This window comes from Epargyreus clarus, unplaced genomic scaffold, assembly GCF_041222505.1.
Source record: "Epargyreus clarus isolate Ecla_fem2 unplaced genomic scaffold, WU_Ecla_fem_2.2 ptg000012l, whole genome shotgun sequence".
NCBI lineage: Eukaryota > Metazoa > Arthropoda > Insecta > Lepidoptera > Hesperiidae > Epargyreus > Epargyreus clarus.
This window is the reverse complement of record NW_027332220.1, coordinates 2,683,808-2,798,234: the sequence shown is the minus strand read 5'-3', so window position 1 is coordinate 2,798,234 and position 114,427 is coordinate 2,683,808. Positions and strand designations below refer to the sequence as shown.

The 114,427-nt window shown below is 36.6% G+C and overlaps 4 protein-coding genes and 1 long non-coding RNA gene across 14 annotated transcripts; 2 read left to right on the top strand and 3 right to left on the bottom strand.

The window, feature by feature from the left end:
- Window positions 1-16,881: 16,881 nt before the first annotated feature.
- Window positions 16,882-24,448, bottom strand: Pp2C1 (protein phosphatase 2C). The gene is made up of 5 exons (XM_073078124.1): window positions 23,983-24,448; window positions 22,521-22,655; window positions 21,485-21,794; window positions 20,960-21,133; window positions 16,882-20,846 (listed from the first exon to the last, which is right to left on the bottom strand). The coding sequence occupies exons 1-5, from the start codon at window positions 24,284-24,286 to the stop codon at window positions 19,172-19,174; spliced, it is 2,598 nt and encodes an 865-aa protein (XP_072934225.1). The 5' UTR covers window positions 24,287-24,448; the 3' UTR covers window positions 16,882-19,171.
- A 479-nt stretch (window positions 24,449-24,927) lies between these two features.
- Window positions 24,928-25,905, bottom strand: mRpL18 (mitochondrial ribosomal protein L18). The gene is made up of 2 exons (XM_073078122.1): window positions 25,622-25,905; window positions 24,928-25,357 (listed from the first exon to the last, which is right to left on the bottom strand). The coding sequence occupies exons 1-2, from the start codon at window positions 25,786-25,788 to the stop codon at window positions 25,006-25,008; spliced, it is 519 nt and encodes a 172-aa protein (XP_072934223.1). The 5' UTR covers window positions 25,789-25,905; the 3' UTR covers window positions 24,928-25,005.
- A 5,531-nt stretch (window positions 25,906-31,436) lies between these two features.
- Window positions 31,437-67,394, top strand: LOC140746111 (uncharacterized). The gene is made up of 24 exons (XM_073078121.1): window positions 31,437-32,102; window positions 40,819-40,987; window positions 41,632-41,710; window positions 43,339-43,585; window positions 47,369-47,510; window positions 48,314-48,403; window positions 48,775-48,843; window positions 49,225-49,330; window positions 49,786-49,887; window positions 50,367-50,480; window positions 52,721-52,829; window positions 53,229-53,468; window positions 53,916-54,058; window positions 55,210-55,278; window positions 56,025-56,108; window positions 57,515-57,671; window positions 58,395-58,513; window positions 59,486-59,579; window positions 61,038-61,204; window positions 61,603-61,707; window positions 62,416-62,478; window positions 64,282-64,347; window positions 65,324-65,438; window positions 65,939-67,394. The coding sequence occupies exons 1-24, from the start codon at window positions 31,841-31,843 to the stop codon at window positions 66,112-66,114; spliced, it is 3,087 nt and encodes a 1,028-aa protein (XP_072934222.1). The 5' UTR covers window positions 31,437-31,840; the 3' UTR covers window positions 66,115-67,394.
- A 4,911-nt stretch (window positions 67,395-72,305) lies between these two features.
- LOC140746112 (uncharacterized) lies at window positions 72,306-74,578 on the bottom strand. The gene is made up of 2 exons (XR_012102748.1): window positions 73,852-74,578; window positions 72,306-73,643 (listed from the first exon to the last, which is right to left on the bottom strand). It is a non-coding gene; the product is annotated as an uncharacterized LOC140746112 (long non-coding RNA).
- A 2,699-nt stretch (window positions 74,579-77,277) lies between these two features.
- On the top strand, window positions 77,278-104,362 carry LOC140746108 (uncharacterized). Of its 10 annotated transcripts, none has more exons than XM_073078117.1 (10): window positions 77,278-77,727; window positions 78,118-78,174; window positions 85,749-85,926; window positions 86,421-86,487; window positions 86,675-95,603; window positions 96,322-96,428; window positions 96,612-96,797; window positions 96,996-99,202; window positions 100,136-100,561; window positions 101,578-104,362. In XM_073078117.1, the coding sequence occupies exons 3-10, from the start codon at window positions 85,757-85,759 to the stop codon at window positions 102,836-102,838; spliced, it is 13,353 nt and encodes a 4,450-aa protein (XP_072934218.1). In that variant the 5' UTR covers window positions 77,278-77,727; window positions 78,118-78,174; window positions 85,749-85,756; the 3' UTR covers window positions 102,839-104,362. The 10 variants fall into 10 exon arrangements, with proteins under 10 accessions (XP_072934218.1, XP_072934212.1, XP_072934217.1 ...); XM_073078111.1 differs by having other exon boundaries at window positions 85,735-85,926; XM_073078116.1 differs by lacking the exon at window positions 78,118-78,174.
- Window positions 104,363-114,427: the final 10,065 nt, after the last annotated feature.

Here is a 114,427-nt window from a genome sequence, read left to right as displayed (position 1 = left end):
GACCTTGAAATCGATGTTTCATTCAATACGTTCGTTAATTTGCATTTACATTGTATGCTATCATTTCTTTTGTAATCTCGTTTTGCTACTTTTCCATTCGTTCAGGGTTGAATGGGACAGGAACTTTGTCACTGTCGGTCCAACCTAATTCACATGAAAAATATATTGCCCATAATAAATGTTATTCCGAGGACAAATTTATTGATTTATTATTTCGTCGTCTTTAGAAATATATTCTTAACTAGATATGCCGTGCGGCTTTACCCGCGTTTAAAATAAGAGATGGCGAAAGTAGCAGATAAAAATCTGAAGAACGATTTTAATATAAAATCCCTTAATTATATTATCGATCGAAAATCGGGCTTATATATATTTAATATATAAGCCCGATATTTCGATTCGAATCGAAGAATTTCCGTTCCTATCTTAATATAATCTCTACAATATTTTACCCAGTATTCTCTTAATCCTACTACTACCTACTAGCTAACTCCTGTTCTACGCATTCTTTCCGCGCAAAACCAGCTCATTAATACATAAATAGAAATTTATAAAAAATACGGTCATTTTTCAATTTATTACACAAACAAACACAGTATCATACTTATATTTGAATGACGCACAAACAAACAAATCTACATACACAAAGCGCAATACGTACGCTCTTGCAGCGTTCATGCTCATATTTCCATGACGCATTTCTATCGAAAATGAAACCAGATTAAGCAACACCGGATCAGTTATCGAGTAGGCCGGATCATTTGAAATCAGATAAACATACTCATTGGCCTTACTTTTATACCTTTTACCTGGGACCCAGGCTACTCAAAACTAAAAAGTGGTACAGGTTTTTATTTTATAATTTAAGAGTAGCAGACGAGCATGCAGTCCACCTGATGGTAAGTGGCTACTGCCGACCATGGACATCTGTAATCAACCCCAAACAGGATTTGACATACCTGAGGTCGATCTCAGATGCGCCGCTACTCCTCAGGACTAAGCTGGAATGCCTCGGAAAAGTATGTTTCCCTTACCACACCTTTGAAACCAGAACACAGCAGCGCTTAACACTGCTGTTATGAGGCAGAAATAGGTGTGGCGGTGGTACCGCCGGAGTCGAACCACAAAGGGTTCTACCACCTTAAAAACCACCGTCACATCTATTTCTAACGTAAAGAAATTCGTGTTTGAGGTGGAATAAGAGTGAGGCTGCCGGCTAACTTGTATTAAAGGTAGAGGTGCGCATTATATATCACTGAAGTGAAAAGAGAGATATATATCTTTTCAACTCAGTGATATATATCACTCTTTTAGCTCAGTAACTCACTTTAGCTCAGTAGCTCTGTAAAGATATAAGCGACATTTTATATCAGTATATCAGAGAATCAGATCAAAATGTTTAGACAACATTTTTGATTCCTATAATTAATACAAAACTGGCAAGAAATTATATATAAATTTCACAGCCAACATTATTTGTATATCCCTATTTTCATATTCTTAGCAAAGAAAAAAGATTTTAACTAGTGTTTAAGACGTAATGCATTTGACTCGAATCAGACTCTCTCAGTCAGTCGCTCATTTGACTCATAACTCACTCGCGAGCGAGTATAAAACTGTTGAGTTGAAGAAGATCTTATATCCGGAATCGTATGGACCTATGAACTCAACCATGTGACGCGGATATAAAGATATAATTCAAATTCGTCGGAGTTGATGAGTGATTAGCTCTTTGGTGAAGATATATATCTTTTATATCACTCACTCGCGAGCTACTCAAGTCTAATTAAAGGTGATCAGTAGTCCTCTGAAGTGGCAACGTATCTTTGGTCAACTTCAAGTCGAACCTGTTCTATCTAGAGTTGGTTGTAGATGTCTATGTGTAACAGTGACCTCTTACCATCAGATGCACTGCACACTATCTCCTTGTCTATTATACGAAAATCATCTAGATGCTTAGTGTCGCAGATGCCTTGACGCAGACGAGTAAAAAGCAAAAAAAATATTTATTCATAAGCCCATAGATTAGTAAAGATTACTCACTCCTAACAAGAAAATGTACCCAGTTTTGAGAATTGAAATAGTTGCGTAAAAAAGTTTTGCCACGTCTCCGTGCTAAAATGTCCCTAAAATATTTGAAATAATTATTTATTTATTACGTAAATTATGCAGTATTAGTTATTTATTCGTAAATTTTCTCTAAAAATGTTTTTATTTGTCAAGAATTCAAAAAAAGAATTTACTAAAATAAGCCGTTTGTGGCTTCATTCAATTTCAAGGCGGCGAAGTATCTTTACTAATCTATGCATACGCCGATAAAAAGAACACCGGTTCTTCACAATTGTCCAAAACATTATTCACCATCTCGTATGTTTTGCAAGCGCACGAAATCAGGATAACAATGTTTGTCGACACGCCACCAGCCCGCCAACGCTCGCCACCTCCAGGCTCCATTCATTACACCGTGTCACTGATACCGGTCCGACCTTGGTGATAAACCATCGAAAATTGTTATGAATGGCAAATGGTTTGGCAAACAATTGGTACTTCATAGGTAAGTAGGTACGCTTTAAGGCAAATTGTAGAATAGGATTTAATATAGTTCTGAAGTAGCGATGGATTTGCAACCCTTTGTTTATTCCACTATTAGGCATAGTTTCCACGCTGCAGGGCGTGGCATACCTACTATGCCACATTGCTCAAATGTGAAGTAATTATTTATGCATAGTTTCGGCATAAATTGACAAAACATATTTATTGGCAAAATTAAGAAAAAACCTCAAGAAGATTAAGATTAAACATTTAAATCTTCTTGATGAAGGATTTTAAAATTTCTTAAGAGGATTTGTCTAAAAAATGTTTGTTTCTCAAATAGAATTATTTCTCTCTCTCTTGTGATACTCACAAAATAAAGTTGTGGCAGTGCCATAAAAATTTCTATCATAAGATTTATGTTTACGTAGATCAATGAATAAAGAAAATCCTTATATGGGAGATGTTTTTACAACATATACTTAAGTACCTATATTTGTAAATACTTAAGTAGCTACTCTAAAACGTTTTACGATACTTAATACGACAAAATCATTTTAACATACTAACAAAACAGTTTATTGGACAGCCATTTACACATTCATAAACGGAGGCGTGATTTGGCTTAAAAATAAATAATAGATGACGCTTCTATTTTTATCTCAATATTAGTATTTATTTTTTTATTAGTATTGTATTCTGATTTAGGCAGCATAATATCCAATTCATAATCAAACAACTTTTTAAAATATTTCATTAGCTGCATGATTTTACACAGCTATCTGTCATTTTATCGCAGAAAAAGGGGACCTTCTTACTTAGCTTTACATAGATAGTTTTTTACTTTCAACTTTTATAAAATTCAATTTAAACGCTTCCAAAATAACCACAACAGACAAAAAAATATTAATATAAATTATTTTTTATAACGATTTAATACTTAAAAACATCTAATTTTAATTGTGAAACCTTTCTCAATTCTACTTAACGTTTTTTCATTTTTAAATATTTCGTTTCTTATTTCAAAATGTTTCTCAGACTTTCATAATTTCAATAATAAACATTATCGACCTACTTTACAACTTGAGCACATAATAAGAATTGATTTTTATGAATGAACGATACGATAAATCAATTAAGCCAATCATTAGCTATATCAGCTATATGATAATGTTTGGCTCTCGTGGGCGGAGATAAGGTGTTGACATAATGCACGCCATATATATTTAATACGTAATAGCTACTGAAAGATATTTGTTTGGTTGTTCATATAATAAAATAAAGTTGCTTTTGGTTCGACTCCGGGGCAGTAATGCACTTGTTTCTACCTAGTAACAAAGACGCTTTCTACACGCAGTCCCACACTAGGATTCTCTAGGATACATACAAAGATGTTAACATAAACATCACACCTATTTCTAGCTGATAACGGTGTTTTGGTTTGAAGGGTGTGGTAAGGGAGACATACTTTTCCGAGGCGTTCCAACTTAGTCAGGGGTAGCGGCGCATCTGCGGCCGACCTCAGGTAGGAATCTTATCCAATCTACGGTTGATTACAGATATTCATTACTCCCTTGTTTCTCTCTTCTATGGTTACTACTATATTATTACAAAAAACACCCAGACCAAGAACACTAAAGTAAATTTAGCATTTTCTAGAAATAGTCCACTGAAGAGCATATAGAGTCGCGCGCTAAACCTCGTGAGGATTATAAAGAAACAAAGGTATAAACAATACAAGTTTTATTAATTAAAGCCGAAATCCAGACTGCCGGCGTTGATAAGTGTGGGCAGTTCTGCTGATAGTGACATATTGGACTCATAAACAAGTTCAAGGAAAACTGCTTCAAAAAGTTTGCAAATATTTTACGCAACTTATTAATATGTTGGTAGTTGTACGACAAACACACTGATATTTTTTTTAGATAGAGTAAGTTAAATGGGAATGCCGTCCACCTAATTATACATGGTTCTACAGGCCATGGGTATCTGTGTATTTTTTTAAAATTCCTCCTTTCAAGCTTCGTCCTAGGGGACCGTACAGCCGACATCGGATATGGGTAATTGGGTATCTGTAATGAACCGCAAAGAGGATTGGACGTCTGTGACCAACGGGCGCCGTATGTACGAGTAACTCAGTCGACATCTACATCCGTCAACCGAAACTCATAACTGCTTCAAGCTACTAGTAGGTGTAGCGGTGTTACTTCCCCAGTTGAACCATACTGTACGCTACATTACGTTTACTCAATCCAATATTCTGTTTCGTTTGCTTCAGTAGACTGAGTAAACGTAACAATAAGTGAGTGCTTAAGGCTTTTTGTCTGCCTCACATGTTCGCAAAAAAGAGAGACAAAACATAAAGCGCCATTTTGTCAATTTAGACATTTAATGTTACGTTACTGACACTATAGTTCTGATACAATCCGCTAGGGGCGCTGATTGGAAATTGTATGGGCAAATACGTAAACAAATACCAAAACAGTCATATTTGTCAAAACGTAAAATCTCATGGTGCGGGTACTGGTAACGTCATTCTTTTGAAAGGTGGCGACGCTAGCCATGTGCAGATAGACTTCACATAACTTTAAGAACATATTTTACGTACTCTCAGGTAAGCAGGTTTCGTCACAATATTTTCCTTATCCTTAAATCAAGTGATAATTAATTTTACAATACCCGAATAACTTTGAAAAATCAGACGTGCGTATCTGGGATTTGAACCTCGGACTCCTCGATTAAGAGGCTGCGTTTCAACCACACTTCTAATATCTTTATTATTTATTAAGGTATAACCTTCGTAAATGTGGAATTGTACAACTTAATACGAAGTAATATTAACCAAGTGACATAATTCAGCCTATATAATATAGTACATCCTTAATAAATATTCAGTTGTTCTCAAAAGGTCTACGACGGAAACTTAGACCAAAAAAGATAGACTTAGTAAAAGTAAGTAAGTTAAATTATACTCTTGCCGACTTGCATAATAAATGATCATATTACTTAATAAAAAAATATGTTATTCTGTTTTAGGGAGATATTATACAGCTGGAAAAAATACAATTTTGTGTCGATAATAATTCGACATCATATAAAATTTTTAATTTCGCATTCGCAAGGACTCAGTAACATCCGTTATTAATATTCAATCTATCCGATGTTTACCTACCAAAGACCAAAATTTGACAATTAAGTACTTCATGCAAAAAATGTTATATTTCAATCTTTGATAATCAAAGATTGCATAGATTCAGTAACTATTAATAATAATAAAATATGTTCCAAGTGGCGTTTTCTTCTTTTTTAGTCGGAGGTTGGAATACTATTATCATTAATTAATCACAATGTCGTTACAATATAATTTATGATGACATACATTTACCCCAAAATTTTAATCCACAGATAATGTCATGTACATTATACAAATGCTTTGTTCAGATTTCGCATATAAGTATGATAATTATGTGAATTTCCAATTTTCCGAATTATTTTAACTTAGAGTTATATGTAGAAACATTGTTTAATTTACCTTTTTCATTGAATAGTGTCTAAAATATAATTTACAATCTTCGAAAATAAAAGCTGATAAAGAAATTATTTCTAACAATTTAATTGTATTCAATTCTTTTTCAAATGAAAAGACGTTTTGAGTTCATGTCATATAAATAAACCAGACGTCCTTTATTTATTTTCAAAACCAGCCTTAGTAGATAAGACACACTATCGAATACATATCTACTACATATATTTATTACGTGTCAATTGCATATAAATTATGAAATTAACACGCCTTACCGTAGCGAGATCCGGCTCGAAGGATCAATATTTTATCTCGTAGTTAACTCAACAGAAGTGGAATAACTTTAGAAACGTTTAAAATTCAAGTAGTATTAGTTAAGAGATACATAATAAACAGAATGACTGATACTTTATGTTGTAGCCGAATGTTGAATAGGTTTTATTGGGAACGAGCTTTCGCCCGCGGCTTCGCTCGCGTTACGAAGTAATATTTTCATCCCCTATTTTACCCCCTTGGGGGTAGAATTGATCAAAATCCTTTCTTAGCGGATGCCTACGTCATAACATCTACCTGCAGGCCAAATTTCAGCCCGATCCGCTCAGTGGTTTGGGCTGTGCGTTGATAGATCACTATGTCAGTCAGTCACCTTTGAGTTATATATATTTAGATGACGTGGCAGTCGTAACTCGTTACGTGATCGGCGATCCGGGTTCGATACAGTAATTTACATTTAAATTGTAAGTGTTGAATTTATAATTAGGTGTATTTATTAAATTGAAAGAAAACTTTTTTTTTTGCGGAGAATTACAATTTATTTATTTTTAGAAATCTAGACTGATATCACATTTTGATTTTTAATTAATGAAAAGACGTTAAATGTTTGGGAAATTAAGGCTTTTTATAATATCTTTGTACTTGTTATGTGCGTATTATAAATTTATTATCATTGCTTTAACCGTGAAGGAAAACATCGTGAGGAAACCTGATATTTATAAAAAATATTAAAAAAAATCAAAGGTACATGAAGTCTACCAATTCGCACTTAGCCAGCGTGGTGGACTATGGCTTAATCCTTCTCATTCTGAGAGGTGTAGTAATTGGGTACTTTCTTCATAATAAACGAAATAACATTATTATTAAAAAGCAAAACCCATTAAGTTAACTAAACTAAAAAGTAAGAATTGTTGCAATTGGAAACTTTGCCGTAAACTTTAGTTAAGGCGCTCGAACACTGCCTCGAAAATCGTTAATCCTGATGATCCTGATAAAGACAATGAGACTATTATTATTAAAATAGTGTATTGTCATCGGTCCTTGATAATTGTTACAAATTTTTAATTAAACTAATAGTTTAAAGCGGGTAAAAAGCTCTGAGAGTAAAGTTCTGAGATTTCGTCACATACATATAATCCGCGTAAAACGCCAGTCCGCTCTGAATATAGAAATGGATCAGCAAACAACTTCAGAACGGACTAGCAGTTTGGCGAGGACTATACCTACATGCAAACAGGTCAAGCTAATAAAAGCGTGATAAAATTGGAGAAACAATTCGTTTTTTTAACTAAAAGCCAAAGTGCAGTCTCGCTGCAACGTGCAGAAAGGCGCGAGGCGTGTGCGTCGGCGAAACATTCGGGTCACGATGGCACGTGGGCCGCTACGGTTAGTGTTGCCAGTTGCCGTTTAACAATGCTATCTTTGTTTGTTGTTAAGACTTGTACCTACTATTGTAACTTGATCATTTTCATGTTCTTTATTTTGACGCCTCGGGCAATGATGATGGTTTAGCAAAGGGCTTCTCCCACCGGGCTTTGATCATGCCCGGGGAGCGGCCGTGTTCCAACAGTTTCAGTTCGGAGCTTGTACGTGTACCTATATACGAGGGTACGTTTTTAAGTTCGCGGAATGAGGGACAAGGAGCGAAAATAAAATGTCAAAATTATTTTTCTTTTTCTACATATTCTCCTGCAAGACGAATGCATTTTTCAGATCATTGTATTAACTTATTTAAACCCTCATAAAAAAATGTTTTGTCCTTGTCGGAAAAATACGAGGAAATTGCGTCCTTTACTTCTTCGTCTGTAGAAAATTTCTTTCCACGAAGCTCTTTTTTCATTTTTGGAAAGAGATAATAATCGCTGGGAGCCAGGTCTGGACTATAGGGTGGGTGATTTAAAATATCAAAGCCCACCTTATGCAGGGCAGCCAGTGCAATACGGCTCTTGTGTACGGGCGCATTGTCGTGCAACAGCAGGACACCTCTGGATAATTTTCCTCGTCTTTTTTCTTTGATGGCTTCTTTTAACCGCTCCAAGATTGTTGCGTAATATTCTCCGGTTATAGAGACACCTTTATCTTTGTAATCTATTAACAAAATTCCTTCTGCATCCCAAAAGACTGTCGCCATGAGTTTGCCGGCCGATTGTGACACCTTAAACTTTTTAGGAGGTGTTGTACCCTTTTTATGCCACTGCATGGAGTCTTGTTTAGACTCAGGTTCATAATGGTGAACCCAAGTTTCATCTCCAGTAACAATTCGATTCAGTACAATATCCTTATCTTCTCCACAGAGGTTCAAAAACGCACGGGAACATTCAACGCGCTGTTGTTTCTGAGGCGGCGTGAGCATTCTCGGCACCCACCGCGCGCTGACCTTAGTCATGCCAAGATGGTCATGCAGAATTTTAAAAATGGTTGTATCCGATACTCCAACCATTTCTGCAAGCTGTTTCTTCTTTAGCCGAGCATCTTCCAGTACTAATTTTTCGACTTCCGCTATCGTTTCCGGAATGGTCACCTCAACAGACCGTCCTGGTCGTGGGTCGTCTTCAAGTGAATCCCTGCCTTGCTTAAAAAGGTTGTTCCACTTGTAAACCATCGTTTTTCCAGGGCAAGAGTCCCCGTAAACCGATGACATCTCTTCCATTATGATTTGCACAGACTTTCCTTGCTTGGTAAGGAACTTTATAACGGCGCGATGCTCGATTTTCTCCATACTTCCAATTTTCTTCCGGATTGAGTTGTTTAATTGTCGATAGTTTTAAAACTAATGATGCCATTGTGATAAAACTTTATATTTATACTATTTATGAGTCACTTAACACGTACCGCCCTTAACAAGCCCGCTATCCCCCCTCCAACCCTGCCATTCCGCGGACTTAAAAACGCACCCTCGTACAAGATGTTAAGAAAACTTCGATAGTGTGATTCAGAATACTCATAGCGCCTTTTTTTGACGAGTAGAGGGAAGTTGCTACAATGGGTACAAAATGAACGAAAGGCGCTGCTGTGTTCTGGTTTGAAGGGTGTGGTAAGGGAGACATACTTTTCCGAGGCGTCCCAGCTTCGTTAGTTCTCAGGGGATGCGGCGCATCTGTGGCCGACCTCAGGTAGGAATCTAATCTCATCTGGGGGAGATCACAGACGTCGATGGACGGTAGTAGCCACTTACCATCAGATGGACATGCTCGTCTGTTCCTTTAATATTATAAAAAAAAAAAGAAGACAAAATATATAAACGTATATCAATACTTTACCACCCTGTATCCCTCCCCTCTAAGACTTGTTCTTTACTATAATGAAAGAATTAATACTACTAATCGAACTATGTCAGTAATAATACGAGAGTAGACAGTTAGGAATTGGCGAATTTCCAGAAGTTATCGATCGCGGGTTCAATTGCTGTGCTGACAAAACCAAGTTGGCAGTAGGTATGTGAAGTTTCGTGAAGCAAATGTAAGATGAACTAGATTAATTTCATGCTTTCTTCTTTTAATATATTTTTTCTGTGCTCAATAAATAAGTATTTTTAAGTCGGATACAATACCCAATAGATTTAAAGGAAAACATTATATACCTATTTATATATTACTTTGTTTTCGTTTCATTATCAGAATCGGTTATAGGTACCCGTAAGTTTCAGTAGTGCAACCTCTAAAAATCAGAAGGATTTTCTGTTTTTACTAAAAAAACAAGTAATTTTTTTCTTCCTTAGGTACTTCTATAAGTCCAGTTTTGAAAGTTCAAATACACTTGCGTAAAAACGTAGTACTTATTTTAAAAACACAAAATGATAAATTATATAACTTACCCATAATTACAGACAGCATCTCGCGCCGCAGATATTTAAGTCCAAACATTTATTAACGTATCACTTATCACAATCTTAATCATCAAATTACGCACTTTCCCACTAATTACTACACAGTCTCACACTAAAATTACTTCACAGATACTCGTACTTAGCAAAACCCAGAAAACCTTGTTATAATTTTAATTTCTGCTTCAATTTTATTGTCTGTTGTGATTTTAGAAATATTTACATCTGGACGGTCTACGTTAGTCGTTAGAAGAGGCAGTGTGGAGACCCGAAGACTTACTGCGAAGTTTTCTATTCGTAGGTTAACTATGCCACGGTAAATCCACGGATCGATACGTACGGCTTTAGTCTGGCTTGTTTAAATCTCGCTGAATATTCTAAATGAGGCTTCGATAACGATAAAGATTGCCAAGTATTTATTAGGTCCACTAATTTGTTATTCAGATATCGATCGATAGCGATGTAGAACAATCAGATAAGAAATTAATCGCTTAAATAAAGGTATTTTGGAAAGACGATTAAGGCTTAAATAGTAATAATAATAAGTACTTCATATAATGCAATATGGGCATCGTCACTGTGAAATTATTAACTTATAAATGAGAGTTATTAGGTGTTAAATAATACTCATAACCTTCCTTATTTTTCATTTTAAGTACATATACATTAGCATATTTTTAACCCGTCGTGCAAAAGTTTACATTAATCCCAGTTACTTTTTGATAATCTCATTTTTTATTTAGCTAGTGACAATAAACCAAAAAATAAAAGGTGCTATTTATTCCCAAAAATCTTCAAAAAGCGGTCCTCGTGGTCCCTCTAGCCGTAATGAGCGACAACAAAAGAAATCGAGCAGTTGAGGTTAACTCGGCGAAAAACGATGTAGAACTTTCACGAGCGGATTGTTTTATTGCAACTCGGACTGTAGAAATGGCTCGTACTATAATTATAATATATATAACTTACGATTTACGGCTGTATAAAGAGTGACAGTGCAAGAACAACTTGGAGATAGCGTGAACCCACAGTCTACTAACGATATTCGTAAAGTTATTCTTTCAGACTATTAAAAAGATAGTTCTGTTGTACTTAGTCCATATTAACAGAACAATAACAGAAGAATAATTGCATAAAAAGACGCTTTTACTTAACTGTTGAATATAATAGTTAGTCTTGTCTCTTAAAAATCTATGGGAGGAAGGTTCTCTTGTGGGATTCATTCTTATGTACACGTCCCGGTTGTTATCATTGCATAGCCAGCGTTAAACCTAGTCAGAGGGATTTTATAACATCCGACAGGGAATGACGATTAACTCATATTCTTTCCATTAATATAGGATGACAGAAAACGCTATGTGTCAACGGCGTAGGCCTCATGTATCCGTTGCTTTCCTGTGGAGATCCCGGAGTCTCCTACGTAGCGCCGATAACGGTTACCGGGCCGTTTAAGAGGGGTAAAAATCCCACATAACCCTGTCACACCCATGGTCCTAGGTAGTTTTCGAAAGTTTTCAACTCGATACATCTCACTCGTGCAGTGAGACATAAAGGTTGCTCCACACCAACGCCATATAAAAATATATTTCACTACGGTTTTGGTTGGTTGCCGCAAAAAGATAATCGGTTTACTTTTTGCCTATCACCCTCGGCCCGCTGGCTAGCGGTCGATATGCAACGGTACACAATATGATACGTAGTGTGACGATGTGATTGTGATGAACGGGACACCATCTGTTCAAATGAAGACTCAATAACAGTACACAAAATAACAGAAAAAGATATTTTTATATTTTAAATCAATAATTACAAATATTGCCAGTGAAAAAATGATAGGACAGTTAAGTCTGCATGAAAGTTGTGAATCTATGTTGGACGGTCAATTTATATCTCAAATTATATTAGTATTAATTGTAACATGTTTTAATATTGGAAGTTATTAAAGATCAGTAAATGTTCTCAAAATATGTAGTTCAATTAACCCGTAGGTATTCCGTATACTAGGTATATTGCATTATGACTGGTGTATAGAATTCTGTGAGATCCAAAATTTATAAACTAAATAGAATATTATCACTTATCGTACACTCAAAATCCTAACATTTATAAGATCAAGTTGTAAATATCTTCCAGCCCATTATGTATGTGTCAGATTAAGTACGTCACATTTTTCAAGTCTATTTTATCTTTTGTTAAAAATTTAAGATTCCTATCGGATATATCGCTAGTAGAAGTCAGTAACTGAAAAGCTTGTGTCAAAAGCAGATATCGTCCAGGCGTCACAAATCAAGGTTCCAAATATCGTGTATTAGGACATCCGACCAAAAACAGAAGAGATGGCGACCTAAATATGCATACGAGCTTACTGTACTAGCAACATTGGCATGTTAAAAAATAGCCACGACCGTTAGATGCGAGCATACGATCAGGCTTTGCATGTTAGATAACTTCGTAGGCACCTGTATCGTCCCGAGAATTGAAGTGCATCTGATTAGGGCATAGTTTAACTTGCAGTTTATCTATTGTTAATTGTTGTAAAGATGTGTTAGAATATGAAATGAGGTTAAATATAAGCGTTGAATTGATAGTGAGAGCCTAGTTTGAAACTTCGCCTCTTATTGGGGGTCCGAGGTTCGAATCAAAGGGTCCGCATCTTTTTTCAAAGTTATGTGCGTATAAAAATTATTATACATTTGCTTAAACAGTGAAGAAATATCATGAAGAAACTTTAACGCCTAATTTTAAAAAGAGTTCTTAATTGTGTGTGTTTACCCAACTTGAGTTGGCCAGCGTGGCGCCATGGCTCAGATCTGACTAAACTTCCTCTTTAGGGGTGGCACATCGGTGACTGATTTCAGGTAGACCTCCACGTCTCTGTGGAAATTATTCCATCTAGGGTTGACTACAAACAAATTGCATCGACTGCAAGCTCATTTGCTGCTTAACTTTCTGAAAAAATCCAATCCGGCCCTAAGGACCAACAAAAGTGCGCAGAAAAATCCATGAGTAACAGTCGGTTTATGCAACCAAGTGTGCTTGTGAGCGTCAATCGTCACTCAAGTAGGAAGCCATGTAACCCGAGTCCTGATTACTTGTACCTACCTCTGACTTGCAGACTTGTTTTACAGCGATATGATAACCACATGCGATGAAAGATACTCTTATGAAGGTGTGAATTCATCTATTTGGTTAATCTGGCCTTTGTGTGGATCTCAAGCATCTCCCAAATGTCAAGCATCTCCCAAATCTTAAATCGTGTACATCCATCCGTGATCTTGTATGGGATGAGATTTCAGATCGATTGGGAGGATCGTTTATACACTAACTTTCGACTTATTTCGGAGATTACATACTTATATTTCTCCTTACCGAAAGATCTTTTGTTCACCATCGAAATTCTTTTAGGCGGCATTTTCCCAACAAAGTAAATCTGGACTATAAAATTGATTGAGTGGTTTTGAAGATTACCGTACACCATATAGAGGGTGTATTTTTTTTCAAAATGAACTCGTTCAATTCCTGGCTAGGGAAAACGATATTTTAAAAAACGAATGATGCAGTTTTGTTTTTATCAAAATCGGCCTCGTAACTCCTTTCAGCATTTTTCGATGATCCTTATAGTTTGGGATTTGGCCCTACGGCCTATTTGAAAAATTCACCCTGTATATCTAGGATAGCGAACAAATTCTAGCATACACGTACTTACATATCGACATTGTATGACATGAGTTACACAGATAATTATTATTGTATACTGATACATACCAAGATAAGATAATCTGTGGTGTGGTGGCTTTTGTCCTATAATCTTTGACCCAAGTTATATTGAATTGACTGTGGGTTCAGCTGAGTTATCCACTGTCACATACACTTCCGCCGCAAAACCGCAAAGCTTAAGCGTATTATTAGGTACGCGGATAGAATATCAATCTTGGTACATGTACCGAAATAAATCTTTCTATCTATATCACTTCTACATATATACATCATTATGAATGGAACTCCATATTTATGGTATGTTTGTCGAGGGTTCATATAGGACATAATATATGGTACCTTTTATCTCGAAAGAAGCCACCTTTCCCGAAGGATAGACAAACATTTATAACCGCGAGCGTAAAAGCTAGTATAAGTATATAGCAAAGTGTCAGCGACAAAAAAAAATCGCCCTACATACAAAGAAAAGCAGACACTATGATTGTGCGTATAGTCCGCGTAAAACTGCTAGTCCGCTCTGAATATAGAAATGAATCGCGTCGCCATAGCAGAACCAGCAGTAATCTAAAGTAATCACTAAAATAAGTCGGTGAAAAAGAAAGGATTTTAAAAATTTATTTATTACGCTAATTCTCCATCAAAAATACGTATTTGGAGTGTGCAATCTTCAATCTTGTCAACGGCGCAAAATTCAAATATTGACAGGAGCACTCAATACTTATAAGGTGGTAGAACCCTTTGTGGTTCGACTCCGGCGGCACCACCGCCACACCTATTTCTACCTAATAACAGCATTGTTAGGCGCTGCTGTGTTCCGGTTTGAAGGGTGTGGTAAAGGAGACAGACTTTTCCGAGGCGTTCCAGCTTAGTCCTCAGGGGTAGCGGCGCATCTGTGGCCGACCTCAGGTAGGGATATCTAATCCTATCTGGGGTTGATTACAGATGTCCATGGGCGGCAGTAGCCACTTACCATCAGGTGGACTGCATGCTCGTCTGCTACTCTTATATTATAAAAAAAAATACTCATGAGTCCTGACCCTAGCTAAAACGCTAAATGTGAAGCGTGTCTAATATTTTTCTGTTACATAAGAGAAACAGGCTAGAAACGAACAATCCAGCGGAAGCCAGTTCTCTGTGCTAAATACCACTATTATGTAGGTCTTTTGTCTGCGATGGAGTAGGGTTTCCTTACGTCACAGCATTTAGACCGTGACCGAGCTGGTACAGGACAGATGCTTTGTCAATTGGTTCCAGTTTTATTATGCCAACTAGCCTCTGTGTTGTTTGTTGAGCTAAACATATATGTACTTGATGCTTGTAGCAATAGCAACTCTTAAACCACTTTTAAAATTTAATCTAGAAGGCGAAATTTGAAAAACAACATATTAAAGTAATAGTTACATAAAAGGCATTTGTATAGGGTCCTGCAATCCAGAGAATCGCGTTAATGATGTAAAATTCTAAGCGTAATATATTTTTCTTTATTCCTCAACTTCACTTTGTAATACCTAAAGTACTCGTAGTAAATCAAAACCTTAGGCTAGAAAACAATCAAAGGATTTCAAAACCAAAAACATATCAACGACTGTTCTTTCGTAACTTATAAGTTATGTTAATGTCGCATTAAAAGAAATTCATTCAACAAATAATAAATATATGAACATTTCATTAATACAATGATTATATTGTCCTCGTAATTGCCTTGTGTCGGTAAATAAATTATTGTCTTTAATTATATACTAACGAAAAGGAAACTCTTATCTGTGTAATGATTGTTACGACTGATTTCGATCCTTCGAGCCGGATGAATTTTAAAATTTACCGAATCATTATACTCCGGATATGTATTATACATGACTCTTTGTTAAATGAAGAATGCTAGGAGCAAATTGGTTGACACCCATATCAGGTTCAAATTAGGGGTTGAGAAACTCGACGAACTCGCATCCAAAATCAATCGTTTCTCATTTAAGCGAGGGTTTATTCATTACGAATTTGGTAACGAATTATCTTTGATAGGAGTTAGGACCACTCTTTCACAAAATAAACAAATTTAAATGTTTTTGTGAAATAAACAGTTAGAAAATATATTTATTTATATACGATTTCGTTTAACTAAAACAGCGTCCTGCCTACCAATAATTACGCTAGATATTTACCTTATTGACGAAACGTTTAAATTCTGACTCGTTTATCGGTTGCTGTTGTACAAATCTATGTCAAATCGATTGTAAATAATAGGCATCTTACAAATTGCCGATCGCACGTTACAATAGTAAAAAAACTGGCTCTACCAGTCCGTTACAAAGAATTCGAGTTTGCAGAGATGGTAATAATAAAATGAATATTTTGTATCTTGATCCGGAATCGCATGACCATAATAGCCGAAACATTGACTTCATACGTTCAATAAATATCGTTATCGTTTTGGGAACGTACGCAGTAATTACTAGCAAACAGCCAGGACCTGATACTAGTTATTATTATTCATAGATCATAAATAAAGACAATAAAATAAGTGCTAGAAACAGAAGCGAGATGTAAACAAAACCGCTCAATACATTATCATCCGGCACCGGTGCATTGCAGTGGCGCGACCCGATCGATAAACCGAAAGCACTAAAAAAAGCAACGTCACGTTTCCCGCGTTTTTTCGTGTCAACACCGCACTTCGCCAAATCAGTTTTTTATCAGTCACTATCACTTTAAAACACTAGTGGCAGTTCTATTCACGCCGGTTTGATTGTACATCGCATTAACACATATAGTGTAAAACAGACGCGACACTTACTACGCTCGTCGCGTAACTGACGACCGGCTGGGTGGGAAACGACAGGACGCTAAAGTGCGCGCCCAAACTATAACCTAGCGAGTTGTAATAGTAGGGTGAGCGTAGACCAACTGCGAGGGACAGATGTTCATAAAAACGGGGCGCATTGTCATTCATTCATAGCGTTCGGGATAAGGGGAGCGGGATACGGCACGCTAATTTCCGCGAGCGTACGTAAAAACAACATTAATTTCATACAAACTTTATTTAAATCAAAAAATAAAGTCTACAATAATCCTTTACTTTAATATTAAAGTGTATAGTAATAAATTTGTTTCAGCTTTATTCAATTCTTCGTTAGCACACATCTCTACATAACCACCGCGTTACACCCAAGGCATTGTTACCCTCCAACATCACGAATTACCATCGTACATGTAAAAACTTAACAGCCTGTAACTTATACCAAATCCATAATGCGTAACACAAACTGGGTTTAAAACTAAAATAATACGAGAGCCCCTCGTTACATAAAAAATACAATACTTGAAAACGTGCGACGGAACATAACTTACCTATTTATTCGAACTATTGAGTCCAGTTTAACATTCATCATGTCTTAACATCAAAAATACTAGCTTCATAGTAGTTAAATAATTGACTGCTTGCTTACAGACGAGCTCTCGACCCGATATCCACAACCAATATCTAAGGGACTCTGGTATTCACAAAATAAATCGCACCAAACAGTGCCAATGTCTCAATTTCACTAAAACCTTTACACAATTATCTTAACAAATTATATTATATTCCTCTTTTATACCTAAATTACACTGCATAAAATTTATTTTTAATAAAAAATACATAATAATATCTCAATTTATCAAAGAACACTTCAACCTATGTATTTGTTGTTTAGTCGGTAACAAATGAGGCACATTATTATTTATCATTATATTATTTTTCCCTATATGTACACTAATATTGGACTGTTACAATGTTACACATTTGTCGCGAGAATTACAGTCCATTCTTATATTTGTATGTATTCGTAACTCAAAATTCACAGTATAATTAATTATAAGGTAATTTACACTTTAGAGCATCAACAAGATTGCAGTTGCACAAAACCTTTTTTGGTCTTTATAATAAATCAATGGTTTCGTCATCACAATAATATTACTTTGACAAGTAAAACATAATTTTATACTTGAGATGTCAATGAATATGAAATAAGGGAAAGCAAAGTTATCGAATAGGGCTAACAATCCATATTTATATGATATTAAAAAAGACACCAGTAAAAAAATATTTGAGAAACAGATAAGATATTATATTCGCCAAATTTTAAACATTTTAAGCTAATATGATTATAATTTCACTAAAAACTAAATGGTCTGTATCAACTCATATTGTTACTATATGGGTTAGAAATCACTAAACTCAATAAAGCTTTCTTTAGGAAGTATATAAATAGTTCTTTTCCTAAAAGAATAACGTGGCTGTTACTTACAGTTGCTTACAAAAAATACCTATGCCAATAATTTACAAGATGATTTCGATGCTGACTGTACAAAAAATATCCCGTTTAAAATATAATTTTTGTTTACAATATACTCCTTAAATATAACATTTTTGAGAAAAGCACTGTTGGCATAGTATCGACAATTTGCCTATCGTAACATAGAATTAATTGCGAGAATTCGCCGCTTCATAACTCCAATCTTACATTGAGTATGATCGTTTTAAAAAAATAGTGTAAAAGTCAATAGATCATGTCATAGTATATTATACAACTTGTATAATTCGATAAAATTTAACTGTACACAAAGAACATGTATGCAGGATATGTTTAGCCGAGCGATATCACACAAGAATTTAGATTTCAGCGTTAAAATAACGCTATACGATACAAACGGCGACTTTTACCCTATTCCTTTTAAATATTGTGTATTTAAAATCATGTATAACAATAATTTTCTGAAAATTACTATAGCCTCTAACTCGAGATGACCTCCATGAAAATCACATTTTCATATTTGTCTAAAGTTAAATGCAATACGATAGACGCTATAAATATAGATAAAATAAATATCTATTTGGGCTAATTTCATCCGCCTGGTCCTCACGTTCAACTTACACGTTAACTATTCAATATAATTTTTTGTACTATTCTTTTCTCTCGACTGCGACCTACCGTAAGTTTCATTCGGGGAACAGTAACAGAAAAATTATATGAAACGTTCGGGGAGGCCTCGGACAGTCGAGGACGAAGCCCCGAGAGCGCCGAGCGGCGGCCGCCCGACGCGGGCTCCGTCCGGGGATAAAATTAAAAGTAACAACAGAAGCTTAACCGTATACTACACAGTCATCTTTGGATCCACCGCGAACCGCGAAACCGACGAGCGAGCGGCCCCGCCGCCGATTCCGATAAAATATGAAACGTCAAAGAGTACTTTGGCAGTACTAGAAGGCACCGTTGCAACCCCGCACTCTCACAGGTAACACGATATCCGCGCCGCGGCGCCGCCGGCCGCTACTTGACGAGCCGCCGCCGCAGGCGGTTGCGCAGCGCCAGCGCCGGCGCCCACGGGCCCGACGCGCGCTTGCCCAGCGCGCGCGCCACGCGCTCCGCCGCCGCCTTGGGCGCCTCCGCCGCGCCCGCCGCCTCCTCGCAGCGCGCGCGCTTGCCGCCCGCCTCGCGCCGCCGCGGCGACTCCGCGTCGTTGCGCGAGCGCAGCGCGCGCCCCGTCGGCCACGGCGGCTCGCTCGTCGTCGAGTGCACCTCCGGCTCGTCGGGCGGGCTATCCGCGCGGCGCGTGCGCGGGCGCGGCGGCGGCGCGGGCGAGGCGGGCGCGGCGCGGGCGCGCGCGCGGCGTCTCGCGGCGCCGATGTTCTCCTTCGAGCGGTCCGCGCGCAGGCGCACCGGCGCCTCCCGCCGCGCCGCCGGGGCCCGCCGCGCCGGCCCCGGGGCGCGCGCCGAGTTTCCCGCCCGCGCGCCCGCCGCCGCCGCCGCCGCGGCGCCGCGCAGCTCGCGCGCCGCGCCGCCGATGCCGCGCGTGATCTTCTGCGCGAGGGCCGTCGACGGCGAATTCTGGGAGCGGGTCGGCCGCCGGGCCTCCTCGACCTCGAGCGGCTGCGGCTCCGGCGCGGCCGTCGGCGTCTGCGCGGGCGCGGGCGGGGGCGCCCGGCGTTGCTGCGGTCGCGCGTCCGTCGGCGGCGGCGGGCGGTCGGGGCGCGACGGCGCCGGGGACGCCGCGGAGGTTCCCCGGCGATTCAGGATGACGACGCGCTCGAGCACGGGCGGGCGCGCGCGCGACGCCGTCTGGCGGGTGTGCGGCCGCTGCGGCGTCTCGGGCTCGTGGTGGGAGCGCAGCACGCGGTCGTTGGGCGCGGCGGCGGGCGCGTCGCGCTTGACCTCTGTTCTCGGGCGACGGCCCCGCGGCCTAGACGGCCCGTCGGTGGGGGAGCTCGACGACACCTCGTTGATCTGAATGTCGACGTCGTCGGAGTCGCCTCGGCCGGCGTCGTCGTCGGGCGCGGGCGCGTCGCCGCCGGGCCCGGCCGCGGCGCTGTCTTCGTCGGGCCTCAGCCGGGACTCGGCGGTGTCGCCGGCGGCGCCGGTCTCGGGCAGCGCGGTGGCGGGCGGCGGCGAGGGCTCGCGCGCCTCGGACGCGGCGCGGGAGCGCTGCCCGTTGACGATCTCCTCGTACACCTCGGAGAGCGTGTTGACGACGCGACTTCGGTTGAGCAGGCGCGCCATGAAGTAGGACTCGGCGGGGTTCCCGTAGTTGCTGATGGCGTCACCCTCCTCGGTGTCGTCCTCGTGCGGCGCCTCGTCTTGAGGTCCGACCGAGAAGCGGCCATCGAGGGTGGCGCAGGGCGGCAGCGGCGTCCGCTCCGGGTTTTCCGTTGAAGGCGCCGGGTTGTCGGGGGAGGGTGCCGGCTTGTCGACGTCCGAGTACCGCGTCATGATGGTGAGCCCATTTTGGGGTACCTGTCGAGCGTCACCCTCGGCGGGTCCCTCGGGCTTCACCTCCTCCGTTTTGCTAGGCGCGGCAGGAGCAGCGGGCGCTACTGAAGGAACCGTCGACTGAGGCTTTTGGGCTGTAGTTCTCGAGCGCAGAACTGTCGCTCTGGGTGGGCCAGGAGGATCCAACATTAAAGTAACTACAGATGTATTGTCAGCTCTCATTCGAGTGTTGGACCACCTGCAATATAAAGAAATAAACTCAAACAAATTCTAAGAAATCATTGCAAAATAAGTAACAAATTGTCAATAGCATCTTGTTTGCAATTCATGATTGTTTAAAAGATACCTTACCTTTCAAGAGCATGATCTACCAAGCTCTTGGATGGGTTGAGCCAGTCCCGTGGTTGGTTGGCACTGCCTCCGACTAACGCTGCTTCATTGTGACGTTCTGTTGCTTGCACTAAATTGACAGCGCCTTCCGGAGATATCATATTCCATAAGCCGTCTGTGCCGAAAATGAGACACCTGAAAGTAAATAAAAAAAATTGATAATCATTTTGTTACAGGTTGGGAAATTAAGTATAGATGTTACAAATGTTATTTTTCAAGTAATACTACTTTGCAACCATTTTACATGAAGCTTCATTATTTTTGCAAACATCACCATTATGCAGAAAAAATATTTTAAGTATAAAGTATTTTCTCCCAATCATTATGTAGTATTTTTTTTTTGTAAAAGTTTCACTTCATTACAAAATGATACACACAAGTTTTATTTTTATTAAAAATGCCAAATATGTGTAACTGAATGTGGGTGTTTATATTTTTACGATTTTTTATTTGTTAAATTAAAGTTAGTAGTAAACAAAATATTACCGAAATTTCGAAGGGTCAATCGTCAAAACTCCCACATCTGGATCAGGACTGACAATAAATTCATCATTTTGGGGATTATAACTCCAGAGATCCCCTAGGGATCTTGCTACAGCTAGGAATGGTATTTCATCCATGGGGGTATTTTTCTTAATTGGCCCTTTGTGTCCTGGCCGAGGCCTATTCCATACGACCCTGGGTACACCCGCTTTCGATATCACCTTGCCTCCACATCTCTGGATCCTTTCTATTTCCATTGTGGACTCTGGCTTGTGATCCGATGTCAATGGTTTTGCTACCCATTCCTCAGAACCTAAAACATAAAGATATTTTTTATATTGCTTATTTTTACAAGTAAACATGGTGGCAATAAGCACTCTATCCTGGTATAGCATATATTCACTTCTAAAATGAGTCATGCAAATTTAAAAAAATACAATAGAAGTGAAAAGTACCTTTTCTGAAGTTAATTTGAAAACAATTGGTAACAGTAGCCATTTTCTAGTAGCATCAATACATTATTCAAGACTAATTATAATATTAGAACAATTTAAAAGGCGTGGACCTTTTTAATTGTTTTGGAAACAAAAACGAAACTATCTTAAAATTTCCATTTCAGTACCATTCAATTTATATATTAATTGGCAATCAAGCAAACGATATCCTACATATGGTTATCAAATCTGAATACAGGTAAATGGAAAGGTTGATCTAATCAGTTCAGCACTTATAGCATCAAAAATTTTATAATTTTATAATTAAAATTTGATAATTAATTTTATAATTTTATAATACACCAATCTATGTCTAAAGGACAGCACATGCAAACTCGAACCTGGGCCGAACTCACACTGCATTACTGGATTTCAGTAATGAATGTGTATGTTTAAATGAATTAACGTTTTATTATTAACCCACACTAAGACAATCCCTAATACAATATAGTATAAAATTTGTAACTGATTTTACCTATTTTTTTTTAATCTGCATCATATACCATATATATTGATCATTATTATTATCAATTTTCAATACAAACCCTCTTTCTGATAGCCAAGTACAATCGCCGAGTCACCAACATGGCCAATATAAATTTTTCCTCGTCTAATGAAAGCAACACTTGCTGTTGTTCCCGCTGTACTTGGTAAACCTGTGACTGTCTTTGGCCATTTTTCTGAAAAAATAACAAAGACTTATTGAGAATAATTTCTAATATAAGTTATAAAAAAATACAGTCAAATTGACCATGTAGCTCTTCCTTTTTAGGAAGTTAGTTGAAATGATTCTTTAGTATTACCATATATATTTATTATTTAAATGCATTTACAACTAATTCTTATTCTTTTTTAACTTATTTTCATACTAAAGGTTTCATATTCAAGTTTATTTATCAACCATTGCAACTAAATAATGCACTAGAAAATATTTATGATTTGTATATTATGAATAGATTACATCTGGTTTTAACATGTTACTCAATATATATGCTGGCATTATAGTCATAACTAATAGTTTGACAGGGTTAAACATGTTTTTACCAAATTATAAACATGACTTTGTTAACAAAATCCATTATCGACAAACATCGGGAATACATTATTTTCCATAAACTTTTATAAACATTCAGTCATGTCTTCCAAGAGAGTGCCTCTTTCAATGTGTAAAGATCTTTAGTCACCATAATTATCACTTCACTACTGTGTCATACATAGAGATGGGCAGAGGGTTTAAACCCATCGGGAATAAACCCGGTTTTTACCCAGTCGTTGGGAATAAATGGGGTTTATACCCGAAAATGGGTTTTTATTCGGGTATTTACTATTTCCATACATATCTATCTTTTTTTAAGCCCAAAACCCAGTGCTGGGTTTAAACCGGGTGTTTTGCCCATCTCTAGTCATACATAATTCTTCGTTTAATGCTGACCATACAAAACTCCTTGATAGATCTAACTCAACATTACAAATCTGTACATTTATGTGCTCGTTTTTATAAAACAATGACCTAAACATTAATGTGTTGCTCATAGCATTAATAAAAATAAATTATGTTAAGTAATTAACCTTAATTACAAAACATTTAGTTCAGCAACTCGATATTCCCATCATTTGGTAGCAAACTTGCCAATGGGAACTTTTTATAACGACCTCATATACTTTTGGTAAGAGGGAAACACGAAACTGCATAAAAATTGAAACTGGCGTAACTGCTTTCACTTCGGCACACTGTTTGTGTGGGATTTTAAAAACTTGTGTAACAACACCTCGTGCGAACGCGATACGTTATCTAACATCTTTTCAAAACAAAACAACTAGCCATTTGAAATTCTTTTGTCGAGTCAATGTCAAAGCACTAGAAAAAATAATGAGCAGATAGATACAGCAAGGTCAACAAAAACATTTCGTACAATCACTCTCAAATCGCCTTGAATTCTTTCGTGCATCACGGGACGACGTGGAAATAAGATATTTAGCTTATAATGCGAACGTTTTGACATTTACCTAGTTCTTTCCACATGTTCAAGTGGGTCAACATGTAACCATTACGAATCGCTTTCAATACATCCTCGTCATTATCTGACCAAAACTGCCGCTGTTTCACTATTGAATCCATCAAATGTTCCTTAGCGAAGGCTGCGGCCTCTCCGCCGCCGTGGCCGTCATATATCCCAAAGAAAGCGTACTCCAAATCCCTCTCATCCTCAGTTTGTTGATACGCCACGGAAAACAAGTCTTCCATGTACTTTCTCCCGCCTTGGCTACAGTGGCCAGTGACGCGCAAATTAACACCGATTGATGCTGGCATCTTGTAAACAATAACACATCAACTTAACCACAAAATATTTTGATTCTACAGTAACACAAACGTTTCCACATTTTGCATTTGCAATTACGCGACTTGCGAGTGGAGCGGAGCGAGACTGACGACAGGTCACGTGGACATATTGATCACTACGCGTGCCCAATGTTATATGGGATTGCCATAAGTTGAAAAGAGACAAATATAGGTAATTTAGTTTACTCTACAAAGAGAAACAGACGCCATCATGAATTCCGCCATTTTCATTTTGAGTCAAGTAACTTACTTTATATTGATTTATTTGTCAAAATTACTTTTAGACAAATATTTATAATAATTTGAACAATAAAAATGAATAAAATTATTTTTCATTTTCATCACATATGTTATAAGTCACATTTGATACTTAAAAACTAAATAAAAGCGCTAATCGATTTTACGCTGCGTTCAATCATATTTTATATTGGATGCGTTCAGTCAAAAATAAAATACTGTTGCAACTGAATTTTAATCACAAATTAAAACTTGGTTTATTGATTAACAAATTATAAACAGCTGATAATCATATCGATTTTATAATGTGATGATTTGTAAAGTAATACAAAAATATTTATTAACAGTAAATAAAAAAAGAAAAACAGGCAAGAGCTAATAAAAAAAGCATTTACTTGTTCATAAATATATTACTAATTAATCTAACTTAATTGTTATCTTATTGTATCCAACTAATCTTCAGTGACTTCCCATGGTTTTTCTGGCCTCAACATATCCCATGGTTGAGCTTTCTTAAACACATCCATCTCTTGCAACCTCACGCCACCCTTGACTACTTCATTGAGAAACAACTCCACTTTGCTCCCTTCCTTCGGCTTCATATCACAGTACATCTCAGTGATACCACACTCAAGGCAGCGCTGTGCAAACACTTTGCCCAGGTTTATGTAAGCGCAAGTGTCTGTGATGCTGTAGAGCTGTTTGCGTAGCGGCCATTCTGATGTACGAGCTTCGATAACTGGCCCATTCATGAAGTGTACTACTTGTGCTGTTACTAAACGGTTGCTGCGAGTCAGTTGGATCCTGAAAAATTTAATTAAATCAACTGTTAATAAATACACTTATAACCCTACTTTTATGTATAAATGAGACCTATAAGGGTTAATAACGTTGTTAAAGAATAATTTTAATGTGATTTTAAAGTAACATTTTATACATCTAAAAACATTATAGAAGCTCACACAAATGAATTATACCAAGATATCCTTCACAATAATTTCCAGCATAATACATTTTAGTGCAAGTAAAATGATTAAATGGAAAAGTATATCATAATAATAAGATTACTTATGCCAAAACTTTCGTCCAGGATTATCTAAGTGGTAACCATCAGGTTTCCTAGCAATACGTAGTCGTTCTAAGTTCCTCGGGTTTCGGTTTACAAATTCTGTAGGCGCTGTTGAACTGAATCTCACTAAGTTTGATGAAATCCGTAGACCTTTTAACAAGAGCATTTTATTACTTTAACGAATGACAATTATATTTTCTAGTTCTAATCACATAACCTCAAATTCCTCAAAATATAAACATCTGTCCTCACTTCAGTCTTCAAACATCAATTTGACAATTGAAGTGACATGTTATGACAAAAAATTCTTGACATTTATACGTTATCTATGGTTTCTTATGTAAAAGGGATTTCATAAAATTTAATTTAGCATGAAGTAAATAAGGTAATTTTAAGGAAAACTATTAATAAATAAATGTGATAACGGCTTATTATGTGGATTTTTTAAATCTAAATGAACATGTAAAGAAAACTACGGATATTTTTTACTTATTAGAGATCGATTTTATTGTTAAAATACAATTTTCCAATGAAGGCATAAAATTTATAATAAAAAGCTTGTTAACAAGTTTATTTACTTAAAACATGAGTTAATTTTGATTTTCTGCCAGCAGTGTTATTCCATACCACAAAGAACGCCGTTTTGTCTTGAAAAACTAAACTGTGGCAACTGGATATAACCCAAACAAATCTAGATGGTAGAAACTTATGTAAAATATACTCATGTAACTTGTATACATAATTTATCCGCGTAGCACTGTTCCCAAAAGGCATATGGCGGACGTTTTATATATTTTTGCATTGAAAACTGATAAATTCTTTTAGTTATGAGTATCTTGTGACCGCTAGAGCGTATTTGTAAAATTAGCGATAAAAGTTAGATTTTAATGTGTAAATAAGTTTATTATACCTAGAGTCTTGTACATATTGATATTATTTTAAATGGACGTTTTTATTCTTATTGTTTAGTGAAAAACGAAAAGTCTGTGATATAAACAATACTTAGGTGATAGAATAATTTCTGGAACAAGTTTGTAAATACTGTATAGTTATTTTAGAATTTTAGTAGAGTTAATATATTGAGCGAAGACTGAGAATTAGAGTGGTATAAGCAAGCTATGTCAGCTGTTACATTGCTGCCTGCGTCGAAAGAGAAACCGTCAGAGGAAAGCCAGCAGAATGGTCCCAACCAATCAGGTAAATATCAAACATAACTACTATGTATACTTTTGTTTTACCTGCATTTTATTTGAGCGGGCTAATGCTTATTATTTATATTTACATGCAACTATATTAACTTTCTCACTAAAGCCTAAACACTGAAACTATTTCGTATATTAGTGCTTAATCATCACATTGCAATACAAATTAGATATTTTATATGCTAGGTGTAGTAGGTATTATGATTTAACAGGTGCGAATTGGTACAAAGAATAATTTTGAGGGCTCTGGAAATAGGTCAGGTGTTGTTTATTGAAGTGTACTACTTTTTATGGACTTGCAATCAATTGTCTCCAATCGGTCTTTAGAAATGTGTATTTGTTACATTTAGTACACAAAAAAGTTGGATTGATTTGGTTATTATATTTTTTTTATCCATAGCCCACTTGTCATGGCGGTTACCATGTTTGTTATGCAAAAGGTTATTGGGTTTCATACCTGGTTTTACATCTCAATCATGAATGAATGTCCATGGGTCCAGGATGTGTACAGTACCCACATTAGTAGTGTCTTTGATTATTTAAAAACATCTATTATATTTACAAACAGTGAATCTTTTGTTGTAATGATATTATGATCTATTATCTGTTATCTAAGCGCTACTTCAAAACATTCACTGGAACCAAAACATTAACATAACCTTTTAAAAGTTACCTTAATTTAATTCACTTTGAAATTTAAATCAGATGATATAATTCTGTTGAATATACAACATATACTGGAGAATGTATCTCTTTTTCAAACCAATATGTTACTTCCATACAATTTAAATATTGCTGTAACTGAAAGTCTGATTTTTTCACTATGAATCTCAGTTTATCTAATTGTACGATACTGTTGAATTCACACCAGTAAAAAAAGTCTTGAATTATTCACATATGATTACTTCATAACATAGTATTCATAATTTATTGTTTGAACATATATAATTAATGAATTTACTTACACAATTAATTAATAATGTACATACATTTTAGCTTTTATGTGTATAAATCAATGTTGAAAAGGTTATTTCACATGGGTTTTCAGTTTCAGACTTTCTGTTATATTTAATATTTTTTGGAATTTTGTTACTTGAATGGTTACTTGAATTAATGACAAGTAAGGCATAATAACATTACCAACTACTTGACCATTTATCAAATTTCTGGCCTGCAAGGCTCCATTAGAACTAAAGTTATGATTGAAAAGATTGGAGTGGCATGTGGCACTACCAGTGATTTAAAATAATGAGCATATTACAGATATAATTAAGCTTCCACATGCATTGAGGTGAGATCCTACATATTGGAGAAAATTATAGTAAACAATAGATATATAGGCTCCATATGATAATAATAAGGTTAATTTCCTTTACAATTAAGGAGAAGGACAATCAATGAATAATATTCATAAATCTTTGAAAAATTAGGTGTTCATGCTATGGATTTTAATCCAGACTTTTGGCACATAAACACAATTTATGCTACTGTTTTTAAACCATGTCATAAAAAAATTATAGCAAATACAATATTTTATTGAAAAAAAAAATTATAATTAAAAAATGGTAAAGGAAAACAATATTTCTTTATAAACTCTTAACAGCTATATATATTTTTGAAGTAACATACAAATTATTCCCTGCCGTCTAATGTGTAAATCAATTTATCTTGTCCAGTAGCCACTGTCTAACTAAAGTGCATTTGATTAGAATGTGTCCACTAAAATGAGTCAGTGTTGTTTAAGATCGTTGATAAAGGTATTCCTATCATGATAACATATTACTGGGTTTGTTCCACTATGTAACTATATGTTTTTGTTGACTGTGATAAGCTTGATGAATTGAAAGAAGTGGTGGATTCAAGTGGGAGAGGCACTAAGGGTTTCAGCTCAATATAATCACGAGTACATGATTATATTGAGCTGAAACCCTTAGTGCCTTAAGTATAAGGCCTTGCATTACTTTTTAAGCGGTTACTAAATTCAGTAATAGGAGGATCATTTCACCAACTCAAGATTTATTACGGAGACCGTCATTTTTCTTCTTATAAGAAAAGCCTTCATGTCATCTTCAAATTTTTTGAAAACTTACCCCCAATCAAAAAAATTCTGGATCTATTTAAAATATTAAACAGGATTATTAGACTATAAGTTTATATTTAGGAATTATTAAAGTACATTTTAGTAACAAAATACTTTCAATACATTGAAGTATTGTAGTACAAGAACTATGTAATAAAATATTTTTTTGATACTATCTTTCAATATGTACTTCAGCAATAAATTACCAAATAAATAATTTACTCTTAATATTACATAGTCCACAGATATAAACAAAAATATTGCAAATTTGAACCGTTAAAAAAGTACAATGGCCAGTCTAATATTGCATCTGACACATAATAGCCCTTTGAGTTAATTCAATCCGAGCACCCAAAGGGGTGGCGCGCGGAAGGGATTCTGAAGGTCAAGGGTGGATTCTCCCCTAAGCGTACACAAACATCCATAGCTGTAAGCTTTTCATCAATATAATGCAAATGTCACTCATTCATATAACTAAGCCATAAACGAGAATTTTAAACTCTATTTTGTGTTTACTATGTCTGGTTTAAATGTTTTAAGTTTGAGAGTAATTTTATCTAAATTATGTAAAGAAATTTGTTCTTTTTACAATAGAAAATAATACACATATGTGACAAATTGTGTGAATAATTAAATTGATACTATAAATATTCACAATTATATGTAGCATGCTTATATATTTGATGCACATGAAAGCTGGAGATGATATTGGGAAATGATATTTTCATTTTCAAATGACATATTACAACACAAGATATACTCCTTGAGGACTTAGTGGAGCTAACTCATTTGAGTTTGTAAAATGCTATAAATTGTCAAAATGGTGGTGTGGAAAACTTTGAAAGAGTTATTTATAAGGAGTAGTTTTTACATTTATAGCCCTTCTGTGTCCATACTCAAAAACCAGTAAATACAAATCTATACTCATTTTTTAGACGTTTTCCTGACTCAGGAAACAGAATTCAAATTCCTTATTTTTAATCAAACAAAATGTAATTTGTATTGAATCATGTTAGTTGGACAGCTTCGGTAATATCTTATATATAAAATTCTCGTGTCACAATGTTAGTTACCATACTCCTTCAAAATGGCTTTACTGATTTTCACCAAATTTTATATGCATATTCAGTAGGTCTGAGAATCAGCTACTATCTATTTTTCATGCCCCTAAGTGATAAGGGTTGTTCACCCTTAACATTTTTTTATTTATATGGCAACACAACGTTTGTCGGGTGAGCTAGTATTATATATCTTCCTTACCACACCTTTCAAATCAGAACACAGCAGCATTATTAGTACACGACAAACTTCTATTACATAAAAAAAATAATCTTTATGGCATTTTGTTCTTATTCAATTTGTATCTTAATTATCTTTTATCGCTTACCGTTTATACGTAGATGATATGAAAAGATCTTTACAGTTATGTATTATGACCCTTTTGGCCAGTTTCATTATGTATTGCCTGACTAGAGGGTCAGAAATAACCAACGCTCAATGCTGTAATCCGTCTTTTATCATGTATTGTATTAATGTTGGGGGAAAACTAGTTTGGGTAGTTTTTTAGCGACTGTTTGGCATGGTGATGGGAGATGCATTTAAGCATTTATTGTATTCTTTCAGTAGAAAGGTGCAGTATACCAATTTTAATATTGGTCACTTGTTTTTTGTTTTTTGTTTACTGTAAGTTATGTTGTGAACGAACATGCAGTCTGCCTCATGGTATATAGTCACCGCCACCTATGGACATCTGTAATCAATCCTACAGGATTGAGTTTTGTCTGTCAGTCACAGATGCATTGCTACAACTAAGTATATAAAGAACACCCCGTGTCTTCATTTTCATACTTTCATTTCATCTCATTTTTCAAAACATCTTTTGTCTTTTACACACATTAAAATAATAATTTTCTCATAGATTGTAATCACAGTAATTTATTTCATAATGCGTTTGAAATCGGATTAATGAATTTATATTTCTTTTTTGGGTCTGGGTGTTTTGTCTATCATTCGCACATCCATGTCACAAGGAATCGAGGTGTGTAAAAAGAGAAATTTGTCTTCATGTTTGTTTGGTCGGGAATCGAACCCGGAACCATTTCCTTTTCAAAATTATCGCGCCGCTATGCAGGTCGTTATAAAATAACTAGTGTGGAAAGGTACAAACTCTTATTTGAATTGACTCTCAGTAACAGCAACGTATATGAGACTTCAAAATAAATATACCCATGGGAGGCAGTGACCACCTAACATTAGATTTACTAGTAGTAGTAGTAAGTCTACTTTATAAATTGCCGAAAACTGAAGTTAAATATCAAATTTATGTATACGTGTCCCCACAAGGGACGAATGAAAACTCGTGCATTTTAATTTGACCTCTGAACCATTGATTGTAAATACTATTTTTCTACGTCATTCTACTGCTGTCGCTTTCCGTTCCGATTATTATTTATTTTGTCAAGTTAGTAACAGAATGAGAAAATGTTGAGATGTTGAGGGTAGTTCATCTAGGAAGGGCCGCGTTCGCCATCTTGTGCCAGTCTTTGAGACGTGTCCGTTCGCCGCGTGACGCCCGCGATAGTTTCGGTGGAAACTGATTGTTTTCCTCCCGTTTTCGTATATTTCCCATTTCACCCTTATCGCTACAGTTCCCTGGCTACGTAGTTCCCGACGCTGGTTGTCGCATACGTAGGAGCGCGCGTCGTTTACGTCTCTCAGACACCCCTAGCATAAGTAGCGTTTTAGTTGTGTTCGTGTTTATTGTTTTAAATATTTATTGTAATAACGGTTTATTTTATATTTATTTTAATGTTAATGGTTTTTTTATACGGTTTTAATAATTATTCGTAATTAGTCGTTAGTTAGGATAGTTTTAACTTTGTTCGTGCGACGCCATCTTGTCGTCGCTTTGTGTTAGTGTTGTTAGTGCGTGTACGATGGCGAGTAAGGAGGTTAACGGTGACGTGTCGAAGAGGAGTCGTAGGCGGCGTCGTAGGGCCGGCAGTCGGGCTGCGAAGCGGCGCGCCCGCAAGATGGCCGCGTTGATCGCCCCGCAGGAGAGGATCGCGTCGCCGGTGAAGTGCGCGGTGCACGCCTTCCTGCTGCGGTACCAGAGCGCGCTGAGACGGGTCCCGGCACAGCTGCCGCCGCGGATACACGCGGGACCTCCGTCCAAACGGACCAAGCGCGTGTCTTGGCGTGAGTGTTTTTATCTCGTAGGATGATTAACGTCGTTTTTATTACGGCCACGAAAGTAGTTTTATTAGTGTCTCGCGAATTTATTTGTTTATTGATTAAGAAAGAAATAACTTTATTACGTAATGCATTGTACACATATCAATGACAAATTAAAATAATTAATTACAAAATAGTCGGATATAGTAGGTAAGTACATTAATCTTTTGAACATTATTGTCGATCTGACCAGGCTTGTATAGGAAAATGTAACTTTTATCCTTATTATTTTAATTAATTACAGATAGGATTGGAATGTCCACTACCTATAACAATAATAATAAAAATGTGCACACTTGAATACCAAATTTAAAAACCAATTATCAATTTTGTCTGTCACATTATCTTAACTTGTTACTTTACTGTTTCTTGACTAGTTATTATTAAAACTAAAACGTAAAGTTTAGACAACTATCAATATGAACTCGCAAATAGCCCTTAAAAGGTGTTGAAAGCATTGGGGTTGCTACGTGAAAAATAAGAAATAAAAACGGAGGCCGGAGTGCCGCGGAGGAATAGCTGTGCGAGGAAACGCGTCCGTGCATCCCATAATCCGTTTGTTCGGACTCTTCGTGTTTTCATCTACTCTGAAAACGGATGGGTTTATACGTTTTTCATGTATTTTTTACCCGCCTACGGAGAGTAATGTTTTTGTGTGTTATGTGTGGACACGCACGCGGCTGCGTCAAATAATTTTATTTTTGATTCGTTTTTCAAATTTGATTCTTAATTTTTCTTGTACAAAAGCACATTGCGGCCATGTTCGTGTACACACTGAACACACATACATGATACCGCTTGTTACCGTGAAAATAGAATCAAATATTTTTTATTATTTTTTAAAATTCGATCCTCAATTTCTGTTGCACAAATGCCCATCGCAGCGGTGTGCGTGTACACAGACACGATACCGATAGCGAGGACCGTGGAAATGGATTGATTTTTTTTATTCACTTTTAAAATTCGATCCTCAATTTCTCTTGCACAAATGCACAACGTAGCGGTGTATGTGTATACACAGACATGATACTCATAGCAAGGACCGTGGAAATGGATTGTTTTTTTTTTTTAATTTTTTATTCACTTTTAAAATTCGATCATCGATTTCTCTTGCACAAATACACGAAGCAGTTGTGTACATGAATACAGACATGATACCGATAGCAAGGACCGTGAAAATTGATTGAAATGTATTTTTTATCGACTTTTAAAATTCGAACCTCAATTTCTCTTGCACAAATGCACATTACAGCGGTGTGCGTGTACACAGACATAATACCGATAATTTTTTTAAATTTTTTATTCACTTTTAAAATTCGATCCTCAATTTCTCTTGCACAAATGCACATCGCAGCGGTGTGCGTGAACACATTGAACACACAGACATGATACCGATAGCAAGGACCGTAAAAAAAATATATTTTTATTTGTTTTTAAAATTCGATCCTCAATTTCTTTTGCACAAATGCACATCGCAGCGGTGTGCGTGAACACATTGAACACACAGACATGATACCGATAGCAAGGACCGTAAAAAAAGGATATAGGTAGTGTTATTTGTTTTTAAAATTCGATCCTCAATTTCTCTTGCACAAATGCACATCGCAGCTGTGTGCGTGTACACAGACATGATACTGATAGCAAGGACCGTAAAAATAGAACGGCGGACCAATATGCTCAGGGCCGTTAGTGTTGTACTTAGTTTTTAATGATAACCGATCGCGTTTCCGAACGGTACGGTTTTTTATGCGATTTGTATGATGCTAGTGCATGCGTTTGTGGGTTTTTATGTACTTATGCCTGTTATTTATTTTGTTGCTTTATTAATCGACCTCCCAAAGGCTTGAGCTCAAAAAACTTATTCCTTTCATAAAGTAACCTTCGTCGCTATATCTATTCCTCTGTCAAAGAAGTGTCATCAAAATGGTTTTCCAAATTGGCTTTTATAGATAAAAAATTAATTGCAATATATTTTTTCATTGTTTTGAGAGCACATCACGATCGCTAAACCAAGCTCGAGTTACGATCTATGCTACATCATCTATTATACATTGCTACCCACAAAGTTTTGTCATATTGTACTTATATAGACGGTATAATGACGTTAAAAGTAGATCACAAACCTTTACTGTAACAGCATCTTTTATCGCTACCATCATTGCAGAACGTCGTTGTGTACAAAGCCTTAAGCCGCGTCCACATATACGGGAGATAGCCGACGACGATGCGATTAGGAATTTGTTATAATAATACTAGCTGACCCGGCAAACATGTTGCCATATAAATAAAAAAATGTTAAGGGTGAACAACCCTTATCACTTAAGAGTATGAAAAATATATAGTAGCCGATTCTCAGACCTACTGATTATGCATATAAAAGTTGGTGAAAAATCGGTAAAGCCGTTTCGAAAGTACGGTAACTAACATTTTGACACGAGAATTTTATATATAAAGTAATGTTGCGCCTTAGCTAGTGAAGACAGAGATTTATTTGTAAATATACTATATAAATGCAACCGTGATCGACTGATATTTTTAATGTCCAAAATTTATTTCGAATAATGACTTCATCTGCTCTGATTGCATGTTACGGTAAACAAATTATTTTCTTCGTAGTTAAAATACTATCACTTTATTATGTGTTTTTCTATTCAACCATTTTATCAAAACGGTTTCCGTTTATGTGAATTAAGTACTTTAATTTGAAATAAAAGCTCATATTATATTTGTTACTATTCGTTATTATTATTTTTAATAAGCTTCAAAGTCGTTCCGGTTGTTTTAAGGAATGATTCGAAAAATAAACTACAGTTACAGTAAATATTACTTAGAGAAATATTTCCGTCGCATCGCTATCACGTTACCAATGTGAGTAGAGCCTTGGGTATTAAAATTAAATTTTATGTCTGTTGCTAATAATTACTGTCAATTCGTAAGCTCATATTATTATTTAAACGATATTTGTGTACAGAATTAGAATTTACTGAATATTTTGACGTAAGGTTCAAATTAAATAGGTATAGTCCGCGCCAAACTGCTAGTCCGCTCTGAAGTTGTTGCAAGCAGGTGTAGTCATACAATTTGCTATGGCGACGCGATTCCTTTCTATATTCAGAGCGGTCTAGCAGTTTTTCGCGGACTATACATAGATGATTTTGTAAACTGCGCGGTGTACTGGTTACGAAAATATTTTTTTATGCGGAGGGATCCGGTTTCCATTTCCGGCCAAGCAGAAATCTAATTGAAATTTAGATGCTATCCTAGGTCTAGGTGTTTTATTCACTGCCACCTTTAGTATAATGTATTGTTGTGAGCTGTCGTCAACCCATTACTGTCTTATTGCGCACTGGGGGCCTACCACCACCTTTTAAAAACCATCATAGTTCAGGAAAGTTTTATTTCCTCCTTAAAACATTAAAATATTCCGATATACACAGTTGAACAAACTTAAACCCTTATTAATTGTTCGCTTATCCATTGTATAAAACCAACTGAAATTGCCATATTTTGCTTAAAAAGTTAAATTTCCTGCAAAAAAAAGTAAAAGTATGATTAAAATAATATTGTTTTAAGAGATGGTAGAAACCCCTCGGGTCTCCTCCCAGAGTAACATGCGTTTTAGGGCTTTATCCACCACATTGGCTAAGTCCAAATCGGTGGATTTCACACACTCTTGAGAACTTTTTGAGAACTCTGGCATCTATGCGATGTTTTCTTTAACCGTTTAAGCAAGAGATTATTAGTTTCTAATACGCACAGCTTGAAAAATCAGATGAGCCTGAGTTTACAACCTCGGACCCTCCGATTAGGAGACTGAGTTTCTAACTAGGCTATCATCATTATCATCATCATCAGCCCTTTAATGTCCCACTGCTGGACAGTGGTCTCCTCTCAGAATGAAAAGGATTAGGCCATAGTCCACCGCGCTGGCCAAGTGCGAATTGGTAGACTTCACATACCTCTGAGTTTTTTTTAAATCTCAGGTATGCAGATTTCCTTACGATGTTTTCCTTCACCGTTTGAGCAAGTGATAATTAATTTCTAATACGCACATAACTTTGAAAAATCAGAGGTGCCTGGGATTAGAACCTCGGACCCCTCGATAAAGAGGCCGAGTTTCTTAACTACTAGGCTATCACTGCTGCTCAATTCGTTTTGAGTATTGAGTACAATGAAGTAGGTATTTAATTTTCAGCGTGTTTACGTTTTGTTGTTGGCTGAAGAATTTGGCACTGTGTCCGCGTGCATCGTTGATGTTCTATGAAAGTGTATTATAATTTCACTTTTTAAATATTCTTAAAAATTAAAAATTTGGTGAAAACAAAATTTTGACCCAGGTTTAGTGCTAGTTAGTTTTTTAATGGTTAGGGTTCCGTCTCATAAGGTTAAAAATGGAACCCTATATAAACCCTAATAGATAGTCATGTGAAGTTTTCACGGAGTATGTATAACGGCGTCCGCTATAACAACAAATACGTGCCTACTGCGTGGTAAGGGAGACAAAGTTGTCTTCCTTGCTTCCTTGGACCTATGCTGGAATACCTCTGATATACTTATCCAAAGCATTCAGTCCTCACGGGGAGCCGCATATATGTGGGAGACATCAGGTAGGAGTCTTATCTGGCGTTGATTACAGATGTCCATGGGCAGCAGTAGCTATCTACCATCAGGTGGACTGCATGCTCGTCTGCTACACTTATATGACACGCAAAAGTGTCAGTATATTTAATATCTATCGTAATAATATCGTTAAGAATACCTGTAATGATAGATGTAACGATAAATAAATAAATATATATGTCGGAGGAAGAGTCAGAGTTATTTAATATAACTTTAGCTATACTGTAACTTTAGTATTTTAGTAATGTTATTGGTACTTGATCAATCGAAGTCATTGTATAGCTTTCGAGGTATGTGGCGGCGCGGTGGGGAAACTTTGATAAGAACGGATGTGAGTGATCGAGGTGGATCATTATTTCGTTGTGCTTTGGAGCGTGTAGTCACTACCTTGAACCTGCTGCTCAAATCCTTTGTTTGTAAAGTAATATTAGTAGCATAGTATAGTTATTTTGTAAATCCGAAGTCATAAATGTAAAGAACAATAAATATTGTGATTACTGTATTTGTGCCTGCATCTACCCTATGACAACGCCCACAAAACCTATAGATTCTATCAATGATGTCGATGAGAGCCGTCCTTCTCCGACATATATATAAATATTATAAAAAACAAAAATAAAAGTTTGTAAAAGTAAAGTTGTTCTATCTATCTATCTATTTAATAAGGTTCCGTTTTTACCCTTTGGGTACGGAACTCTAAAAATCACCTTAATTGTTCCCAAAAACACAAAATATGTACATACATATGTATAAATTTAATCAATACACAGATATTGAAATACACAGATATCCAAATACAAAAGCAGACAGCGCAGCCAACGTCCATTTCATTAAAGACAATCCGGTCGCGAGACTGATCTCCTAATTGAGGGGTTGGACGCGGGATTAGGGCGTCCAATTTATTAACTCGTCCTCACTACCTTTGATCATGCATCGACGTATGGACCTCAACACCCCATTTCACCCTTCATGGGTTGCATTACTGAAAATCTGCGCGTGTGTATAAATTTGTGGTACATATACACTAGCTATTTATGTAGTCTGAGTAGGGTTGCCATGTCCATATTTTGGGAGCTAGGATCAGGATGTCTGGATATTTTGGTTAAAACAGGGCGTAGTTATAGGACGTAGCATGTTGTCTCTCAATATTTGCGAAATCTCAGAACTACTTAATAAATATGTATACAAAAATCTTATGCCCTGATTTTTGTATATTTAGGAAATCTGTCTTAGGCATCTGATTTCCTTGGTTTTATTATATTATTTATTAATCTCCTTAGGGACCTCGAATCTTATTGGAATCCATGTCATTTTAGTTGTACCATCTTGAAAAATAAATCTTATTTTGGTTGCAAATATATTATTACTGAAAGAATATTACGTACAATATTTCATTTATTGTACTGTATACTCCTTTTTATGTTTCATCAATGGTCTTCGAAATGAGGTTTTTTCAATATGCTGGAACACGTAGGTATGCCAACTCCACCAGTAGGTATTCACGATTCTAGTCAGAAGATGACAAATATCAGGACATGTCCTAAGAAAACTGTCTTGGAATGGGATACAATTGTCTTCACTATATTTATCAGCTTCCTAAATTCAATATCACATATGCGGAATATTTAAACAGAGAACGCATAAATTCAGGACACCACTCAATAACCATTTAAAAGATGCCAAAAATCGGGACACGTCCCGGAAAACGGGACGGCTGGCAGCCCGCAAGTATGAGTGAGTTGTTTTTTGAATCGGATGCAAAATGAGGGGTGCGCTAGTGTGTGTGTTTGCAAAATTTATACGTTGCATTGTTGCTTCGTCTTTGATGGATATCGGTACATTGAATTCGGTACGGTGTTCTGTGATCGGTTTCCGAAAAGGGGCGTGTTTTCATTGTGATAGGTTGTTGTTTTACTTTTTCCAAATTGTACTGAAAGATTGCTAGTTTTTTTAATTTATTTGTATATTTTTATGATTGTTTTTTTTCGAATTTTATTTTAATGACATGTTTTAACTATATGTGTGTGTTTATGTAACTTTATTTTTGCAACGCAATTTTATTGAAAATCCGTGTCAGTTGCTTTAATTTTTTTTAATATTTTTTAAATTATTGTGTTTTTAACTTTGCGAGTGTACTAACTAATAATGCAAGGTGAACTGAAGCTGTCGTTATGTCAGTGGAGAAGTTTTATGTTTATATGTAAGTAACTAGCTTTAAATAATATACAGGGTGGCGCAAAATTATTCACCCTATTTTGTTTTTGAATAACTTTTGTACTGTATAAAAAGTATTTTGAATAATGGAAATCATTACCAGGATCTGTAACTTTTTTTTTTGTGACAATTTGAAAATATGATATCTGTCAAGTGTCTTCCACCAGCGTTGATACGAATTTGCGCCTGTTTTATCATATTTTCCAAGACTTTCCTTAAGATTTCCGCCGGTAACACTTCGCATTCCAGTTGAATATTCTCCTTGACCCGTGACTCTTGACTCGATTGACCCGTGACTTCAAGTAGTCCCACAGAAATAAGTCTGGGATGGTTAAATCGGGTGATCTTGCTGGCCATGCCAAATAGCCAAAACAGGAGATTGCGCGATCAGGAAACATTTCTTTCAGAATATCCATTGTGGTTCGTGCTGTGTGTGCGGTTGTACTATCTTGTTGAATTCACATGTCCATCAAGCCCTGATCATCCAATTCCGGTACAAAAAAAAAACGTTTATCATGACCCTGTAGCGTTCGCCAGTAACAGTCACTGTATTGCCGATGGCGTCTTCAAAAGAATACGGAAATCACTCCTCCCGCATGAACGGCGCAAAAGACAGTGACTTTAATTGGATCTAATGACTCAACGACAGCAACAAGCCTAAAAAAATGCAGTTTTTCAGCGGGAAAGTCGTGGAAAATCGGGCGCAAATTTATGTTAACGCTGGTGAAATACACTTGATAGGTATCATATTTTCTCATTGTCAAAAAAAAAGTTACGGATTACAGTCCTGGTAAAGATTTCTATTAATCAAAATCACTGTTTTTATTCAGTACCAAAGTTATTCAAAAACAAAATAAAGTGATTAATTTTGTGCCACCCTATACTTGTTTTCTATGTTACTACATGGAAATAGGTGTTATCATTTTATATACACGTTTTCATAATAAAAAAATATATTATACCACTTTAAGGTATAATTCAAATTCACCTCCATGATTTACGGTGGCACGAAGCAACTACCTTTAGTTAAGGCTAAGCTTATTTAGGTTAAGAGTAGTTTCAATTCTATCGTTACTTAACGGATTTTTACCGAAGAGGGAGTTTAGGCTGCTGTTCTGTTTTTAGCATACTGCTGAGGGTAATATTTTCGAGCGTTACAAAAAAAAAATATGTTTTTTTTTCTAAATTTTAGAACTTTACATGATATGACATAGAATGTACGAACTTCTATTGCTTTAACTATCTTTGTGTACTACATTCTTGCAATAAATAAATTTCATTTCATTTCATTTCAATGAGGCGTACTATATGTATGCCTTATTCTTTGGCACCCCTTCAACCCAAACGCTTAACGGATTTTAAATAGTCTGAATTGTGGGACTCATATAAACTAGCCTTTTCGGTTAATCATTTTGAAGTAGTCGGGTTTTTTGGTTTTATCATAATTACTAATTTCAAGCAAACTAGCGGCAAAGGCAGATTTTAATACAAATAGTAATTGAATACGCCAGTTAGAAGAATGTAAAAAATGTACTTTCATGCGACTTGTGTACCTAAATCTTATATTTCGTCTTCCAATCGTCTAATAACCAGATATGGAATTAAGTGACAGCAAAATCCGCGCTCATTTGAAAAAAAAAAAACACCTTTATATTCTAATGTACATATTCGACTTAGTAAAATTACATATTTTTCATGATTAGCCGTCCCAAAGTTATGATCGGGTCAAATATGCCAAATCTCGTTTTCTATAGATAATGATTATGGTTGAATTTTCTACGAGGGGAAACTGGTCTACAAAAGATCCAATTTTAATTTAGTCTCATCTATTTTTTCTTTGTGTTAGGTCTCGACGAGAGCGGCGGCGGCGGCGGCGGCGACCCCGCGGTGCTCGCGATGGGCCCCGCCCGCCGGCCGCTCACGTACACGCGCGACGAACTGATGAAGCTGCGCAACTCGCCGCTGGTGAAGCGCGGGCTGGAGAACGCGTTTGCCGGCTGCGAGGCGCTCGCGCTGTGAGTACAACTTAAATTTAACCGTATACATGATGAATTTTTCAAACGGGCCTTCAGGGCCACATACATTACTTCCCAGAATTTGATCCTTATAAGCGACACTATCATATAATGGAATAATATAGAGGTGTATTTTTTTTTCAAAATGAATTCGTTCGATTCCCGGCTAAGGAAAAAGATATTTAAAAAAAACTAATGATGCAGTTTTAGTTTTTGTCAAAATCGGCCTCGTAACTCCTTTCAGCATTTTTCGCTAATCCTTATAGTTTCGGATTTGTCCCTGAAAGCCTATTTGAAAAATTTACCCTGTATAGTTTATAGTTAGTATAGTCCGCCCCAATCTGCTAGTCCGCTCTGAAGTTGTTGCGAGCAGGTGTAGTCATACAGTTTGCTATGGCGACGCGATTCATTACTATATTCAGAGCGGACTAGCTGTTTTATGCGGACCATACATACAATGAAATAAATCAATTTGGCGATCCGTGATGCAAAACAGTCGAAATGTTCCGCATTTAATCACTGGCATAGGCGGTCATTTAAATGACGATTTTATGTTTATATTCGGAGTGCTTGTGTGCTTATATTTATCTCTTCTACTATAAGGCTAGAAGAGCATCATAATAATTATTTTTATTTTTCTGCAGAGTACTGAAGAAGCGATCGGATTCACCGAATGAGGATGATCGAGGGGCTCGTGGGGATGCTCCCAACGAAAACCATAAGGTAAGAAACCTCTTACTTCCTTACATCATTCCATAAATTCTTCAAGGTTCAGTAGTCCACTTCTTCATGTCCAGGAAAAGCTGTTTAGACCTCGCTGCGGTCAGTTATGGGTGTTGGTCTACTCTATGTCATTTTGGAAAACAAAGTGAGTGATGCCATTTTAGACGGAAAATATATTACATGTCCTTTTAATTAATTAATTTAATGTATTTCGATCGTATGTAATTATGTATGTATGGTCCGCCATAGAGAGTGACGGATTTTATTATATGAGATGTCATTGGATTCTTCAAAATTGTATGAGGAACATAGTTAGGCAACATTATTTTCCTTGTCATAATTTTTTTCGTTTATATAATAATTACTACTGACATTTGTATATTTTTTTTCATAAAGTTATAATTAATAGGAAACAAGCATGCAATCCAACTAAAGGTAAATGGATGTTAACCTCTTTCAAAATAGTTCTACTTAAGTTTGGCCACAGAAGCGTTGCTACCTCCGAGGACTGAGCTTAAACGACGCAGACATAGATTAGTAAAGATACTTCGCCGCCTTGAAATTGAATGAAGCCACAAATGGCTTATTAGTAAGTACTTTTTTTGAATTCTTGACAAATAAAAACATTTTTAGAGAAAATTTACGAATAAATAACTAATACTGCGTAATTTACATAATAAATAAATATTAAATAATTATTTCAAATATTTTAAGGACATTTTAGCACGGAGACGTGGCAAAACTTGTTTTACGCAACTATTTCAATTCTCAAAACTGGGTACATTTTCTTGTTAGGAGTGAGTAATCTTTACTAATCTGTGGACGCAGATAAATCTCTCCCTTACAAAACCGGAATATACACAGCAGCGCTTAACACTGCCGTTATAAAAGTAGATAATGCGTTTAAGAATATTATGCTGTATGTTTCATAATACAGTCGTAATATCATTCCTTCGTATGATAAACGACAACTTCATTCATGAGCTCATTCATACAAACTGCATTAGATTCAAATGAGTTATACATTTTGTATGAATAAGGTCATCTTTGTTTATGTTTTGTATCCGGATATTGCACTGTTTAAATTATACTTTCAAAGATATTTTTATTATGCTTAATGTGGTAATGGTTACTTTGGTTATTTCAATAAGTAGGTATTACCTGGTAATAACTATTATGCTCTCACATTGTTTAATATGTAATACAATTATAATATAAATACAATTATGTAAATTGCAGATGTACAAACATGTTAATATGGAGTTGCATGGCAACGTCACCGTTGTGAGGCTTCATAAAATATGACATACCACTCATAACCATTAAAACAGTTTTTTGATTAAAATGTTTTTTTTTTTAAATCTCATTTTAAAGCAATACAATAAGATGGCGCTTTAAACTGGTAAAGACACCATTTTATTTACCTTTGAAGTAATTTTTTTTGCAGAATTTGAATACACGAAACGACTTTACTCATGTTTGGTTCGTTGCGAGGTTTAATTACGACTTGTCCGTCATTGCTAGGGTTAACTTAACAGCCATCTAACCACATATAATTCGTATGATTGTAACAGACTGTAAACTTTTTTCTAAGTAACATTGATGTAACGTTCCCTTTGGCACCGTAGGGCGTGTACGGCCGCGAGCGGGACCGGGACCGGGAGCGCGAGCGCCGCTCGGCGGACCCGCGCGAGCGCGTGCGCAAGGAGAGCGAGCCGAGCGGCGGCGGCATCGTGCTGTCGCCGCAGCGGCGCTCCTTCACGTCGGGCTGCGGGGCGCCCGCTGCGGCAGCACCACCGCCGCATCTAGCACGCACCAGGCCCGATTCCCCGCTGTCGCAACAACATCCGCCGCAGCAGAAGACCGCTGAACAGGGTGAGTGCAAACATATTGGATCTAGGTTGCTGTTTTACGCAAGAAAAGCGAAAGGAATTAAAAAAAAAACTAAGGTATTTAATTTTTTCGAGCGCCGTTTTTGCTACAATATCCACCGCAGCTGAAGACAGTCGTGAAAGGTGAGTAAAATCACATTGTGTGACATTTTCTGTTATGCAGGAAAATACGGCAAAATATCTTTTTGAACGCCGCTGTTGCAAAAACATCCGCTGCAGGAGAATATCGTCGAACAAGCTAAGTAAAAACACATTGCGTCAAATTTTCTGTTATAGGAGAATTAGACAAATTACTGTAAAATATCTTTTCAAGCGTCGCTGCCGCAGCAGCATCTGCGGTAAAAGGGCTGAGCAAAAAAGGTGTCAATTAGTTTTATCAATCTTGCGTTTAACAGGGAATAAGGCCGAGAAAATATAAAAAAAATAATGTAATAGAAGTAGTTTCCCGCGTCATTGTCTTCGTACCTCCACCGAAGTAATAAACCGCTGAGTAAGGTACACCTCCCGCGTACTACCAGGCCCGATCCGGTGTTGTCACAACAGTAGTCGCATAAGTAGAAAGCCGCCGACCAAAGTACAAACGGTTGTGTTATTGCGTATTTACTTGTGTGTTTATAGCAAGATCCTACGTTATCGTTTTGTCGCTTTACAGTAAGGTTATATATTTTTATGTAATATGGGAGTAGCAGACGAGCATTTAGTTCACCTGATGGTAAGTGGCTACTTGCCGCTCATGGACGTCGCAGATAGGATTAGATATTCCTTCCTGAGGTTGGCTACAGATGAGCCGCTTCCCCTGAGAATTAAGCTGGAACGCCTCCGAAAAGTATGTCTCCTTACTACACTCTTCAAACCAAAACACAGCAGCGTTTAACATTGCTCTTTGTAATAGGTGTGGCGGTGATGCCGCCGGAGTCGAACCACAAAGGGTTCTACCACCTCCAAATTACATAGCTACGAAAGAGACAGATAGATTAATTTTCCGAGCGTCCCTATCGCACTGAATCAAAATCAAAGATATCAAAGCAAACACCGCACAACAACCTACACTATACACACTATTAACATGTAAATACGAGTATCGCGGGGGTGGGCTCTGTGCAGCCTCCCTCGATCAAATATTGAATTTCATCCCGGCGGCCCGGCAGACAGAAAACAAACAAATATACCCGTGATATGACCGTGTCCACTTAATTGTTGGGCTTCCACCGCGCTTGGAGGGTACTACAGGTACTAATAATGTCTATAACTAGCTGTGCATCTGTTTCTGGCTAGGTATGCTGCCTGTCTGTAAATATTGATTGATTTGTAGGGGTGGTTTGTGATTTTGAAAGTATAGGTAATTTTGCCGATTACTTAAAGGTTGTCGTGTGTGTGTATGCCTTTTGATATGATTGGTCAGCGATATAGTAGAATATGTTTCAAGGCAATATAATATGGTATAGTACATTCTTGTGTGAGTTGAATTGTATGAAAAATGTCCAATGAAAAGTATTTTTTTAGATATCAAATTATGACTTTTTCGTTTGCTATTTTTTATCTTTAAAAAAGCAAGCAGTCTATTTAATGGTAAGTTATCCTGCTGTCCATCGACATCTGTAACCAAATCCATATCACTTAGGAGTTTTACCTGAAGCCGATAACTAATGCCATGCCACTTCTGAGGATTAAGATGATTGCATATGTAAGTCCATTTCACCGAAACGCAACAACTGCTTCAAACTAGAAATATATGTGGTGGTGGTACCTCCCCAATCAAACCATACTGCTTCTAGCATCTTTTAACACTTTAAATCAGGTTGCCTTGTCTAGCCTTAATAATTTTGGTACCTTGATTAAATATTTCACAACCGATACAACATTTGCGCCCCTTTTCATGTCCCTAACTGGGCAGGGGTCTCTCCTTACAACAGGGGAGATGTGGAGTGCACTCCATTAAGCCCTGAAGCTAATATGATAAAAACAATTACGCCTCTTTGAAAGAAAATTGCAGCATTATTATTACAAAATTTACAACGGGAAATGCAAATGGTTCTTTCTTCTTTCTTTTCTTTTTCTAGAAAGGAGAAATATCAAAATAATATTAATTTCTACTTCTTTCTTTTTTTCGAATTGTTAACATTTACGCTGTACCTAAATAAAATAAACAATGTATGCCTCTTTGTAGCCCGTTTTTTTTTTTTGGTTTACGAGGGGGAAACCTTCAAAAGGTACCCACCCGGTGTCGTGGGGGCGACGTAGGGTTATGTGGGATTCTTGCCGCACTAAAACCCCATCATAAATGTAATGGCTAAAATCATTGTAGCCCTTTCATTGTTTTATTGTTGTAACATTTTTAGTTACACATTATTGTTTTACGTTCATTCGTCGGCGGACCTGTATTTATTCGTCGTATGTGTTTTCCAATATCGTTGGAAAATTTTTCGTCGGCGTTTCCTTTTACGTTTTAGCGTCCGAGGAAATTTCAGAGCGAGTTGCACCGGTATTGATTGGGTCAAAATATTTGTTTTCTGCATAACGTACGATATTCGCTATTGGGGTGCTTTTGTTTCATTGAATTTAAATTATATTTTTATAGTATTGAAATAACCATAGAGCATGCATTTCGCCAGATGGTAAGTGGCTATTGCCGTCCATGGACATCTGTAATCAATCCTAGATAGGATTAGAGTCCTACTTGAGGTTGATCACAGATGCGCCGCTACCCCTGAGGACGAAGCTGGAATGTCTCTGAAAAGTATGCTTTCCATACAACATCCTTCAAACCAGAACACAGCAGCGCTTAACGCTGCTGTTATTGGATAAATGTAATGAAATAAATGTGGCGGTTCTACTACCTTCACCATAAAGGCCGAATTTTTACACTTTGCACACCTTAAGAACCTTTTTAGAGACATCTATTCACTATTATTTCCTTCAACATGACAACGTACAATTCACTTGTAATACGCAAATTATAAAATACCATTAAATATGTCCAAATTTTGTAGTTGAGATTTCAATTCCTTCCATCTCGAAAGATGAGGTATTTCAATCCGATAGGTTTCGTTGTTAAGTACATTTTAGTATCCCTGGCTTCACTAGTTATCATCATCGTCATCATCAACCCATTACTGTTGCACTGCTGGGCACGGATCTCCTCTCAGAATGAGAAGGATTAGGCCATAGTGTACCGCGCTGTACAAATGCGGATTAGTAGTACTTCACATACAATTGAGTTTTCGTTTTTTATAAAAATCTCTCAGGTGTGCAGGTTTCCTTACGATGTTTTCCTTTACCGCTTAGCAAGTGATAATTAATTTCTAATATGCACATAATTTTTATAATCAGAGGTGGATTTGCACCTCGGACCCCTCGATCAAAAGGCCGAGTTTCTTAACATTTTATTATGTAACGGGTACTCGTGATATGCGAGTTTCTTAACCACTGGGCTATCACTGCGTTTTGTTATAAGATTAAGTTATAATTATACCTAAATATTATTATATGTATACTAGCTGACCCGGCAAACGTTGTGTTGCCATATAAATAAAAAAAAATGTTAAGGGTGAGCAACCCTTATCACTTAGGGGTATGAAATATACATAGATAGTAGCCGATTCTCAGATCTACAGAATATGCATATAAAATTTGGTGAAAATCTGTAAAGCCGTTTCGGAGGAGTACGGTAACTAACATTGTGACACGAGAATTTTATAAATAAGATTTGTTTCTATTCACCGTGTCGTTATATTAAACGTGTGCATAATAAAATGTTTCTGTGCAGCGGGCCGCCGCATCGGCTCCGGTCGGATAATGGTCCGCGACGAGGCGGGGCGCGGGCGCGAGGAGGGCGAGTACCGCAGCACCGCGGAGCCGTACCGCCCGCCCGCCACGCGCGGCGACCACGCCCGCTCCAACAACGACAGGTGAGATTATATACCTTAGTGTTGATTTGTTTTTTATTTATTGTTCAATATAGGTCTCGAGCAGTGGCGGCGTAAAACCTACATTTTATGTGGGAAAAATACTTTTTGCGGGGCCCTCTGCCACAATACAATGTAAACAGTGGCGGACTTAGGTCGTCGGCGGAAAGTGGACGGAGGTCTCTAGTCTAAAAAGTTGATTTGATTGAACAAAATTACAAATGTCACATAGATTTCAGTTGGTGAGTTAAATCCGGCGACTTTTTTTTTCGTTGACCGTTAGTGGCGCGAGGCCCTTTGGGTCGCTAGACTATGGGCGGTCCACCTCGCCCACGCCTTACACTGCCTCTGGTCTCAAGTCCCCCTATTTTATAATGTTACACACAGCGTCGGTTAACATTGATGTTATTAAGAAGAAATAAGTGTGCCGGTAGTGCCTTCGGAATTGAACCACACTGGGCTTTTTTATAACCTTCACATATATTTAAATAGAAGTGGCAAATGAGCACTCGATCCAACTGATGCTATGATGGTATGGCTACTGCCGCCTAATAACATTTGTGATTAACTCCGAATGAGATAGTGACATGCGATTAATTCCTACTTGATAGTAAATATTCTTACTTTTTTGATTTGATAAGGTGTTTTTGTGTTTATCTTTAAATGTGTCTATACATCTAGGGTGGGTGTTATGAGTGTAAAATATGTCTAGTATTTTTTCCTTCGTTCATTCTTTGTTATGCCTTACCTTTTTTTCCTTCATTCATTTTTTCTTTCTTCTCATGTCTTTTTATTTCTCTTGTCAGGTTCGATCGTCGCTCGTTCAGCCGCGACTCCTTCTCCTCTGACATCAAGAGGGAACGGGACGATCGATTCAACAACGATAAGAATCACAGGTAATTATTTTTTTTTTTTTTTTTCACTAGTGACTGACTGAAATTCGTTTTGCAGCTGAAATCGAAACCTATAACAAAATTTGGGTTTTCGTCCTAGTTTAGGCAAAAATCAAAATATTTTTAGATTTTTACGCAGTTTCCTGGAATTTAGAGATTTAATACATTCATAGAAACATTTATACAAGTTAAGTTATTTTACGTCTTTTGCTTTAATAGGGGTACACAAAAAGTGAAATATATAAATATTATATTATCTATATTAGGTATATATAAAAGACTGTTATATTTGATGTACAAATTATTCCTGTAATCATTCATTTTTTATTAATATAAATTATAAGCAAGTAATTAAATAGTTTTAGTAATTTCAGAGATGACAACCGTAGATCGGGTGGTCGCTTCTCTCAACGACGCTTTGAGAAGGAAGATGAGCCCGAATGGTGAGTGTGAACACTTTTAATCTTGGTATAAAAAATATAGTTTTGAAGTTAAATTAAAATGAATACATTATGTATACTTTTAAACATTATGAACTTTATTTTAGTAGTCCCATATTCAATCATTGGACTCTGAAAAAAAAAAACCGTAGTTAAAGGTCATCCCAGTAAAACATTTAAAAACAATTTGAATTGATCACACATGTGAACAACTGTTTGTTTTCGTCATCAAAATAATATTTTGTGAATATTATATTAGAAAATTTTTCAAAATGTGTTTTAAGATGATAGAGTCACATGATTAAATCCTAAGTAATATGATAGACACGTCATCAAAAATCAGACTCGCTAAAATATAATATAAAGACTTTATAATACGTACAGGTTTAGCGGAGGGCCGACATCCCAACTGGAGACAATTGAACTGCGTGGTTTCGACGAGCCGATCAAGAAGAATGGTAGCTCCAACAATTCTAGTAAAGAAAACGATGTAAGAACAAAATTCTATTTAAATTCTTTTATTTTTAAATATCTTGTGCATAAACAGTGAAGTCGTATTGTGAGGAATCCATACGTCGATATCAAAAATCTTAAGGCTATATGAAATCAACCAATCTAGACTAGGCCAACAAATTGAACTGCTTAAACTCCTTTTACTCAGTGTAGACCTTTAGACATTTGTAGACTTTGTATTATTTCTTAAAAAGGCGTTATCTACAAATGGACCTACATTAGGGGTCCCTGTGTCATGGTTGCTATGAACACAGACATACACGATAGAAAACATCTAGACCTAGAACGGAAATCTAAATATATGATTCATATATCTGTCTAACCGGGCGTCGAATCAGTAACTCTCAGCGCGTCAGACCGGTATGCTAACCGCTTGGTCACGAGTTTCGACAAATTTGTGAGTTGTATATGACATTAATATTGTGTTTGCAGCGGTGGAACAGCAGCGGCGGGGGCGCGCGGTCGCCGGCGGAGCGCTGGCGCGCGGAGGCCGAGCCGCCGCCGCCGCTCGACGACTCGCTCGACACCAACAACGTGAGACTACTATCCCTATTATGTCGTTCATTCGTTCATTCGTACAGTCATTCACTTATTCGGCGATCCATAGTCCATCCTACCAATCCATTTTATACTTATGTACTTTTTTGTTTAACTGTCAAATAATGCGACAAAATATGTATTTAACAGCTAAAAAAGTTTAACTGTAACTCTTTCATACTGTCTGCATTTTAGAAAAAATATATATAATGAATTTAGAACAATTTAGAAAATATGATCATATCACGTGATCCACATTATTTATAACGCTCATGTAAAGTGACATGACTATTTTTAATATACTGTAATTATTTGATACATGGCAAAAAACGAGAATTGGACGAAACTATGAAATGCAATGTCTTCCGAGATATCTATCTATTTATATACATATCATTAATAAAACCACACCGTAAAAGTATTATCATTTCTTATTGTTTAAAAATATCAACATTAATGATTGAATGTGTGTATAGGACAAAGATTCAGGCGTGGAGACGAAGAGCGAGGAACCAGCGATTCTCAACGACCACGCCGACTTCAATCTGGACGAATTCCTCAAGTTTGACACCATACCCGATGTGCTCACGGTAAATAGTGTTTATTTTTTTTATACTAAAACATATAACACCTACCATAAACTATGTTTCTATACATAGTTTCTATACGATAGAAGGCTATGTATAGAACGATAATACATAAATTGTTGATGTAAATATTATTTATGGATAGCGAAAGGATGGTTTTATTAGAGTCGACAACGTGCATCTTATAGATGTCGCTTGTGATCGCACATATAATAAAAATGAAACAATATCTAAATAAGTATATGTAAGTTGTACGGGTATCGGGTATCGTATGTGTCGACGTCCTGAGGATTGATTTTATTCTATAACTATGTGGGAAAGAAATATTTAAGGTCAAATAAATAGTCAAGTAGTAATAATCAAGTCAAGTAGTCAATAATCGCTGAACGCTTACTTACAATCCTGAAATTTAAAATAAGGGTCGCGGTGAATACGGGCAAATGTTACTATGCAATATTGGCCCATGTGTGTGCAATGTACACTTATATAAAATGTATGTTACACACGCGTATAGTATAAAATGGGCGACAATAACGGCGGGTACAGGTGACGCTTGCTCTAAGTTGCTGGTATAGCGTTGTAAATACTCTGCCTACATATAATCTGTCTTATAAACTCGTTTCTACCTATTTTTTTATTGACGACGGGGAAACCTTCAAAAAGTACCCTATGCCGTGGGAGCGACACGGGGTTATGTGGGCTTTTTACTGCACTAAAACCTCCCCAGTGGCCGTTCTCGGCGCTGCGTAGAGGGCTTCGGGATCTCCAAAGGAACGCAACCGGAGTAAAACTCGTTTTACCTGATGTGGGGATATTATAGATAGAGAGATAGATATATTATTTATTTCAACAACTTAAGCTACAACAACAAATTATAATACATAATAAACAATGAAATCCAAAAACACGTACGGAAACACAAAATTAAATACTTATGAACTACATTTTCTCAAGAAATAAAGTTATAGAGAATATAAAAAACTCTGAAAATAATAAAATAAAAATAAAAAAAGAAAACAAAAAAATACATAATCGAGTGTTGCAGCTAAAGCTCATAAAAAACCCAGATTGGATCTCGGCAACTGATTTTCAGCCCGGACCGTTGCGAACGTTGCTCAGAAGGCTGTACCGTGTACATCGTGTCATGAGCTGTAAACGGGAGATAAAAGAAAAAAAAAATGTGTGTGTGTCAGCTACGACGCACGATTGGAGTTTACTCCTTACGAACGATAATTATGATATATATCGAATAGAAAAAAAGGGTAAATGAACGCATCTGCTAAAAAGATAAGAGAAACAAACATATATCTGTAATTATTCGGATTATTTATATTACTTCAATAATGCGTATTACATAAAGTATGTTACAAAATAATATAAATAATAATAATAATTGTGTTCAATCTATACAAATCCAATTTTAGGATGATTGATTTCTTTCACTTTGAATTATAATATCATTCTTAAATACTGTAATTATAGGTTTGTGGTAACTGAAATACGATACGTGAACTTCGGAAGTTACATGAGTTATGAATCGTGAAAACACCGCATCAATAGTTGTACCATATCTAGCGCGCAACACACACGTACAAACATACGCACACATTCAACTCTCAGACTGGAGGTAGTGAACTATACAGTGAGACTACGAAGTATCGCGCTAAGAGGAGACCCCGAGAATGAGATACGCTGTGTAATGTATTCCATCTCATTCTTTTACACGTTCAATCCTACAGATATATATGTTTGTCTCTTTCTACGTAACGCCTCAACTTTTCGTGTTACACTTGATTTTACTCCTCATAAAATTTCCGTACCGGGCCTTATAACTCAAATCGTTTCTTAAGGAGTAAACTCCAAAAATCTTCTACCCTTTTTCTACTAATTTATATGTACATGCATATGGCTTTCCAACTTGTTCTCAAAGCTAGGAATGCATCTGTAATCAGATAAAAATGTTCACGTCTCCAGTTATAAAGAGATATTTATAGTTCTTTGCCTAATAATATTGTCACCATCAATTAAATATTGTCCCATAGCTGGGTGTGGGTCTATTTTCTGGGTAAAATTGGAAGGCCATAGGCCAGGCCAGAAGGCCATTAACCATGCTCGCCAAGCGTGGGCTGGTAGACTTCACACTTCTTTCAGACTTTTTTCAGAGAGCTCTCAGGCATTTCCTTTCCTAACAGTGTGATATGAAAACGGTTATATGCTTACATTATGTACGTTTTTGTATTTAGAATGGTAGCAGCGAGACCGAGGGTAGCCGCTTCAGTAGGTGGTTCCGCAGGGAGAGTCCGACGAACGACACTCGTCACTATGAGAGGATTTTTAACAATATGGTTGATGGTGAGTGTATGATATTAACATTTTTGTGTAGATATTAGTTTTTTGCGATTTTCTGTGTAAATATAGCGCCGTATATAAATGAAAAAATGTAGGATTGACCTATCAACGAGTGTAGAATGCGGTATTTTATATGCAAGCATTTGCAGTATGTGGGTATATACAAAGAATGATAGAATAATATACGCCAATCAAATTTAGTGTTTTTTTATCTGATTGGTAATACCATTTGGGCGTATGTATGTATATCTTATTATTTGAAATCATATGTGCGGTATTGTTGGATTCATCTAAATTGTGCAGGTGACAGTATATATATTTTTATGTAGTCGATTTTTTTGTTTTATAATAATTTCCTAAGCTATATGTGATCTAGTAATAATATAAGTTTCCCAATTTTAGATCTGGACAAATCAACGCGCATCGACCCGCCGCCCGTGAGCGAGACGTCGCACGTGTTCGCGCCCATCTCGCCCGTGGGCATGCCGATGCCGAGCATGGCCGGCATGGGCATGGGCGGCATGCCCAGCATGGCGAGCATGGGCAACATGCAGAGCATGCCCGCGGCGCCCCGCCAACCGGCGCCGCCGTCGTTACTCGATCTGCTGAGGCGGGCCAACGCCAACCCCGATACTAGACCTGGTGAGTGAATGATGGTGAATGGAGTGAGTTGAGTGGTTTTTGCGAGACGTCGCACGTGTTCGCGCCCTTATCGCCTGTGAGCATGCCTATGGCGGGCATGGGCATGGGCAACATGCAGAGCATGCCCGCCGCGCCCCGTCAGCCCGCGCCGCCCTCGCTGCTCGATCTGCTGAGGCGAGCGAATGCCAATCCGGATACGAGACCTGGTGAGTGTGTGGTAGGGAATGATGAATGTAGTGAGTTGAGTGGTTTTGATAGGTCTTAGAGACTGAATAAAGTCTTATGATTATGATAATTGTATTTATTTTATTTTCGCTAATTCATTTTTAAAGTGTTAATAAAGTACTAGAATTTGAAATAAAAATTTTATAAAACTAAAGTTCTACTTTATACTAAAAACTGTTTTAAAAATTATGCTCCATCATTATGTTGTTTTGTTCCCGGCAGCCAACAACTACGTGCCGGAGATGAACTCCGTGGGCGCTAAGATCCACAACCTGGAGGAGCTGGAGGCGCGGCTCCGGCCGCAGCACTCCGCGCCGCACGCCGCCTCCGCCGCGGAGGCCGACATGTCCGCGTTCAAGCGGCTGGTCAATATATTATAATACACGCGTCACACACGCGTTTTTGAAGGTGGTAGAACCCTTTGTGGTTCAACTCCGGCGGCACCACCGCCACACCTATTTCTACCTAATAACAGCAGTGTTAGGCGCTGCTGTGTTCCGGTTTGAAGGGTGTGGTAAGGGAGACAGACTTTTCCGAGGCGTTCCAGCTTAGTCCTCAAGGGTAGCGGCGCATCTGTGGCCGACCTCAGGTAGGAATATCTAATCCTATCTGGGGTTGATTACAGATGTCCATGGGCGGCAGTAGCCACTTACCAACAGGTGGACTGCATGCTCGTCTGCTACTCTTAAATTATAAAAAAAAAAAAAGAAAAACACTGAAGACATGACAACCGCGGGCCGGATCTGAGCTCGGTGAAGATCCACAACCTGGAGTTTTTAGATGCTGTTTAAACTGCGATTTCTTTAAATGTTGCATAGTAGAAAATGTAATCACAAACAAAAAAACATACCAACACACACATAAGGATAACATACACATAAAGAAAAATGTTGAAGTTAGGTTCCAATCTGGTGGTAATGTAAAAAGAAACATAGTCATTCATAATTTCTGTGTATTGGTCTACAAAACATAGACATTGAGTTTCATTTTTATACTGATTCCCAATTTCTGATTTTAGATTTCGTTAATAGCGCCACCTTACTCTTCTAAAATTATCTCGTCTTTCCACATACATTATTTCATCATACACATGTGCTAAATTTCATTGACATCGGTTTAACAACTTACTTTACACTGAAGCTACTCCGTAGAACCCAGTTCATAACATTTGGTAACAATGCCCTGTTAGATTGACCTTGAGTTATCTCTAATGTTGTCTTTTTAACCGACTTCAAAAAAGGAGGAGGTTTCTCAATTCGACCGTATATATTTTTTTTTTACCACACTTTTATTAGCTTGGGTTGTATCTATGTATGTAACGGAATATTTGAACTCGATTTTACCCACTATGAATGATCCGATTAATTTAAAATTTTGAACAATTATCAAGAACCGATAACAATAATTAATAATTTTATCCCATTCTCCTCAACAGGATCGTCAGGATTAAGGGATTTCCTTGTGCGATTTTAGCATATTTTTTTAATTTTTAAACTATTTTTTTTTTGCAACACAGATGGCGCAAGTGACTGGTGGACATGCTGTGGCGGCCGAACAAAGGCAGCAACCTATGAGTTTACTTCAGGTGGGCTATATACTACTTGTTCAATATATACAGTGTCGATTTTCCAAGCGTAAAAAAATATATACAGGGTGAATTTTTCAAATAGGCCTTCAGGGCCAAATCCGAAACCATAAGGATTAGCGAAAAATGCTGAAAGGAGTTACGAGGCCGATTTTGATAAAAACTAAAACTGCATCATTAGTTTTTTAAAATATCTTTTTTCTTAGCCGGGAATCGGTAAATTTGATACATATCCCATAACTTCACAACTCTCTTATGATAAGCTCATGAATTGCTAAAGTCCGCGTAAAACTGCGAGTCTGCTCTGAATATAGAAATGAATCGCGTCGCCATAGCAAATTGTATGACTACACCTGCTCGCAACATTTTCAGACCGGATTAGCAGTTTGGCGTGAAATATACTAAACTAAACAAAACGAATATTGATTAATAACCAAAAGCGAAAAATGTTCTGAACCGTTTTGTCTCAACCTAAATCATTATACCCGAGGCTTCCCTCGCAGTCAAAGGATTTTTATGTAACCGTCGGGAACTGTACTTTTTTCGAGATGAATGGTACACTATGTTGTTGTTTGAACCCCTCTGACAACGTGTGTACAAAATTTGATGACAATCGATTATGTATTTGAAGCTTGAAAGTGTAACAAACAAACACACATTCGCATTAATAATATTGGCCTAGGTTAGTATAGTCCGCGCCAAACTGCTAATATAACTGCTGATATAACGTCAATTCGTCCGTGCAGATGCTGAACAAGAGCATGGAAGCGCAGAAGCCGGCCGCGCCGCACATCCCGCCGGACCTCGTGTTCCGGCTGCTCCAGGTGCAGGCGAGTGATGTATATGTTACCGTTAACTAACAACCGACCGGGAAACGTAACTAATGATAATGTCACTCGAAAAAAATCTAAAATCATGAGTAAACTTTGGTAAAATTAATCATTGAATTATTTGAAATATTTGCAAATTTATTTAATTCAATAATAGAATTTAAAGTCATATGCTTAAAAATGAAGCCTATGACACTGTCAATTGAAATGAATCCAACGACATCTCATATGTTACAATTCTTTAAGCAAAGTTAAGTTGAGAATAATGGGCTCGCAAAAAAGTGAAACAAATATATGTTTATTTGTTTGATGCGCCCGAAAAACATGCATATGATTATTGCCAAAAGAACATTAATTAGTAAAGCCACTTTGAAAAGTATCATTGTCAATATCAAAAGTATCATTACATGTATAAATATCACTTAGAATTGTATTATTTGTTCTTTTTTTGTTAAAACAATCTTCATTAATTTCATAAATTGAAGTCATGATATTAAAAGAAGTAAAGTATAAAGTCAAAAACAACACACATTCAATAGTGATCTTAATATATTGTTTGAAGAACCATTTTAAAACGAAAAATGTAGTTCAAACAAACGATCTTATGATAAATTATTATCAAATGATAGAATGACTGATTTGATTTCTGTATATTTTTATTACTTTTGAAAAAAAATATGAAACGAAGTATTAACGGTAACATATATACTAATAATTAGATTGATGTGTAGACAATGTGTGTAGATGTTATTTATTTTTTTGTTATTCACTCTTATTTTTATCATTCACTATTATTTGCGGTTTTTTTTATGTTATTCACATTTTTTTATTTTTTTTCACGGCTTTTAATGTTGTCTATGAATGAGCTTAGTGATATGCTTTTTAGTCATATAATCATTTTTTAGTATTATTACTGAATAATGATTATATGACTATTAGAAGGAAGTTTCAGTTTCAACCCCTGGTAGACTCGTTGTCTTGGAAGATAAAATTATGATTGTAAATTTAAATTTTGTTATTACATACTTATGTTTATTGCGCTTTTTGATGTTTTAGTTGTAGCTTAAAAGAAGTTTGTCCCAACATAAATTATGTTAAAAGACAGTCTACCAGATAATGTAAATTAGTAGTTTGATTTTGGTGGCAATACTATCACAGCTGTTTCTGTCATATAAAAGCAGTGTTTGTGCTGTTCGTGTAAAGGATGTTATATAGGAGAGATACTAACGAAAGGCGTACCTTATTCTTAGAGATAACAAATCTATGGTTGTTTTGCTTTAGATGTTTGGAATTAATTAGGATTTTAACTTTATCTGAAGTTGATTACGGCATCAGGTGGGCTGCACACTCATTCGCCGGTTCAATATCATAAATATTAACTCTGTTATCCTGTTGATTATGTTTAGCAGCAACAGCAACAACAGCAACAGCAGCAACAACAGCAGCAACAACAGCAGCAGCAACAGCAGAGGCAGCAGCAGCAGCAGGCGATGAACGAGATGGGACTCGGAGCCACCGACCGGGAGTTACTGCAGCGGCCGGAGGCGCAGGCCATCATACACGGTGAGTGTTGCAATGTTATTGGATTATTATTGATAACATAGATTACATTGTTATAGGTGTGGTAGTTAAAACTAACCTAAGTGGTAGTGTAGTCCTCGCAAAACTGCTAGTCCCCTCTGAAGTTGTTGCGAGCGGGTGTAGGCATACAATTTGCTATGGCGACGCGATTAATTTGTATATTCAGAGAGTCTTATTTGTAGTAGCTTCGTGGTGTGACTATGAAGATATTTTAGACTTTATTATTGCAATTAAATTATACTTTTTATTATATAATTAACTTATTGTGGTATGATCTTAATACTAGTAAAATCATTCACAGGTGGCCTAGGGAAGCACCCACCACCTTTATAATAGCAGTGTCAATTATTAATGTCTCCAATTTGAAGAGTGCCATATTTAGAGCAGTGATATTTACATGAGGCATTGTGCTTTAGTCTTCAGATTTACTAACGTGTATTTAAGTAGAGAGGAATGAATAAATATTCATTGTTTTTATTGTGTGGTCGATAACAACATTGTTTTAATTTTGTAATGTATGAAGTTTGTTGTTTTAAAAAAAAAAACAATATTTGGTAAATACAATGCAGTTGTTATCGAATTGAAAGCTAGCATTTTTTTTATTTAGTTTTGTTTTATGAAGAACTATAAAAAATGCAAAAGTCTATCCCATTGGTATTTAGACAAGTGTCGAAGCGTCGTTTGATCTACGATTGTCTGTTGCAGGCCTGAAGGCGGGCGAGATCACCGTGCAGCACCTGATGCAGCAGCTGAACAACCCGGGGCTGCAGAGCCGCCACCGGGAGGTGCTGCACACCATCCTGAGGCTGCACCACCAGCGGCAGGTGGGTGATGCCACACCTTCGACCATATAGTGACCATGTTTGGTTATGTTATACAGGGTAGATCCTTCATGCGACAATAAATGAAAACACAAGTCCTACGCCTTTCTTGGAACATGTTACAATAATTAAAAAAACACTTAACATCGAATTTCCAACAAACTTAATAAATGATGGGGTAAAAAATAGAACGCCATGTATAAACATCAGTTCATCCACCTTTGGCAATAGCGACAACAGCGCAGTGTCATGACATAAAATTTTGCTGCGAGTGTGGTCCTTATGTCTTAAGAATAAGGTACAATATGCATTTCCTTACGTTGACGAATTTGCAACATTGTAATTTTATTACGTCTCGATTTATAATGTTTTTGTGAATAGACAAAGCGTGTAGAAAATTCTAAAAATGCAAAAAAAAACCTGTGACTAAAGTACGAAATATATTTGATTGAAAATTTGTTTGGGAGGCTTGGGAGATGGATAGGTTCATGTGTTTAAATTTATTGTCGTATAAAAGTATCCACCTTGTATATAAACGTGTTAAGCCCCGCTGTTGTTTAAAACAATTAACAAACTTAAGCACCGTTGGGCGTCGTCGGAAGTTGGATAGGTGATCGTTAGTGGCAAAATTTGGTCAGTGTTGTTATCGGACGATATCAGTTTTTAAACCTCGTTGAAGGCCATAAGTATAGTTAAAAGAAGATCCATACTTAATGGTCACAGGCCCTCTACCAATACCCCATATCAAGCCTAGCTGTGATATAAAAGATACACCAATACAGAAACGTTACTTTGATTACTCTCAAATTTCTGTTTAGATTGATATTATGCTTAACACACTAGATTCTATATAGGTAAAGGTACATATCATTCTAAGGACAGCTATTTTTCTCGTTATTCCTTACAGATTTGGCCATCATGTGAGCATAAACGTTTTTCTTGAACCATTATTTAATATTTGTATTTGTCCATCAGCAAATGGGTTCCCCACTACCGGGCAGCATGGGCCCCCCGCCACAGCTTGTGGTGCCCCCCACTCATCAACCGTTAAGAATTTCACCATTGCCGAGTAAGTAATATTGCTATAACATCTCCATTTATATCACTACAAATAAAAGTATACTTGTTCAGTTATTCACCAGTGAAGCTGGGTATTTATCTGTGTTCATGTTCATTTTTAACCATGGGAACCATATTAATGTAATATTTATGTTTTTATACATTAACATTGCATTTTCATTTGCTAAATAACTTTTTCATTCTAACGTAACACATAACGTTTATGTACTGTAAATACTACAAAGGGAGGTAGTTGCTAGTTTTGCTAGTGGCGCCTCCCCAAACGGACAGACAGACAAAATCATAGTATTGTTATATGTTCACTTTATATACAGTATTACTTATTCTATTTTCACGCTTTCGCCGTTATCTAGATGACAGCTTAAAGTGTAACTGTGCTAAACCCAAAATTATTGATGGATACTTTTATAAAATCCAACTAAGAATAATAGGTTTGTAAAATAAGTGATTCCATTACAATTTTTGTTATGATTTTTCTTATTAATGCTTTCCCTCGTACTCTTTCAAATTATATCAAAACGAATGTACCTATAAAATAATTTTGAAAGAAACAAGAAAGAGAGGAATATTTATTAGTAAAAAAAATACTACACCATAATTGACTTAAATAATAGTAGCCATGCTTTTTAAATCAGTACATTGCTACAGTAACATTTAGCACTGTTACTCATTGAGCGGACATCTACGTTGTACTAACAACACGTGTAAGCTAGTTTATACTAACCACACGTGTAAGCTAGTATATACTAAAAACACGTGTAAGCTAGTGGATTGTACTATGGCATTGTCCCGTTGTCCCGGACGCAGCGTTCTCGTGCGTATCGCCCATCGCCATGGTCAGCCCCAACACGCTGGGCGTGCATCATACAGGTAATATTGCTCGTGTATTAATAATGTGCTGCACTTAACTAAACTTAGTATTTTACACTTGTAATATTAGTTACACTTGTGTTTTTTAAATCTTTAGTCTTTATTCTATAAATATCTTTAAAAGAAATAAAGCGTCAAGAAAACTTGTCAAAATTGTACATTGTAGACTTCATTTTTTTTGGGTTTTTAATTATTTATTCATTCTTTATTTATAATTGTCCAATTTGAAAGATTTCGTTTAGCTCATTCTAGTGAAGTAGGTATCAAATATTTTGTTGAAATTTAAAAAGAGATTAAATGGGCGTTTTTACTTATGTCATGGTTGAATCCATCAGAACACTGATTTTCGGGCTTATGTGCGTTGTACATGTCAGATCCCAACACTACTATAATACTACATTTACTGCAGTTGCACAATTGCAACTATCTAAGCAATTCCTATCTAAGTAAGTTTGACGTCCCTCGTGACGGGTAGTCACGTTTTCCGGGTTCGACTCAAGGACAGAAGCTATGAATTTCTAGCTATCTGTTTTGGGTATGTGGGTTTGCCTATCGTAATCGATGTTCGTCACGCCAGGTGCGCCCCCCGCGCGGATCCCGTCGCCCCGCGAGCTGGCGGTGCACACGCAGAGCATCATGCAGAGCGCGCTGATCAAGAAGAAGCTGGAGGAGCAGCGCGAGAACTACCGCCGCCGCCACGAGCAGCCCAAGCAGCCCACGCCCATCTCCTTCACGCCCACATCGGTGAGACCGCGCGGCACGTGGTGACGTCACGAGATGACGTCACGGACACGTTGACGTTGCGCACACATTCGAGCGTTATGCGGTATAGTCCGCGAAAAACTGCTAGTCCGCTCTGAATCTAGAAATGAATCGCGTTACGATAGCAAATTGTATGAGTACACCTGCGAGCAACGACTTCAGAGCGGACTAGAAGCTTCTTGGCGCGTACTATACCTATATGTGTTGTTAGTAATAGATCTGTCTAATTTTAGCCTCGTTATAGGTCGAAATTTGTCAATTTGTACTAGGCTTCTAATTGTCAATTAATACCACTCTCCAACACCTTACTTTCTTACACCATTAAACACAATATGTTTAAAAAGTTTAATGTCGAGATTGATTGATTTATTGTCTATCAGGTGCTACGCAAAATGACTGCCGAAAAGGAATCCGAAGCGCCCAGTCCGAAACAACAGCAGCAGTGGGGACCGCACAAGCTACCCCAAGGGAGACCTATCGTCAAGGTATGAATTATATCTTACCACTATAACATACTCAATTTATTTGAAGGTGATAGATATAATCTTTTGTGGTTAGACTCCAGAGGCACCACCGCCACACATATTTGAAATGTAATTACAATTTTTGTGTCGATAAAGATATTATTATTATAAAAAAAAAAAAAAAAACAACTATTAAGATAGAAATAGGTGTGGCGCTGTTGGTCTTGGTTGTTTCAATATAAATAAAATAATTATTTTATTTATATTGAAAAGTAAAAAAAAAATGTCCCATATGGATGAGTCAAAAGATCTGTTTCGAAGAATCATCCCTGTAGTAATGTTAACTTCAGGTCTCTGTTCATAAAAGGGAAATTCGGACTTAAAAATGTTAAATAGAAGCCACTTACATCTCGAAATATATTTTACATATACTTTATCTAATATGTATTAATAAGAAACATTTTTCATTGATTCGGACAAAAAATAAAAATAATTACAACATTAATAGTAAATCCAATCAGCATAATAAAAATGGGTATCAGATTATAATTTTAATATCAATGAAATCTGCCACTAATCATTAATAAATTTTATTTACTTTAATTAATTTAATTAAATTTATTTACTTGTCACTTAAGCCTCCTCCGGTTAAAATCCTGGAGTATTGATGCTGTGTAACTATGTATTGTATAAATATTATTATATTGTTGTATATGATGATGGTTTCAGGGTAACCAAAGTGGTGTAGCGACATATACAGAATACCCCCAGCACTACATGAACCATCAGCCGGTTAGTGCTACCAATGTTAATACGGTTTGACTTACAGCTCGGTCGACTTAACTAGATACTTGGCTTTAATAGCTTTCCTGCTTCTGCTTATAGTATATTTACAACAATTATGGTGACTCCATAGTCACAATTATCACACATTTAAAGCTGATAGAATCGTTTATGTTTCGACTCCGGCGCACCACCGCCACACCCATTTCTGCCTCATAACAGCAGTGTTAGGCGCTGCTGTGTTCTGGTTTGAAGCGTGTGGTAAGGGAGACATACTTTACCGAGGCGTTTCAGCTTAGTCCTCAGACTGTTTGTCCACTGCATCGTCACCGAGCCGATACCGAGAACGAGACTATTTCGGGTTGATTTTAATTATATCGTGACGGCGTTAGTTTGTCCACTGCGACCGATATCGGCGGTTTATTTTGTTCGATCGATATCGGCGTGTGACGGCAGTGTATGGACAAGTTCCAATGTGTTTTTCATTGCTGGCACATCGGTCACGCCGATTTACTCGGAATATCGACAGCCGGGATGACTGTGCTCGGGTGACGGACGTTCGGTGGACAAACTGCTATAGTAAATGTATTATGTAGTACAGTAATTATCGGTATCGGCTCGGTATCGGTCGTTGGTGGACAAACAGCGTCAGGGGTAGCCGAGATCTGTGGCCGAACTCAGGTAGGAATATCTAATCCTATCTAGGGTTGATTACAGAAGTCCATGGGCTTCAGAAGCCACTTAAAATAAGATGGGCTTTATGCTCGTTTGCTACTTCAACAATAACAAATGCATTTTTTTAATTCTTTATTTTCTGCATTGTATTACATCTATATTATTATTATTTTTCGTTCCAAATGAGCAAATTAAATACTAGATTAAAAGTAAATGTTCAAAAGAAATGCTATATAATTATATTTTATATTCCGTTTCGTCCCCCTTTACTCGTCAATTTTTATGCTTAATAACATTATTTAAAAAGGTATATTTCTACACATAATGCATGAATGTGACGTCATGAGTGAAGTATCTAGTTAAAGTTGACCGTGTGTACCTTACTAATATGGTTTGTGGGTATTGGGTATGGACTAACACTGCTTACTATGGTTTTTTTTTAAATGATTTGAGTGTGTCGACGCTTTGTAATGACTGCTTATTAAAAAAGTAACAATATGCAATATTTTTTGCTTTTCAATTAGTGTAATTTGTCATTTGTATAAATTTATGAAAAAAATTGCATTGTAGAGTTTCGTTCGCCGCTACTTGTCCATAACGAAACACCTTACGAAGTGATGGTAGATATATTGACGTGTCAAAATAATTCTGTAAAGAATCTATTTTGATTAAAATATTTTTATTTTTATTTAAATTACATGTGTACATTTAAATGAAACCAAAGTACCTGACTCTATGAAATAAAATTCAAAAAATTGTGTTTATATTTGTTATAGATCTGTTTAAATAATACATTAACATCAATTGTCATTTAATAAACACCTTAATTTTGTTAATGTCAAGATTCAATGTTCTTTTATATTTTTTAATATATTTCGGTGTAAGTAGCTTCTACTAACAATGCCTTTTATACAACAGCTTTATATTGTTTAAAAGATTTTAATGATGTCATTATTAAATGATATCACTAAAATCTCTTATATTATATTATATAAGATACTAATTAACTAACTAATTAAGTAATTACTGTTAGGAAGGAGTCTACGGTGATTTTTAATTTTGAACAGAAACAAGTGTTAAATTTACTTAAATAACATTGAAAATATCCTTTAAAATGATGTGTATTTTAAATTCCAGCAACAAATGGTTGGTGGCGCCCGCTCTTTCCCCCATCCGCAACAGAGGCAGCAGGTACCTAATAACGTGAGTCAATGTTAAAATTTATAAAGTTAACTTACATTACATAGATTTTCTCTATGTATAAAGAATATCTCAATGAAATGTGAAGTCTATCAATTCGCATTTGACATGTGCGGTGGACTATGGCCTAATTCATCTCATTCTGAGAGGAGACCCGTGCCCAGCAGTGGGATAGTAACGGGTTCATGAAGGTTACAAGGATTTTGTGATAATTTGTAAATGTTAGTATGTATTGATGTATTTGTGTATGCGTGTGCGTGCATTCGTATATGTGTTGCATATTTCGACTCCTACGTATAATATCGTAACTGAAAAATGACAACTTTAAGAAAAGTTTAGAATATGCTAAAATCTGCATTTCGGCAGGTATCTCTATAGAATTTAACATACATATATGTTTTATTTTATACGCTTTATAGCGTTACTTGTGTCGATAAAACACATTAAAATAAGGCAGTATAATATGCAATAAAAATTAAAAGGTACTTTTGTGGGTTACGATATTACACGTAGGAGGGGTTGATTTTATTGCTTGCTCAAATGCCCGAAATCTGATTTTATACTATATCGTTGAGATTGCGCAACTCCATTATCTCTCCATTGGAAGAGAGTTTCGGACGCGGTTGTAACATACATTAATCTGAGGGCACTAGAACGTTTGACGATGGTTAGTCCATCTTTTAGAAGCGTTCTGTCTGACATCAGAATTACAAAGAGGGGAGGGGCTATTTTTCTTTTGTATAAATTTAACTCTATAATCAAGTAACTTTACAGGCATACATAGTTGTTCGTCTCTTTAATTTAATGTCTCATAATCATTAAAATTTGTAAATTTATAAATTTTAATGATGATAATACTTACTAATACTAGATTTAAGTTCTTACTAACACACATGGATCAACGTAATCTGTTAAATTAAATTAAATATGACATTAACATGGTGACCACGATATGAATATCATAATTGTTTGGTTTCAGTACAACAACATGAACATGAACAATATGAACAGCATGAACAACATGACCCGCGGCATGCCCAGCGGCACCACGCTGCACCAGCTGCTGGTGCAGTCGCATCAGAGGAATATCAATGGTTAGTATACTTTAAGGTGGTAGAACCCTTTGGGACTCTACTATGCCATATCTATATGTTTCTAATAACGGCAGAGTCCAGTGCTTACTATGATTTGGATTGAAGGTGGTAAGAGAGAATGACAAATTTACGGCAGTCCAATATACTCTTCATAGGTAGCAATGAATCTATGGCCGAAGTCAGGTAGGATACTAATCATATTCAGGGTTGATTATAGATGTCATTTGGCGGGAATTGACCCCTGAAAACTTTGCCTTTAAAATAATCAAAATCTGGTATAATGACATTTTTTACAAAATAGTGAATTTATAGGAATTTACGTATAATCTTAACAATATAACAAGTTTGGCTTGATCATGCCTTTAAAATGTATAGCATGCTAAAGTCCGCTTCACGTTCCGCGAGAAAAACCCGATCCTTGTAGGCTCCACATTCTTGTTTCTCGAGCTTTTCTCGCGAGAATGTGTAGTGGGCTTAAATTTAAATGTTTGTCTCTACAGAGATGGGTGGCAACGGCGCCGGCGGCGGCGACAACCAGCTCGCGCGGTGGTTCTCCCCGGAGCTGCTGGCGCGCGCGTCCGCCGGCAAGCTGCCCTCCGTGCACGTGCCCAACGCGCTCTCGCTGGAGGACCTTGAGCGGCACCACCACTCGCCGGCGCCGCCCGTGCGCAACTGAGCGCGCGCGGGACTCGGGCCGCCGCGCGGGAGGGGGGAGCGGGACGGAGACACGTGGCCGCGTGCTAGAGGGAGCGAGACGAAGTGGGACAGGGACGTGGCAGCGCGCGCAGGGGGAACGGGACGGAGACACGTGGCCGCGTGCGAGAGGGAGCGAGACGGAGTGGAACAGTGACGTGGCAGCGCGCGCAGGGGGGAGCGGGACGGACAGACGAGAGAGCGAAACAGGAAGCGATATATTTTGTGCGATTATACAAAGATGCGATTATACTTGTAGCGTGAATGCGTGAGTGAATGTGTGAACGAGCGAACGGTGAATCAACTTTTCGATATACACGAGTGTTAATAGAATCAAATTGTATGTGTTGTTGTACGCGTTTCCCTTCCCCCCGGAGCTGTATCGATTATATTAATGTACAGTTACGAGGCACTATTTTTTTCGAACTTAGTCGTATGATTATTATATTGTACGTGTCAACGATTGAGAATGAGAGTATTATCAACGGGTGCGTTTATAGACGCCGATTCGTTGCAGTGTCGGCACGTCTATAACCCGACCCGTGAAAGACAACGTGTACATTATATTGTGTTAGATATAATGTAGATCTTAAGAATGAATCGGATGTAAATTTACAATGAAGTGTGACCGCTTGTAATGTCGATTTGATTTTCAAGTTGAAAACGAAGGCTTATGTAATTATCAAATTGTCTCTCTTGTCCTTATATCGGAAATGGTTGTGTCGTTTATAAATTGAATAAATTTTGTCAAATCGTATCGAATCAGTATATAAATTGTTTGAAAGGGTAATTTTATCAGCGTTAGCATTTCTTTTGCTATTTTAATTGATCTCTATTTTTTTTTATTTAAAACTGTCTAAAGATGATTGTGGTAATTTTAACTATATGATTATTACGTTACGGAATTTACTCGTGTTTGAAGGCACAATTTTTAAAATCATTCTCAAAATTGCAGTATATTGTTTTTGGTGCAACTATCAGTTGTACTGCAAGCTTAAAAGCTTCGCATCTAGTTAAATTTTAAACTGTGTTCGTTAAAATATCAAATTGTACAAAATTTATAAGAGGGTAGTTCAAAGATTAATTCAAAGGTCGCCACTTCTTTTATTTTATAATATATAGCTAGTCTGTTAATGTTTAAACTTATTATTGTTTCGTGCCGACTTCAATACTGTTAGATGCACCACTAGCGCCGTCAGCGGCAAATATAAACATAATTCGAATTGAAATTACTCTACCAATGAAGGACATGGAATTTGTCAACTACATAAGTGTTTGTCTCGGACGGTTTCTATGATTTAGAAAGGGATAGTTATATTGTAAATACTTCACCTATCTTAGGCCGGGCGTCAGCTGTCGCGGGGTACGTTTGGTGTATTCAGTTTTCGAATTAAAATTACCGCATTGTATAAAGCAAGAGTAGTGTTGGTTGAATGTGGGCAAGTCGTGGCGGTTGTCCCAGTTAGGATGGGTGTCCGGCGGTGGGATAGGTTGTGGCTCTATTGTCTGTGTGTTAATCAAACGTGTACGTTGTTTTTTGACGAATATATTTTACAGTTTTTTCAGGAACGTCATACATTATTGTTCCCACTGTTGGGCTTAATAGAGATTCCGTTAGTCCGTTGATTTTGAAACTATAATGGTACGACTTGCTTACATTTACAAAAAATTTGGAAAATGTAGTATAAATCTTTGGCGCTTCAACTTGTGTTCTACCCTGCGGCGGCTCCCTGTCTAAACAAAAAAAACTTGATAAGTAAATATAAAGGGCGTCGGGCCTTGCACGCAGGCGGTTTGCCGGCGAAAACCGTCTGATAACATAAATCTATCGATATTTTAACACTTGTAAAAAAAAAAACACATTGATAATCCGGTCATTTACTGTCGGTGAGAAATGTTTTTAAAAGGCATAGTATGTGGATAGAAAGTGCATAAAATAACATCATGGAATACACATTCATGGAACACACTATGGAAATATTTAATGCGTAAAGTGTTAAGAATTTAACATATCTATGGTTTTCATGAAATAACATGTTTCGTGCGGGAAAATACCAATGATTGTGACGACAATATATATAACTAGATATTAATAACCCAAAAGTAATGTAAATATAATTATTGCATCATAACCAACAACTCAACTTTGGCGGTAATTTAAACGCGCCGGTTATAAACCGCCCGTGTGTGCGTAGCCTAAGTGGATAAGTGACATAGGACGGGAAACTGCGTGACTGCATTTTTAAAAGCATGCACTGTTTTACTAATCCAAATGAGGCTGTAAGAACCAGAGTAGCCTACCTACAAAAAACATGATTTACAATATGCAGAAAAGTAAAAGTGTGCAACATTTTTAAATTACGAAAATACGGATAGGTTAAAAGTCATTAAAATGCAGTTGGGCCAGCTGGTTCTAGCAGACTCAAATCAAAATAAGGAAGCAAAAAATTAAAATATTTTTTTCAATTTCAATATGAACATAGGTTCATCACTATAGAGTGAATTTCGTTAATATGACATATGGGATTACATAAGATCTATTTGACTGATATAATACAGTTTATACTTTGTCTTGCTTAGGTACGAATAAAGTAAATCATCAATTTGTTTTTTCAATAAAAGAAGTTTAACACAAAAACAAGGTGTTAGCTTGATAGTGCAGTTACGTATGTGGTAAGCTTTAGAAAGGAAAGTAAGAGGAAAGCTTTTATTTGAACCGTTTACTTTTCTTTTCTTTTATTTCTTCAAGTTTGTGAGTCGATGATGAATGGTGATTCTTTGTGAGGGCGAGTTTAATTGATCGAGCGTTGATTTATTAAATGGGGTTTAGATATTATTGAATATACCATCGGAAATTGACTGTTGGTATTTCCACCTACCTCCCATTCCATTGATATACCCCTAACGCCCGTACTCCCTTTAATGACAACCCTCTACCCCGTTATCGCTCATAAAATATACTTTTTTTAATACTTTCAATGCGTTTAGCGCCCATATATATAACGTCCCTTTATTAATAGAACGATTTATACAATTCTTGCCTACTCACGATCTTAGACAGGCAAAAATCGTATAAATTAATTGTATTGGCGCGAGTTTTAGATTTTTTTTTAATATAGGTCCGTTATCAATCTATGCAAATTTTGCATACTAAAGTTAGCAATTTGACAATTTCAAGTATGCAGAAATTGACAAGTGTCAATTAGACAATTTCGAGTATGCAGAAATTGTCAAATATCGATCTTTGGGTAGGCAATACAATCGATAGATTGATTATTAGCAACGAGAAATGATCGGGCACCTATTGTTCTAATTTACCGACCTTTCCTTACCCTACAAAGCAACTGACCACGCCGTTATGGTCACCAGTTCACGGACCCATACCCCCAGGGTCAAGATAAAAATTATGATAAGAAATTTTGGATATAATATTAATGGAGGTTGTGTATTATTAAAACTTAACGCACGATCCTTTGAACTTGCCCGACGTACTATATATATGTATATCTATACACACGTCGTGTCTTCGGTTGTGTTTGTATGCATTTTTTGTTACACGTACACGCGAATCAATAAAGATGTATTGCGTTCGTCGGATAGTGTAATTGCTGTAAAATAATGTCGATGTAGTACGGCGAACTTTTCGTGCGTGTGGCGGATTTGTTCGGCTATGTTCTATTGTCTATGGTCATTTGTTGATTGTTCTTTAAGCGATGTTGCATTATTCCCAAGTAAAGTTTTTTGACGTAAATGACGATCTCAAAACTAAGTTATTTGTCATTATCATTCGATAGTCGCTATATGTGAAATATTGATAAATATAATAGCTAAAAATTTTCCACTCAGTTTTGACAATCTAGCGACATTATTAGGGCCAGTGGCGCCCCCGCCACACGCACAAAAATTAGTCGAACTATACATGTCTTGGTGAATTTGGTTTTGAACACGAGTGGAGTGGAATGGTATCCCCCCCTCCCCCGTCCTCCCCGTTTTTTGTAACACTTTATATCCCCGGCTTTTCGTATTAACGACTTGTTGTTTTTCTTTTTTCTATTAATTAGTTTTTTCGACGCCGAGTTCGAGATGTGAATAGGAACATTATGTGTCAATTATTATTGTTTATTCTGTATTTGTGTACTCCCATTCGGACAATAGCGTAGTTTTCGAACCGTCCAACCGCTGTGTCTAAACGCAATCCCGGCTCAAAATTCCTATTCTGTTTCGTTTGTATTTATTGATGGACGGTTGACGTTTTCTGCTGATGTTGCTGTGATGTCTTAAACATGGGAATTGTTTGTAGACAATTTGGTAGAAGTATTTAAGTTGCGGTCGAGTTCATAAGCCTAGTCATGTGACAATTTATTGCCCGTGCTCATTTTCGGGCTTGAAGTCTTTATAAATACAAATGATGTACTGAACGCCGACTAAATAGTACACATTGCATATTACAACGTTTATTAACATGTACTTTGCTTCAAAAGTAATATTGGATTCGAATTTGGGATTCTACCCCGAGCATGAAATTCAAACTCCACTCCAACGGGCAATAAACTTGATAATTATAACGGTCGATGTTATCATAAAACTCGTTTCAGACATCCAGTAGTCAGAGGAAATGCTCAGCCGATAGAAGCCTATGTCCTTTGCGAACCGAATAATGACACGTTAAAGTTACAGGAACAGCGAAGCGCGGTTGACTGTGTGTGTGAGAGTGTATGGTGGTGTGTGTCAGACGGATGTGTCGATTGCATGCTCTGTGTGACAGTTGTGTCGTGTTTTTGACACGTGTTTTGATGTTTTTCCTTTGCGACTGCCAGACGGGCGCATTAGATGCGTTTCGTTCTCATTTAGCGGCAATAGAAGCGAAATTTTCTGTTATACTGACTCGTTGACGGTTTTCGTTTCGGTGGGCCGCAGAACTCGAGATGCGCTTACGTTAACAAACAAGATATGTCTCCTGTAAGCTTTAAATTATTGATTAAAGAGAAATTTGAAAGTTTATTGTGTTTTATTAAGTTTCTTGTCAGACGACTCCATCGCTTTTGATAGGTAGTTGAAAATAATGTAATTTCGTTTATAATTTAAATAGTGTTATATTTAGAAAAAAAAACCCACCTTTCCAGTGACAGTCCATAAAAAATAACACCAAACATATAATTATTTTAAACATAGGACAGATCAGATAGGTTAACGCCCAGTATTTATTCTCCATCTACACAACGTTTTGCCTACAAAGCCTACAAAGACATTGACAGATTCTGCATACAAGACTATTCAATTTACTTATTTCTTAATGATCCTAAAGTGGGCATTTTGAGGACATTTAGGGCCCTAAAACTGTGGTCTATGTACTTAATGAAAAAATATACAAAAAGGCAGAGTAGCTAAAAAATATTAATAATTTTGTGTACAGACGCGCCTGTGAAAAAAAAAATTCATGCGCACTTTTGTATTTCACGTAACTACTACTAGGCGCATTTGTACTTTTTCGTTCACCTAAACTTTAAATATCTATAGATTTTTCTTCTTTAAATATCTTAGTTCTTTCTGTTATCGCAAGTACTGTACTTCTCACCCACTTTACTGTACTCAGAACTATGTAAAACTAAATCTCTGATTAAAATTTACCTAAGAACGGTGGGAAGCAAGACTAATAATAAGAAAAATGAATCAGACAAACAAGTATATACAAAGACTCAGTAATTTAAAGTGATGTAAAATGATACGTCTATGCATATTGCATATACATGTTTTCAGCTGGCAAAGATTTTGGGGACATACAAACAAAATTGCTATACACATGGACATAGATATAGGCTTGTTAAGGGAGTCAAAAGCTGTAGTGTAGACGAATTCTGTGAACAAAAAATGTCTACTAGTTCCGGAATAGAAAATCTCTAAGTCTGCGAAGAACAAAACGGTCTTCCTGTTTATATAATTCTTCTTATATCACCTATGCTATAAAGATGTATGCGGCCATAAAACATGAGCCACAAGCTTACTGCGCAATTTTTTAGTTACCCAAGTCTCGACGCGACCTCCAACTCAACAGATTATACTCGTATATACCAATAACATTATATTGTAAGTTTTTAAGGTCATATGAAAGGCCATCGAGAGTTCAAGATGGTTGTGACAGGTTCAGTAAAACAATGCTTGAAATAAAACATAATATTGAATTGCGGAACAGTTTAATTCATTATATGTCTTACACTAAACTTGGGGGATACAGTAGGAATATAATTGTGTGAAAGTCGACTAAATTCGTGCGTGCGACGACAATGTTAACCATTCTGCGACTGCGCCAGTTTATTGATAATTTTCCTTCCTCTCGACGATATAGGCTAGCTACGATACTGGTACATACAGTTACCTACAAATATTCAGACTCAAGTATTCAAGACTTATCAAACCCGCTTATCTATATGCGACCAGTTCCCGCGTCGCTCAACAGATGGCGTTACGTATGCCTACTTTGGAATCTTTGTTCATTTACATTATCATAACTATAGGTACAAAGTACAACCACGTTCGCGCGCTAGGCTTTAGAAAGCATACTACATAACTACTATGAGTTGTTTATTAAAACCGCTGGTGCGATGATACGTACGTAGGCCGCGTCCTGTAGTATTCGAGTAGATGTGGTATCTACTTACATGTTGGAATTAGGCTGTTAGGTGCACGAGTAAGTATGATATCTACTTACATGTAGGAAAGAATGAGAATATCTACGGAAAAAGATTGGACATTTGCCAAGAAACTTGCAAGAAACGAATGACGTGTAGCTACTTAGCTATAAATACGTAATCATCATTTTCTATCAATACACACAGCTTCAAAGTTTGGAGTTTAGAGAAACATAGAACAAAACATAAAACTCTTTTTATTTTGAAGAAGAATTTTTAAGAGAAATGTATGTAGACGTCTAAAAATATCTTCATTACTATCGCCTAGAAATGGAATAGGAATTCCTGTTAATAAAAAATATTGAGATAAACTCATTTATTTTGTTTCCCAGCCTTTATACCAAAACTAATTATCTCTTGCCGTTTGAAAGTAGATGAACCAGTTAAGACGGGACTCCCGCAAAGAAAGGAATACGCCAAGTACTTTTGCCTTTAAAAACATGTCTAAAAATTTTTTTTCGCCCACAAATGACACTGAGCGGAAGAATATTTATATTAATAGTAATAAAAATTAAATAGGTATTACGTACACGCTCATGGCGTACAGGGGGCCTACCACTATCTTTTAAAAACCATCATAGTTCAGAAAAGTTTCCTTTCAATATTATATCATTATTTTGTTTTGTATCACGATCTCCTTAAAACAGTAAAATATTCCGTCGTACGCAGTTGAACATACTTAAACCCTTATTCATTTTCGCTTATCCATTGTATAGAACAAACTGAACTTGTCACATTTTTCTTAAAAAGTTAAATTTGCAAAAAAAGAATGATAGTTTTGACCGACCTAATACAAAACTGCTCATTGTAATGTTATAAAAACATTCTTTATATCACGGCGTGCGTAAATTGACGTTTTACGCACGCTTCGCGTGCGCAAAACCCCCATTTCCGACCCCGTAATATAAAATTTTATACAACACGCGGACGAAAAATGTTTTTCTGACTCGTGTGATTGCAGTCCTCGCCTGCGGCTCGGCCTGCAAACTCACACTTGTCAGAAAAAAATTTTTCGTCCTCGTATCGTAATGTACTATACTTTAACGAGGTCGTGGTACGAAATTTCAATGTATGATTAAAATAATATTGTTTTAAGAGGTGATAGTAACCCCCTGATTCGTGATGGCCATAAGTTTAAGAAATGGAGTACCTATCTCTACCGTATTACAAGTTTATCTTGTGTAGTTATTTACTCGATTCACATTAGTGTTAGGATTAATAGCAACTTTTCTTTGAGAATTTGTTCTTCGAAATACTATCACTATTACTATATTCAAAGTGGTAATATCTACTTTTAGGTACTATAATAGTATAACTATAATAGTGTTGAAGAACGTCTTCAAATCATTCTAACTATGATTTCAAGACATTCTTCAAATCATTCCAACTTCCTTAATGGTACTATTGCATCTGACCGATATCTATATGTCCTACAGATCTCTATAGATAGTAGATAAGTGGTACGGTACTGATATGGTACGGATATAAGTATACCTGATACTTGTGATTAATTGACTAGCTCATTTGTTGCTTCAAATTCATAACACAATAGATATTATAATAGGTAACTCATTGTTTTTAATGAGTTATTAGTTCGAGTATCTTTGTGATGAATTGGTGCCAATTATATTTCACATTTAAACTAGAAATAATCTCCAAATGATTTATTTATTGCTTGTAATCTGTTCTGATGTCATCATTAAATATATTTTATCTTTCCAAAAAATTTTTATGCCTACTTATAGTACTTATACAGACAATCCTGCTAAAAGTATCCTATTTGCATCAGTAATCATCATCATTTACGTGATGACTAACATCTTTCTGTCATCATAATTGCTACCTTAAACTTGGAAAAGTGCTTAAGTAAGTATTTAATTTATAAGTAATTGAAGTTAGTATTTAATTTATAAGTAATTGAAGTAAGTATTTAATTTATCGGCCTTTTGGAATATAAAGTTAGTCCGAAAACCAGCTACAATGCAAGGGTACTCATCTGCCTATCAACATTTGGCTAGATGGACCGAAAAATAATGAAATATTTGTCATGTCACAGTAATTTTTGAAAGTGACTAGACAAATGAAACCCTTATTTGTCTTAATGCCGCAAATTCTTCTGCCTTTTGCCGTCGGTACAACAAAACCTTGCTTTAATTTAATGGATTTAAAGAAATTTAATGTTGAATACAGAACTCCTGAATAGATATGACAAAAGATAATATGCATCTTTTCTAAGAAACATTGTTACTTAAAATCTAACAATCTAATCATTGGATGACTGTTACATAGTAAAGTTATATCAAACAAAGATTCGTAAATGGCAGAGTTCCGGACCTAAGAAAAAAAGGAAACTGTGTTTTGGTTTTAATTTTGGTGTTAATTTCTCGAGGAATTCTATTTCAGTCTCTTTGCAACACATCTGCGAACAATTTAAGGACTATTATATTATGAAGTTGATTAAAGAATATGTCCTCGAGAAGCAGTGGACACTTATTTTCAAATTGTTCTTAAGTAGGCTTATAGCTCGTTAGCTGGCGTCGCTGGATCAACTTGCGATTAGGCCACTTGTCCACATATACTTGGATATACATATATTTCCCCACTGGGAAGTATTTCAAGAACAAAAAATAGATTACCCTGAAACTTGTAACTTTAGCGAATAAGTAACGCCTGACGCGACTGCCAAAACTACTGTCAAACAATGGTGACGCGTGAATAAGTGACTGTTGACAGATTTTTCGAATAAAATCAAATAATCAAATCTCTCGCCGGTCGCCTAAGTAACGTTGGTCGCCCTTTAGTGGCCCAAAGCTACAGCGGTTCAGTAAGTTAAGAAACTATTGTTCAAGCAACAGTATCCAGCCGGCCTTAGTCTTTATGGCCAACAATATTTTCCACTTACGGTCCACCTAATGGTAAGTGGCTATTGCTGCCCAGTGACATCTGTAATCAACCATAGATAAGATTAGAGTCCTAGTCCTACCTACTAGAGGTCGGCCACAGGTACGCCGCTAACTCTGAAGACAAAGCTGGAATGCTTCAGAAAATTAAGTCTCCCTTACCACACCCTTCAAACCAAAACACAGCAGCGCTTTACACAATTATTAGATAGAAATAAGTGTGGGTGCCATTGGAGTCGAACCACCGAAGGTTCTATCACCTTTAAATTAATTACCGTAAAACTGTGTGTCTAGTTTATTTTGACTTTACCACAAAAATTAGACGATTTTTAAGTGTGTTAACAAGATCCTTACTAACAGGAAGTTTTAATTTTGTGTACCTACGCATGATTGAAGTAACCGACTGGATTGATAACTTGATAAAGTTGATATGATTGGTGTTTTTTATTTAGCAACCTCATCATCAACCTATTACTGTCCCACTGCTGGGCACGGGTCTCATCTCAGAATGAGAAGGGTTAGGTCACAGTCCATCGCGTTGACCAAATGCGTATTTTGCAACCCATTGCACATTATTTGGTCCTAGTTTTAGCCTCTTAGTGAGATTTGTTACAAAATGTTCACTGTAGAAATGTTGTTAATCTATTACTAAAGTCTAAAATTTATTAACTTTTGTGGTGTATGATTTTACTCTGCAAGATTAAATTAATCCCCTCAAGGCTTCCAATATTTTAATTAAATCGTAATATTGGGCTATAACAGCGCTTAACGAAACATTCTTTGATAAGAAACAGTTATGACTCGTATAACTACTAAATACGAAACCTACTAACTATCGTTATTGTTTCGCGAGTAAATCTAATCTAATATATCTAATATAATTAAACGTACATTACTTACTATAACCACCTCCTTTTTGAAGTCGGTTAAAAATAGAGTAGAGTAAGTATTATGTATGTCTTCGTCTAATGTACGAGTTGAATTCTCATCCACCCCATGACTTGTCTTTGTAATGTTTAAAACGAAATAAAAATGTTTCCGTAAATTATGTCATTTATGTTATCCTGTATTCCCAAATTTGCATATTAAGAACACAGGCAGCTTAGAAGTATTCTTAGTGCTTAGGTATTCTTTCAACAGAAATTAATCGAATTTCGTCAATTTACAATAGATTTTGTAGAAGAAACCGAATGTCGAAACTGTCAAATCAATAAAAATTTTTAGACAATCATCACAGATTATGACAAAAGTGATAATACTGTATATACTTAACGTCATTTTGAGTAGGTAGATATTTTTGAGACTTATTTTTTATGACATTCCATTTTGACCTTCGTGGTCGTGTGATCGTGTCATTCTTACAAAAAAGTTTACAAACAACGTCAAACGTATTAATATTACGAATATAGTTATAAAACTAGGAACGCTATAAACGAATAAACGAACAGATACTTTAAACGCGGAAATTTAACACTGCACTCTTAAGTATTTATAATAATTATCTATTGTAATTGTACATTCAAAATCCTATTGTAACTGGCTGGCAAGGTTACGAAACAAAAGACGCAAGGAAGATTAAAACACTAAACGTTCGAGATTGTTTGACTGTTCGTTCGGCGCACTACTAATGTGGTGATTATATTTTCTTTACACTACGTGGGCAATCGACGCAAAATAAATTAGGAGCACACAACCCGTCCAACTCGAAAGGCGGCTGCCGATCGAATGATTGGGGCGAGGGGACTTCCACCTCCCGCTCCTCTGCGTCGGCGGGGGATTTGACGCCAAGCGCCAGTTCTACATACATTCCGCGGTGGTCGCGGTGCACACTTCGTCGAATAGTAACTACAGTGCCGTCGCCCGGCCTGACATGAGAGTGAGAAACTTATCAAAGAAGAGCTACAGATTTCCACGCATCAGCAATGTACATAACCACACCCCGTGTTCCGTAGCTGTGTCTATAACATAGCGATATTGCTTTTGAACTTTATAATTTTGATTTTGGAACAGGTTAGTGCAGTTTCTATACGATCGTTATGAATAAAATGCGTGATCAGCGCGGCGTCCGTAATGGCGTCTTACAAATGAGTTCGGTTCAGTGTTGCGGTAGCGACGTGAATTATTGAGTGGGGTCGATATATAACCCGTTTTGCTACGGTTTTTCCTCGTTATTTATCGTAGGTACCTATCAATATCTAAATAAAATTGAATTTTGAGTACTACTTAGGTAAAGGTACCTAATGTAATTGACTGAATGGAGATGTCGTAAGAACACGTCACGCGAATCTATTCCTAAATCTGATATCAGAATGGTAGGTAAAATAGTCCTGATAATGAAATATAGTCGCACATAATGGCATGATATGTGTACTAATGAATACTACTTTTTCAATTCGCTAGCTACCTAAATCAAGTGGACCAGCGCGTTTATAACACTAAAATGATTGGGAATAGAAGGTATGTTGTTGTTGTCCAAAATGTTATAGGTAGCAATTGTTGTCATTTTATTAGTTAAATCATGTAGCTATTAATATTATACGTATAAATAATGCACGTGTTTAGTTTCTTTACAATAAAACAAAGAAGGATTTACATGCTTTCAATAATTTTGTTTTATTTTTTGCTATAATTTCAATTAAATACGAAACAATATAAATGAATCATACTTGTCTATTAATTAAATAATTATTTTAATAATTACGATTCGTCGCAAGCTGAATGATCCTAAAATGATCCGGCATATTATTTTATTAAAAAGATTGTGAACGACCATTCTTAAGTTCGTATTAGTGCGTAAGATCGTTCACAATCCGTTCCCTTTGTGGGCTGTTGCGCGCCAAACGGCCGCCATTTTGTGTTCATCACTTCATTCGACCGCTACATGAAGGAAGGACGACTCTTGTACGGCGCTGACGTGGCCTTTCTACAACCTGCAATTTTAGTTTAGTCGGTTCAATCCTGCCAATATATGTAATGTAAAATGTAAAAAGTGTACACAAATTAAGGTGTTGCGTTTAAAGAGAAATTCAAGGTATTATATTTGTAGTGTTTCTTTTTATTAGTGGTTCTTCCGTATTGCGTTATAAAATTCCACGGATAAGGTTAGAAGCAAAGATGGCGGTTTCCGTTTCTGTCGTGATTGATTTTAAACGAAGTTTTTAAAGAGGCAATGATCCTGGTTGTGTAATAATATTCTTCTTACCCTGCTTGTATGCTGGGGTGGTTCATTTACATGCAAAAATGTGTTTATCAAGTTGAATTGTTTATTGCGTCGTGGCAGTCACGTGATCAATTATAACACTTATCGGATTGTTCGTGAACGCAATGGTTGAGTGCTTCAGGATATTTGCAATATAATTTCGAGTAAAATTATTGTTTATGGGGTATGTATCTGTGATATTTTATGGAAATATTATATAGTTAAATTATTCATTCAAAATGGATATAGATTGTTTCTGTAAGTTGTCGCCTCATTTCGAATGCCTTCGCTTATTTATTGATCGTCGTCGTACACTGAGGTACTAGTATGATCAAAACATCTTCCATTTATAGAATGGAAATAATATGATTGGTATTAGGTATTATTATTGACTATTATTATAAGTTATTAATATTCCTGAAATACTAAATATAAGTAGATGTTTGTAGAAAGTTTTTGGCGAGTGACGTCAAGTCTGTGAAACCTGGAAAATAATACCTTGTTGGCATGTGTAGGCGTATCCTAGAATACGCTAGGATGTTCTTCAATCAATAATTTGAATATGGATGCGCGCGTACAACTCTCTATTCTCTCTCCTTAATCTCCTTTCCTATTCCTTAAATGTCCCGAATTCCGATCTGTAGATAAGTAGCAAAGGTTTTGTTAATGATATTTTTAATTGTTGAATTTAAAAATTATAAAATTTCTCACTTTTTTGTTTTCGAAGCGCCATCTGGGTATGTTTTTTTTTATTTTATATATTGTTTGATGTTGTTACTATTTAAGGAATGATTTATCAAAAGGTTTTTGACCTTTGGTATTCTTTTGTTATGAATTCTTAATTTTGCCATAATTTCTGCAATTTTACCTTTTGTGGTACCTATTTTAGATTAGTCTTATTATATCTAGAATGAATATTTGTAACTCTTTGTTGACGTTATGAGTTATAAACTTACTTAAATGGACAAACGTGGCTCCTCCTGTGGGCAGCGGACCTTGTAATCATCAACCGGAACAATAGTCGACCTAGGCTGAGAACTAGGTTTTAGGATGGAGCGGTTTTTAACCGCAACCGCCACGATAGCCGAAACATAACATATATAGAATATGAAAATTTAGATAAAAGATAGTTGCATTTTCAGAATTTATTTACGAAGTATTCGTTGTTCTTTGAGACTTCTGTTGCACTGAAGCAACTTGTAAGACCGCGGCCGCTGCGTAAGTTTACCCATATGCCTATTCCAAATGCCGCACGGCTTGCGATCGCGTTTCGCCAAATTTATCATCACTGTAGAAACCGTGGGGGCTACGTAATCGCAAAAAACTGCGGTTTCACGACTTTTGAATAAAACATCTGTCCCATGAAAAAAAAATGGTTACCAGGTAACTATTTTAATAAACTCGCGATATCATTTCGTAAGGAATATTTAACTTGGAATATAGAGAAAGGTTTCTATTATAATGTATGACAAAATATACATTGTAAATAGGAATAGGATCTTAGAAATCTAGAAGTACACATTAAGCAAATGCTAAGGATGCATTAGGATTATATTCGTACTTTATGACTGCCGCCTACTTTAAAGCGAGCGATTCGTGAAATTTTTGCATTGTTTTTTTTTATTTCTAATGATGTTCAGGGCTCTATTGTTTAAAATAACACTTTATTATTATTTTTTGTTTAAAAATACTACATCCTTCGTCATTATTTTATCACTTTATTTGTAAGTTTTCAGGGAGTGTCTATTTTGAAAGATTTTGCCATTTTAAACGGCATCGGTGGATTTAAATGTAGTAATATTTATTCCAAAGGTAAAAATCATAGAATAGGAAACATGCTGCTATGATTCATCAAACAGCAATTATTATAAAGCTTTTTACCTGCTGACACTCCTAACTTAACTAATCTGCTGACACTCACCAACGGGTGCATTTTTGCGCACAATACGTTACAATATTAATTTAATTACATCATAAAATGTATATTTCAGAAATGAGTAAATATCTCTTTTCAAGATATTTTCAATACTTTAGAATTTTTATTTGTATACATTTACTGCATTTACGAAAAATGGTAATTATTTTAGCGGTAATACATATCCGTGCCGAAGAAAATTCTCCATTTTAGAATCCACTTATTTTTGTTGTACGAGTAGTTTGCATGGATTTATGTGCTTTTTCGTATTTTGCACTAAGATTATGATATGAGGCGAACGTCTAACTCTTCAGAAGTAGCATGCATCGCTACTGTGATTGGCTTCAGGTAGAACCTGTTTTATATAGAGTTGGTTGCAGATGTTCTTTGGCAGTACTAATTGCCACCAGGTGGCCTACAAGCTTTTCGGCTACTCGAACGTTAAAAAGTATGGATGGTGTGGCAATAGTATTGTAAGATGAAATGAATGGATACTATGGTTACTCAATACGTGCGCGTTACGTAATTATGTACGAACACAATACCTTCCCGTCTCGAAAGTAAATGTTAATGTACCTATTATATGTTACGTACTGCTAAATAAAGGTTTTAATTACTCTTAAGTTAATTAAAAACCCTAAAAATAGTATCTTATATTGAAGAGCAAAACGACCAAGTTTTTTTAAGTCTATAACAAAACTGTTGAGAAGTGTTATAAAAATAAAACAATTGATATGATATTTATGCACATTTGTAATCTGTTATAATATGACGTTATATAATTTGGAAAGTTTGTCATATTACGTTTGCTGATAAAATTGGTTAAAAATGTTTTTCGACGGTTCCTCCCATCCATGTCTGTTTTATTGGTACCCCTAATCCGTTAGGGTTCTTTTGTCTCGTGATCTCTTTGTTAAAATGGCAAACTATTATTTTTAGTTTTGCAAAATTATGTTCTGTGGATTTTAACGCGAAATTGCATCGATATATTTTTTGATATTTTTCCTTAAAGGGTAATTTTTTAATGTATCGTATGTTTCTGTATTGCGGGGCAGACATTTATCTATTAAAATAAGTATGAATGACGTCACAAATAGTGCGTGACAACAAAATTGCTTTGTACGAATAATAGGTATGTTTAAACGATGACTAAAGCGTTCTGCTTTATCATGCAGGATATCTAAATGATCAATTTGGATATCCGTTCGCGGTTCGGCTTCTGTTTGTGGTAGGCTTTTTAAGCTGTAATAGTCACTTTAACTTGTTATCTTTATGTATCTTCCTGTTGTCAGACCGTGTACTTTGTTATTAATTAACTACGTGCGTATTCTTTACTGGATTTTTTAATATTTATAGCGGTTTTAACGATCCTTCTGTGAACAATGTTTCTTTATCATATTGATATTATTGATCCTAATCTGCCTATCTGAGAAGTTTAGTCTCAGTCCCATATTTGTAGGACGATACATTAGTTGCCATTTTTGACTGACCCTAAGTGTCCTGCCTATATATTATGTAACATTTGTGCCCCATTTTAACTTAATGAAAAGTAAGCTCTGTTAAGATAATTGCTTTTTACATAGGTACTGTTTATCCCACCCGTAAGTTTGTCTTCTTTATCCTATCAGTTTTTACGAGAAATCCAAATCTTTTAAATTAGTTGTATGAGCACCTACGCTTATAAATAAAAATACCACGCCTTGTCATTCCTTGTTTCATAGCTGTTCAGCGAAATACGTCTGTAGATTTGCGCTTGTTATTATTAATCAATCAATGTTTTGCCTTCCAAAGATCGGCATTTGACAATTTCATACATGACAGTGTCAAATTAGATCTTTGGTAAGTTCTGGTGGATAGATTGCATACTGATAACGGGCATTAAGGAACAAGTAATGAGTACGTTGTATGTACGCGTATATTGGTTAAATGTATTCTACATGTATGTCGTGCTCTATTTATACGATGACCTTGATATTTCAATTGACAGATTTATAATTGTAGATTTTGCGTGTTTTGGTAGGTTTGGGTTACATTTATTGGTATATAAAGATTTTTTAAATATTTTTAACATTTTAATTAATCAATCTAGATTGTTTGAATATGTTTTTAAATGTATAAAGTAACGTGCACGACGTTGCACGTATTCATGCACATTAAATAATGCTTATTTCCAAAAGAAGCTTTTGGTGAATTTCATTTTAATTTTATTTATAGTTTTGCTATTAGGCGCTTTGTGACAACCTATTACTTACTTAAACAATATGTGCTCGTCATAATAGTTTCGAATTGAATATTTTTTATTTCTTTTAGAACGGTACCCGTATAAATTTATATTGTTGTATTTGAACGGTGGTAGAACATACAGAAATACGAGTAAGCAGTGATAGCCTAGTGGTTGAAAATCGGCCTCAATCGAGAGGTCCGAGGTTCGAATCTCAGGATCACACCTCTGATTTTTCGAAGTTATGTGCATATTAAAAAAATAATTATCATTTGCTTTAACGGTAACGGAAAACACTGCGAGGACCTACATACCTTAGGGAACCTAAAAAAGTTCTCAAAGGTATATGAAGTCTATCAATACGCCTTTGGCCGCCGCGGTGAACTATGGCCTAACCCTTCTCATTATGTGAAGAGACCCATGCCCAGCTGTGGGACAGTAACGGGTTGATAATAGTTGGTAGAACGTATGTTCGAACGTGTATCGAAGGTGGCAGAACCCTTTGTGGTCGACTCCGGCGGCACCCCCACCACACCTATTTCTACCTAATAACAGCAGTGTTAGGCGCTGCTGTGTTCCGGTTTGAAGGGTGTGGTAAGGGAGACAGACTTTTCCGAGGCGTTCCAGCTTAGTCCTTAGGGGTAGCGGCGCATCTGTGGCCGACCTCAGGTAGGAATATCTAATCCTACCTAAGGGATCTGGGGTTGATTACAGATGTCCATGGGCGGCAGTAGCGACTTACCATAAGGTGGACTGCATGGTCGTCTGCTATTCCTATATTATAAAAAAATGTATATTTCAGTCGGGTCGGTACCATTGTCGTACCTATTTCTAGCGTGAAGCAAATCTTGCGCTTTCGTCGTGGAAGGGTGAAGATGGAAGTGACATAGTCTTTTACATGTAAGTTTTTTAGTTCTCAGGCGTGGCACCGCGAGTGTAATTGGCTAAACGTAGAAATCCTTTTCTATATGGAGCTGGTTACAGTTTCCATGAGCGGCAGGAACCACTCGCCGTCAGGTGGACTGCACGCTCATTTTTTACTTCGATCTAATTAAAAAACTCTTGTAATCTGTTTGTACGTATGTCGCTATTTTACGTGAAGGCTATTAGCGTTATATAGATTTTTGTGGGAATTTGAAAAAATATGTTGTAAAATGGTGTGGGAAAATTACGATCGCGTGTGACTAAGCGTTTTTGGTTATTTCGGGGTAGGTCGTCGAAAATAATATACTTGTATCATAATAACTTGCTCGTCAAGAATAATTTTGATCCAAAATTCTAAAAAAATGTAAAATAAGTGCATAAAAGCTATATCGAGTAGATAATAATATTGTGTACTTTTTGAGATATCGGATATTTTCGGTTCAACGCTATAATAACGTTATAAAAATAACTTTCATATCTGTGTGAAATAATTGTTGCTACTGATAAAATGTATGTGCAATGTTTATACCCTTTATTATTTTATTCTATGGGACTCATTCTCTGTACGATATCTCATCATCATCAACAACCCATTACTGTCCCACTGCTGGGCACGGGTCTCCTCTCATAATGAGAAGGATTAGGCCATAGTCCACCGCGCTGGCCAAGTGCGTAATGGTAGACTTCACATATCTTGAGATTTTTTTTTTATAAATCTCAGGTATGCAGGTTTCCTCACGATGTTTTCCATCACCGTTTAGCAAGTGATAATTAATTACGCACATAACTTTGAAAAATCAGAGGTGCGTGCCTGGGATTTGAACCTCGGACCCCTCGATCGAAAGACCGAGTTTCTTAACCACTAGGCTATCACTGCTTGTGATTACGATATCTGACATATCATATTTACTTGACATATCATTTGGAACATGAAATTGTAAATGAAAATTTGTTTGTATTTTTTTTATATTTGCCATTGCTTGTCACGAAGCGCCATCGCCGCCATATTGATTCATATATAGCAATTATTTGTATGTTGAAATTATTTTAATTTTGTTTAGTCTGAATCGCACATTTTTATATCTCACCGTAAATCTAGCATATAAGTAAATGTGAAGTATATATATATATAGATAAGTATAGATATCTCACCGCCTTGTAATTGAAGGAAGCCATTAAATGACTTAAACAGCTGACAATTCTATCAGCCATTTAATGGCTGTCATGGTGTAATTTACGCGGAATAATAAAGACATGCTCAGTTAAGACACGAATCGAAGAAAAAGTGCGAAGAAATATCGTTTCATTCGTAAACGATCTAAAAACTACATTTTTTTAATATTTTTCAAACACGAAAACAATTGACAGTGACATTATTGGTCAAAAGGTTACATTTTCTTGTTAGGAGCGAGTAATCTTTACTAATCTATGTACATATATATAAAATAATATAATTGAATAACGTGGGAGCACTATAATGTGCCCATAATTTGATATTAAGCTATCATTGCACCCTAAAAACATTTATTCTGTTGTTGTTACATGAAAAGTTATTAGTGCACTATTTACTTATACTAATAACTAGGTACATAGGGCCGTAATAAAAAATGTAGTAGGATATAATTTTAGCATGGAATTTAGAAAACTTATTTTAAAGCCCGCCGGGTATTTTTTTGATTAAACATATTTTTAAACATATTCTTTTGTTGAAATGATCTACCTAGAACCTATAGCCCTAAGAAATATTTTTTTTTATAGAATATTGCTTTCAGCCAGCAAAATGGATGCGGAATACGATCAAAAGTTCGAGGAGATGAAGAAGTATATCCCATTTTTGGAGAGTATGATAAAAAGACTGGAGAGCACCAATAATGGCGGGAGCAACCCTCGGAAAGCACAGCTCGACAAAATACGATCCCTAAGGGATTTACTTCAGGACAAGAAGAAAAGGTGAGGCTTGTATCTAACTTGTCATATTAGATTGTATTTACGTGGGGATCCTATCTTGTAACCGAATTTTGAACCAGTTGACGTAAATTGAACTAACCTTTTGCATGCACTGTTCGAATGCCATTACATGATTAGATTGTGTCATTTTAAATCAATTATGGCGGATGCCCCAACATAGACAAATATTCAATCAAAGGAGTTTTTAAAAATATTTTTGAGTTGAATATGTTTTATCCATTTCCGCTGCTCCAATGCCAATAAGTGCAGCTTCGTCACTTTGCAGCGAATAAATAGGTTTGTGAAGATGGTGACTGCCATAACGGTGGTTATCATGACCGTGATCGTATAGGTGGGACATATTTTTCTATATTACCGCGTTGTCAACGTTTAAATCTCCCTGAGCGGAATGTTAAATTGTTTTAATGTGAATCTTTTGACTATTAATTATATTTAATTTGTATTTATTGTTTTATAATTTAAAATCGTCTTTTTAGGATGAAAATGGAGAATTTGCTCAAATGCGAGACGGTTCTGGTTAATTTGTACGCGAAAGTTGAACAGGTATTTTTTTTATTATTTTGTTGCTACGCTTAAAATAAATACTTATCCTTTTGCTGCTAGTGGATATTTATGATAACTGCTATTTGATATATAAATAACAACGCTGCAGACGCCATTGCTTTTCCAACAATTAAAAAAGTAATCGCTACCTCACATTTTATCTTAATACTGTTTTTTACTTTTTTAGCGGGACGCCTCGTTAGATCTTAAGAAAGATTCTACGGAACAAACTCAAAACGAACAGAGTGATTTAAGTGCTGTACGAAGCAAATTGAAATCAGTTGCTTCAAAACTTCAAGGTGAAGTCCCTGAAACGTTACCTGAAATTGCGAGAGCGACTAACACAGAAGTTGTTTGTACACCTGGAAGTAAGGAGCCTGCGTTATTCCAAAGGAGGCCAAACAAAGCATCACTTTCGCCATCTCGCGAATCAGCCAGCAGGTCCAATGATGATAGTTCAGCAATGAACAAACGAAATTACACGCGAGTATTGCTATCTCCAGAACCAAAAAAGAAAGATTGGCCTGGAAAATCAGACACAAATAGTGATAAGCCACTTTTTAGTCGACGGTCACCAAGGAGATCACCACGAAGGTATCCATCACCATCATATAAAAAAGAAAGAAAAAAGTCTTCCAAACGCCGATCTAAATCCAGCCAACAATCTAAAGACTTAAATATTACATTGAAAGTACCACAAGAAAGTTTAAACTCATTAAACACCAAAGATATATTAACTAGAATTATTAATTGTAGTGACAGCGATGTTGATATTGATACCTTACGTGGATTAAGGTCACAAATTCTCGGAGAATTAAATCAGACAGGAGCTAAAGATGATATATCCGATTTAATTCTTAAATCTTACAAAAATAAAGACAAACGCTCAAAGTTAAAAACTCCAAAGAAAAACGTCGAAGTAGAAGAAGGTGAAATATCCGACAGTGAGAGTGAAACTATAGAAAATATCTACGGCAGCCTTGTTGTAGTGAATAAAGATGAAGGGAATGTTAATACTAGCAACCAATCAACTGATAACCAACAGGCACGAAAAATACAAATCTGTTTAGTTATAAATTCGGATAAAGAAAAAGAAAAAGTTAAAGAACAAAACCCGAATGATACCTTCGATATAACAGAGTTTGAAGCTTTTTCCGATGAAAAGTCTGCGGTTGAGGATGGTCCTTCAGAAAATAAATTAGTTAAAAGTACACCAGAAAATCCAAAAGATAAGGTTGATAAAGATAAATTAGGAGAAGGGAGTAAAAACAAAAGTCCATTCAAGACAGATAAACAAGATAAACAAAAATCCACCGATACGATTAAATCTAAAGTTGAAAGTGATAAAAGCGCAAATGAAAAGGTACATGATACGGCTACAGAGAAGGCAATATCTTCTGTTATAGAAGCTTTCAAACCAAACTTTTACCAACCGTTGACGGAAGAAAAGAGTAAGTCCGAAGAAACGAAATCGAAAGAAATTGTTAAAGATAATCCGTGTGATTCGAATGAAAATGATTCTACGAGCGATAACGTTACAAAACTAATAGAAATTGCAAAAAATATTCGGGCCGCCGAATCGAATGCCCAAAAACAGGTGAAAAAGGATGAAGTATCGGAAATAGATATCTTACAAGCCTTGAAGAAAGAAATTTTGGGTGAAACAGTACCAGTATCGATGTCTGATGCAGTAACCCCACCTATGCATCAACCAAAACTAACAAAAGTGTCTAGTGCTCAGGAAATAGTTTCCAAGAAACGTATTTCTATAGAGAATTATAAACAAAAATCCACTCCAGCTGTCAAACAGCCGTTATTTACACCAGAGACATATAGAAAAACATCAAATAAGGATGACTCAAAAAAGCAAAGCCTGAAACTTACTGAAAAAGAGTGTGAACGATTTAATCTCCCAGCTACATTATCAAAAGGCGATAGCTCCGACGATGACGATAAATCGCCAATGTCCGTAGATGAAATTTACAGTAATTTAGCTCCAAAATCACCCGATCACGAAGACTTCGCCGATACAGGCATAAAACCACCTGTTATTATTCCAAGTGATCCTGTGAAGAATGTGGTAGTGACCTCAAAAGTGGATGTCGATATGAGAACTTTAATGTCGGTGGCATCTCCTATTCCTTTCCTTGGGAGAAAAAGTATAACATCCCCATTAATAACAAGCGAGAGTATAATTGAAAAATTAAGGAGTGAAAATGCTAATAACAATGAAAGCGTTAGAAAGCCAACTCCAGAATCCAGTCAACAAGTGGCTAACGACAGCTCTTACCTTACAAACTTTGACGCGCTTCCAAGGTCCGCAGTAAATTACCCGAACATTAGTCCTGATAAGCCAGCGAACTTCGCATCAAGTATTCCTCCACTAATGTCGCTGAAAATTGGTACAAATGTGAATCCAAACCTAAGTCCTAATATATCATCCAGTATAAATCCAATTATGCCGCCAATGTTGAATCCCAATTTGCCTCTACAGTTAAATGTAAGTATGGCGTCAAACTTGTCACCAATTTTGACTCCGATTCTAACGCCAAATATGAATCCCAGTATGACACCAAATAGGAACCCTGTAATGGTTCCAGTTCTGAATCCAATGATGACACCAAATCCGATGATAACTCCAATCAGGACACCAAATGCTAGATCTTATGAAATGACTCCATGTCCGAATTTTGATAATGACGATTTTACCAACCAGAAACATGTGTACGCTCCAATGTTTCCGACATTCGAACCACGTGAGTATTCTGAAAAAGATTCCCACAACAAGTCACGTTGGGAAACTCATGAAAATCCTAATTGGGAAGATCGAAACCTTCGGAATACTTCTGGGCAGCAAGACTTGGATTATCAAAGACATAGGAATGATAGATTCAAGAGGGGTATGGACAGCCCACAAATTCGGATGGATTGTCCTCCAACGCCGAATCCATCGTTTGGCAGAATGGATACTCCCATGACACCAGTCCATCCATTCGGCAGATCGGATTGTCCAATGACACCTAGTCATCCATTCGGTAGGTCAGATTGCCCAATGACACCTAGTCATCCATTTGGTCGGTCTGATACTGTCATGACACCAACAAACACATTTGGCAGAGACGATTATCATAATACGGCCAGCCACAAATACAATAAATCGCAAGATCCAAGATTGAATCGAACTTCCAATTATGATAAATATCGAAATCGTAACGACGACCGAAATCGTTCTTACTTCAAAGATAACCGTAATATGTCTAATAATAATAAATATAGAAGATGTCAAGACAATTCCTATGAGCAAGGTGGTCGAAACGATAGAGATCGTATGTCACGCCGAGAGTCTAGCGTAGGACGTTCATTATCCAGAGATTACGATAATGATTCAAGTTACCGAGGTGATTATTACAACAATGATCATAGATACCGAAATGAGAAATCTAGGGGTTTTGATGACCCTAGAAATCAGAGAAATTATCGTGCAAGAAGTATAGGGCGAGCGAATCCATCTGAAGACAGTTATTCACCCCGTGGAGATAATTCAACGTCAAGATCTAACAGAGAAGGTTCAATTGAAAAGCCCATATCTGTACAATCTCATAGTGGGCGCTCGTTCAATATTGATACAAGCTTTAATAGGACATTTCAGGAAAGTAAATCACCGTCGCGTGACATGTCATTTGATGCTCGAAGACAACGCGCCTCAAGTGTTGGTCGTTGTTTACGTGACTCTCCGCGGGAAGATTCAGAGCAAAGAGCCAATAATAATACTAAATTTAAGCCGGATCTTACAGAGCGTAGTAGAGTTACGAATTTCAGACGCGCATGTAGTGTTGGGAGGGATCTTAAAGATTACAATTCGGATAAAAATTTTAAAGACATAAAAGCAGATCTACGTTCAAGTAAATTTGATTATTTTGATTCGAAATCACGAGATAGAGAAGATAAGAGCAAAACTAGTGCTATTATTAATACAAAAGAAAATGAATTACAGAGTAATCGAGATTCACGCAGTAGATCCCGAGATTACGGTATAAGACACACTAAAACTGATGACAATACTAAGTATTCTCCAAACAAAAATTTCCGGGATCCCAGAGTACGACGTGAAATGAATAATCAGACTAGCAGCAATGATAAATATAGAGACAAAGCTGGAAAGCGAGATAGTCCACGTCATAAAAATTACGGTATAGTGTATTCAAATGATAATATTGCTAAAGGTACCATTTTAGCATCTGCCGCTGGTGTGAAAAACTTTAAAATCCCTAAAATAAAGCGCCCTGTTGAAGAAATTGAAGCCGAAAACGCTAGTAAAGTTAGTGAAGTTACTAAAAACGAGGTAGCTACTAATAATGAAAGACAAGTTGATAATTTGAGTAATGCCCAAATAAAAAAGATTGAAAATAAAGAAGAAAGGTCAGAGAGTCCAGCAGACAAACGACGTAATAAAGAAAAAAGTAAAGAACATGTGGCTCCGGTAGCGGATAATTCTAAATCTAAGCCAGATTCTTCATCTTTAAGTAAAAAGGAAGAAAAGACACCAAGTGAATTAACTGAGTTGGTGTCGTCTGACTCTGACTCAATGAGCTCATGTAGTCAAACTAGTGAAAGGCGTATTACGAGATCTGTTAAAAGAGATCAAATGAAGTCAAAAAAAAGTAAAGAGTCCAATGTGAAAAGATCAAAGAAAATCAAAAAACCTATCATATACGATTCCGATTCTGATTCACAAGCTGATGAGAATATTGAAAATATAAAGAAAAGGTTAGAGGAAAATAAAAAAAATAATATCAATGAAACGAAAGAGATACAGATAAAAACAGTAGAAGCTGATAATAAAGAAAACTCTGAAAAAGATTTGACGAAACAAGTCAATGAGAGTACAAAAGTATTGGAACCAGTCAAACCTAACGATGAAAAAGAAGAAATTGCAGATGAGAAAAATACTGCGACGATACAAGATGAATTCCCGGACGAACAAAAGTCCGGAGAACAAAATAATGCATTAGACGTAAGTTTTGGAGCAGATGATGAAATGTTTTCTGATAATGTCGGATCAGGGTCTGTGCTTGATAATATTAAAGCGTTAATAGCTGATTTAGATAATGATATAGAAGCCCCAAAGATTAATGATTTCAATGATAAGTTCATAAATAATATTATTTCCTCTAATGATTCACCTATTCCAATAGAAGTTAACGAGAATGATTTTGTTTCTGATATGTTGATTAATCCAAAACTAGACTTTGATGATGTTGATTATGCTGGGAAAAGTGATCGCGGTAGCCCAAATGTGGAACATACGAAAGACACGAAAGATAATTTAGAACTATCGAAAAATGAAAACAGTATCAGTAATTTGAAAAAATCGGAGAGTAAGTTAGAAAGCCTGAATGACATTAAGGAAAAGAAAGAAAATGAGATAAAAGGATCAGCTATTAATGAGAGGGAAATGCCTGAGAAATCTAATTTGCAAGCGACATCTACTGAAACTAGTCAAGAAACGCGTGACAGTTTAAATAATCTTAACAATGAAGCTATTGTTTCCACGACAGCAGTCGTAGGGAAAGCAGACGAACTTCCAAAAGATACTCAAAACACTTCAAGTGCTCATCCAACAGGTGATAGTTTCTTTATTCCTGATAGTACTATTAATTCAAACGAAGCAAATGATGCTGTTGAGAAAGATGATAAGGATTCACAAGAGAGTATACCTGACAGCACAAATGAATTATCGTCTGAAATGAACAGTGATATAAGTTCGACTCATAATTCTGCCGATAATGTGCCTACATGTTCTGATGCAAACTCATCCTGTGCGGACAATTTACCACGCATTGATTCTATAGGAAAGTTACTCTCCATCTTAGAAGATAAGAATAAAATAAAGGAATTACTTACGATACTTGGCAAGGATTCAGGTGAAAATGAAAAAATAAAGAAAAAACTGGAAAAGCTCAGTGAAATCGTTTCAGATGACGAAGAAACGACAAATGCAGATTCTAAAGACAAAAATTGTGAGGACCATAAAAATAATAAAGAATGCGTTACTGACACGTCGCTACAATTAAGTGATCAAAAAGGATCGGAAGTTGATGTGGAGAAAGAAAACTCTTCCGTAGAAAGCCAGGTAGAAGACGTTGGGCAAAAACCAGATGACGTTGATAAGATTGTAAATAACAAAAAAAGTGATACGGTAGACAAAGAACAAACTACAAAGGTACAGAAAAAAGAAAGTGCTGATAGTGAAAAGGAATCTAGGAGTACTAATATTGAATTAGTAGAATCTAGGACAGTTAAAGATGTTGACCATGATAAGGTAAAAATTGCATTAACTGACAATACTAATAATGACGAAAATGTAAGCCAAGAAATTTCTAACCAACCATCGAAAGAAGAAAACGATAACGATTCCAAAACAGAAATCAAGTCTGGGGGTAAGGCTAGGAAAATTACGAGAAAAGGAAGATTTGCCAAAAAGAAAATTCAAAATGTACGTGTCACGCGATCATACGGTGGAACTTCCTCTCCTATTATTCCACCTGCTCCCAAAAAACCATCGAGGGAATTATTAAAATTACACGAAGACATTCGAGAAGTGTTCAATGAGGACGTGCTTAATTCAACTGGCATTAGAATGTGTCGCCTAGCGAAAATGGTCGATGAAAAACCTCCACCGACAAATGAAGCGGAACCAGTCGTAGTTTTAGAAAAAATTAAACGTAAAAGTTTACCTGGTGAAAACGTAGGCGCAGTAGAAAAAACAAACAAAAAGAAAAATTCCAAAATTAAACCAACTCATAGCGAGGGTTCTATAGAATCAGAAAGTAAAGATAAATCCAAATCCAAACCAGGCCCTAAATGTAAAACTAAAAAACATGATGATGATCCATATATCTTCGAAAGTGATTCACTCGCAGATTCAAGTTATACAGTTGACAGTAAGGAACAAAATTCAGATGAAGATAGTGATTCAGGAGATTCGGTCAAAAGTTCGGAAACTTCAGAATTTTTAGTTGACTCGAAAAAGAAAGGAAAGCGTAAGAGATCTGGTTGGAAGGTGGGAGTAATAAGGAAAAAGAATGGAAAGAAGAAGAAGGCAGACGTAAAACATACGGATGCGGCCATATCCGATAAACCTACGGAGGAAAGCGAAACAAAAGAAGAAGAGAAAGTCGTGAACAAAATACCGGATCTCAATTGTTTCACGGATAAATCTTACTGTTTTAATAAGAATGTGAAAAATTTTTCGTGTCGTCTCTGTGAGTTCTCCGGAAACGACATAGTTCCTCATTACAAAATGCAACATCCTCACTCTGAAATTCCTTTATCTCGGCTGAATCCAGTAACAGCCAAGGAGGCTATAGAACAATGTGAGGACATGAATTTACAAGCAGTGAGTAAAATACGAACTAAAAATTACGTGTGTCGATTTTGCTTCAAAGAATTTAATAATATCCGTAATGGTTCAGCCTTGGAAACGTTCTTTTGGCACGTTGTTAGCGTACATACAGGCGAATATAAACAGCTCTGTTCAGAGTGCATCAATGTGACGAGGTGCCCATTTAACTTAGACATACCACCACCTCCAAAAAATCTTAAAGGCCAACTTATTGGCTACATATGTGGAAGATGTAACTTTACCCAAGTATCTCTTGAGAATCTTAAAACACACGTAATAGTTCGTCATGACGATGAGCAAACGGAAGTGTATTCGATAAATTTAGCTGAAATTTCGAGGAAAGCCTTGAAATCTCTGATAGCCAAAGCAGCAAGCGAAGTTATAATTGAAGGACCTAGAGTATTACGCAGTTCACGTTCGAGTCAAAGTATGGCAGAACAGAGCGATGATCGTAGTGATGTCACTGAAAAATCCGAACGTGTTACGATAGAGACGCTTCGAAATAACCTAATTCAAGATATTAATATGCTACCCAAGGAAGTTTCAAAGAATAAAATTAATTCGAAATTCTCTTTTGAGAATGAATATATGAGTGATACGTCGAGTTACTCTAAAAATGATGAAATTATCAAAGCCGGTATAAAATTGGAGCGAGATGATGTTGAAAATCTGGATTCACCGTTCGATCATTCGGTAAAAAATCTCCCTGAAGTACATATGGAGAATGTAGAATCAGGTAAACAGATTGCAGCAACACCGTATAGCGATGTGCTTGATTATCCCCACTTTAAAATTAAATTAAGTGCCACCGGAACCAAAGAATATATATGTTGTATTAACGGCAAGGAAAACCATTACAAGACGACTTTGCTCATATCGCTAAAGAAACACGTGCAAATGAAGCATTCTGAAAATTGGGATGGGTATTGCTTTGTGTGCAAAGTTATAGTGACTAGCCAAGGAGTGCATAAGTTTAAAGATTGCTTGCAACACTTTCTTGACAAGCATATGGACAATTTCCCCGTACTGGACGAGGTCCAAGAACCTGTTACTGAACCAGATGCGAGGGATTCGCCAATTTCTAAGACATATATTAACGTGCGTCCACTTGCTGAACTAATTTCTTCAGGCGACACTCAAAGCCAGGACGGTACTCCAACGATGCCAAAAATAGAAAGTGTTGTGAGTCTCGGTACCCCAACGGATCATGTTAGCAGTGCACCGGAAAAAGTTAAAAAAGTTTATAAATATGAAGAACCGCAAGCTGAAATAATGTCGAAGAAACATCGCATCGTATTAGAAACGATGTTGAGCCCTGAAAAGTTAATTCAGATTTTCAAATGTGCTGGCCGCTTTTGTTCGTACACGACAGACAACTTAGAGGAAGCCTTGGATCACGCTTCGGCTCATGAAAAGATTGGCGGCGAGAACTCCTTGAAGTGTGCGTATTGTGACTTTGATCCCATGGGGAACGCTATTGACTTAGTGACTCATGTATTCAAATCATACAGTCATTGTTCATATGCGTGCAGTAAATGTTTTTACCGGGCATCCGCAAGCCAACTGGTTTATACACATATTAAGAGAGTCCATCCACAGTTTGATGCCGACACAGTGCCAGTTCTGAGTTCGACGGCTATTGCAAAAGACACTTCGGAGGACGAAGTAATGACACGCGATCAAGCTGTACTGTACTACGTATGCAACAACAGTAAGTCTTATTCCTTCTTATACAACTTATTATAATACTAGATATTTAGGGTTGTAAAAGAACTTAAGTGGTCTGAAGAGAACATACTGTGAAACAGATTTTTTTCTGGTTTGAATGCTATCGTGAAGCAGGGTATATAATGGTTCGTTTATAAAGTTTGAGAAGAATACATTAGCTAACTATAACTATTTATAAAAAATAAATAAGACTATCTGTAGGAATCTAGTAGTAAACAAATGCTTCTGCAACCAGAACATTGGTTTTTACTTCGCCGTTATAATTAGATGCTACACAATTTCCGAAGCTATTACAAGGCATTCTATCCCTTGAGATCTGTACAATTCCTCAGCATCAAATCTAATTTCTGGTAAAGACATTAATCTTAAAAGCAGGGATTTCAAAATAGTTCTCAAAATCCAAAAATCTTTGATGCCAAATTTCTTGAATATTATGATTTTTAAGTATTTCATTGGATTTGGTTTCGTAATTGATTTATTTTGTAATTATTTAAAACTTAATAATATATAATCATATCGGAGAATTGTAACTGGTTGAGGTATTAGGTGAAGTACACTAACGCATTAGGCAACCCTGTAATGTTAGATGTAAGATATGAGTAAATAAATAAATAAATGTAATTAATTAATACTTTAAAATGGATACATATACCCTTGAAATGTATTAACGATAATAACAAATTCTATAAATCACTTTACAGGAGATCCTGAAAATGAAGACATATGTGCATTTAGATCGTTCGTTTTAACAAAGTTTCGTGAGCACTTACAAACGAGACACAGCAAGGACCAAGAATTTTCTTGTTACGTACGTATAAACTTATAAGCCCGATTAGCTAGAATGGCTAATTATCTTGTATATATTTTAGTAGCTGTTTTGAAGCTTTAGCTATACATAATAATTAAACTAATTTATATTTTGCAATTTGCTAGCTCACTTTATCGCTTCTAATAGCTGCAATAATTTTATTAAGATACGTTTGATGTACAGATTTGCAATATTTCTTCAACGTCTACGGAAGATCTTGTTCAACATTTGAAGTCTCACGGCCTGAGGATCTATCAATGCTGTCGGTGTTTGTTTGGCGCTGACAACGAGGCTGAACTACTGGCACATGCCTCCGCTCTGCACCCCCTGAAACAGCCGAAAGCCTACCTCAGGATCACAACTTCTAAGGTTTGTTTTTTATTTTCTTGTTTGATATGATTTTTACATGATATGCAATATAACCTTTTATTAACATGGACTAAGTTCTATTTGTTTGTTCTTTTGCTTTTTATATTATTTAGGTAGCCTTCAACTACATCAAAATTGAAATATGTATATCTTATTGATCTCATATCAATACTTACAATTTAATAATATATTTTACAGGGAAACAGCTCTGAAGTTAGAGTGCTGCCTTTGGCCGTTCTGAGCAAATCTGCCGGTCAAACAACTGTTGTTACTCCAAGTGCCGATAAGGATAATCCTGTGAAACAAGCAGAGAGGTCGATTGATTTAGAAAAACTCATAGGGCACACTAATCTTATGATTGAATCTATGAGCACGATAACAAACGCAGCTACCATTGAGCCTACAGACGTTTCCGCGAATGACTTACAAATACAATTAGAAAGTCAGCAAACGTCTGATTCAAATTATTCCCCGAATAGACCAGGCGCAAGTACATCACCGGCAGTCCTGACGCTGCTAAAAGAACAAGATACCACTAATCAGCTGACAGTAAAACTCGAACCTGTGGAAACTCCAGAAGCGACTCCAGAAGATGTATTACCAGAAACGGGGGCTGACCCTGACGTAGTTTGCCTAGACAGCGATGAAGATTCGCGGCAAAATGTCATTGATCTCTCGAATGAAGATATATCCACAGCCGACCAAAGCAAGGAACCTGAGAGCGACACTGCTCTTAAGGTCCCCCGTTCACGTTTGTACAAATGTTCCAAATGTTCATACATTAATAAAAGCGAGTCCACATTTAGAAGGCATCTTCTATCGTGCTATCCTACTAGGGAAATACCTATCCCATGCGCATATTGTTCACATACTACCGATTGGTTCAAAATAACCGAACATTACAATGCCGCGCACTGGAAAACTTCATCTCAGTACAAGTGCGGATTATGCACTTCTATATTTATCAGCGCGGCGAGCGTGAAGAGACATATGAAACAAATGCATACGGAAGCAGGGCGTGTGGCAAACGCTACAGTTTCTCCGTACGCCCAAAATGTGGTGGATGGAAAACGACAGGTGGTCAAGAGGAAGATGTCCGACGAGCTTGCTAACGTTAGTTCAGAGCCGGCGGCCAAATTAAAGAAATACGGCCCGCAAGATGTAGACAGGTTGCCCATTAACCCGATTTTGGATAACTTGGTCCATTGTTCCCTTTGCGAGTTCAGTACGAAAGTTCGGCTTAATATGGTGAGGCATTTGCAGTTGCATGCAGAGCAGCAGCCGGTGCCTCGCACTGCGCCCGTCAACCCGGTCCCACATCTCGAGACCAACGAGAAACACTTCGACAAGATGGTCAACCTTGCATCTAGTTCCGTCGCAATCAGAAACGACAAAGGAAACAAGGACGGAACTAGTGGCACAGAGCATATATCACCAGAAGACGCAGCGATATATCCTAAATACGTTCCGGACAGACTCCGATTCACGTGTGGAGCTAAGGATTGTGCTTACATATCTGTGAACGAATCGATGTTCAAGTTTCATTGGGAGACGTTGCACAACGGCACGAACGATTACCACTGCGTGCACTGCCCTCCGCATCAACACCTGGACACCACTAAACCGTTGACGGCTGCTAGGATAATAGGGCATCTCAAAATGCACGACACGAAGCTGTACGCGTGTTCGCTGTGCTCGTACTATCATCATATCCGTAAAGTTATGGATAAGCATTTCAGGGAGGTACATAAGGGAAAATTGATAATAGTTAGGGAGGATGGAAATACGGTACCAGTACCAGCGCCTTCTGTCTCTCTGCCGGTTACACCCGCTCCCACAATGGACTTGAAGCCGTGGCAATGCGGGCTTTGTAGCTTCAAGAGCATGCTTCGCCCCGAAGTCATCGAACACTGCGGCAAAACCCACCAATCGAAGATGCAATTCAAATGCACGTACTGTGGCTTCCGTACGTCGAACATCGAAAACATAACGAAGCATCAATCGAAGCAGCATCCGGGGAAGAAGGAGGAAGTGTTCTACTTTTACTACCGAGAGGGATCGATTCCCGAAGAGCCGGATGGTACTGCGTGCTGGCAGAAACAGTCGCAGAGGACAGAGCCTGGGATTAAAACGGAGGCGAACATTTCGCCGCCTAGTACGTCGCCAACATTACCCAAACAAGTGCCTACGAAGCCAGAGGTTAACCTCGACATCGTGAAGAAAGAAATCATCGAACCAGAGACGAATGAATCCACAGAGGAAACTATCGAAGATCTTTGCAACGCGTTTGGACAGTTCTGTGATCCAAACGGACTTAAATATAAGTGCTCACTGTGCAAAATTGTCATTGAAGACAACAAGGATGCGATGCAGTCACATTTGTATGAAGAATTGCAGTATAGAAGGTAAGTACTCGATTTCTGTTACTTATACATCGTTCAGTCATTTGAGAAGTATTTTGATGTTATATAGCGAATCTACATGCAGCTTATTATACGTCAAGTGGACAAATGCATCAAGTATTTATGTTATGAGAGCTAAAGATCATCACATGTTGCTACTGAAGACTAAGTTGGACCGTTTCATCACCTTAGACTCCCTAAGTACCAGGACACTACAGTGACATACTTAACTACAAAAGGAATATTTGGTTCCCATTGTCCAAATTTAAAAGATAACCCCTTGTGGTTAGACTTTGGAGATATCACCGTTACACCTATTTCTGCCTAATAACAGCAGAGTTGTTGTGTGGTGAATGAATGGTGGAAGAATGTGGTGGTCAGGGTGACGTTATCCAAAGCGTTCCAACTTAGTTCTGAGGGGTAGAAATGCGTCTACAACCAACAAATATAATTCTAATTTTATCTGGGGTGGATTACAGATTATCAGGCACTGACGACTTACCATCATGTGGACGGCGTGCTCGTTTGAGGATGACAAGACATTGATAAAAAATATTTTTCATATCATGTGAACCTACGTAGCCATTCAATCCCATTCCATTACTCCATTAGTTATCATCATCATCATCATCAACCCATTACTGTCCCACTGCTGGTCACGGGTCTCCTCTCGTAATGAGAAGGATTAGGCCATAGTCCACCGGGCTTGCCAAGTGCGTATTGGTAGACTTCACATACATTTGAGATTTTTTTATAAATCTCTTATGTATGCAAGTTTCCTCACGATGTTTTCCTTCACCGTTTAGCAAGTGATAATTACTTTATAACCATTAGTTAAGTGTAATGAAATTACAGCTCAAACTTGCAGTCATACATTAAAAATGTGAACTTTTCCTTACATATGTACAAGTATTTAATTATTTCTGTAAATGTCAGATGGGGTTGCGGCGTTTGTTCCTACAAGGCGTTCCATAAGCCGGGCCTACAGCAACACGTGCAAACCGAGCACGGGTACAGTCGAGAGGAACCCATCGCGCTACAAGTGGACATGCGCATCGAAACATGGGTGGCCAAGTTACTAGAACACCAGACAACCATCATCGAGAGGAACAAGGACAACTTGGCGAAACAGAAAGTGGAGATCTTACGGTCGAACCCCGGACCGTCTACGCCTAAAATAGATCCCCCTGAGCCGCCGAAGAGTGTAGAGAAGCCTAACGTCAGCATGGCGGAGTTGGAACGCCTGTTCGGGCCGTTAGGTGTACCCAGCAACATGAACTATAGCTGCCCGAAGTGCAACATTAACGCACGAAGCGAAGCCGTCATGCAGGACCACTTGGAGAGCGAGTTGAATAAGATAAGGTAATGAAAGTAATGTGTGTTTTATGAAGCCAGAACGCTTGCATGTAGTTCTGTATCCTAAGGCGTCTTCTGAGTTATTTATTTGGTATTTGTTCCACAGTTAATTTATTTATGGAGGCGGTAGAACGCCACACCTCTTTCTACCTAATAACAGCAGTGTTAGGCGCTGCTGTGTTCCGTTTTGAAGGGTGTGGTAAGGGAGACATAATTTTTCGAGGCGTTTCACCTTAGTCCTCAGGGGTGGCGGCGCATCTGTGGCCGACCTAAGATAGAAATACCTACTCCTATCTGGGGTTGAATACAGATGTTCATGGGCGGCTGTAGCCTTTTACCATCATGTGTACTGCATGTCCGTCTGCTACTCCTATATTATAAAAAAAATGTGATTTTTAAAATGTATAGAATTCATTTTAATTAATATAATTATTTACACGTCTTTCAGGCAAAAAATAAGACGACATTGTAATTTTATTTAATACCCAAATTGTACCTTATTTTAGCAAATAAAGAATATTATTTTTAATTCTATTCTATAAACATAGATAAGTATAGATATCTCACCGCCTTGTAATTGAAGGAAGATATCAAATGACTTAAACGGCTGACAATTCTGTCAGCCATTTTATGGTGGTTATGGTGTACTTTACGTGGAACAATGCCGACATGCGCAGTAAAGTGGTGCAAAAACACAAAATCGAAGAAAAAGTGCGGAGAAATATAGTTTCATTCGTAAATGATCTAATTTCTTTTTTTTAATATTTTGCAAACACGAAAATGATGACAGTGACAATTTCAATTGTGAGTAATTTTTACTAATGTCTATAAATCATAGATAAGTAAAGATTAATCACTCCTAACAAGAAAATGTACAAAGTTTTGAGAATTGAAATAGTTGCGTAAAATAGTTTTGCCACGTCGCCGTGCTAAAATGTCCCAAAATATTTGAAATACTAATTTATTTCTATAATCTTTACTTATCAAAGCTATAACGTATAAATACGTATTGTATATTTCAGATGGTGCTGCAGCGTGTGCAGCGATACGTTCCAGACGTACCACGAGGTGCAGTTCCACTGCCGCAGCGCGCACGCGGGGCAGTCCGCGCGGCCGCGCGAGGCTCCACGCGACAGGGGGCTCCGCGCCGCCTGGGTCGCCGCCGTCCTCCGCGTCCAGAAGCTCAGCATGAACTACATGCCCGTCAAGCACCCGGAACCCCAACCCCCAGCCCCCGAGCCCGCAGACACCACGGACGACTCCCTCCTAGTCGTCCGCTACGCCGAAAACATCCCCACCCCCGAGGAACAGATGAAGAACAGGAATGACAGCGATGACGATAGACTCGTGATAGACGAACCCCAAGCCCAGAACCCGGGGATGCTCCAGTGCACCCACTGTCCCGCTGTCTTCAAGATGGAGAGGTTCTTCGCGGGCCACGTGCTGAAGCACTACGGGCTGAAGCCGTTCATGTGCTCCTACTGTCCGTACTCTCACTCCAGGAAACAGCTGGAATGTCACATGGCCGCCGTTCACCCCGGTAGACCGATGAAATTCAGGTCCACGCCAATACCGGACGTATCACCAGCTGAATACAAGAATTCACATCCCGAAAATGTAGAGTTACCGGGTATAATTTGCTTTGTATGCCGTAAATGGATGACGAAGATTGAATGGAAAGCGCATTTTAAGGAAATTGGCAAAGAAGGTGATGTCGTAATGAAATGTTGCCACTGTAGCTCTGTGCATAAGAATGGAGACGCCTTCACCCTGCACCACAAACAGTTTCACCACAACGCACCAATGGAGTTTCTTCCGTACACCCTCCAAAACGAAAGTACCATTCACTGGTGCCACGATTGCAGCGTAAAGCACGCATTCTTGAAAGATTTTAAAAGCCACTGCATGAAGATGCAAGGTATAAAACCACCGATGTGTATCGATAATACAGTGATCGAAATCCATGATGAGGACACAGGGGTTAAGAGGAAAGCAGATGACAACACAATTGTGCCAATCCCGAAACGAGTTGCCAAGAAGTCGACAACCAAACTGCCTGATATACTGTCTGTGGCTAAGAAGTCAACCACAAAACTGCCATTTGAAGTCCCATTTGAATGCGAGGAATATTCATATTATGGAACAAAGCCCGATATGGACAATTTGGAAAATGTTACTACGCTTATGCCCTTCTGCAACACAATGGTTCCGTTCTCGTTGAAGAAACTGAGTGAAATTATTGAAATTTATCCGTTAGTGGTAGTTAAAGATATCAATAAGTGACTGGTGAGTGTGTGAACTATTCCAGTGAATTGTGGTAATGAATGTCTGTTGTACTACTGACACAATTATAGTGACACATTACTGAGTTAGTAATCAGTTATCAGAAGAAAAGGGTTAAGTTTATAACTCTACCACGCTTATTCTGTGTTGATTGAGGGTTAATTTACATTTACAGACATTTTATATGTGGACTTGTTTTGACAGACAAAGTATTCTTTTATACAAAGTGATATTATACATATATTTATATGCATACCAGGTGTGAATAAGTTAACAAGTCGAAAATGCACACTTCATTGCACTTTTAAAATTTACAAGTTGAGTGTGTGCGGTAATAAAGACTCTTTAACTTACTGTATACATTACAAATTAAACAATCCTTATGATTATTATAATTTATATATAAATGTGTATGTACATATAATATATTATGTAGAATTTTTAAAATATTCATTCCTGGTATCTATATCTACAATAACACTATCCATACCGTTCATACAGTTCTAGAGGTGGTAGAACCCTTGTGTGTTTCAACTCACCACTGCCACATCTATTTCTGTCCAATAATAGCAGTGTTAAGCGCTGCTGTGTTCTGGTTTGAAGGGTGTGGTAATGGAGATATACTTTTCCGAGTCGTTCCAGCTCAGTCCTCAGGAGTAGTGGCTGTGGCCGACCTCCGGTAGAAAAGTATGATTTTGTATGACACAGTCCATGGTTAATACATTGAATGTCTGTAAATTTAAATGTTGCCTACGTTGTGGCGTGCATTTAATTATCTCTGCATTATTACGATTTGTATTTTAACGTGATCCCTATACTTTAACAATATTTAGTTAGCAGGTCTTTCAAAAAAGTAGGACAAATCGTACAACTAGATCATGTTGATCAATCCAACAATATTAATTGTTACAAATGATTAATTAAATGTGCATTGTAATCAATCATTGCTTATGATTGTATGATTCAACTTGTAATTGTAATAAATCATTGGCGGCTTACCCATTTCATTTAATGATTTTGATTGAAATTTGTAAATACACTTATTTTAGTGTATTATTGTCATAGACTGATTGTTTTGGTCGAATTTATCGACAAGTATTATATAAATTAGAATGATTTTTGCATACTATTATTTTAGTTATGTTTTTGTATTCTGTTTGTTTTGTCTGTAGGTTCGATTCCTAATGTGGATTATTATTTTGGCGACTTGCGATTATTTAAAATTGTAAGATACGTTACGTCTGAAATCAACCAGGTTTGTTTCTTGTCAAAATTTATCTTTCACTATTTTTATTTGCAAATTTAGAATATATCTTTTTTGGCAACTGTTTAAGACATATGTAAAGAAAGAGCTATGAATGAAAATTATCTTAAGTAAAAACTGTACTCATTAAGTCCCTTTTTACGCCTGTATAATATAGAATAGTTGTAGTGTGTCTTATTATGGACACTCTTCTCTACATATTGTAATTATAGCCAAACGTAATTACTTGAATTAAACATTTCTTAGTTATATAAATTGAATATTTTTTTATTTCCCGTGCTTTGGAAGGCCACATTTTGATACAAGAAGTCGCGGCGTGGAATGAGGACTTGTAATTTGATTACTTCAGATAAGAAGACAGGAGTTGTATGCCTAGATGGCTTCATAAAGTAAGTAATGTTTCAATATTATATTATAAAAGGTATATCTTCAGAGATGGAGAAAATTTGTGCTTAAAAATCTGTCTCCAGTAAGAAGAGTAAGAAGTCATTATTTCGTTTTATTCCCTTTGTTTTAAATGGATATCACCGCATTATCTACAGAAATTATTATAAGTTTGTGCAACCTATGACTATCATCATGAAGGCCCACTATGTAGCAGATTTTGAAATGTGATATTCAACAAAAAACCGCAAGGAAAAATAATCTATCCTTGCACTAAAAGCACCTCCACAGAAACTCGTGCGGTTTGGTATCCAGACAAATAATCGTGATAATATACGCATTCTATCAACTATAAATTATGTGAAGAAATTGTACTCAGAAATAAGAATCCTCAAAATTTGAATAAACAATTTCAAATATATTTTTATACAATGATGAAGTTAGTGACGCCATCTAGTGAAAGTTTTATTTTACTTAGAACAACGCCATCTATTGACAGCAGACTTCATACATCCGTTGCTATAGACGTGACATCTATCGGATGTTAAATAAAGTACGAAGTGTGTAAGTAAATCAAGTTATTGCGTACTCGCTCGTTGTTCGTACAATTTGATTGGCACCTCAATTGTCAGATGTCAATTGTAGATTGTCAATTGTCAATTGTTAATTGTAGATGGCATCACTTGTTTATGTCGATGTCAACTGTCGATATCAGAATGTATTGAATTCGATACTACAATAAAAGTTTACTAACTGGTTTGGTAGATAACAGAACTTGGCGGCACTTGTAAAGATAGTAAAATTTAAGATGTGATTATAATAGCTGGAGTGTGGTTGTGTTTTGATTTAAAATATGTGTTAAATATTTCCGTCTATGATGTTTATTACTGATTTCAATGGATGGGGCGGTATTAGCGGTAACAACTTTTTGAAGGTGGCAGAACCCTTTGTGGTTCGACTGCGGCGGCACCACCGCCACACCTACGAGTATTTCTGCCTTATAACAGTAGCGTCAAGGGCTACTGTGTTCTGGTTTGAAGGTTGTGGCAAGAGAGACATACTTTTAGAGGCGTTCTAGCTTAGTCCTCAGGGGTAGCGGCGCATCTATGGCCGACTTCAGGTAGGAATATCTCATCCTATCTGGGGTTGATTATATAGATGTCCGACAGATGGGCGGCAGTAAACACTTACCATCAGGTGGACTGAATGCTCGTCTGCTACTCCTACATTATAAAAAAAGAACCTACAGTTAGAATACGGTCTAATGCTCGATTGGATTTCTTCTGTTGTGGGTGCCTTAGACACACAAACAAACAGAAATAACCAATCCACTAAGTTTATTAGCCCATACTAGCAGAGCCTAGCGTTATAGGCAATATCCTCGACTAATTCTCTCTGACAAGGGTACGATTGGGATATAGTTTGGTTGTGGCTAACTTAATTTATATCTGTCGTGTGTAAAAGCCCTAAATTATGTTATTATTGGATCTAAATAACATAATTTGCGTGATAGAGGGCAATGATTGGTACCATTAATTCAATTCATTAGCTCACGAAGACACTTGTCACGAAGAATTGTGTCAAAAGTTATCTTATATATAAAATTCTCGTGTCACAATGTTAGTTACCGTACTCCTCTGAAACGGCTTTACCGATTTTCACCAAATTTTATATGCATATTCAGTAGGTCTGAGAATCTGCTACTATCTATTTTTCATACCCCTGAGTGTAAGGGTTGTTCACCCTTAACATTTTTTTATTTATATGGCAACACAACGTTTGTCGGGTTAGATAGTAATTTATAAATTACGTACTTACTACAAAATAAAATAAAATTAAAAAAAATACACAACGAAAATTCTGTTTTAGAATTTATTGTTTATAATATTTTAAATAGAAAATAGATAATCCTTCCCGGTTACTATTGCGTGTTTTAATTTATAGATGGTCTAAGATCCCGATATAAGACGACCTTCACCGAGCTGGTTAATGGATGAAAAGTATTTTAATTAAATATGTCGATAATTATATTGCAAATGGTTGTCTAATAATTTTCAGTCCAGAGTATGATTTTTTTACAATAAAAAAACATTTTTTCTTAAAACAATTCATGGTTTATGGATAAGTTACATACCAATCGAAAGTTTGAAGCCTATTATATAGCATATTATATAGGCTTATATTGTCGATTAGTATGTATTTTTTCCATTACCGAAGTCCGAAACCAGTGAAATGTTTAAGAAAAATAAATATAGTTCAAAAAACTAAAAATCACGCTTTTATGATAAAATCAACTAAAAAGTAGAAAATAATTTTCAATCTAAGAATCAATTAAGGAACAGTAAATAGTATAATTTCTACAGTAAATAGTATAAAATTATTTTCTAGTTTTTAGTTGATTTTATCATAAAAGCGTGTTTTTATAGTTCAAAAAACTAAAAAACACGCTTTTATGATAAAATCAACTAAAAAGTAGCAAATAATTTTCAATCTAAGAATCAATTAAGGAACAGTAAATAGTATAATTTCTACAGTAAATCTACAGTAAATAGTATAAAATTATTTTCTAGTTTTTAGTTGATTATATCATATAAGCGTGTTTTTTAGTTTTTGAACTATATTTATTTTATTAATTTTTAGTATTTGTTTTATAGCGACCACCATTATGCATCGTTTGTGAAAAAATCAAGTGTCTATCTATTACGGGTTAAGAGATAAAGCCCAGTGACACCTTTGAGTACGGAATCCTAAAAATCATTCTACAAGAGGGCATTATAGATATGTTTCAGAACATTTGAGTTATAGGGAAATAATATTATTATTTTCTAAACTAAAAATAACGCGATGACTTTTCTCTAAGGCGCTTGAACAATCTCGCCTCGAAAATCGATGTTGATAAGGACAATGGTACAAAATTATTAAAATTGTGTATTGTCATCGGTTTTTGATAATTCTTTAAAATTTTGAATTAAACTGAACGTTCAAAGTGGTAAGAAATCGGGTTCAAAGATTCCGTTACTCTGTTACGTACATGCATACATACATACAACCCAAGCTAATAAAAGCGTGCTAAGAATAAACATATTCTGGACTGGAATTTTTTAGTCAACCCATTTGCAATATACTTTTTGACATATTTAATTTGATGTAAAAAACGTTTTATCCATTAAGCCCAGGTGAAGGTCGTCTTATATCGGGATCTTGTACTAAGTATGCAGTCCATCTGGAAAGAAATTACCGCCAATGGACATCTATATCCTATTGAGCTCTGCCCTGGGGGGAACAGTTTACGCTCCACCCTCACACCTGGTTTTTACGACGGTATGTGGCTACACACACCGCCGTCCTGGACGAACGTTTGCTGGACGGTTCGAGCTCCCATTCTTGCCGCCTGTAACCCCGGAAGCCCCTTTTTTAGTCGCCTCTTACGGCAGGCAGGGGATACCGTAGCTCTATGCTAGTTTCGAGATTATAGGGACAACCTGAAGACAATCCTAGACGCTTTTCCACTCTAGGTGTGTAAGATGGCCGCCCCACATGTATTTCGACCGGCATCCACTCCCTTCAATCAAAACACAAAAATGGTGGTGATACCTCCCCGGTTGAACCATACCATAACCATCTACCACCTTGCAATTAGGTATAGTCCGCGTAAAACTGCTAGTCCGCTCTGAATATAGAAATGAATCACGTCGCCATATCAAATTGTATGACTACATCTCGCAACAACTTCAGAGCGTACTAGCAGTTTGGCGCGGACTATACATATTACCCCATGTTCAAATGTTAACATTTCGTATTACCTGTTCCTGGAGTCTACCTAAAATCTATTTTGTAGTAGACCTCGTCTAAACATGAGTAATACATCTTGTAGACACTGTAAGCTGTTTAGCGCCGGGTCCAAGTCACAATTATTGATATTTATAGCGCCCACGGGAGCTGCCAATGCTCATAACTTACTGAAAATGGATGAGGCAACCGTAAATTTGGAATTACATGGTTGTGTGGTGATATAGAGAGTAATTTCCTAATTTACCACCACCATATCGCATATTAGTAAAATAATCTAATTATTTTATTCATCTACCGAATCTTGCTCTGACATATAAAATTAAAGCAATTCTTTTGGAACTCGATCCTCAGAAGTTGTTTGTTATTGTTTTATGCTTTATTTAGTATTAAATTCGTTATTTTTATGTATTTCATTATTGTACGGTAAAAATAGGGGTTGTGTCACTTGATAAAGGTTTTAAATAATTTAACACGTTCGCTACTTTTAAATACACATATTTTTAATGTAAGTACTGATCAACGGTTGCTTAAGATCTTTTTAAACCTGCAACCCTCACATTTACTGCTATGATTGGAGCAGTTTGGTAGAGTATGCTCTATATTTCATTTCTGGCGAAAAACAGTTATTGCGTTTAGGTGGAAGGGCGTGGTTGCTTGCTGAGTTCAGAAACCTTACTATGAGTTTTTACCTTTTGACAAATATGACTGTTTTGGTATTTGTTTACGTATTTGTCCATACAAATTCCAATCAGCGCCTCTAGCGGATTGTATCAGAACTATAGCGTCAGTAACGTAACATTAAATGTCTAAATTGACAAAATGGCGCTTTATGTTTTGTCTCTCTTTTTTGCGAAAGAAAGACTTGAGCACTTATTGTTACGCTTACTCAGTCTACTGAAGCATACGGAACAGAATATTGAATTGAGTAAACGTAACGTAAATTGTGGGATGTTTTGAAAATTCGTGGTAAGGGTACAGCTGTCTTACATATGAGACCACCATCTGCGTGCTCGTCTGCTCCTTCTATTTTAGAAAATCTAGTGTTAAGCATTCCTATTTTTTATTTATTTGTTTTAAAAGGTACGATGTCATAAGAAACAGCTCCTCAATTAATCTTAAGAGCTATTAAAACAGGCGTGACCGAACTTAGGTAGGATGCCACTCAACTCTTAAAATTCCAAATCAAATCAAATTCATTTATTATGGAATGTTGGTAAGCTAGGTATATGAACAGTCATAAAATAATATATAAAAATTATAAGAAATACAAAAAAAGAAAAAAAAATACAATGTGAAAGATATAAATAATAAAGGATAAGGCCCATGAAAGTATGGACCGCCGTCCAGAGTTGCATCAAATTGAAACTTGTTGTGGAGTTATTTACCGAAATGTAACATAACCTTAATAATAAAATTAAAATAATAATATATTAAATAATATAAGTAATTCCTTAGGTGTTATCTTTTCTATGTTTCATACTTCCACGTAAATAAACTTGGGATTCATGTCCAAAATAACAAATTGCCAAACGGTTGTACGTGTCTGGGATTTATTGCCTTCCACACATCTCTTTTAAGGGTCCTTGTCATAAATATTTTATCCGCATCGATTCCGTTGATACGTATTTCTAACCATTGAACTATTATGTAACTGGAAAGTGAGGGTTTAGATGAATAAAATACATAGATAGATCACCCCTAACAAGAAAGTGTAACCAGTATAGTTTTTTTTTTTTTATATAACATGGGAGTAGCAGACGAGCATACAGTCCACCTGATGGTAAGTGGCTACTGCCGCCCATGGACATCTGTAATCAACCCCAGATAAGATTAGATATTCCCACCTGAGCTCAGCCACAGATGCGCCGCTACCCCTGAGGACTAAGCTGGAACGCCTCAGAAAAGTATGTCTCCCTTATCACACCCTTCAAACCGGAACACAGCAGCGCCTAACACTGCTGTTATTAGGTAGAAATAGGTGTGGTGGTGGTGTCGCCGGAGTCGAACCATAAAGGCTTCTACCACCAAATTTATTATAAAGTTTTGACACGTCTCCGTTCTGAAATGTCCCTAAAATGTTTGAAATACTTATTTATTACTCAAATTACGTAGTATTTATTAGTTATTTATACGTAAATTTTCTCTAAAATGTTTTTTATTTGTTAAGAATTAAAAAAATAAATAATAAAGTCAGCCTTTTGTCGCTTAATTCAATTTTAAGGCGGTGAAGTATCGTTCTATTTTACTTATCAAAAGGGGAAGGATACTATACCCTCAAAAGCCTTTGTAAAATTGCATAAACTTGTGGCATTTACTTTTCACAAGTGGATTGAGCAGAAAAAATAGAATTTGAGGTAGACTTTGTTGTTCGACTCCGGAGATAAACGCCACGCCCATTTTTGCTTTATAACATCACTATTAAGCGCTGTTATGTTCTGGTTCGAAAGGTAAGGGAGACATACTTTTCCGAGGCGTTCCAGCTTACTCCTCAGGGGTAGCGGCGCACCTTTCGCCGACCTCAAGTAGGAATATCTAATCCTATCTGGGGTTAATTAAAGATGTCCATAACGGCAGTAGGTAGCCACTTACCATCACGTGCGCGGTAGTCTCGCCTACTTCTATATAAAAAAGGAATTTAGTTTTCTTTTTTTATAATATAGAAGTAGCAGACGAGCATGCAGTCCACATGTTTCACAATAACTTATACATTTTATAACGATCAACTGGGTCAAAGGAAGGTAATTGAGTAATTGTATATTTTCCGGACCGCTTGTCAAAAGCAACCGCATTTTATCCACTTGTCGTACGAAGAACGGCGGACGATAAACGATTATCGCGAATGTGTGACGTAAACATTTGATGTTTTATTGCCACGTTTTCATCCCCTTTAGATATCATTTCTTTATGTTTTTCGACCACCTATTACACTACCACTGCAGGACACAGGTCTCATTTTACGTTCATAACTTTAGGGATTCTAACCTCGGATCCCACACGCTTGAAACACATTACCCTCCGCAATCGCTTAATTATCAAAAAATAAATAATCGTCAATCTTTTTCGATACGACATAACTCTTAAGCACACAGCATTCAGGTCAATTTTATTGACAAACTTAACAGAGCCTTTTTAAGTAACTTGAATATGATCGCAGAGGAGCTGCAAAAGATCAAAATTAATAGACACCTTGTTTGACCACATGTTTCTGGATTCTATTTTAATATGATTAAAGTATGGAAAAAACATTTGATTGTTAGTAGTCACTGCCACTCATGAATCTGTAACCAACTTTATGTATAACAGTTCTATCCATAGATATAGGATGTCAAAGATACACAATGTCAGATTAAACGCGTTACCAAAACTTATATGTGTATGTGTGCGTAATAGTGTGTTACCTTCATATTTTTTATCGATTAACATCCAGTATTAAGTTGGCAAAGTAGCTTTTGTGTTCAAATTATTACAAAAAATAATGAAATACTATATTTTTATAGAAGATTATTCAATTAATATTATAAAACATAAAACAAGTATTACGAAATATAAAAAATTAAATTAAACGATACATAACTCATAGAAATGTCTTCTTCGAAATATTTGCTACATATAACTGACGATTTATTTGGAGTCCAGTCTGGCCGATTTATTATTTTTATCCATTTGTCACGAACCTCGCTTGATCGACTCGGTATCCTTGAAAAGATATAGGTGATACAAAAAATATTCGAGTTATAATAACAGGCTATTTGACATAAAAAATCAGAATATGTAAATTTCGTTACTATCCGTCTAGACCAGGGTCGATAATTTTTAAAACCAATTAAAATCGTAGTAGGATGAAACCCATTAGAAAAGGAGGGAAATATTATAAAAAAGAAGGGAAAAATAATTTACGGGCGATCTGAGGTCGGGGAGGGGATGGGGGTGAGTTTTTAAGGGTAAAAAACGGTTTTTCTCGATTTCCGGCAAAACTAAAAGTCCTATCGAAAAAAGTCAAAAGGCAAAGTTGTAGGTAATAAAAAGATCTAAAACTTTTGTAAATTTCGAAAACGAGTTTTTTTTGATTTTTTGCATTTTCTGAGAAGATTTACTAAAGTAACATATATTTTTTTTTTCACCATAAAAAGTAGAGATTTCAACGAACAGAAAACATACCAACTTTTTGAAAAAAGCTGATATTTTGACGGGTCAGTTTTCGATTGAAAATTAGGGTGTTTTTTCGATATTAATTCAAAATAGGGTGAAAAAAAAAATATTTTTAATCAAATAAATTACAGCGTATTTGGGACATAAAAAGGTAAGTTTTCGCCAAATTTCGTTAAAAAATAAAAATTTGTAAAAGATAAAAATAAAAAACCAAAAACTTGGTTTTTTGAATTTTTCACATATATTTTGAGGTTATGTGAAAAAAGTGTAAATACAAAAGTTTTAGATCTTTTTATTACCTACAACTTTGCCATTTGACTTTTTTCGATAGGACTTTTAGTTTTGCCGGAAATCGAGAAAATCCGTTCTTTACCCTTAAAGACTCACCCCCATCCCCTCCCCGACCTCAGATCGTCCGTAAATTATTTTTCCCTTCATTTTTATAATATTCCCCTCCTTTTCTAATGGGTTTCATCCTACTACAATTTTATTTCCCTTTTTATTATTTTTAAAGGCTTCTACCCTGGTCTAGTCAACCAAGTTTATGTTTTGTTTATATAGGAAACAAACGATATAAAGGATTTAAAGGAATGATATTTATTTTTACAATATATTATCGACACATTATCGATACAATATGACGTCACCATATTGTCAAGCCCTAGCGTGGATTAATAATTTAGTTCTCGTATATATTTTGGTAACTTTACTTCTAGCTATGAAATATATGTATTTATAGCAAGATAAATTAATATGAAATTGTATAAACTATGTATAAAACCAACTAATATGAAATTTGACGAAATATTGCTTAAAACCCTGGGATAGAAAAATCGTATTTACCTGTGAAACGTATACTTTTGTGGATTATTTTTCCTTGTAACAATACACTTAACAATATAGCAAGACACCATTGTAACCAAAAATCAGAAATACATAAATAGTAGTTTGATTTTCACTAAAACATTAAAACGTCTCGTAGCCGGGGGAGCTTAAGGCCGCTTATTCGAAGAGAAATTGACACACTGTCACTTTTGTTGGCATCTCTTTCTCTCTAGTAGATTGTCTATATGAGTTGACATATGTCTGTCTCATGCTTTGTTGGTCTTTAGCGTAGCGAAAAAATTCTAAGTCTATGGTTCTATCTAAAACTGATCACAGATGCTTTGCCACTCCTCAGGTCCTAATAACTATTTTTTTTATTTTTAGGAGTAGCAGATGAGTATGCAGTCCACCTGGACATCTGTAATCAACCTCAAATAGGATTAGATTCCTACCTGAGGTCGGCCACAGATGTGCCGCTATCCCTGAAGACTAAGCTGGAACGCCTCGACAAGTATGCCTCCCTTACCACACCCTTCAAACCAGAATACAGCAGTACTTACACTGCTGTCATAAGGTAGAAATAGATGTGGCAGTGGTGCAACTCTAATGTGGTTTTATTAGCGAAGCCAGCTTTTGGCTTAGTTTTTACTCAAAATAATCTACGTAAATAGGAATAGGACTCGGTGTCCTATATTCTATGCGCCCATAGCTACACTTTTCCCTTCGATGGTGAGTCTCAAACCTAAGAATAAATAAGACGTAATCATAAAATGAACCTTCATTTTGTGTCGATCGACTTTTGCATTATTCTGTTCTTTCCTATTCCTTTTCCTTAGAATGATTTCCTTGTTTAGATCATTACCCAATGTTGTGTTCTTATAAATAATCCGTAAAAGATGTTACGTAATTGGTAACTTGTTTTGAGAATATCCTTTTCCGAAATGTTTTTTTACCCAATCCTTCCGTATTTCTTCAGATATATTTCATACTTTGGTTATTTTTGCTCCCGAGGATTCCTTAGCGCAACTACATGAGGTTCTCAAAAAAGCTGCAACTGAAACCTCTTCTATATATTCATCGATAAATTCCCGATTATTCATGTTATGTGCGTATCAGAAAAAATCCATACTCTGAACACAGAATCTGCACTTTTTCGTAGTCGATTAATTAATTAT

Excerpts from the sequence above, each read along its gene's own strand:
- Pp2C1 (XM_073078124.1), bottom strand. The coding sequence starts at position 24,286 with ATGCCAGCATCAATCGGTGTTAATTTGCGCGTCACTGGCCACTGTAGC. Across the intron at positions 21,134-21,484 it reads ATTGACCCTTCGAAATTTCG|GTGTCTCATTTTCGGCACAG; the intron begins GTAATATTTTGT and ends ATTTACTTTCAG. Across the intron at positions 20,847-20,959 it reads GTAGATCATGCTCTTGAAAG|GTGGTCCAACACTCGAATGA; the intron begins GTAAGGTATCTT and ends TTTATATTGCAG.
- mRpL18 (XM_073078122.1), bottom strand. The coding sequence starts at position 25,788 with ATGCTCTTGTTAAAAGGTCTACGGATTTCATCAAACTTAGTGAGATTC. Across the intron at positions 25,358-25,621 it reads GGACGAAAGTTTTGGCATAA|GATCCAACTGACTCGCAGCA; the intron begins GTAATCTTATTA and ends TAAATTTTTCAG.
- LOC140746111 (XM_073078121.1), top strand. The coding sequence starts at position 31,841 with ATGGCGAGTAAGGAGGTTAACGGTGACGTGTCGAAGAGGAGTCGTAGG. Across the intron at positions 58,514-59,485 it reads GGCTGCACCACCAGCGGCAG|CAAATGGGTTCCCCACTACC; the intron begins GTGGGTGATGCC and ends TTTGTCCATCAG. Across the intron at positions 61,205-61,602 it reads TCTCCTTCACGCCCACATCG|GTGCTACGCAAAATGACTGC; the intron begins GTGAGACCGCGC and ends ATTGTCTATCAG.
- LOC140746108 (XM_073078111.1), top strand. Across the intron at positions 85,927-86,420 it reads CTTCAGGACAAGAAGAAAAG|GATGAAAATGGAGAATTTGC; the intron begins GTGAGGCTTGTA and ends TCGTCTTTTTAG. Across the intron at positions 100,562-101,577 it reads AGCGAGTTGAATAAGATAAG|ATGGTGCTGCAGCGTGTGCA; the intron begins GTAATGAAAGTA and ends TGTATATTTCAG.